At 43.1% G+C, this 137,950-nt stretch overlaps 2 protein-coding genes and 1 pseudogene across 2 annotated transcripts; 1 reads left to right on the top strand and 2 right to left on the bottom strand.

Annotated features, from left to right (window-relative positions):
- Positions 1-16,845: 16,845 nt before the first annotated feature.
- On the top strand, positions 16,846-41,606 carry LOC116685593 (uncharacterized). The gene is given in 5 exon segments (XM_032510586.1): positions 16,846-17,889; positions 18,466-19,108; positions 19,111-20,072; positions 21,365-21,555; positions 41,273-41,606. Coding segments are annotated over 5 exon segments (3,174 nt in total).
- Positions 41,607-53,438: 11,832 nt separating this feature from the next.
- On the bottom strand, positions 53,439-54,579 carry LOC116685592 (uncharacterized protein K02A2.6-like; annotated as a pseudogene).
- Positions 54,580-60,144: 5,565 nt separating this feature from the next.
- Positions 60,145-79,581, bottom strand: LOC116685594 (protein NYNRIN). Its single transcript, XM_032510587.1, has 3 exons — positions 79,274-79,581; positions 77,215-77,218; positions 60,145-63,298 (listed from the first exon to the last, which is right to left on the bottom strand). The coding sequence occupies exons 1-3, from the start codon at positions 79,274-79,276 to the stop codon at positions 61,689-61,691; spliced, it is 1,617 nt and encodes a 538-aa protein (XP_032366478.1). The 5' UTR covers positions 79,277-79,581; the 3' UTR covers positions 60,145-61,688.
- Between the last annotated feature and the right edge of the window lie 58,369 nt (positions 79,582-137,950).

Raw genomic sequence — 137,950 nt, 5'->3', positions numbered from 1 at the left:
TTTCCCGCAAATGAATTGCCTTTTGGAGGACTATCATATTCAAAAACTCACCAAATTTGGCGGTCGCATCAAGTCTGGTGAAAATTTACGTATTTTAATGGTTTCGGGATAGGCCCAAAAATGGCTCGCTAGCGCCACCTACAATATACGAAAATTCAGCCCCTGCACTACGTTTATCGTAGAGTCACGAAACTTGGTACACATAGTATCATGGCAGGGCGGACATAAAACTCCATGGTCGCCCCCCCTAAACCCAACAGGAAGTCCGCCATTTTGTTTTGAATGTGCGAAATTAGTGCGATTTTGCCCATTTCCACATGTCGTACTTTAACGAACTCCTCCTAGAGCTTTCGTCCGATCAGCTTCAAACTTGGTGTGTCATCTTAAATGTTAACGATGAAAAGTTATTAAAAGAAAAACTTTTCGTCATAGGGCGTGGCCGTGGCGGGGCGGCCATTTTGTGCGATTCGCCACCGAAACAGGAAGTGGGTGTAACTGAGCGTACGTTGTCCGATTAGCTCGAAACTTTCCACGATCATCAGAGTCCGCCCTGACGACATCTACACGCCGCTATTGGCTCAAAGTCATAGCGCCCCCTAGTGGCAACAGGAAGTAGGCCTAAAAGACAAGGTGCTATACTTTAACGAACTCCTCCTAGAGATTTCATCCGATCAACTTCAACTTGGTGTGTATCATCCAAGATATATGACGATGAAAAGTTATTAAAAGAAAACTTTTCGTCATACGGTGTGGGCGTGGCATGGCGGCCATTTTGGGTGTTTAGCGATGAAGATGAAATGGCTGTAACTACAGTGTACGTTGTCGTATCTGCTTGAAATTTCCCACAAACACCAAGAGTCCAGGCCTGAGGACACCTACAGGCCAAATGGAGTTTTGGAGATAGCGCCACCATCTGGCAACAGGAAATATGCCGTCTGACAGGAAGTGAGTGTAACTTGAGTGTACATTGTCCAATGGCTTGAAACTTTTCAGGATTCATCAGAGTCCGCCCCTGACGACATCTACACGCCAAATTCGCTCAAAGTCATAGCGCCCCTAGTGGCAACAGGAAGTAGTTCTAAAAGACAAGGTGCTATACTTTAACGAACTCCTCCTAGAGATTTCATCAGATCGACTTCAAATTCAGTCTGAGTCATCTTAAGATGTTGAAGATGAAAGTTATTAAAAGAAAAACTTTTCGTAAACGGTGTGGGCGTGGCATGGCGGCCATTTTGAGTGTTTAGCGATCACTGTTAAAATGGCTGTAACTACAGTGTACTTTGTCAAATCTGGTTGAAACTTTTCAGGATTCATCAGGGTCCGCCCCTGACGACATCTACACGCCGAAATTCGCTCAAAGTCATAGCGCCCCTAGTGGCAACAGGAAGTAGGCCTAAAAGACAAGGTGCTATACTTTAACGAACTCCTCCTAGAGATTTTATCCGATCAACTTCAAACTTGGTCTGTGTCATCTTAAGATGTTGAAGATGAAAAGTTATTAAAAGAAAAACGTTCGTCATACGGTGTGGGCGTGGCATGGCGGCCATCTTGAGTGTTTAGCAATGAAGAATTAAGTGGTGTAACTACAGTGTACGTTGTCGTATCTGCTTGAAATTTCCCACAAACACCAAGAGTCCAGGCCTGAAGACCTACAGGCCAATATGGACTTTTGGAGATAGCGCCACCACCTGGCAACAGGAATAAGCCTTATATGACAAACATCATCCGATTTACATGAAACTTAGAACGTGTGGTCTACATGTGATACTGAGGCGGCCCTATATTATGACCACGCCCAGTCACTCAGGCCACGCCCCCTTTCATAACATTTGAACCGTTAACATAGATACTTATGTGAGGTGTCATTGAACTCGCAGAGACTTTCTTTTTATTGGTGATGTTTGACCCGCCCCCCTATGATGCGGCCACGCCCCTTTCCCAGAAGGAGCTGTATGACGTATAGGCTTGTGTGAGGTATCAATGAACTCAGCAGAGACTTCCTTTTTATGGGTGATGTTTGACCCGCCCCTATATGATGCGGCCACGCCCCTTTCACAGATAATGACTGTATGACGTATAGGCTTGTGTGAGGTATCAATGAACTCAGCAGAGACTTCCTTTTTCATTGGTGATGTTTGACCCGCCCCTTATGATGCGGCCACGCCCCCTTTACAGATATGACCTGTATGACGTGTAGGCTTTTGTGGTATCAATGAACTCAGCAGAGGTTCCTTTTTCATTGGTGATGTTTGACACGCCCTCTTATGATGCGGCCACGCCCCCTTTCACGGATAAGACGTGTATGACGTATAGGCTTGTGTGAGGTATCAATGAACTCAGCAGGGAGTTCACTTTCATTGGCGACGATTTTCAGGGGTGACGATGACGCGCAAATGCGCGGTCGCAAGGAGAGGCGTCCGCCAGTAACCCCACTGGCGCGGGTTAGCGAGGCCCTCCATCGCTGCTTGCAGCTTTAATTATTCTTTCTTTCTTCTTTTTCCGTCAAATGAATTGCCTTTTTGGAGGACTTATCATATTCAAAAACTCACCAATTTGGCGGTCGCATCAAGTCTGGTGAAAATTTACGTATTTTAATGGTTTCGGGAATAGGCGCACAAAAATGGCTCGCTAGCGCCACCTACAATATTACGAAAATTCAGCCCTGCACTACGTTTATCGTAGACTCACGAAACTTGGTACACATATGTATCATGGCAGGGCGGACATAAAACTCCATGGTAGCCCCCCCTAAACCAACAGGAAGTCCGCCATTTTGTTTGAATGTGCGAAATTAGTGCGATTTTGCCCATTTCCACATGTCGTACTTTAACGAACTCCTCCTAGAGCTTTCGTCCGATCAGCTTCAAACTTGGTGTGTGTCATCTTAACATGTTAACGATGAAAAGTTATTAAAAGAAAAACTTTTCGTCATAGGGCGTGGCCGTGGCGGGGCGGCCATTTTGTGCGATTCGCCACCGAAACAGGAAGTGGGTGTAACTCGAGCGTACGTTGTCCGATTACTCGAAACTTTCCAGGACTCATCAGAGTCCGCCCCTGACACATCTACACCCCGCTATTGGCTCAAAGTCATAGCGCCCCCTAGTGGCAACAGGAAGTAGGCCTAAAAGACAAGGTGCTATACTTTAACGAACTCCTCTAGAGATTTCATCCGATCAACTTCAAACTTGGTGTGTATCATCCTAAGATGTTGACGATGAAAAGTTATTAAAAGAAAAACTTTTCGTCATACGGTGTGGGCGTGGCATGGCGGCCATTTTGGGTGTTTAGCGATGAAGATGAAATTGGCTGTAACTACAGTGTACGTTGTCGTATCTGCTTGAAATTTCCCACAAACACCAAGAGTCCAGGCCTGAGGACACCCACAGGCCAAAATGGAGTTTGGAGATAGCGCCACCATCTGGCAACAGGAAATATGCCTTATAACAGGAAGTGAGTGTAACTTGAGTGGACATTGTCCGATTGCCTCAAAACTTTTCAGGTTTCATCAGAGTCCGGCCCTGACGACATCTACATGCCGAACTTCGCTCAAGTCATAGCGCCCCTAGTGGCAACAGGAAGTAGTTCTAAAGGACAAGGTGCTATACTTTAACGAACTCCTCCTAGAGATTTCATCAGATCGACTTCAAATCAGTCTGAGTCATCTTAAGATGTTGAAGATGAAAAGTTATTAAAAGAAAAACTTTTCGTCAAACGGTGTGGGCGTGGCATGGCGGCCATTTGAGTGTTTAGCGATCACTGTTAAAATGGCTGTAACTACAGTGTACTTTGTCAAATCTGCTTGAAACTTTTCAGGATTCATCAGAGTCCGCCCCTGACGACATCTACACGCCGAAATTCGCTCAAAGTCATAGCGCCCCTAGTGGCAACAGGAAGTAGGCCTAAAAGACAAGGTGCTATACTTTAACGAACTCCTCCTAGAGATTTTATCCGATCAACTTCAAACTTGGTCTGTGTCATCATAAGATGTTAAAGATGAAAAGTTATTAAAAGAAAAACGTTTCGTCATACGGTGTGGGCGTGGCATGGCGGCCATCTTGAGTTTTTAGCAATGAAGAATTAAGTGGCTGTAACTACAGTGTACGTTGTCGTATCTGCTTGAAATTTCCAACAAACACCAAGAGTCCAGGCCTGAAGACACCTACAGGCCAATATGGAGTTTTGGAGATAGCGCCACCACCTGGCAACAGGAAATAAGCCTTATATGAAAAACATCATCCGATTTACATGAAACTTAGAACGTGTGGCCTACATGTGATAGTGAGGCGGCCCCTATGTTATGACCACGCCCAGTCACTCCGGCCACGCCCCCTTTCATAACATTTGAACCGTTTAACGTAGATACTTATGTGAGGTGTCATTGAACTCAGCAGTGACTTCCCTTTTTATTGGTGATGTTTGACCCGCCCCCATATGATGCGGCCACGCCCCCTTTCCCAGATAATGACTTGTATGACGTATAGGCTTGTGTGAGGTATCAATGAACTCAGCAGAGACTTCCTTTTTTATTGGTGATGTTGACCCGCCCCCTATGATGCGGCCACGCCCCCTTTCACAGATAATGACCTGTATGACGTATAGGCTTGTGTGAGGTATCAATGAACTCAGAAGAAAGTTCCTTTTTTATGGGTGATGTTTGACCCGCCCCCTTATGATGCGGCCACGCCCCCTTTCACAGATAATGACCTGTATGACGTATAGGCTTGTATGAGGTGTCAATGAACTCAGCAGAAAGTTCCTTTTTTATGGGTGATGTTTGACCCGCCCCACTATGATGCGGCCACGCCCCCTTTCACGGATAATGACCTCTGTGACGTATAGGCTTGTGTGAGGTATCAATGAACTCAGCAGGGAGTTCACTTTTCATTGGCGACGATATCCAGGGTACGAGTGACGCGCAAATGCGCGGTCGCAAGGAGAGGCGTCCGCCAGTAACCCCGACTCGCGCAGGTTAGCGAGGGCCCTCCATCGCTGCTTGCAGCTTTAATTATTCTTTATTTTCCGTCAAATGAATTGCCTTTTTGGAGGACTTATCATATTCAAAAACTCACCAAATTTGGCGGTCGCATCAAGTCTGGTGAAAATTTACGTATTTTAATGGTTTCGGGAATGGGTGCACAAAAATGGCTCGCTAGCGCCACCTACAATATTACGAAAATTCAGCCCCTGCACTACGTTTAACGTAGAGTTACGAAACTTGGTACACATATGTAGCATGGCAGGGCGGACATAAAACTCCATGGTCGCCCCCCCCTAAACCCAACAGGAAGTTCGACATTTTGTTTTGAATGTGCGAAATTAGTGCGATTTTGGCCGTTTCCACATGTCGTACTTTGACGAACTCCTCCTAGAGCTTTCGTCCGATCATCTTCAAACTTGGTGTGTGTCATCTTAACATGTTAACGATGAAAAGTTATTAAAAGAAAAACTTTTCGTCATAGGGCGTGGCCGTGGCGGGGCGGCCATTTTGTGCGATTCGCCACCGAAACAGGAAGTGGGTGTAACTCGAGCGTACGTTGTCCGATTAGCTCGAAACTTTCCACGATTCATCAGAGTCCGCCCCTGACGACATCTACACGCCGCCATTGGCTCAAAGTCATAGCGCCCCCTAGTGGCAACAGGAAGTAGGCCTAAAAGACAAGGTGCTATACTTTAACGAACTCCTCCTAGAGATTTCATCCGATCATCTTCAAACTTGGTGTGTATCATCCTAAGATGTTACCGATGAAAAGTTATTAAAAGAAAAACTTTTCGTCATACGGTGTGGGCGTGGCATGGCGGCCATTTTGGATGTTTAGCGATGAAGATGAAATTGGCTGTAACTACAGTGTACGTTGTCGTATCTGCTTGAAATTTCCCACAAACACCAAGAGTCCAGGCCTGAGGACACCTACAGGCCAAAATGGAGTTTTGGAGATAGCGCCACCATCTGGCAACAGGAAATATGCCTTATAACAGGAAGTGAGTGTAACTTGAGTGGACATTGTCCGATTGCCTCAAAACTTTCCAGGTTTCATCAGAGTCCGGCCCTGACGACATCTACATGCCGAACTTCGCTCAAAGTCATAGCGCCCCCTAGTGGCAACAGGAAGTAGTTCTTAAAGACAAGTTGCTATACTTTAACGAACTCCTCCTAGAGATTTCATCAGATCGACTTTAAATTCAGTCTGAGTCATCTTAAGATGTTGAAGATGAAAAGTTATTAAAAGAAAAACTTTTCGTTAAACGGTGTGGGCGTGGCATGGCGGCCATTTTGAGTGTTTAGCGATCACTGTTAAAATGGCTGTAACTACAGTGTACTTTGTCAAATCTGCTTGAAACTTTTCAGGATTCATCAGAGTCCGCCCCTGACGACATCTACACGCCGAAATTCGCTCAAAGTCATAGCGCCCCCTATTGGCAACAGGAAGTAGGCCTAAAAGACAAGGTGCTATACTTTAACGAACTCCTCCTAGAGATTTTATCCGATCAACTTCAAACTTGGTGTGTGACATCTTAAGATGTTGAAGATGAAAAGTTATTAAAAGAAAAACGTTTCGTCATAGGGTGTGGGCGTGGCATGGCGGCCATTTTGAGTGATTAGCAATGAAGAATTAAGTGGCTGTAACTACAGTGTACGTTGTCGTATCTGCTTGAAATTTCCCACAAACACCAAGAGTCCAGGCCTGAGGACACCTACAGGCCAATATGGACTTTTGGAGATAGCGCCACCACCTGGCAACAGGAAATAAGCCTTATATGACAAACATCATCCGATTTACATGAAACTTAAAATGTGGTGTCTACATGTGATAGTGAGGAGGCCCCTATATTATGACCACGCCCAGTCACTCCGGCCACGCCCCCTTTCATAACATTTGAACCGTTTAACGTAGATACTTATGTGAGGTGTCAATGAACTCAGCAGAGACTTTCCTTTTTATTGGTGATGTTTGACCCGCCCCCCTATGATGCGGCCACGCCCCCTTTCCCAGATAAGGAGCTGTATGACGTATAGGCTTGTGTGAGGTATCAATGAACTCAGCAGAGACTTCCTTTTTTATTGGTGATGTTTGACACGCCCCCTTATGATGCGGCCACGCCCCCTTCCACAGATAGTGACCTGTATGACGTATAGGCTTGTGTGAGGTATCAATGAACTGAGCAGGGACTTCCTTTTTTATTGGTGACGTTTGACCCGCCCCCTTATGATGCGGCCACGCCCCCTTTCACGGATAATGACCTGTATGACGTATAGTCTTGTTTGAGGTATCAGTGAACTCAGCAGGGAGTTCACTTTTCATTGGCGACGATTTTCAGGGTACGAGTGACGCGCAAATGCGCGGTCGCAAGGAGAGGCGTCCGCCAGTAACCCCGACTGGCGCGGGTTAGCGAGGGCCCTCCATCGCTGCTTGCAGCTTTAATTTCTAAACAAAGCCATACTGAGAAATACAGAGAGAGTTGTTTGGAGCTGATAATCCTGTTAAGCCTTGTATTAACTCATTTGGCAACGGCTTGAGTGTAACGGTGTTGTGGTTGGGGTCCGGCTGGCCGTGAGTATTTGTTTTGTTTTTAACTTTTTTTGTTTCCTGGCAATTTGCCTTGTTTTGTCCCTGCTGTTTCTTTTCCTTCTCCCTCCTGCTGAAGCCAAGTGACTACGCACACCTGAACCACATCCTCAATCACCTGCTCCCGGCGCTTACACCTGCCTGCCATCCACAATCAACCACAGTAAGGCTGAATCCCATTCCTTCCCCTTACCCCTACCCCTTACCCCTTCCCCTAGCTTTTGCGCATTCACGCGGGACCTAGTGCTGTCCCAATACCTATTAGGACCGAGGGGTAGGGGATAGACCAAGGGCTGTATAGCCCTTGAAACCTAGTGTGGATCACTTGAAAACACACAGGCATCAATGGCTGCCCGTATCACACAGGAGGACACAGGAGGACACAGCAGCTGATCCAGTTTGGGGCTGAAAACGCAGACGTTTCCTAAATCCTGTTTTCATGTTGTACCCATTCATTATTGCATTGGTACTGTATTATTGTAATCATTTGTAATTAATTGCTGTTCATTGTTCATGCACTTGTATATTGTTGGCTTTGATATGGGACACTGATGATATGTGAGGGGGGGGGGGGGGGGGGGGTTACTGGCCAACAGGCATCAGACTGGTCTGGAATATCAGAACAGCTGTAGTTAATTTGTTTGTTTGTGGTCTTGTTTGTACTTTTTAGTTTTACACATTTGAAGCCTTTTATGTGTGCGACATGTTAGTTATGGTTCTAATAGTTGACAATGGTTCTGTAACATCATTTTATGTAACGTTTTTGCCGGTTATGTTCAATTTATCACCAATAAAGGCAGATTTTTGTCAACAAAATGTTTTTGTGAACATCAATGACATTCAAAACGGTGATAACTGAAACAGATATACACACCATGTATATGTCAAAGGTAGATTACACTGTGATATGTTGCATGGGCTTGCTGTGATTTTGGTTTGGGTTTATTGCATGTGTTTGCTGTGTTTTCTGTTTGGGTTTATTGTGGCATGTCTTGAGTTTGTTGTATTGCATGTTTGGTTTTTTGGTGGCTTTATTTCCTTGTTTTAGGTGGGTTTTCTTTATGGAGACTGGAGACCCTCCCCCACTGTTTGTTGTTGTCGCTCGGACTTAACAAGCTCAGAATTACACAAGTGGACACACCTGGGCTTGATGAGGGCAGGTGTGTGAGAACAAGGCGGTGAAAAGGAGAGAAGCGACAGAGAAGGCACGGAGAAGCCACAGAGAGAAGGACGGGGGAAGCAACGGGCCAGGGCAAGAGGAATTGGTGGAAGAGGAGGAGAGCAGAGCAGAATCGAAGCAAGAGAAGTGAAGCCAAAGAGACACGGAGGATAGCGGTAGCGGAGACGAGTGGACGGATGGGAGAAGCGTCTACGATAGACACTCCGAGAAGGACTGAAATGCGAGAAAGCAGATAAGTAAAGGAACGTCTGCCGGCTATCCTCGGAGAGTGTGTGGCGTGAAGTATTGCTTGTGATCTTTGTTCTGAGAGCTCTCTCTCTCTCTGTTCCCTCCCAGTGCCAGCTACGGAGCAACGAAGACGCTACGCCGACCAGACGAAGAAGGACCCCGGCTTCCGGGAGTGAAACGTGGCTACCGTTTGCATCATTGCTGCCTTGGACTGAAACGAACATTGAACCATAAACGATAAGGACATGACTCTTAGTATAGTATATGAATTTTAACCCTTCCTTGCTGTTTCTTTTGTATTTGTTGTTTGTTAGTCTTAACCTTGTTTTAGTCTAGAATAAAGAATTACATTTAGACCAAGCTGTGTTGTGTGTCCTATTTTGTCAGTGGGAAGATTTTAACTGCTGGTAGACCGCCTATTAGTTTAAAAAAAAGAAAGAACGCTCCCCTCCTCGCGGCGGGTTTGTGACATTGGCAGGATTACCAGCTCCACTGACAAATATGGACCAGACACCAGGTGGTAGTAGTGACAATCCACCAGCAGGGGGTAGCAAGAGTCCAGCCGTTATGGCTCAGTTTGTTATGCCGTGGTTTATGGGGGCTGCGTGGATACCAAAATTCACTGGAGATAGAAATAAATTTGGGGACTGGAGGGTTCAGGTGGAGGCCATGCTGAGGGCTCAAGGACTCACTGAACAGCAGCAGGCAGACTTCTTGCTGGGGGCTTTAGAAGAGGATGCTAAACGAGAATTGTTTCTTGTACAACCCACACAAAAGGATACCGGAGCTTAAGTATTACAACAGTTGCAAACCCTGTACGCTAAACCAGCCACTAAAGCGCAGTTGAGAGCAGCTTTTTTTAACTGTAGACAGCGAGCAGAAGAATCAGTGAGTGCTTATATATTAAGACTAAGAGAATTTCTTTCCAGATGGCAGGCACAAGATACAGGTGTAAGAGAGGACGGAGCGGATTTGTTGTTGGACCAGCTGATGGTGGGGTTACGGGCCGGATCCATTAAACAGGAGTTGAGCCGTCAGCTCCGGCGGGATGAGCATCTGACCTTCAGTGCAGTCTGTAACGAGGCACGGGCCCTGGAACGGGAACTACAAGAGGGAGAGGAGATCACTATGTCTCAGAGAATTGTAGCTCCACAAACACAAGAAGAAAGGCCCAACTTGGAACAACTGAAAAGCCAGTTGCGACATGAACTGCAGCAGGACCTGATGGGCGAGGTGCGGGAACAGATGAAGACCCTCTCAGCCAACCTAATGGAAGAGGTCAGGACCCAATTAATGAGGGAACCGTCGTCAGCCCTGAGCGACCGACCAACGACGGGTCCAACGTATACGTCGCGACAAGGGTCTAGGTCGGCTTACCAGTGGGATACAGAGGGTCGGCCCATCTGTCTGTGCTGTGGCGAAGCTGGACATATGCAACGCTGGTGCCCACGTAGACCATCCAAGCGACGGGATTTTTTATTCCCCCTACCACTGAGGGCCAAGTAGTGGGGGCTGTTGAATAAGAGGAAGGGTCTGCGTTACAAGAGAGGTCTGCATTGATCGGTGAGTGCCCTAGCGTTGTTATAAAGATGAATGAAAAGGCAGTGCCATTTGTATTAGATACAGGGTCACAGGTCACCCTTCTGAGTGAGACTTTGTTTAACAAGTATCTGACAGGTACTTGCTCTACCAATACTACTGAAGCCCCTTGGTTGACTCTACGGGCAGCAAATGGCCTGAAGATTCCCTACATTGGTTATGCTTTAGTTGATTGTCGAATAGGAAGCATCTGTGTACCGGCAAAGGGTGTAATAATAGTGAACGATGAGTGTTTGGGACCCACCAAGGGTATACTGGGCATGAATATTATTAATCCTGTGTGGTCTGCTCTTACTCAAGGGAACCATCCAGGGTTGGCCGCTTTTAAGACCACCATGCCACTTGTTCAGAGCCAGGCTTGGGTCAGAGCCTTTGCAGAGTGTCGTCGGATTGCTGGAGGGGAGTCCCTTCCCCCCTACCAAGGCCAAGTCAAGTTACCACGCCAACAACCAGTGATCATCCCACCACAGACAGAAATGCTGGTATGGACACAGGTATCCGAAGGGGCCCCAAAACAGAATTGTAACGTGGTGATTGAATCTCTTCCAGACAGTGGTGCGGAGTGGTGCGTGGGCCGTACGTTGGCAGCGATATGTGATGGAAGGGTCCCTGTACGGCTGTGCAACCCTAATCCATATCCGGTAGAGATTCCCCAGCGACAGCCGCTGGCCCAAGTGACAGAAGTGGCTACAACTGACATTCAAGGAGAACGGGAGCTGGTTTTTAACAACGTAACAGCGGATGTGGTAGAGGTTGAGGTGAGGCACATTGGAGTGGAAGACACAACCGGACCACACCCAGCAGTGACTCTGCAGGGAGATGGACTAACCCCGGACCAACAGGGTGAGTTGACAAAATTGTTACACAAGTGGTCAAAAACTTTTGCTTGTCACGATGAAGATTTCGGCTGTACCAGCGTGGTGAAACATCAAATCCCCACGGGTTCAGCTCCCCCCAGTCGTGAGCGGTACCGGACTGTTCCCCCTAGTCTCTACACAGAATTGAGGACTTTGCTGCAGAATATGCTGACGGGTGGAGTGGTAAGAGAGAGTGCAAGTCCTTGGGCAGCTCCAATCGTGCTGGTGAAGAAAAAGGATGGGAGTTGGCGGTTCTGTGTGGATTACAGGAGGCTGAACGCGTGTACCCACAAAGACGCCTACCCTCTGCCCCGGATCGAGGAGGCGTTGACTGGACTAAAGGCTGCCCGATGGTATTCTACCTTGGATCTAGCAAGCGGGTATTGGCAGGTCGAAATGCATCCAATGGACAGAGAAAAAAACGCCTTTACCACGCCGTTCGGGTTGTATGAGTTCAACCGGATGCCCTTTGGATTGTGTAATGCCCCTGCAACCTTCCAACGATTGATGCAACGTTGTTTAGGTAACTTGGTAAATGACTTTCTGCTGATTTACTTGGATGATGTGGTTGTGTTCTCTCCCGATTTCAGGAGTCACCTGCGTCACCTGGAGGAGGTGTTTCGGTGTCTCCATGAACATGGGTTGAAGCTTCAACCCACAAAGTGCCGTTTGTTCCAGCGAGAGGTGACGTACTTGGGGCACGTCATCAGTGAACAAGGAGTGTCCACTGATCCAGAAAAGACTATTGCAGTAAGGGACTGGCCAATTCCTCAGATTGTGAAACAGGTAAAATCCTTCCTGGGTTTTGCAGGTTATTACCGGCGGTTCATACCCTCATTTTCTAAAATAGCCCTCCCCTTAAATGCTCTAACTCACAGAACGACTACACAGAGTAAGAACGCCCCAATCAAGTGGACGCCGGAATGCCAACGGGCCTTTGATCAGCTCAGAGAGGCGTTGCTTACCACCCCTGTGTTAGCCTACGCAGACTTTTCCCAACCATTTAGGCTATACACGGATGCCAGCCTAGATGGGTTGGGGGCGGTATTGGCCCAAGTACAAAAGGGGAGGGAGAGGGTTATTGCCTATGCTAGCCGTAACGGAACGACCAGAACTATAGCTCTTTTAAGTTAGAACTGTTAGCTTTGAAATGGGCCGTGACGGAGAAATTCAAAGAATATCTGTATGGGGCTGAATTCACTGTGTTCACAGACAACAACCCACTGGTTCACCTGGAGACTGCTCGTCTGGGCGCAGTGGAGCAGCGATGGGCAGCCCAACTAGCAAACTTTAGGTATGTCTTAACCCTTGTGTTGTCTTCCAGCCAATCATGAAAAAAACCCATTTTGGTTCCTTTTTTTTCGACATTATTATCGCTTTTTCCAACATTTTTGTCACCTTTTCAATGTCGGTGCTTTTCTTGATTTTTTTTTCAACTGTTTTTTTTGATATTTTTAATGTTGACATTTTCAGTGGACCGTTTTTTGGGACAAAATTTGTTTTGTTTTTTTACTGAAAACGGGTCAAGTTGACCCAAGGACAACATGAGGGTTAAAGTATAGACCGGGTGCCCAAAATAAAAATGCAGATGCTCTCTCCAGGTTGCCAGAAGTACAGGACCAAACACCCTTCCTCGCTGGCGGAGCAGTGGTGGAGGAGCCGCCCGGGGCAGAACGACAGGACTCAATGCCGCCCCTCACCAGCGTAGCAGTGGTGGAGGAGCAGTCCTGGGCAGACCGACAGGCTGGGGACCCGGAACTGAGGCTGATACGACAGCGGAAAGAGCAGGGGCTGCCACCTTTAGAGACCAACCGCCGGGACTGTCCATACTTACACCAACTACAGAGAGAATGGGATAACCTGGTGCTGCGAGATGACATTCTGGGGCGACTACATCAGGAGACGGGGACCGGAGGAGAGGTTTTTCAAGTGGTGGTCCCAAACGAGAAACTAAAGAGGTGTGGGGATGTACCATGACAAGATGGGACACCCGAGTGGAGAAAGGACCCTCACCACCCTGCAACGGCGTTGCTATTGGCCGAGGATGAACGAGGACGTAAGAGAGTGGACAGCAGCCTGCCCCCAATGCGTCTGTGCGAAGGCTGGGGCCGAGGTAAAAGTTCCCCTTTTACCCATTTTGACTAGTTACCCATTTGAAGTAGTGGGGGTAGACTACCTGTCTTTGGGGCGGCCGGAGGATAGGCACCCCTACATATTAGTTATAACAGATCTGTTTTCTAAGTATACCCTTGCAGTACCGACCCGAGACCAGTCAGCGAATACCACAGCACAGGCCCTGTACAACCACTTGATCCAGATCTTCGGCTGCCCCGAGCGTATCCTGACTGATCGAGGAGCAACATTTGAATCATCAGTAATGAAAGAACTGTGCCAGCTTTATGGCTGCCTAAAGAGCCGCACTACCGCCTACCACCCGCAGGGGAATGGGGCATGTGAGAGGTTCAACCAGACTTTGTTGGGGCTGTTGAATTCCTTGGAAGAAGTAAGTCAAGCCCAGTGGCCAAGTCGACTGCCCGCTCTTGTACAGGCATATAATAACACCATGCACAGTACCACCGGGATGACACCACATTTTGTGGTGTTTGGAAGACATGCCAGGCTGCCCGTGGACTGGGTAGCCGGGTTGAAGCCTACGATGGAGCCCCATACCCTGTCGGGTTGGGTGAAGGAACACCAAAGAGCCTTAAAACAGGCTTATCAGACAGTAACCCAGCAAACGCGACAACAGCAGGACCGGGATCGGACCAGATATAACAAAAGGACTCAGCTGGCGCCACTGCTTCCCGGAGAACGAGTGCTGGTCAGAAATTTCCGCAGGAGGGCTAAAGGGAAGTTGAATTGGCGGTGGGTCCCAGAACCATATGTGGTGGTGAAACAGCTGAGAGAAGGTCATCCGGTCTACCTACTTCAGCCAGAAGGTAAAGAGGCACCCACTCGTACAGTACATAGAAATAACCTCCAAACATGCCCGTTGGACCTGTTACCATCTAGACAGGAACCAGAGGAACCGCAGCCTGCTGTGTCCCCACAAATGGAACCCATGCCCCCTCCAACGTGTTGGCTGCCCAGATGGGTGGCAGCTGGTCCTAGCCGGCCACCAGCGGCGCAAGACCCGGTATTGGACCAACCACCTGGCCCTCCAGTAGAACTGGCAGCCCAACAAGAGAGAGTAAACCCTTTGACGATACGCCGCTCTACACGGCCGAATTTGGGTCTGCCCCCAGCTCGGTATAATAGTGAGTAGATGGTCGGGACGACCACCAATAAAGAGGGGGGGAAATGTCAAAGGTAGATTACACTGTGATATGTTGCATGGGCTTGCTGTGATTTTGGTTTGGGTTTATTGCATGTGTTTTCTGTTTGGGTTTATTGTGGCATGTCTTGAGTTTGTTGTATTACATGTTTGGTTTTTTGGTGGCTTTATTTCCTTGTTTTAGGTGGGTTTTCTTTATGGAGACTGGAGACCCTCCCCCCCTGTTTGTTGTTGTCGCTCGGACTTAACAAGCTCAGAATTACACAAGTGGACACACCTGGGCTTGATGAGGGCAGGTGTGTGAGAACAAGGCGGTGAAAAGGAGAGAAGCGACAGAGAAGGCACGGAGAAGCCACAGAGAGAAGGACGGGGGAAGCAACGGGCCAGGGCAAGAGGAATTGGTGGAAGAGGAGGAGAGCAGCGCAGAATCGAAGCAAGAGAAGTGAAGCCAAAGAGACACGGAGGGTAGCGGAGACGAGTGGACGGATGGGAGAAGCGTCTACGATAGACACTCCGAGAAGGACTGAAATGCGAGAAAGCAGATAAGTAAAGGAACGTCTGCCGGCTATCCTCGGAGAGTGTGTGGCGTGAAGTATTGCTTGTGATCTTTGTTCTGAGAGCTCTCTCTCTGTTCCCTTCCAGTGCCAGCTACGGAGCAACAAAGACGCTACGCCGACCAGACGAAGAAGGACCCCGGCTTCCGGGAGTGAAACGTGGCTGCCGTTTGCATCATTGCTGCCTTGGACTGAAACGAACATTGAACCATAAACGATAAGGACATGACTCTTAGTATAGTATATGAATTTTAACCCTTCCTTGCTGTCTCTTTTATATTTGTTGTTTGTTAGTCTTAACCTTGTTTTAGTCTAGAATAAAGAATTACATTTAGACCAAGCTGTGTTGTGTGTCCTATTTTGTCAGTGGGAAGATTTTAACTGCTGGTAGACCGCCTATTAGTTTTAAAAAAAGAAAGAACACTCCCCTCCTCGCGGCGGGTTTGTGACATATACATGGTGTATATGTATGTATACACCCTGTATACAGGGTGTATATGTATGTATACATGATAGATGTGTATACACATATGTATTGCAAACAGACCTAAGTACAACACAGATAAGAACATCTGCCTCTGCACTACCAAAGTGAACCTAAAATATATAAATATTTAAATCCATATGACACTGTTGTCCAAACCCACACAATCAACAGACAGAGACAGCATCTTGGAGGTTTGTGATCAATACTGCATGGTGATGTCACCAGTGACGTGCAGTCAGGGTAGGCAGTGCCTACCTTGCCAAAATTCAAGCATAAAAATGTTTATTAAATAAATGTATTATAAACTTGTATTTGTATTTTTACTGTTTATTCTTGTGATTTATATGTGTGTTGTTCCAATTATTTAGACGGTACGATGACAAATGTAGCAGTTACGCATAATCAAATAGAAAAAAAGGCAGAATAAGCTGATGATGCCTTTACTGCCCATTCAAGCGATTAGCCAATGTCAAAAGGCACAACTCTGCCGTGCCTTTGTACGTAAATGTGTTATGCCAGTAATCGTCTCCGTTAGATATCAAACATGAACCAATTAGAATCCAGATATTACTGTCCCTTTGCGTAGCTGACGTCATTACACCAGCTACGTTGTAAGCGCAATCCCCGCAAAATTCAAAGTCAAAATGACAGCAGCGGAGTCCGCCGATATCACAGCGGTGAGGAATTTCTCTAAACGCGATTTTAATTCAAAAAAGAACTAATAGCAAGATGGAGGTCTACGCCAGCCTTAAATGGACTACTGCAGCAAAAGGGACAAAAACCCGTCGGATCGTTTCAAACTGACTGGTTTGGAAGAAAAGATGTGGCTATGTGGCTGTGCTAACAGTGAGCGGCGGGACCTCTACGGGGTCCTGGATCTGAACAACCTGCCCGCAGCTTTAACCAAGCAGGAAAAACCGTCAGCTCATATAATACTAGCAACTACAGCTTCGCACATTTTCCACCCTGAAACGTCCAGTCGGAACCGGACCGGGCCAGCACGTCTTTCAGCCCTTGCCGAGTCAGAGACTATGCAAACTAAAGCGCCGTAAAGACGAGTTTTACAACGCTGTGATCGACGTCTTCACGAGAAAGCGTCGGATGGATTTTATGTACAAATCTACACCTGATCGGAAGTGGACGCTGGCGCGTTTTGCAGCCGCTGCTCTCCGCTCCCCGCTGCCGTTCATTATGTGGGCTTCCAAGTGTTACCCTTGGTTTATCCTTCTCTGGACTGTCCTTTCAATTCTACATCAACCAGGGGCAGGCCTGACCCAGTATTCAGCGGCTGATCTCGTCCTGCTCTGCGGGCTTCTGTCTGTGCCTCCCCCGCTAGATCTTCAGCTACACCCTGAGATCGCGCTCCTTCCCCGCCGGAGATACATCCACCGCGGATCTCGCCGGAATTTCCACCTTGACGACTCCAATCCAATAACATCATTCTGGTCCACTTCTCGCCGTTCCCGCCGATGCTCTTCCCGGGCCGCTGACCGCGGTTCGCTTGCTAACCTGGCTAGGGTAGCAAGCCCCGCCCCCGGTTTCAACACCTCTGCTGTCAACTTTGGTCTCCTGAATGTCCGCTCTCTCACAAACAAGGGTCAGCTCATCCAGGATCTTCTCACTGACCGTAAGCTGGACTTCCTCTGTCTCACGGAGACCTGGCAACAACCCAGCGACTTCTCTCAGCTCAACGCCTCCACTCCACCTGGGTTTGTTTATCATTCTCATCCTCGTGGCTCTGGCCGCGGGGGAGGTCTCGCGCTGCTCTATCGCGAGAAGTGGAAGATGTTGCCAGTTTCCACTCCAGTTTTCCGCTCTATGGAATGCTTTGTTTTTAAATTGCCTGGTCCTACTCCCACAGTTATTGCCACAGTCTACCGCCCCCCCAAACCACACAGCAACTTTTTAAACGAATTCTCCATACTACTTACCCACCTCTCTACTCTCTCTCCTAATGTCATTCTCCTTGGTGATTTTAATATTCACATTGACAATATAAATCTCCCACTCACCAAAGACTTTACCTCCTGTCTTGACAGTTCTGGATTCCATCAGTATGTTGACTTCCCCACACACATAAAAGGACATTCACTGGATTTAATCTGCTGCTCTGGCTTAATCCCCTCCAGCTGTTCTGCTGATGATGTTCACATTTCGGATCATTTTCTTTTGTCCTTCAATATCTCTTTGTCTCTCTCTGTAATCAAGCCAGTCCGCCAGATCTCTTTTCGTAATATCAAAAACATAAATACAGACATCCTATCCTCCCACATTGACAATTTGCCTATTCCTGATTTTTCCTCTCCAGACCACCTTGTCACCCATTATAATTCTGGACTTTGCAATATTCTCAACTTCCTTGCCCCTCTCAAAACCCGATTTGTGTCCTTTTCCCGCTCTGCCCCTTGGTTTTCACCTGAGCTCCGCCTCATGAAAGCCAAGGGTCGCCAACTTGAACGCCTCTATAAAAAAACTGGTCTCTCCATTCACAAAGAAATGTTTAAATCTCATCTTCTTCATTACTCAAACTCAATAGCCGTAACTAAATCAATCTTCTATTCTGACCTCATCTGCTCCAACGAAGGAAACTCCAGGTCTCTCTTTTCAATAATCCATAAGACCTTTAATCCTCCTGATTCCCTGCCTTCTCACATGTACTCAGTTGAAACTTGTAATTCACTGGTTGTCTTTTTTAATGAAAAAATCAACTCCATTCACCAGCAATTACATTTGACCCCCTTGCCTTCCCCTCCACCTTTGCTCCTCCCCAATAGCCAGTCATTTTGTTGCTTTCTACTGCCCACCCCCTCCGAAATTTCTGATCTCATTCGTAAATCCAAGTCCTCAACCTGTTCTCTTGACCCCCTCCCCACAGCTCTGATCAAAACCTGTCTCACTTCCCTCATCTCCTTCATAACTACCATTATTCATTCTTCTCTCTCCTCTGGTATTGTCCCCTCACTTTTCAAAACAGCATCCGTCTCACCGATTCTGAAAAAACCTGGCTCAGACCCAACCAACTATAATAATCTTCGTCCTATCTCAAATCTTCCCTTTATTTCTAAAATTCTTGAAAAAATAGTGTCTGTTCAACTCCATGCTTTTCTTACCCTTAACTGTCTTTATGAACCTTTCCAGTCTGGTTTTCGCCCCTCCCATAGTACTGAAACTGCCCTTATAAAAATCACCAATGATCTCCTCACAGCTGCTGATTCCGGACTCATCTCCATCCTCATCCTCCTCGATCTCAGTGCGGCCTTTGATACCATTTCTCACTCCATTCTCCTCAATAGACTTTCTTCCCTCGGCATCTCTCACACCCCTCTTGACTGGTTCCGCTCATATCTCTCCGACCGCACTCAGTTATTCAACTCAAATCTTTCACATCCCACCCTTCCCCTGTTACTACTGGCGTCCCTCAAGGTTCAGTTCTTGGCCCCCTCCTTTTCATCACCTACCTACTTCCCCTTGGCAATATCTTCCGCAAATTCAACATTCATTTTCATTGTTACGCAGATGACACCCAGCTCTACTTATCCAGCAAACCCACCTCCTCGCTCCCCCCCTTGTCCCTTACTAACTGCTTACTTGAAATAAAAGACTGGTTCACCTCAAACTTCCTTAAACTAAACAGTGATAAAACCGAACTCCTCGTAGCCACCAAGTCCACCCTATCCAAAATCAATAGTTTCTCTCTACCAATCGACAACTCCTTGGTCTCCCCTTCCCCTCAGGTCAAGAGTCTGGGCGTCATCCTCGATTCCTCCCTCTCCTTTCAGTCACACATAAATAATATCTGCCGGTCTGCATACTTCCACCTACGCAACATAAACCGCCTCCGACCGTCCCTTACCCCTCACACTGCCTCCATCCTTATCCACAGCCTCGTCACCTCCCGCCTTGACTACTGTAACTCTCTCCTTTTTGGCCTTCCTCAAAAATCCCTCCATAAACTTCAACTTCTTCAGAACTCAGCAGCTCGTGTCATCACCAGAACCCCCTCATTTCATCATATAACCCCGGTTCTTCAGCAGCTCCATTGGCTCCCGGTTCAATTCAGAATACAATTTAAAATCCTTCTCCATACTTTCAAAGCCATCCATAACCTTGCCCCTCCATATCTATCAGAACTCCTACACATCGCCGTCCCCTCCCGCTCCCTCAGATCTTCCTCCTCTATCCACCTCACTGTCCCCCATGCTCGACTCATCACCGTGGGGAGCAGAGCCTTCAGCCGCTCTGCTCCCCAGCTCTGGAACTCACTCCCACCCGACCTCCGCAACATCAACTCTCTCCCTCTGTTCAAAACTAGACTAAAAACCCATCTGTTCCAGCTCGCTTATCTGTAAATACACTGTTCCTGTTTTGTTCTGTTTTTGTTTGTTTGTTTTGTTTGTTTTGTTTTTTGTTTTATTTGTTTTGTTATTACTACTTACACTTTTATGTTCCCTGTATCTGTCTCTTATTCTCTGTAAAGCGTCCTTGAGTGCTAGAAAGGCGCTGTTAAATAAAATGTATTATTATTATTATTATTATTGGTGAGTCAGAAACTATTTTGGGTTTAGTGTGATTGAACTAATGCTGCTAGCCATCTGCCTTCATATTCAGTTGAGCAGTGTGTGTTTTCATTGTTGCTGACTGGGACTGACAAACATAACTGGCCGCTCTGCAATAATTAGAACAAAGATGGTTTCATAACTTGCATTCTGATGCTGGACATTAACGTGTGTGTGTGTGTGTGTGTGTGTGTGTGTATGTGTGTGTGTGAGTGAATGAGAGAGAGAGAGAGAAAATATGTCACCCAGAGTATTTGCCTGAAATCTTAACTTTGCGGGAACACACTGTCATTGCAGTCTTCAAATCAGCTGGTTTTAGAAGTCCTAAGGTCCAGGTATAAAAGGTGGGGGGGGGTCAGGCTTTTGCGGTTGCTCCCCCGAGACTCTGGAACAAGTTACCCCCCGATATTCGCACTGTTACAGATGTCGCTCTTTTTAGGTCCAAACTCAAAACATATCTGTTGAATCAGGCTTTTAATCCGTAGCTGTGGTGGGACAGTTTCATTCTTTTGTTTCTTTGAGACCTTTTCTGATTTTACTGTTCGCTATGTTCACTCTTTCTATTGGATGACGTCATTATACTCATTCTGTTAAGCACCGTAGCCTGCTGGTTGCTGTAAAGTGTTATATAATTACATTAGATTGATTTTGATTGATAGATTAATTGGAAATGTCTTGCTATCGACCGCGCGTGTGTGCCGCGCTTGTGCGCAACGTTTTGATTATTAGCCTAAACAATAAATTAGGTAATCTGGCTTTCATAACTCAGTGCCTACCCTCTTACTGACATCACCGCACATCACTGGATGTCACCAAGTGGTGTCCCATTTCATAGGGGTATGTTTTCACCCCTACCCCTTACCCCTTGGTTTCAAGGGCCAAGGGGTAGGGGTAAGATGGAGAAATGGGATTCAGCCTATATCTACCCCGGCTCTTCAACCCATCTTCGCTTGATCGTTGCTCCTGTCACCCTGGTGAAACTCTCACAGCTAACCTGATTCCTAGAGTGGTCCTTGCCTCTGAGTTTTATGTTTCACTTACCTTTTTTGTTTTTCCCTCTGCAGTCTTCGCCTCCACTCTGGTCAGCTGGCTTCTCCTCTCGGTCCCCCTCCCACGGACCTTGCATCAGCCTGTCTCAGTCTCCGCTGCTTGCTCCAGTGTCTACCCCTTGCTCTTGGTTTCCTGACGCTCTCCACGAGAACCTTCCCTCTCGAGCCTCCCCAAGCCTTCCTTTCTCTGCATCCCACTCCTTGGCGTCTGCTTACCCACTTCCCCTCTCCCTCCATTAATACATTTGTTTGCAAACTGAGTCTTGCATTTGAGTCCTCTTGTTCTAATCCTCACAAACGAATGTCTGTTAATATAAAAATGCTATGCACTGAAGCTTTAAATTAATAAAGTGCAGGATATATAGCAATCCTATTCTATTCAATTGGCAGCTAGTTGGCAGATCACACAAAATTTGTCAAGACCAATAACAACATTACAGGTACTTTTTAAAAACATTTTGGTGTAATTTGTTCTCATACTGTGGCCTCTCCTCTGCTTTGTATCATAGCTGAGTTGCTCGCATGCATGCATGCGCACACACACACACACCAGCGCACAACATTTTTCTTGTCCTCACCCTAAAAGGGTAAAGCTTGGTGAGAAAAGCTTTTCAGAGCATTTTAGGATCAAACTCTCTTGGGCACAGTTGGAGACTGAGTGTTTTAGCATGACATGTTATGACTGTACACACACACACAGACACACACACAAAAAGATGCACTCTAAAACCAACAAGACATTTAAACACATGCATAGTTGAATGGTACATGTACTATCATGTAATGCACAGTTTGCATTTAAAGAGATCCAATCCCTGATCTCTGGCTAACTTCTGTTCCACGAAATTCCTAAACTCATGCGTCTCTCGTTAAAATAACAAAGCATGTTCCTGGGTTTCTTATCCATATTCTTAAAGAAATTATAGTACTTATTAGGGATGAGCGAGTACAGCATTATCTGTATACCACATGAATTATCTGTATCTGTATCTGTACTCGGACTGGGCGGGGCCTAACCCGGAAGTGGTCAGATTTAACCCGGAAAAAAAATAATCACACTGATCATAAAAAAATGTTTACTTCATAATTGCAACTGCATGTGTTGTATTCATTGTTGCAAAACGTTCTGTATATAGTTTGTTTGTTACCATGACAACACCATTGAGCTGAAGCTCGATTCTGTAATGTAAATAGTTTTCAAATCAGCAATAAATATAACAATTTCTGATCAACTCATATCAATTGCATGCTTAAAATAACATACCGGTTAAAGCCCCGCACATTTCAAGACAAACCGACCAACTTCCGGGTTAAATCTGACCACTTCCGGGTTAGGCCCCGCCCAGTCCGAGTACGGATCCGGATACAGATAATTCATGTGGTAAACAGATAATGCTGTACTCCCTCATCCCTAATATCTATGTATTTATCTATAATCTACTGCTGAACAAATCGCAAATATCCTATTAAGTTGGCAGTATGAAATAGTGCCCAGAAGAGACATTCCAATATCTTTGGTAATTCCGATTTTTAATCTAATGCTACAGACACTCAGTTATCCAGTGAAATATCTCAGCATTTACTACATGGATTGTTGTTCTTTGAAAGGACTAGATGTTGCAATCCTTATTTTTTGCACCACTTCAAATTCCAGGGTTCTTGAAGGATGGCTGCTATAATGCTTAACCGGGGGGACACATCAACAGTTGTGTACCACTGCATCACAGGGTGCTTCAGCCAATTATCACAATACACCCTCTGCTGAGGCAGGCCCACTACAGACAGATCAAGCCTGGGTGTGTGTGTCCCGAGGTTAGCTGTTTGTCTTAGCAGCCCAGGTGGTACTGCTCCTCTACAGCCATAGCCAATGGCTCCTCCTCTCGACGGTGTTGGCCAGCTCTTTGATGGCTTGTCTCTAAAGCTGTCCCCTGATTCAGATTAACTCAGTTTTTGTAGAGACACTTATGATTAATCCAAGTAACGTCTGGCATCCCCTGACCTTTCCCCTTGCACCACCATGAAGTTGACATTAAAGGTTTTGAGACAAATGTCTCAACAGCAGATGGATTGCTGTAAGGTTTTATTCACACATTCATATTCCCCTCAGGAGGAATTTAATAACTTTGCAAACCCTTTAACATTTCTTCTAGAGCCTCATTCAAGTCAACATATTAGTTTGTCCAATACATTGGTTTATGACCACATGCCTTCAAAGCTAATTACATTCCCATCAGCCTCAACTTTACTTTGTGTTTAGTAGTCATGAGCAATGCTAACACACTCAAACAAAATGTTAACTACGGGTAACCTACTTTCTAAAAATTGGCATGTAATGTAGCTCAGCGTAAGTTCATTCAGTTGGACTACAATGCTTCACATTTCTCTAGGTGCATTTAAAACTGTTTACTGTCACGGAAATAGTGAACTATTTTGTAGTGGTGTTGGAATTCATTCACTACATAGTAAATACCCACAATGCACTGCTAATTTGAGTGTGTATACTCCCATATACTAGTCTAACACAGTCGTTTTTTTCCTGAAGGAGAGGAAGAAGCGGAATAAAAACGGGAAAAAAAACGCTGCCAACTTTTTGTCCCACTACAAAAGCGCCCTAGTCAACTCTTTCTTGTCAATAAAAGAGGGCAAGGGTGAACATAATTTAAGGGGTGTTTCTCCTGTTTGCCCCATTCTGCCAACATTTAATGACATTTTATGACAAAATATTATGCTCAAAGCTGTATCATGCACAGCCTCACAAAGCTAGCATAATTGTGTACTACTCTTAATTTTAGTTTCATGCTGTTTACAGATATTCAGAGAATTGTGCTACTGATTTGGCTTATCTGTTTGAAAAAATGAATATTCATTTCAAATTGTAATGTTCAAAGTGCATGGTCTAAATGTAACTAAAGGACACACGTTTAGAGTTGAAAAACTTTCAATCTGGGAAGGTTTAATTATCACATTATATAAATACTCCCGTTATTGATTGTATTAAGCAATTATATTGTTGCATGAGTATATGTAAATTGAGTTTCAACAAATGCAATTAAGTTATCTTTTCATTAGATTTAATACTGTTACAATATCAGATGATCCTGCCAACTAAGAAATCCGTATTAGCAGAGATACTATAAATACTGTTAAAATAACTGATTCTCTTTACCATGCCTTTCTTCACTTTCTTCAGTATGTGACAGTCACAGCATGCAGCTTTGTTTCTGCCAGCTTGCTGTGGCCATCTTTGTGTGTGTGTCTGACACCTCATGCATTTGGAAAAAGACTAAAAATAATAGCCTTGCATTTCACATGAGTTGCACTGAGTAAGCTTTTAGTGCATGTGTTAATGTGTGCCTGCATGTAATTTAGCAGTGTGAAGATGGATGTTAAAGGAAATGGTGTGTTTGTGTGTTCTCTCTGGTGATTTCCAACCAGGATGAGGCTGCAGTCTGCTCACCCTGAGGGCAGTGACCACCCTTGACAAAGATCCAACCAACACGATCGCTGGACAGGGGTCTGCATGTGTAGAATGTTAATGAATACAACTCGCAGATAGACCTTTTGACGCACGAAAGGAATACACTTTTGGTAGCCCCAGTGATGGTGAATGTGACTCCCAGGCTATGAACAACTGCACCGAAACATAAACATGACAATGCACAACCCCAATGCATAAAAAAATGAATACGGTAAATAATCAGAGCCAGCCACTCCATAGTGAGAACAAGGTTGATCTGATCTTCTAAAGTAGCCACGCTTACTGTACCTGTTGCTTAGAGCTGTGCAATATATCGATATTGTGATATGAGACTAGATGTCGTCTTCTATTTTGTATATCATAATATGGTACTATGGCATAAGTGTTGTCTTTTCTTGGTTTTAAAGGCTGCATTATAGTAAAGTGATGTCATTTTCTGAACTTACCAGACTGTTTTTGCCCATGTAGTCATTATCCACATTACTGATGATTATTTATCAAAAATCTCATTGTGTAAATAAATGTGAAAGCACAAATAGTCAACACTACAATACAGTTGAAGTACTATTATCAAGGTATTTGGTAAAAAATATTGTGATATTTGATTTTCTCCAGATTGCCCAGCCCAACTGTTGCTACACTCCCTCCTGCAGCATTGCCTCCATCTCTGTTGCTTCCACATTCAGGCCCTCATTAGGGTTGTTGTTCTGTGTTAGTGAAATAGATTTGTTATCCATGTTTATCTCTTCATCCTCCTCTTGTACGTTTTGTTCCCCGTTGGTACCCTGCAACTGCCTCCGGAGTCCTCCAAGACAACATATCCCGGAAAGACTCCTTCTTCAGTCTGACGGCTTCCCTGACCACCGGTGTCCACCAGGGTGTTTGTGGGTTACCGCCCCTTGAGGCACCTAAGACCCTAAGACCACAGCTTGCCGCCGCAGCTTTAGCAATGGAAACTTTGAACATTGTCCACTCAGGTTCAATGCCCCCAGCCTCCACAGTGATGCCCGAAAAGCTCCGCCGGAGGTGTGAGTTGAAAGTCCGTCGGACAGGTTCCTCCTCCAGACGTTCCCAATTTACCCGCACTACCCGTTTGGGCTTACCAGGTCTGTCCAGAGTCTTCCCCCACCCCCTGACCCAACTCACCACCAGATGGTGATCAGTTGACAGCTCTGCCCCTCTCTTCACCCGAGCGTCCAAAACATACGGCCTCAGATCAGATGAAACGATTATAAAATCGATCATTGACCTTTGGCCTAGGGTGCTCTGGTACCATGTACACTTATGAGCATCCCTATGTTCGAACATGGTGTTTGTGATGGACAATCCATGACTAGCACAGAAGTCCAACAACAGACAACCACTCTGGTTTAGATCAGGGAGGCCGTTCCTCCCAATCACGCCTCTCCAAGTACCTCCATCATTGCCCACGTGTGGATTGAAGTCCCCCAGCAGAACTATGGAGTCCCCTACTGGAGCCCCTTACAGGACTCCATTCAGGGTCTCCAAGAAGGCTGAATACTCCAAACTCTCGTTTGGTGCATATGCACAAACAACAGTCAGTTGTTTGTGCAAAACAATGCAGACTGATGACTGAAAAGTGTGTGACTGTAGACTTTAGAAGGTAACCACAACTGTGATATTAAGAGACTCATATGTGGTATGAATACTAGGGATGAGCGAGTACAGCATTATTTGTATCTGTATATGTATCTGTTTACCACATGAATTACAGTGCCTTGCGAAAGTATTCGGGCTCCTTGAACTTATCAACCTTTTGACAGTTTTCAGGCTTCAGACATAAAGATATAAAATTTATATTTTTTGTGAAGAATAACCAACAAGTGGGACACAATTGTGAAGTGGAACGAAATCTATTGGATATTTTAAACTTTTTTATCAAATAAAAAACTGAAAAGTGGTGCGTGCAAAATTATTCGGCCCCTTTACTTTCAGTGCAGCAAATTCACTCCAGAAGTTCAGCGAGGATCTCTGAATGATCCAATGTTGTCCTAAATGACTGATGGTGATAAATAGAATCCACCTGTGTGTGATCAAGTCTCTGTAGAAATGCACCTGCTCTGTGATAGTCTCAGGGTTCTGTTGAAAGCGCAGAGAGCATCATGAAGACCAAGGAACACACAAGGCAGGTCCGTAATACTGTTGTGGAGAAGTTTAAAGCCGGATTTGGATACAAAAAGATTTCCCAAGCTTTAAACATCCCAAGGAGCACTGTGCAAGCGATCATTTTGAAATGGAAGAAGTATCAGACCACTGAAAATCTACCAGGACCTGGCCATCCCTGTAAACTTTCAGCTCAGACAAGGAGAAGACTGATCAGAGATGCAGCCAAGAGGCCCATGATCACTCTGGATGGACTGCAGAGAACTACAGCTGAGGTGGGAGAGTCTGTCCATAGGACAACAATCAGTCGTACACTGCACAAATCTGGCCTTCATGGAAGAGTGGCAAGAAGAAAGCCATTTCTCAAAGATATCCATAAAAAGTCGCGTCTAAAGTTTGCCACAAGCCACCTGGGAGACAGACCAAACATGTGGAAGAAGGTGCTCTGGTCAGATGAAACCAAAATCGAACTTTTTGGCCACAATGCAAAACGATATGTTTGGCGTAAAAGCAACACAGCTTATCACCCTCAACACACCATCCCCACTGTCAAACATGGTGGTGGCAGCATCATGGTTTGGGCCTGCTTTTCTTCAGCAGGGACAGGGAAGATGGTTAAAATTGAGGGGAAGATGGATGTAGCCTAATACAGGACCATTCTGGATGAAAACCTGTTGGAGTCAGCAAAAGACCTGAAATTGGGACGGAGATTTATCTTCCAACAAGACAATGATCCCAAACATACAGCAAAATCTACAAAGGAATGGTTCACAAATAAACGTATCCAGGTGTTAGAATGGCCAAGTCAAAGTCCAGACCTGAATCCAACCGAGAATCTGTGGAAAGAACTGAAAACTGCTGTTCACAAACGCTGTCCATCCAACCTCACTGAGCTCCAGCTGTTTTGCAAGGAAGAATGGGCAAGAATTTCAGTCTCTCAATGTGCAAAACTGATAGAGACATACCCCAAGCGACTTGCAGCTGTAATCGCAGCAAAAGGTGGCTCTACAAAGTATTAACGCAAGGGGGCTGTGGGAAAATAATACAATGACTGAGGTGGTGATGAACAGGGCACTCAGGAACGGCCACGTAAAAGCTGGCTTAAAGTATATGCTGAATTAACCAAAGACTAAATAAGAGTGTGTGTATGTGTGACATATTATACATTATGCTTTGCAGCTGGGGTACAGCTAGGAGGGAGAGAACAGGAGGGCTATCTTAGTCAGATAAGCTACAGTGAGCACAGAAGAGGAGATGGTGAGGCCAAGGACACTGAAGTTCGAGGACGGTCTGATAACTCAGAGAACAGGACGTACAAACTTAGAAGGGAGTGAACATAGCTGTCTTGTGAAGTAAATGATAACTGAAAATAATAGACAGGCAAGAAGGAAGAGGCAGAGCAGGGATTGTACCCCAGCAATAGTATAGCTGACCAATCAGGCCCACAAGGGGAACCAATATAACCCTGAGCACACTATTGTTTAAGTGCCTTTTTGGGAACCTCTGTACTAGACAAGTTTCCATCTGGTCCGTGCACGTAGAACTGCCCGGAAACGCATTTCATCTGTTGACCACAAGAATAAACGCTGTGTTAATTCATCATGGAGTCAGTTGTCAGTTTATAGAAGGATTTCTCCAACAAATTTGGTGACCCCGGACGTGACAACGTAATTGGACAGGAGAATCCAACTGGACCTTGGCATTGTGTCCACGGTCCGGTTCAGCTCAGCCACCGGACTGACATCCCGCAGCCCGTGAAGGGGACTGAGCGGCGATACTGCGATTCGTTGGTGTGATCACTGAGAGCTCTCACAAAAAAGGTAAGCAGAAGCCTGTTTAAAATCAAAATTCTGTTATTGGCTGAAAACTAAATTGATGTGATCACATTTCAACTGTCGTAAGTGTTGTTTTAAGCGAAAAGTATTGATTGAATGTGCTGTAATTAAAGGGATATAAACAGATGAAATGTTGGGGCATGTGATGTGATTAAACAGAGAAAAACAACTAGAGAGTTGTGAGAGAATTGTTGAATAATACGGGTGGCGGTAGGAGAGGAAAAGGGACAAATAGTCAGAGGAAAATACGTCCAGATGGTTGACGAGGTAGGAGACTGCTAAGGACAGATAGTTCAGATGAGTGATTGTGAATTGCCACCCTTGGTTCTGTGCGAACATCCTGAAAAAGAATTGCAGTTAACAGATTGTCATTGTAATATTACGAGTCCACCGCGAGTGTATTTGTGCAAAGGAGTGAGAGGTCACTTTTTAAGTTGTAAAGATTATAGAGATGTACATAAAAAGGCTCTAGATGGAGTCTTAATGAAAAAGTTGTTTGTTGTTGCATGTGTGATTTTTGTTGTGGTTTGGCTTGTTGGATTTTTTCTCACTGCTTATTTGTTGTAAAATGACGACCCCTTATGGTAAAGTGTTAGTAGGGGCAGTGAAAAAGTATGGCATAAAGGAGAGGAGAAAGTAGCAAAAGAGATTGTGAAAGAATGGGAGAGAGGAGGATGGATTGAGGGAGAAGGGGCGCCGTCCCCGGAGAAAGTGAATGAAATAGTGAAGTATGAAAAAAGTAAGTTGGAGTATGCGGAAAGGCAGGCAGAGGAGGAAAAGAAAGAAAATGGTTTAAATTGACTAAACCAAAGCAGAAGGAGTATGAAGCGCAGAAAGAGAAATATGGGGTGGGGTTGAAAATGACAAATGCAATACAGAAACAATTGGGATTGACAAAACAAGATGACAAAAGTTCACCAAAAACTGAGACAGAAGCTGAACAGAATAAAACCGCTAGCGCAGAGAAAACCCCGCTGCCCGCTGAGGCGCCCCCGCCAACAAACCCTTTTTATCCAGATATAAGAAACCTAAGAATTTCCGCTCCACCGCTGCCGTATACAGGTCCAACGGCATCAAAACCCACAGTCCAAGCCCCAGTGGTAACTGCCCATTTACAGCCAAATGCATTACAAATAGACGTACCACAGGACCCATTGATACCGGCATTAGAGGGCCGCGTACAGGATTTAGAATGTTATCTAAATTTAATGGTACAGTCAGCGCCAGGGGGAGCAGCAGCGGCTCCACCACAACCAGCGGCTACAGTCCCAGCTGGCCCAAGCAAAGCTAGTACCCCATATTCAGCGTCTTTTTGCCAACAAAATCCAGAGCATTTTCACATGTCAGTAAAAGGACCCAGTCCACCTCACCATAGTACCCCACAAGACTCAGGAAGTAAGGAAGATAGCGAACAGTCAGACAGCAGCAGGGAAAGTGAGCAAACAGACAGAAGCTCTAGCTCTAGGGAAAGGACTAAAAAACGACATAAACGCAGGCCCAGATCTAGATCACAAAGTCCTCAAGACGTTTTTGTAGCAGGCACATTTAAAGGTAAATTTACCAACGAGGACCCTGACGAAGTTATGCTGCGAAGATCAACTAGAATAAGGGAAAGACTTAACAAAGAGTTCAGAGAGATAAAAGAGCAGCAAGAGCAGCTGCGTCGAACAGTGAATGAGCTCAGTGAGGAAGAGCAGACGCGCCACACACCAGAGGCGGGGCTACAATGCCCACTCCGCCCAGTAGGAGGAGGAGGAGGACTGTTGATGTACACCCCTTACAGTTTTGGTGACTTAGATGCTCTGTGTGCAAAACTCCCCTCCCTGACAGGAGGGGCTGAGCATTTCCTCACAGCTTTCAATAGTCTTACAGCAGGAGTGCAGCTGTGTTTGGGAGATCTCAGAGCAGTATTGGGTAGAGTAATGGGAGCAGATGAAGCTAGTGCTGCCCTCACCAGAGGGGGAGCTGGACCCACTGTTCCCGCATCAGTGCCTGCATCAGCAGTAACCCCTGGCATTTGGGCTGAGCTGCACCGCATGTATCCCACAGTTGGGGATCATGCAGCATGGCATGATTTAAAAAGACTAAGTGATGAAAATTTTGATGCCTATGCAGATAGAGCAAAAAAGATTTGGCAGCGTGCTATGAGGGAACCGTGGGACCAGTCCGCCGCCACAGTGGCGCTGTTCCGCCATGGGGTACTAGGGGGATTACCCACAGCAGTTCAGACACAGTTAGGAGGAGTAGTAGGCCTGCAAACAATGACCGATGCAACATGGGGCGAGAATGTGCGTCATTTCCTGTCAAAACACCAAAAAGGAGCAGAGCAACAAGAAGATGAATTAAAAAGACTACAAACTCAATGTTAAAGAAACAACTGGAAGAATAAACAAGCCCAAGCCCAGCAAAGCTAAACAAATGACAGTCTCACAGAACCCCAACAGTCAGAAGCCCCAGTGTTGGAAGCAGTCACTCAACTCTTACAGAGAGCACAAGCTTCCTGGCCACCACCCCCACAACCACCATGGCCAGCGAACACGAGCCAGCAAAATTGGCCCACAAGAGGAAGAGGGCGAGGTTTTCAGAGAGGAGGAGGAATGACTAGGTCCAGGCCTGGAGGATGGCGCATGGTGCAGGACTTCAGACCCATTAATGACATTACTGTCCCAGCTGTGCATCCTGTCCAGACCCACATGTCTCTTTGACATCACTTAACCCTCCTTCACCCACTTCACAGTGGTTGACCTGGCCAATGCTTTCTTCTCTGTGCCCCTACACCAAGACTCACAGGAGTACTTTGCATTCACTTTCAATGGTCAACAATACACGTATTCCAGGTTGCCACAGGGATATAGAGACTCACCTGGACTGTTCAACAGGATCCTCAAATCTCATCTTCTGCAGCTGCAACTCCCCACAACTGTGGTCCTCATACAGTATGTGGACGACCTTCTGCTGGCTGCTACAGATCCCCTCACCTGTGTGGAACAGACAATAGCACTGCTGACATTCCTAGCCTCAAAAGGCTACAAGGTCAAAAGGGACAAAGTACAAGTTGCTAGGAGACAATTCCTCTTTCTGGGCAGACAAAATTCATCAGCAGGCCTTGGGGTGTCTCCCAGCCATAGACAGGCTATTCTGCATCACCCGCTCCCCTCACAGTTGCAGACATGCTGTCTTTTCTGGGCCTCACAGGATACAGACGCTCACATATCCCTGACTATACCAACAGAACTACATCGCTCAGGGAACTGGTGGCTGCTGCTGGTCATCGCTGTCTCACCGCCCCCCTCCTATGGACAACAGAGGCCGAGGCCGCCTTCTCTGACCTCAAAAGTGCCCTAGCAAGGGCAGAGACACTCACCTCCCCAGACTACTCACTCCCATTTCATATGGATGTTTCTGAAAACAATGGCTTTCTCAATGCCATTTATTTCAGAAAAAAGGGGGAGACAGACATGTACTGATGTACCACTCATCAAGGCTGGATACAGTGGAAAAAGGACAGACAACCTGTGCCCGCTATGTAGCGGCGCTGGCAAAATCCATTGACAAAACAGCACATATTGTAATGTGCCATCCAATAACAATCCACACCACACATGGTGTCACAGCTTTTTTGGCCAGCAAGGAATTTGCATACAGTGCCACAAGGAGAACAAAACTGCAGACTGCCTGTACCCAACCGCACATCACCTACTCATCAGAAGGAATAAACATGGCCAACAGTATGAGTAGACAGGGAGTGCCACATGTTTGCGAGGAAGAAGCAGCCCAAGAAAGCAGAATAAGGTCAGATCTGGAAAACGTACAGACATGTCGGCTGACATGTGGCTCTACACAGACGGATGTTGCTACAAAACAAAGGATGGGACTAACAAAGCATCATATGCAGTAGTCCAACAACACCCAGATGGAACACATCAGACATGGAAGCAGGAATAATAAACCAACCAGCGTCAGCACAGAAAGCAGAAATAAAAGCTCTGATCGCAGCCCTTCTGCTAGCCAAAGAAGAACAGTGAACATTTTTACAGACTCTGCTTATGCTCATGGAACAGCACACTTGGACGCGATCATGTGGAAAAGGCGAGGATACGTCACCTCTGCAGGAATGCCCATAAAACATCAGAAGGAGATAATGGAGCTAGTGGAGGCTATTGCCGCTCCACTAAAGGTGTCCATAATGAAATGCAAAGGACATGACGCAGGGCAAGGAAGAGTAAGTGCAGGAAACGAGGCAGCAGATTCTGCAGCCAAAAGAGTGGGGAGGATACTCCCCAAAACAGATGGTACTATCGAAAGAGATAGAATCACAACCAATGGCACTGGAGCCTAAAGATATTCTAGAAATGCAGAAAAAGGCAGGAGCCTATGAATGGAATCAGTGGCAGCGGAGCGGCGCCACAAAAGACAAAGATGGGATATGGAGGTCTCATCAAGGAAAGATAGCAGCATCAGCCGAGATGTGCAGAATGTTGCTACCTGAGGCACACAGACCAACACATGAAGGAAGAAAACAGACTCTCCTGAATCTGTCTGAGCTGTGGTGGCACCCCAAATTGAGGGACATGGTGACACATTTTTGTCAGGAATGCAGGGTGTGTGGAGAGCATAATGTTCAGAAACCATACACCACACTAAAAGGAGCGTACCCAGTCCCCACAGCTTGTTTTCAAGATATCAGTATAGATCATACTGATATGGGCGCCAGAAAATGTGGTAGGGGGAAAAAGGTATCTTCTGGTGATGGTAGACAGGTTCTCTAGGTGGGTAGAAGCCATTCCCACCAGAAAAGAGGACGCAAAAACAGTGGTGAAATGGCTCAAAACTGAACTCATCCCGAGGTATGGGGTCCCCAGGCAAATAAGGTCAGATAATGGCACACATTTTAACAACAAACTACTAAGAGAAGTAGAACAGGCCCTGGGAATCACTCATGCCTTCGGATCAGTTTATCATCCACAGTCACAGGAATGGTGGAAAGAGCAAACCAGACATTGAAGGCTAAGATAGCCAAGGCATGTGCAGGAAGCAAGTTAACATGGGTAGAAGCGCTCCCATTGGCCCTCATGGCTATGAGGTCCTCAGAAGGACGAGAAACACATTTGACCCCACATGAAATAATGACAGGGAGAAAAATGCCAGGACCTCCACTAGATGGAGGCACATGCCAATGTTAGATGTTCAGCAAATAGAAATGACAGACTATATGAAAAAGCTAACATCTCTGGTTTCAGCCCTTTCTACGCAGGTCCAGTTGGCGAACAGGAAACCGCAGGAGGAAGCAAACACTACCTGTCAAGGTAGGCGACTGGGTCAGGGTCAAAGTTCACAAGAGGAAGTGGACTGACCCCAGGTGGTCCGGGCCTTACGAAGTAAGGGAGGTTACTTCACACTCGGTCCAGGTTAAAGGTAAAAAAGGAGCACCTTGGCACCACCTGACACATTGTGCCCCAGTCGCACCTCCTAGCCGCCCATTGGCAGAAATTAGAAAAGCAATCCAAAATGTATAGATGGAAGAGATGTTTTGGCGGGGAACAGCCCCCACATAGTACATCCATAACTTGGAAGGCAATGGGGTTTGGGAAAAAGACAACAGTTGTCCTAGCAGTAGTAGTAGTAGTGGGAGTTGCAGCATTAATTCTGGGGTTGGAACATGCGTATGGGGACCGAGACCACAAAGAACAATCACCCGGTAGTGTCCAACCACCTCTCAGTAACAAAGGAAATGAAACTAGACGAGAGAAAAGAAGAGCAGTTTGGGCAGTAGTGAAGCACACACTAAGGGCCCATCCCCAAGGTGCGGTGCCAGATTGACTCTCCCCTATGTGAGAGACTCAACCACGTCATTTACCTTTGATTTGTGTCAGGCTATAGACTGCGGGGGGTATAATAGTTTCTACAAAAACACAGATGTGTACATCTGTGACGACTATCAAAAGGTAGAGGACTGTGAAAGGAGCGCTTCCGGACAGGTGAAAGGTAGTCTCTGTAACAGCTGGTATGACGCGGTTGGACAACAGGAGGGTGGAAACCATGGGCGAGGTTGACAGACAAAAGAGATTGGTGGGTACAACAAGATGAATGGGAGATATTATCTATACAGCGGGACTATAGTTCAGACCCCACGAAAAATCCCATAACCCTGTCAGTAAATAGAGCAATTGGGAGCAGGAACGGTCAGGATGTGTGGATGTTAGCCATAGGTGTATGGATAGCAGGAAGTGACCAGAACCCCCCTGCAGATAAATATTTGGATCCCCTCACGCACACACAGAATGACACTGACATGGCAGAGACTACAGTAAAACCCCCCCTGAAGGAGGAAGACGTAATAGTGCAGGACTTCTCTAAAATGAGGGTGGAAGATGTGTTAGAGTTATCAGCAGGTGCAGGCCAGGACAATTTATGGATCAGGTGGCTAATACAGAATGCCAAAGAACAACACATGGAAGGGTGCGTGGCCTGTGCCACAGCTAGACCAGTCATGTTCACTAACCCGGCCCCGTTGTTTCCTAATGAGGACCCAGCAGGATATGCATGCATGTTGAACTTCACACACTCTAAGACAGCTTCCCGCAATTGTACTACCCTAGCATCCCTCTTTCCCCCAGGCTTTGAAAAACCAGGGTATTTTACCGCCATAAAGGGGGAGGGTGCAAGATATCACTGTTTCAATCTCACCGGATCAAGCAAGCCCACAATCAAACTAGGTGATATACCCCCAGACTGGTGTAATACAACTGTACAAAACAAAACAGCCCTAGGCCCAGTGGCTAGAATAGGACTATTCTACTATTGTGGTGGTCTTAGGTTGTACTCCCAGATAAAGTTCCCAAATCAAACGTCAGGAGTTTGTGCTATGGTTAGATTAGCTATGCCCATATCTTTGGTAGGGAGTAGAGTCCACTATACCCACCATAAGGCTGTGCAACTGACCGTAAAGAGAAGGCGCAGGGCCCGTAGTATGCAAGGCCCGGCTTTTGATCCATGGGCGGGAACCCCAACCTATATAGACAGCATAGGAGTTCCTAGGGGTGTCCCGAATGAATACAAATTGGCAGATCAAATAGCCGCAGGATTTGAGAATATACCACTGCTTTCAGCCATCTTCCCCGTCACTCCCAGCAAAAATGTAGATAGGATAAATTTTGTGCATTATAATGTTTTACGCTTGAGCAATGCAACTAGGGATGCCATCGAAGGCCTGGCCGAGCAGATGGCCCCAACGTCCCTCATGGCGCTCCAGAATAGGATGGCGCTGGACATGCTGTTGGCTGAAAAAGGAGGAGTCTGTTCCATGTTCGGAGAGATGTGCTGTACGGTCATCCCTAACAACACTGCCCCGGATGGGAAGGTCACCAGGGCTTTGAACCAACTTCGAGCCCTTTCCCAGGAGATGCATGACGCCTCAGGTGTATCAAATCCATTGGAGGGGTGGATGACAACCTTTTTTGGCAAATGGAAGAATCTTATCACTGCTTGTTTGACATCTATTGCTGTTTTCTCGCTATTCTAGTTACCTGTGGGTGTTGCTGTGTGCCCTGCCTGCGGACCATGATATCCCGGCTCATCACCACTGCCTTGTCCAAAGAAAAAGCACCGCCTCCCTATTCCGCTGGGATGCTGCCATTACTCACCATGCCTGAGGACGGGGAGGACATTGAGGCACTGCAGTTAGTGTAAAAAGTGTTCGCACCTAGTAGGTGCGAAAAGGGGGAATTTGTGGGAAAATAATACAATGACTGAGGTGGTGATGAACAGGGCACTCAGGAACGGCCACGTAAAAGCTGTCTTAAAGTATATGCTGAATTAACCAAAGACTAAATAGAGTGTGTGTATGTGTGACATATTATACATTATGCTTTGCAGCTGGGGTACAGCTAGGAGGGAGAGAACAGGAGGGCTATCTTAGTCAGATAAGCTACAGTGAGCACAGAAGAGGAGATGGTGAGGCCAAGGACACTGAAGTTCGAGGACGGTCTGATAACTCAGAGAACAGGACGTACAAACTTAGAAGGGAGTGAACATAGCTGTCTTGTGAAGTAAATGATAACTGAAAATAATAGACAGGCAAGAAGGAAGAGGCAGAGCAGGGATTGTACCCCAGCAATAGTATAGCTGACCAATCAGGCCCCACAAGGGGAACCAATATAACCCTGAGCACACTATTGTTTAAGTGCCTTTTTGGGAACCTCTGTACTAGACAAGTTTCCATCTGGTCCGTGCACGTAGAACTGCCCGGAAACGCATTTCATCTGTTGACCACAAGAATAAACGCTGTGTTAATTCATCATGGAGTCAGTTGTCAGTTTATAGAAGGATTTCTCCAACAGGGCCGAATAATTTTGCACGCACCACTTTTCAGTTTTTTATTTGCTAAAAAAGTTTAAAATATCCAATAGATTTCGTTCCACTTCACAATTGTGTCCCACTTGTTGGTGATTCTTCACAAAAGATTAAAATTGTATATCTTTATGTTTGAAGCCTGAAATGTGTCAAAAGGTTGAAAAGTTCAAGGGGGCCAAATACTTTCGCAAGGCACTGTATCTGTATCCGTATACGTACTAGGACTGGGCGGGGCCTAAACCGGAAGTGGTCAGATTTAACCAGGAAGTGGGTCGGGTTGTCTTGAAATGTGCGGGGCTTTAACCGGTATGTTATTTAAGCATGCAATTGATATGAGTTGATAAAAAATTGGTATATTTATTGCTGATTTGAAAACTATTTACATGACAGCATCAAGCTTCAGATTAATGGTGTTGTCATGGTAACAAACTATATACAGAACGTTTTGCAACAATGAATACAACACATGCGGTTGCAATTATGAAGTAAAATGTAATGAACAAGAGTTTTCATACTCAATATAACTTTCTTTTTTTAAACTTTTTATTTTTTTGTTTTTGGTTATTTATTTTTTTTAATTTATTTTATTTCCACACAAGATATATGTGTGAGAGTGTGTGTGTGTGTGTGTGTGTGTGTATGTGTGTGTGAGTGAGTGAGTGAGTAAGAGAGAGACACAGAGAGAGAGGGGGCGGGGCAGCTGACAGTAAAAAAAAAATCTCCGATGGCAGAGACGCAACGGGAGTTGCATTTAAACCAAGCAGCATGTCTGAAACCCACGTTCACCAGAAATCTACTGGTTACTATGTAAGGACTACAAACCCCACGTTCACCAGAAATCTACTGGTTACTATGTAAGGACTACAAACCCCACGTTCGCCAGAAATCTACTGGTTACTATGTAAGGACTACAAACTCCACATTCACCAGAAATCTACTGGTTACTATGTAAGGACTACAAACCCCACGTTCACCAGAAATCTACTGGTTACTATGTAAGGACTACAAACCGAAGTTAAAAACAAACCTGAAGCTGAAGAAACCCTAAACGTTAACGGAACAGATCCGCAGACCTGATTGACTGACGGAGCGGGAGCGAGCGAGCGAGAGAGAGAGAGAGAGCGCATTTCTCCATGTTCTGTGTGTGATTGATCCGAGCGTGTTTGTAGGCGGGCTGGGGGGGGGCGCTGTGATTATCACAGAACGCTGCGCGGCCAGTTGAGGAGTTGTATTCAATCCGAGTACGGATATTGACTCATATTACTCGTATAATACTTGTACTCGGCAAAAGTGCTTTATCCGTACCGGATACTCGTTTCAGCCGGATACTCAGATCACCCCTAATGAATACTGATCAGATTTCTATACTGATAGGTGTGAAGGATTTGAAGAAGTTTGGTTGTGGGACAAAATAAATTATTATTGATGCTTGAAAGGGTGCCGAGAAAAATGATATGGGCCTCCGTTTACAATTAAGAGGCCACATGGCTGGGACAATCATGCGGCTCTCTGATTGGCCGGCCACTACAAAATGAGCAATTTATATTTTTATTTGCATTCATGTTTCAAAACCAATGTTTGAAGTACAGTGTGAAAAACTATGTATTGTATATATTTGTTCAACAAAATGAGAAATCGCAGGAGAAGCACAACTAGGGGGGGTTTCTATATAGGTACTTTGTCTGGCAGCCAGTGAGGTGGAGAGAGGAAGTTCAGTTAGGGGTGCAGCAGGTGAATATGGCATCTGCAATGTCACCCTACAACAATTAGTTAGCAAAAAAAAAGGATGCAGGAGATGCATGGTGGCAACCCACCATTGCCACCCATGGGTTATTCGCCACAGGAAGGTTTTTTCAACCGAGGATGAGGAGAAGTTGAGACTACTTCATCAGGAATGTGCTACGGGCTGAGCCCAAGAGAGGCAGGCCTAATGCTCTGACCTTAAAGGTTCATATTATTTCCCAGTTATAAAAGGTTAGTTTGAATGATTTTAATAAATAGTGATATATGTACACTACCGTTAAAAAGTTTGGGGTCACCCAAACAATTTTGTGTTTTCCTGAAAAGTCAAACTTATTCACCACCACACGTTGTGAAATGAATAGAAAATAGAGTCAAGACATTGACAAGGTTAGAAATAATGATTTGTATTTGAAATAAGATTTTTTTTACATCAAACTTTGCTTTCGTCAAAGAATCCTCCATTTGCAGCAATTCCAGCATTGCAGACCTTTGGCATTCTAGCTGTTAATTTGTTGAGGTAATCTGGAGAAATGTCACCCCACGCTTCCAGAAGCAGCTCCCACAAGTTGGATTGGTTGGATGGGCACTTCTTGCGTACCATACGGTCAAGCTGCTCCCACAACAGCTCAATGGGGTTCAGATCTGGTGACTGCGCTGGCCACTCCATTACCGATAGAATACCAGCTGCCTGCTTCTGCTCTAAATAGTTCTTGCACAATTTGGAGGTGTGTTTAGGGTCATTGTCCTGTTGTAGGATGAAATTGGCTCTAATCAAGCGCTGTCCACTGGGTATGGCATGGCGTTGCAAAATGGAGTGATAGCCTTCCTTATTCAGAATCCCTTTTACCCTGTACAAATCTCCCACCTTACCAGCACCAAAGCAACCCCAGACCATCATATTACCTCCACCATGCTTAACAGATGGCGTCAGGCATTCTTCCAGCATCTTTTCATTTGTTCTGCGTCTCACAAACGTTCTTCTTTGTGATCCAAAAACCTCAAACTTGGATTCATCCGTCCACAACACTTTTGGCCAGTCTCAGATATGGCTTTTTCTTTGCCACTCTACCCTGAAGCCCAGAATCCCGCAGCCGCCTCTTCACTGTAGATGTTGACACTGGTGTTTTGCGAGTACTATTTAATGAAGATGCCAGTTGGGGACCTGTGAGGCGTCTGTTTCTCAAACTAGAGACTCTAATGTACTTATCTTCTTGCTCAGTTGTGCAACGCGGCCTCCCACTTCTTTTTCTACTCTGGTTAGAGCCTGTTTGTGCTGTCCTCTGAAGGGAGTAGTACACACCGTTGTAGGAAATCTTCAATTTCTTAGCAATGTCTCGCATGGAATAGCCTTAATTTCTAAGGACAAGAATAGACTGTCAAGTTTCAGATGAAAGTTCTCTTTTTCTGGCCATTTTGAGCGTTTAATTGACCCCACAAATGTGATGCTCCAGAAACTCAATCTGCTCAAAGGAAGGTCAGTTTTGTAGCTTCTGTAACAACCTAAACTGTTTTCAGATGTGTGAACATGATTGCACAAGGGTTTTCTAATCATCAATTAGTCTTCTGAGCCAATGAGCAAACAAATTGTACCATTAGAACACTGGAGTGATAGTTGCTGGAAATGGGCCTCTATACACCTATGTAGATATTGCACCAAAAACCAGACATTTGCAGCTAGAATAGTTATTTACCACATTAGCAATGGATAGAGTGTATTTCTTCAAAGTTAAGACTAGTTTAAAGTTATCTTCATTGAAAAATACAGTGCTTTTCCTTCAAAAATAAGGACATTTCAATGTGACCCCAAACTTTTGAACGGTAGTGTATATAATTAATAAATAGTCATATTCATGACTAATTTGTGTGAAACAAATGTAAAAGCAATTAATCTATTTACTGTTTCAAAATTTACAGACATGTATGAGTGCCATTCTTTCTCAGGAAGTGAGGTTTGGAATAAGGATGAAACAGGAATAACTACAATCCAAGCACCGGAGAGGATCATCAGCCAGAAAGGACAGCAGCAGATAGGGACACTGACATCAGGGTAGAGGGGTACACTGGTGACTGTTGCTGTAGCCATAAATGCCTTGGGAAATTCAATTCCACCCTTTTTTGTTTTTCCCCTTAAGAGGTTTCATGCACACTTCCTCAATGAGGGACCACCTGCTTCAGTTGGCGTGGCAAACGGCTTAAGGTGGATGCAGAAGGAGGAGTTTGTAGAGTACCTTCGTCACTTTGCGAACCATGCAAAACCATCCCTTGAGTCCAAAGTGCTACCACCTCGCAGTATTGCAAAGAACAGTGCATAGTCCTGCTCACATTTCCTCCACACTGCACCCACAAACTGTGTCCCCTTGATCACACTGTTTTTCGGTCTTTCAAATGTAGGGTCAACACCCACTTGGGTCGATGGATGAAGGCAAACCCTGGGAGAAATGCCAACATCTATGATCTCCCTGGCTTCATTGCCAAAGAGTTGCCGCAGGCAGTACCACCGGAGGACATCACATCAGGGTTCAGATGCACTTCAGATGTCCCTTCTCACGTCAGGCCTTTCCCAAAGGCTTGTCCGCGAAAGGCTGTGGCCAAGCCCAGAAAGCAGGCATTAAGTACCATCCTCACCGACTCGCCAAGGAAAGAGACTGTAGTGGAGGAGATAAAATCCCAAAACACAGCATCCAACAATACCAAAAGAAATTGCAGTGGGGGAAAAAACAGATGACCGCAAGTATCTCTCTCTTTAATGATGAGTGTGTTGTTTGTAGGGAACCTTTTGCTGCCTCTGCCCCAGGGGAGAAATGGGTGGTGGGAATGAGCACTTTGTGTGTCGCGTGTGATGAGGAATAATCACACACATGACTCAGAGTTCTTAAAATATTTTTTAGAAATTAGTAGCCTACACACAGTTTTTTTTATGGTAAAAGGTTTTAAAGAAATTAGCACACACTGGTCTAAATGAAACCTTTTAACCCTCTAAGACCGAGACACTCGCCCACGAGTAAAAAAGTACCTCTGATTCAAAGTTTAATACCTTTTGAACCCTACGAGCGATTTACTCACTTTCGGTTTCGTTTGAATCCTGACGTGTTCGGCTTTACGGCGGTCTTTTCCGGGTCTTTCTAGCCTCTACAGGGGGTTTTCTATCCAGCCTGGAACTTCAGCCTCTTTGGGCTTTAAATCCATACTGTTATATCCAAGATTGGTCCACTTTATATCCATAATTCATCGCGTTTTAGCTCATTTTTTGTCGTTGGCTCGCTCCTCCGCGTCTGCCCTGTCTCTCCCGTCTATTGTTTCAGGAAGTACATGCCCATATATGGGAGATAAGAGCACCCCTCTTGTATGGAAGGCCAGAGGGGACAAAAATGCCTATATACTCTATTGAAGGCAAAATGGTGCACTATTTAGACACATATTTGCTTGTATAACATTGCTGTGGGTGTAATATCAATAAATATGACATTATTATGTTATTATTGACATAAGTAAATGTCATGAGAGCAAAACGTCTTGACTTTTTTGGAAAAAATGCATGTATTTTGTCAACTGTATAAGTTATGATTATTTCTTCACAGTGTGACTCCCAAGACTTATGAGAAGTGTTTTAGAATGAAAAATGGCTTAGGTTTTACTTATATGTCTGTGATATCAATACATATCTGGAAGATTCATTTATTTATTTATTTATCTTTAAGGCCCTACAACCATTTTTAACATGCAAGTGACCTCACTGCAACCCAACTATTCCAATAACCCAGTTTGTCCTAAAAAAAAAATGATGTTCATATCTTGACTGTAGACAACAGGGTTGATGTTTTACAAGCTTTTTTATAAAATATATCCAGACGGAAATTAAACTGTAAAAATGGCCTCAGGGCCCAGAACGTTAAATGAAAGAATGAGTTTATGTAATAAAGAAATACCTTTAACTTTGTTGTATTCTGAATGTGACCAGTAATTATTTTATTTAAAAGTTTACACATAGGCTACACAACGGTTTAAATGTCTTGCTGAATTAAAAAATAAAGAAAAATATATTTACACATTTTAACATGTTTGTTAATTTTCTTTTACAAATCAGACTGCAAATTAACAAATATATTCACACACTAAGGGTAATGTGTTTCAATAGGCCAATAAATTAAACTACTGTATATTATGCAGTTTAGTAAGGAAGTATTTTATAGAGTTTTATTAGGTGTATAGCACCATGCTATTGAATTATTTATGTTAAATACAACTTTGTAACAAGTGCTTTGTTTTGTTTTTTTGTTTTTTTTTCGGTTTTGTTTTTTTAGCATACTATATTTACAAAGCTGCACATTTGTTTTGTTTTTTCCCATCTTGTATATACTTAAATATTAGTTCTTACATTCTTATATTTTATTCTTATATTTGTTATTATAATATTATTATTTCATGTATATTGTATGTATGTATATTTTGTGTGCTGCTGTAACACTGTAATTTCCCATTTTTTTGGGATCAATATCTATCTATCTATCTATCTATCTATCTAAGTGTTACAACTAACATGCCATCTGTTATGGGGTACGTTGTAACGTTTCACCTATCGCCACTCTTGGTGGAATTGTTCAACAATGGTAGGTCCTACAAACAAACTTCCAGTGAACATTTGTAGCAGAGATATGTATGTTGCTTGTATAAAAATATGACCAGTAAAACTTGAATGGCTTTAGAAATATTTAGCCAAAACCAGAAAGTGTTCCCCCACTAATTTGCTACGTGGTGCAAGCTACGTGGCAAAGCTAACTAGGTTAATGCTAGGATAATAATTAACAACTGCCAATGGTATTTCATTTTTTAAAACTGACTTGATGTTTGTTAGCGAAAACATAATGTAGAAAACAGTTAGGAATCTTGGATAATTTTAGACTGTATATGTTGAACTTAAACATCATGGGTTACTCTGGCTATATTGCTGAATTTATAATTCTCAATTTGTGTTTCAAACTTAAGGTGAAGCGGGGGGCGCTAGTGAGCAGGCAATGGAGTAGGTCGCAGGTTCAGAGGGCTCTGCACAAATTTATATTTTACCCTTTCTAAATGGTGCTTTAGTCGATTGTGTGATACCAAGGGACTACCCAAAACTGTTCTGCATCTTTGGGGACAATTTATTCCCTGACAAAGGTAAATGGCGAGCAACCTGCGCAAATACAAATACGTGAGCAAAGCCTCTGCTAGCAAGACGAGCGCTGACACTCCTACCGCTAGCAACGAAGCTAACACGACGCCTGAGATGGCCGAACGAGCTCAACAAACTGATATGATGACGGAGATGAAGAAAGAGTTGTTGTCCTCTATAAAAACGGATATAACCACGCTTTTCCAAACCGAGTTGAAGTCTATCATGGCTGAAGAGTTTGATGGAGTTAGGTCGGAGCTACAAGTGGTTAGGCAGGAGATAGCTAACAACACATCAGCTTTTCGGTCAGACCTGGACGTGATTGGAACAACGGTGTCGGATGTGGAAAAAGGACTATCAGGATGTTCGGATGATATCACGGAGCTACAAGGCACTGTGCGCAAACTGGAGGAAAGTGTCAAAAACCTACAAGAGAAATGTTAGGATATGGAAGGACGTATGCGGAGGTCAAATATTCGCATTGTGAATGTAGCTGAGGAAGATGGCTCCAGCACCCCTGCTTCGGTCTCAAAGCTGCTTAAAGAAGTCCTTAAAATGGATAAAGACGTCCTGATTGACAGATCTCACCGCAGTCTGCAGGGGAAGCGGGTGGGTGGAAAACAGAGCGATTATAGCAAAACTACAATACTATCAAGACTGTGTCGAAATCCTCCGCCTTAAACGAGAATCTGGCCCGCTACAATACAACGGCTCAACTATACTCATCTTTCCTGATTACCCACTGAGCGTGGCCCGCGCGAGGTCGGCGTCCAACGAGGTCCGTGGACTACTGCGGGGACGAGAGGGGGTCCGCTATGGGCTCCTGCACCCAGCCCGATTTCGGATCTCGTACAACGGGACGGATAAGCAGATTCAAGACGCGATGGAAGCCATGTTAATGCTATGGCGTATGTTAAGGGAAACATTCTGCGTGAGGTGGCTTAGATTCGCTTTTTCAATTTTCTCTCTCTACTGTAAGCAGACTATCTTTTGGTCTTGAGGATTGTTAGAAGATAAAAAGCACCACTTTTCCTTTATTTCCCTATCCGATTTGAAATATTGGGGTTATATTAAGTACTTTGTTAACATGCTGGTGCAGAGCAAACTGCAGAGCTAGAGTTCCTTAAAAGCACTTTAAGTGTGGATTTGCTGTTTGCGAGGGGATATTTTTTCACCATGTTCTAGTTGGTGACTGGGGAGGTTACTGTTGCACCAAACTGATTGCTCCTATTTTTTTTTTCTCTGTATGTTGCACAAGTATTACTTATTCTGGATCCACACTATCATTTATAAATACTTATACACACTAATATAAATGAGCGCTCGCACTGATGTATCACATACTTGCCAGATAAACTTTGTCAGCTGGAATGTTAAATCTCTAAATCACCCTGTGAAACGCCAAAAAGTACTTTCACACCTTAAGGAGTTGAATGCAGATATTACCTTTCTGCAAGAAACCGATTTGACCACATTTGATAATTTTAGACTGAGAGTAGGATGGGTGGGACAATTTTTTCATTCCTTTTTCCATTCTAAGTCTAGAGGGACGGCTATTTTGATCAAAAAATCCATCCCGTTCGTTGTGTCAAAAGTAGATGCTGATCCTGCTCGCCTTTATATAATATTAGTAGGTAGATTGAATGGTACCCCAGTAATTCTGGCGAATTTGTACGCACCTAACTGGGATGACAGTGCATTCTTTACTAGCTTCTTCTCTCAAATACCTGATATAGATTCACATCGTCTCATACTTGGAGGAGATATTAATTGTGTACTGTCGCCCTCATTGGATCGTAGTTCACCCAAGACCATGCAACAGACTCACTCAACAGTAGTGCTTAATCAGCTTCTAAAAACCTACGGAATGACTGATGTTTGGCGCTTTCAGAATCCTGGGCGTAGATGCTACTCCTTTTACTCACCAGTTCACAAACATATTCCCTTATCGATTATTTTTTCGTGGATAATAGTTTACTTTCATTAGTCAACAAATGTGAATACCAGGCAATAGTGATATCGGACCATGCACCACTGTCAATTACCTTAAACTTGCCTACTACAAGCAGTGGATATCGTCCGTGGCGCTTTAACACATTACACCTCTCAGATATTGAGTTTGTTAAATTTATCTCTAAGGAAATACATGAGTTTTTGGAGTGTAATTGGACCCCAGGGGTGTCCTACTGTCTAATTTGGGAAACGTTGAAAGCCTATCTCAGAGGCCAAATCATATCGTATAGTGCCTGTGTAAAGAAAAAACAACAGATCAGGCTTAAAAAGATAGAAAGCGATATCTTGCAAATTGATGGGGTTCTCTCACATTCGCCGTCAGCTGATTTATTTAAGGAAAGATTGGCTCTCCAGACGGAATTCAATCTGTTATCCACGAAACTCGTTGAGAACCTCTTGAATAAATCCAGACACAAGTCCTATGAACAGAGCGAAAAAATAGGAAAAATCCTAGCTCATCAACTACGGCAACAAAGTCTCGATCAGTCAATCCTTGAAATTATTGATGAACACAACAAAAAATTAACTGATCCGCTAGGGATTAACTACAGGTTTGCGGAATACTACTCGCAATTATACACATCTGAATCCAATAGAAACGAGGTGTTATTTGACTCATTTTTTTTAGCAAATTTACTCTGCCCACCATTGGTGAACAATTTGCCTCAGATTTGGAAAGACCATTTTCGAAGACCGAGGTATTAAAAGCAATTGCCACCATGCAAAGTGGGAAATCGCCGGGGCCTGATGGCTTTCCGAGCGAATTTTTCAAAAAATTCTCCTCAGAACTTTCCCCTATTTTACTCGCTGTTTATGAAGAGTCTTCCATCTCTGGGTTGTTACCAGAAACCATGAGACAAGCTGTTATTTCTTTAATTCATAAAAAGGGTAAGAGTAAGTTAGAGTGTAGCTTATATCGACCTATCTCATTATTAAACGTGGATAGTAAAATATTTGCCAAACTTTTAGCACGCCGAATGGAAATTGTTATACCTTCAATAGTGTCTGATGATCAGACTGGCTTTATCAAAAATTGCCATTCATTTTATAATATACGCAGACTTTTAAATATCCTCCACCATCCCACTCCATCCGATATACCTGAGGTGCTTTTGTCACTTGATGCTGAAAAGGCATTTGACCGGGTGGAGTGGGACTACCTCTTTTATACCTTGGAAAAATTTGCTTTTGCTGCAAAATTCATTTCATGGATTAATGTTTTATATTCTTCTCCTGTAGCAGCAATTTGGACAAACAATAACATATCTTTTTTTTTCCAATTGGGCCGTGGGACTAGACAAGGCTGCCCACTTTCCCCCTTATTGTTTGCGCTGATGATTGAACCCCTGGCAGTGGCAATACGGTCCGATAGTACTATCAAAGGCATACTGAGGGATGAATCCGAACACAAAGTGTCCCTTTATGCGGATGATACCCTCTTGCATGTGTCTGAACCACTTGAGACCCTTCCTCGATTGCTGTCATTACTTGGCAGTTTTGGAAGGATATATAAAATAAACATGCAAAAAAGTGAACTTATGCCGATTAACACTGCTGCCAGGCTTATCACATTAAACTCCTCGCCATTTAAATTGACTAAAGATAAATTTAAGTATTTAGGCATATGGGTCACTAGTAATTATAAAAACTTATATAAAACAAATTTTGTTCCATTGATAGACTATAAAACAGGATTTTGAACGCTGGGGTACACTACCGCTATCATTAGGAGATTGGATAAATACCGTCAAAATGAACGTCCTACGTAGATTTTTATATCTCTTCCAGTGTATTCCAATATTTTTAATTAAATCGTTTTTCCTTCTGACAGACAGGCTGATATCAGCTTTTATATGGAATGGGAAAAATGCACGCATCCGCAAAAGTATTCTATGGCGACACCGAGAACACGGAGGCCTATCATTACCCAATTTTCAGTACTACTATTGGGCAGCCAATGCTCGTTCTACAGTGGTGTGAAAAAGTGTTTGCCCCCTTCCTCATTTCCTGTTCCTTTGCATGTTTGTCACACTTAAGTGTTTTGGAACATCAAACCAATTTAAACAATAGTCAAGGACAACACAAGTAAACACAAAATGCAATTTGTAAATGAAGGTGTTTATTATTAAAGGTGAAAAAAAATCCAAACCATCAGGGCCCTGTGTGAAAAAGTGATTGCCCCCTAAACCTAATAACTGGTTGGGCCACCCTTAGCAGCAACAACTGCAACCAAGCGTTTGCGATAACGTGCAATGAGGCTTTTACAGCGTCCTGGAGGAATTTTGGCCCACTCATCTTTGCAGAATTGTCCTAATTCAGTTACATTAGAGGGTTTTCGAGCATGAATGGCCTTTTTAAGGTCATACCACAACATCTCAATAGGATTCAAGTCAGGACTTTGGCTAGGCAACTCCAAAGTCTTCATTTTGTTTTTCTTCAGCCATTCGGTGGTGGACTTGCTGGTGTGTTTAGGATCATTGTCCTGCTGCAGAACCCAAGTTCGTTTCAGCTTGAGTACACGAACAGATGGTTGGACATTCTCCTTCAGGATCTCTTGGTAGACAGCAGAATTCATAGTTCCTTTTATCACGGCAAGTCTTCAAGGTCCTGAAGTAGGAAAACAGCCCCAGACCATCACACTACCACCACCATATTTTACTGTTGGTATAATGTTCTTTTTATGAAATGCAGTGTTCCTTCTACGCCAGATATACTTGGACACACACCTTCCAAAGAGTTCCACTTTTGTCTCATCGGTCCACAGAATGTTGTCCCAAAAGTCTTGGGGATCATCAAGATGTGTTGTGGAGAAATTGAGACGAGCTTTGATGTTCTTTTTGCTCAGCAGTGGTTTTCTCCTTGGAACTCTGCCATGCAGGCCATTTTTGCCCAGTCTTTTCCTGATGGTGGAGGCATGAACGCTGACCTTAACTGAGGCAAGTGAGGCCTGCAGTTCTTTGGACGTTGTTGTGGGGTCTTTTGTGACCTCTTGGATGAGTCGTCGCTGCGCTCTTGGGGTAATTTTGGGCGGCCGGCCACTCCTGGGAAGGTTCACCACTGTTCCATGTCTTCGCCATTTTTGGATAATGGCTTTCACTGTGGTTCGTTGGATTCCCAAAGTTTTGGAAATGGCTTTATAACCCTTTCCAGACTGATAGATCTCAATTACTTTCTTTCTCAATTGTTCCTGAATTTCTTTGGGTCTCGGCATGATGTGTAGCTTTTAAGGATCTTCTGGTGGACCTTACTGTGTCAAGCAGCTCCTATTTAAGTGATGCCTTGATTGTGAACAGGTGTGGCAATAATCAGGCCTGGGTGTGGCTAGAGAAATTGAACTCAGGTGTGGACAACCACAGTTATAGTATGTTTTAACAAGGGGGGCAATCACTTTTTCACACAGGGCCATGATGGTTTGGATTTGTTTTCACCTTTTATAATAAACACCTTCATTTACAAATTGCATTTTGTGTTTACTTGTGTTGTCCTTGACTTTTTAAATTGGTTTGATGTTCCGAAACACTTAAGTGTGACAAACATGCAAAGGAACAGGAAATGAGGAAGGGGGCAAACACTTTTTCACACCACTGTATGTTGTATTGGCTTAATCCGCATGCTGACGGTCCTAAATGGTTGTCCCTTGAGAATCTGTCATGCCATCCTGCCCTGCCTCTTTGCATGCATTGTTTTGCTCAGCATTGCCATCACCTCATCCAATATATAAATATTCTCAGAATCCATTGGTTAAGCACTCCTTAAAAATATGGGGACAGTTTAGAAGACATTTTTCACTTAATGATATTTCAGTTTATATTCTCATAGTAAGGAATCACATGTTTACTCCTTCTATTATAGATGATTCTTTTGGTGCCTGGTTTGTAAAAGGCCTTAGGGTACTAAAGGATATATATATTGAAGGCACTTTTACAACTTTTCAACAAGTGAAAACCAAATTCCTAGTTCCCAACACTCATTTCTTCAAATATCTCCAACTTCGCAATTTTGTCGCATCATCTGTTAGTCACTTCCCCTCATTACCACCTGAGTCACTTCTTGAGACTGTCCTAAAAGTGAATCCATACTCCAAGGGGGCCATTGGTAAAATCTATGGTGCAATTAATACTCATAATATGGGACCTCTGGCTCATGTGAAAAGATTGTGGGAAGAGGAACTGACTACAGGAATCTCTGAGGATATATGGGAATCTATATTGAAAAATATTCACTCATCTTTAATATGTCAGACGCATCGAGTGATTCAATTTAGGTTGTTCATAGACTGCATTGGTCTAAAGTTAAGCTGGCAAAATTTAGATCAGACATAGACCCTCACTGTGATATATGTGAAGTTGAGCCAGGCACTCTGTCTCACATGTTTTGGCTTTGTCCAAAACTAAGATTTTTGGTATTCTATATTCAAATTTATCTCTGATACCTTGGGGACAATCATAGAGCCTGAGGCCACGATCTCTGTTTTTGGCATTGTGCCGCAGCATTTACACTTAAATCAAAACAACAAAAGCCTCATAGCATTCACTACTCTTTTGGCCCGGCGGCAGATACAGCTTAAATGGAAAGACAAATCCCCTCCAACTTTCAAAATTTGGCTCACTGATCTTCTATACAATCTGACCATGGAAAAAATAAGCTATGCTACAACAGGCTGTGCCTACAATTTTTTTGATATCTGGCAACCGGTTCTGGACCAAATTAGGAAGGTGGATCCATCTTTACTCTCGAACTCAGAGGAGTAATATACGGTATGTGCTACCCTTTCTAAAACATGTTAATGATTGCTTTTTGTTTTTCTCAAATTAATATTTGTATTGGTGCAACAGGTGCGGATTGTTCCTGGGTGGGTTGGTTAACATAAAAAGAAAATGTATTGTATTGTAAAATGTATCTTATATTTGACAAGATGTTCAATAAAAACACTTTAAACAACAACAACAAAAAAATTACGGTGAAGCATTCACAAAACCTGTCTGTGACCCCAACACATCCCTGTATCACAGTCCAGGATAAGACAGTACGTATGGCTCATTGCACCTGTAAGGCAGGCCTAGGAGACGTCTGCTCTCATGCAGCAGCTCTTCTGTACTCTGTGTTGGCTGCTGCTGATATTAAAAACAGGCAGGCTTGCACCGAGAAGCCCGGTGCTTGGGCTCAGACAAGTATGAACTCTGTCAGAGGGGTACCATATGAAGAGATCTGCAACATCACTTTCTCTCATAAGCCATGTTCAAGTCAACAAGATCAAGGTCCTGGTTTTCCTGATATCAGACCATCAGATAAAGACTGCCAGGCATTATTTGAGGCGCTTCATAATATTGAACTACAGGAGTCCAAACATAGAAGAGTGCCATGCTCTCTGTCCTTGAGGGCCGGCCCACAGGTAAGTTGCTCTGCTCCACAGAGAGACTGAATCTCTTTTGCGGCTTGCAAATAAAACTTGAACACTATAATACAGTAATACAACTCATCTTAGTTATGGTAGGGGGGAAACAAACACATGGGCTAATTATAATGAGTAATTACCACAGGACTACAATATTTAACTTTATTTTTTTCTTTGGTCACTTAAAATAGTCTGGATTCTTTATATAGTCACTTAAAATGAATTGTTTCTGTTTCTCGCTCTCACACACAGGTACATCCCAATGGTGACACACCTGAACTTGCCAACTTGCTTTTCCTTGCTGCTGGTTGAGAGTACCAAGGTCTTTGATGATCTACATCTAACAAAGTAACAATATCCTCGTGTAATATTGTTGAGTTTTAAAAAGTTAAAATGTCTGAAGGAACCAGGTTAGAAAATTATGCATACATCTGTCCCCATTTTCCCCCCACCTTCTGACTGTAAAGAGTTGATCAGGTCAAGTCTAGCATTTAACATATGGAAAGGGGCTTCCTGCTATGCAACAAAAGGTGGTCCCCTGTTTCCTGTCCCCTGGGGTTTTAGTCTAGGCTAAAACAATACAGTGTTGATTGGACTATGTTGATGTCAGAGTTTCACATTTACACGACAAAACCATTTGCTCCGCAACCAAAAGCGACCCCCAAAGGTGCAGAAGACAGGATCTCATTGGTCAGCAACGATGCACTCAACCTGCTGTCATGACAACAACGGACCAATGAGAAAGGATTTGAGTGCACCAGGGAAAAAGGAACAACTAGGGATGAGCGAGTACAGCATTATCTGTATCTGTATCTGTATCTGTTTACCACATGAATTATCTGTATCCGGATCTGTACTCGGACTGGGCGGGGCCTAAACCGGAAGTGGTCATATTTAACCCGGAAGTGGGTCGGGTTCTCTTGAAATGTGCGGGGCTTTAACCAGTATGATATTTTAAGCATGCAATTGATGAGTTGATCAAAAATTGTTATTGCTGATTTTAAAACTATTTACATGACAGCATCGAGCTTCAGATCAATGGTGTTGTCATGCTAACAAACAAACTACAGAACGTTTTGCAACAATGAATACAACACATGGGTCGCAATTATGAAGTAAAATGTAATGAACAAGAGTTTTCATACTCAATATAACTTTCTTTTTTTAACTTTTTATTTTTTTATGATCAGTGTGATTATTTTTTTTGGGGTTCTTTTTTATTATTTTTATTTCCACACCAGGTATGTGTGTGTGTGTTGTTGGGGCGGCATCCTGCCCTTCTAGATTCTTTCAGGAAGAAGGGTTCAAGTCCGTAGGTTGGATGAAAGAACGTTTAATACCATGGAATATTCCAGAGACAAGGTTAAAGAGAATTATGCATCCATAGCTCTCCCTAAGTTTGTCTTCCTCTTTTCCCTTTCTGCATGATCTTATGTGCACAGGGGCAGTTCATTTGCTACCACGTGACATGTTTGTGCGCTGTGTTTTGTCTTCAGAAGGTTAGTGCCAAGCAGAGCTTGGCCTGCAAAATAGATAACAGGTCTCAGACTTCTACTGGAGAGGACCTTCACCCAAACACAGGACGTGTCCCTAACCACCCTTGGCCCTGCTTTTCAGAATTAGACTCACTCGGCAGAGCTATGGTTGGACACATTGTACCATAACAACTTTCAAAAGGTCACAGTAAACTTTATGAACTATCACACTGAAACCTAGCAGACTATGTGTAATGCTTTTGCTCTTTAGCTCAAAATATAATGAATTTAACACACATGATTAATATAATGCACTACATGATTATAATGATGTTCATGCACACATGATATGAATATATTTAATCCCAACAATCCCCTTTTGGTCCCACCGGGACCACCTTCATTGGATACCTATTCAGTGATCAGAACAAAATGACAAGCGTCCCGGAATTCAATCATAGAGCATCCCAGGATACATTAAGAAGGTTTCCACTCCCCCTTTTGATCTTTTTAAAAGATCATCATTAACTAACCACCTACTGAACAGATCCCGGAAATTCTCTACACAAAATCAGAATCACAGTCACAATTACAACAGATATTACAAATAACAATGCAAAACGCTTCATTTGGGAATGGAATTTCATCTTGACTGTTGACTGGGATACCTTTATACCAGATTCAGAACCTCTAACCTGGGCGTTTTCAACCTTCACTCTTCGTCAACCTTGTGTCCACTTCTTTCTTCAACCAGGGATTGGACTAATCACCTGGAGTTGGAGCTTGGGAGGGGATTATTCTGCCCCTTTGCTGGTCCCTTTGCTCTTTTCCGCTCTTCTCTTCGTCCGAAGGGATGCGTGCGCCTCCTTCCAGTGCGGCTTGCACTTCCCTCAGTGTCCGTCCTGGCTCCTCCGCTGGCGTGCACTGACTCCAATGATACCACGTTTCCCCCTTTCTGCGTAGTTTCACTGCATGGCTGGTGCGTTCAGTCACCTCGAATGGACCGGTCCACCTGGGTTGGTTCCACTTCCTTTTTATCTCTCTGAGGCTGACCCAGGCAGCCTGGGGGACCGTGTGGGCTGTGGATCTCTCACCTTTCTGTTTGGAGAACCTGGACACAAATACTTTTAAATCATAAAAATAGGCTTTGGGCAATCTTTTTACTTTACTTTCTGCTGGCCCAGTAGCCGCCAGACTAGGAAATTTTCTGCCTTTTTCCAGCTCAAATGGGGTGAATCAAGTGGACCTGTTCACAGAGAAACAAATTGTCATTAGAGCAATAGGCAAAGCATCAACCCAATGCATCCCAGTCACACTGCAGATTTTGCTCAGTTTCTGCTTTATGTTTAGGTTCATTCTCTCCACTTTTCCCTGTGATTGTGGATGGTACACTGTACCAAACTTATGCTGGAGCCCCAGCATTTGTTCAACTGTTTGTAGGTCTGAATTCTTGAAGTGGGAGCCGTTGTCGGACCTTATCCTAGAGGGGAAACCATGAGTGGGGATGTAATGGTTGATTAGACATTTTTACCACTGTTTTGCTGTCTTCCCTTTTTGCTGGCCAGGCTTCAGGCCATCCTAAAAAAGAGTTTACTGCCACCAATAGGTATTGGCACCCTCTGCTGACTGTCCCCATGTCAGTAAAGTCAATGATTACCTCACCCATTGTTTCACATGTCAGTGGGAATGCTCCCATTTCTGGTTTCACTGTTGGTTTTGGGTTGTATTGCAAGCATGTCTGGCATTCTCTCACCCAGTTTTTGTCATGTCTTTCATGTGTGGATGCCATCAGTGACATAGCGCTCTGTCCAGCTGGTTTGATCCCACATGTCCTAATCTATATGTTTCAGTCAAAGTCTGTCTGGTAATGCTAAGAGGTAACAGTACTCTCCCGTCAGGTCCGCGCCAGATTCCGTCCACCTCTCTAGCTCCTCTGTTTTTACACTATGTTTTCTCTTCTGGGGTGGCTTTCAAATGTAATTCTTTTAGGGTGTGTGTTGTGTTTCATTCTCTGGTCTGCACACTAGTTGTCTGCATAAACGGTTATCATATCCTGCACTCCTTTTAGCTGCTTCATCTGCCATTCTATTTCCTTCTGCCTTTTCTGACTTCCCACTGTCATGCCCCCTACATTCAATCACTGCCACTCCTGCAGGTTCCTGTAAGCGATGCACTAACAGTTTAATTTCCTGTTCATGTCTAATTGGCTCTCCTGATGCAGTTACAAACCCTGTTCTTACCCATTGCTGGAGGTTTAAGTGACAAGCCCCTACCACATATGCTGAGTCAGTGCAGATGTTTACCGTTCGCGACGCTCTAGGTCTAACGGGAGACAGAAAAAGCATTAGCCAGATCAATGCATGTGAACCATTTTTGTGTAGGCAACAAATTTGTAAAGGCCACATAGGGATTTGGAACGGGGCACGTAGGTGTTCCCAGATTAGCATTTACTTTTCTCAAGTCGTGCACCATAGGCCTTGTATTGTGTGAGAAATACCTTCAATAGCCACTGGTTTAATGGGGTACTGAGGCTGTCTGATCGGTAGCAAAGTTTTCATTTCAAATGTGACAGGTTTACAATGCACCAACCCTACATCTGTGGAGCCAGTACTCCATGGATTCAGGAAGTGAGGTCACCGGGGCAGCCGCGTCAGGGTGATCAGTCATTTCTCTACCATGTGACCTGGAAATGAGACAGTTCTCCAAAAAAGCAGTATCATGCACATATGGCGGGAACATGTGGATGGAGTATGTGTCAGTGCTGGGTGAGTAGAAAACAACGTCAGTTTGAGTGCGTCTAAAATCTTTAGCAGCTACTGCAGATTTAACCATTGGGCCTAATTCCTTAGCTTGATGTTTGGGGTTTATTGCCTGAGTAATGGGGAACAGATTCACCTGACATTTTGTACCAGGACATTTTTTCAGGGGTGAGTTCTACCTCAGCAGCTACACCTTGGGGACCTGCATAGATGCTAGTGGATTTTAAATCCCACTGTTTACCAACTAGGTTATCGGAAAACTCATTATAATAGAGAAGGTCATTTTCTCTGTCATAATGGAGGGTGAGGTGTGGAGGGTCAGCAGGTGGTACATACGGACGGAGGCTGCAAATCCAGGGTTTCCATTGTAGGTAGGCAGACAGGATGCCAGTGTGAGTGGGTGTCTCAGTGAACAGAAGAGGAAGTAAAACAGGCAGCTTCTGTCTTTTCCCAGAGAAGCCTACAACAGTCACAAATCGTTCTGATAGAGGTGCATTATTTGTGTCATTCAAAGTGGAGTAGGAGCATCTGAATCCACTAAAAAATGGATAGTCTTTCCCACCTACTTCCACTGCAAGGAGAGGTTCTGCCAAAGCCCTCTCCGTAGCTTCCCCTGGGCCCCCTCATACCATCCTGGAGCCTGGTCACCTTCCTGTGTCAGGGGATACTGGCCTGGGTGTCCGTAGCTGGGAGCAATGGTGGGGTTTGGGCCTGGTGTCCCCCTTGTTGTCCTCTGCCTTGCCCTCTCTGCCTTGGTTGAGCATGTGGGCAGGCAACTTTCCAGTGGTCCATGGCACCGCACAAGAAGCATCCACTCTGTCGAAGTGGTTGGGGTCTGTTGAAACGAGTTGCAGCCCCCCCTGTATGTACCCCTGAACTGACCTCTGGATGGGAAAAATATCCCTGGGGAGATAGGAAAGCAGGAGGATAGGCTTGCTGAGGAGCAGGGAAGGGAGGAGGGATCTGGGGGATAGGATCACAAGGGAAAGGGGAGGGGTTGACTGGAGGGGGTGGAGGATATGGGTTAGAATCAGCAGGCATTGTTACAAACATTTGTTTCTGAGAATCCTTTTTATTAAGTTTAGCCTTTGCTTCTGCTAATTGTAGTTTCAAAATCTGTGTCTGCAGCTCTGTGGTTTCACTCCCCTTTTTGTCAGCCTTACGTTTAGCAATGTCTAAATGATGTCTAACATGTTTCCGCCACACCGCATCTTCACAATCATCATCTAAATCTGGATTTTCTTCCAATTTTACACACACCTCTGATGGCAGCCCTGCAAACACCGCCTTCCTGAACCACACAGATGTATTGCCCTTTTGCGCTGGATTTTTTTCCTGTCTGACGCAGCCATGTGTCATAACAATCAGCTAAATACTTCATAGGTTCAACTTTGGGGTCCCACGGGAAGCTAGGTATTCCTGCGGACTGGGGCAGAGGATAAATTCTCCTTATGACCTCTGCTATTCGATATAAATGGGGCATGAAAAGTGACTCATCGTCTTAAAGTTCGATTATAGCTTATTTTTCTATTGTGCAGACCTCATGTTGATAATGTTCAGAGTTTCAACGTATGTGTGAGCAGGTGTAGTAATGTGGTGTGTTTAAGCCAGCCTTAGTAGCTGCATCTACAGGGGCAGTACCTCTTTGTACTTGATATCATCTTCCTTGCCATCCAATTCTCCTCCTTTTTCTTTGTAATCTCCACATCCTGAGTCTCACACATCTCTACTTCCTTTTCTATTGCTATCAGTTTCTCCCTCTGATTCACAGCTATCTCTCCAATTTTCCTTAATCTCTGCAGCGACCCATACCTGTCTTACCTTTTGCTTCTCCTGTCTCTTTGATCTCTTTCCCTTTCTCTCCTTTTCCTGTCCCTTAATTCTTTCTCGTACCTTTCCTCCAGAGTGATCTGCTCTCTGCTTGTGGCCTGAACTACTCTGTTTCTTGTATTCCTCCAGCTGTTCAAGCCTCATTCTCTGACTGAATGGAGCATTCTCATAACTTTCCATTTGCTGCTCTGAGAGTGCGCGTTCCTGTTCTACAGAAGGAGAGGAGCAGAGAGGGGAGGGGCTCGGGGGCGCGCTTGGCTCTGTCTGTCTGGTCTGGTGTCCTGAGTCAAGGGAGAAAGTAACTGTGCCGCTTGTCACATCTATTATTGGCTATAGTCCGGGGGTCTGGGGGCCTTTAGTTCGTCAGTCTGAGTGTCGGATGTAGCAACATATGATTGTCATGTTTGGGTTCTGATTCTGTCTTGTTCTGAAACGTAGGATCTTTGGCTCCCTGGACTCCTTCGTTTTTTTTTTTTTTCAGTTTTATCTGGCATGAGATGACTCACGCTTTTCCCCATTAATGCTAATTCATGAATTTTCAGACCCTGGGCCTCTAATTCTTTTACCCTTTTCTTGAGTTTTGATCGCGGTATCAAAGCCTTTGAGTCAAATTGTTTCTTATACTCTTCTAACTCCTGTCTATATCTATTTCTGACTTTCCACAAATGTGCCAATAATGTAGTTGTGGTGTCCTCTGCGTTATCCTGAACGAGAGGCCACAACACTGTCTTTGTTTCTTTTTTAACCTTTTCCTGGTCTTTTTTCAGCTGTCTTTTCTACCATTCCGCGCATTATCAATTCCATTTGTTTTTTCCACGGTTTATAGGGCCCGCAGCCTACGCCGGTAATTATATGATCTCTTTGGGCCTCCATTACTCCAAATTTATGATTATTCTTATTATTTCTTATTATTATTTTATTTATTTTTTACAGAGAATTACTTTAAACTTGAGACTACCTTTCACACTAAATAGTCAATGTTAGTGCTATCCTTCATGACCACCTCAGTGTCACTACCTTTCACGACTCTATTTTTAGAGATGTTACTTTTCGCCTCTGACTCTTCTTCACACTGATTTAGCCAATATAGTGCTGCCATTCATGTTTACTTCGACACTACCCCTTCACACTTTTTCTTTAAAGTGCTACCCCTTGAGTCTGACTTTCCTTAATTTATTTTTAAACTTGAGACTACCTTTCACACTAAATAGTCAATGTTAGTGCTACCCTTCATGATCACCTCAGTGTCACTACCTTTCACGACTCTATTTTTAGAGACGCTACCTTTCGTCTCTGACTCTTCTTCACACTAATTAAGCCAATATAGTGCTGCTTTTCATGTCTACTTCAACATTACACATTCACACTTTTTCTTTAAAGTGCTACCCCTTGAGTCTGACTTTCTTTATATTATCACAACAAAATTAGTCACAATATGGTACGTTCCTAGAATCCAACCTCTATGTCTTGATGTCAAGATTAATCAAAATACCTTTCTAAATTGTCAACCAGAACCAAGGACCTCACACATTCAATTTAGTTTTCTCCAATATAGCAGATTTGAAATAAACAGGTTCTGCTTACCTTTTAGGTGGGCGCCCTTGGTGAATGATCAGAGTGTCCGGTTCTGGTTGTTTTGTCCAATGGAACCTCTTCCTCCTGGCTAGCTCGCCAAAATGTTGGGGCGGCATCCTGCCCTTCTAGATTCTTTCAGGAAGAAGGGTTCAAGTCCGTAGGTTGGATGAAAGAACGTTTAATACCATGGAATATTCCAGAGACAAGGTTAAAGAGAATTATGCATCCATAGCTCTCCCTAAGTTTGTCTTCCTCTTTTCCCTTTCTGCATGATCTTATGTGCACAGGGGCAGTTCATTTGCTACCACGTGACATGTTTGTGCGCTGTGTTTTGTCTTCAGAAGGTTAGTGCCAAGCAGAGCTTGGCCTGCAAAATAGATAACAGGTCTCAGACTTCTACTGGAGAGGACCTTCACCCAAACACAGGACGTGTCCCTAACCACCCTTGGCCCTGCTTTTCAGAATTAGACTCACTCGGCAGAGCTATGGTTGGACACATTGTACCATAACAACTTTTCAAAAGGTCACAGTAAACTTTATGAACTATCACACTGAAACCTAGCAGACTATGTGTAATGCTTTTGCTCTTTAGCTCAAAATATAATGAATTTAACACACATGATTAATATAATGCACTACATGATTATAATGATGTTCATGCACACATGATATGAATATATTTAATCCCAACAGTGTGTGTGTGTGTGTGTGTGTGTGTGTGTGTGTGTGTGTGTAAGAGAGAGACACAGAGAGAGAGGGGGCGGGGGGCAGCTGACAGTAAAAAAAAAAAATGTCCGATGGCAGAGACGCAACGGGAGTTGCATTTAAACCGAGCAACACGTCTGAAACCCACGTTCACCAGAAATCTACTGGTTACTATGTAAGGACTACAAACCCCACGTTCACCAGAAATCTACTGGTTACTATGTAAGTACTATAAACTGTTAAAAATAATTAACTTCGTGTTCGTTAAATCTCTGAAGAAGGAAGGCTTGGGTCCAATGAAAGGTTAACACAATGATTTATTAAATAAAAATGTTAAGTCAAAGGACACAGAATTACGCTGCAGCGGACTAGAAAAAGTTGTTTACACCCGAGAGTTACACATCTTTTTCTGCCCCGAAATCTCGTCTCCCCCCTCCTATATTCCTTCTACTCCAGGGGCGGTTCTCTTCCCCCTTGTGAGTAAAGTCTCTTCTTATTGGCTCTTTGTTGCCATGGTCACAGGTAGGTCGTGTTTTGTTGGTTTCTTCGCTGTCCAATTGGGAAGGACATGCTCTAACCCCCTCCTTTGGGGTAGTTTTCACACACATAGATCAAACGTGAATTATCATGTTAGTGAGAAAGTCTAACATAATACAGTGAATCAGCACTCCAGTGTCTTATCTCAGTCTAGGACACCAGGTGGTGGAAGACAGGAGGTCTCTTCCTTCCTGTGGAAGAAACGGTGTCCTTCTTAATGTTAATTGTCTTTTGTTCTAAGCCATATGGCAGAGACCGTGGGAGAGAGGGGGGTAGGTGAGTGAACAGAAAGGCTTGTTTGATCTACCTTTCTTGAGACAGGCAATGGTAATTACACAGCATGATATGGACCCCACACCACTGATTAAAATCATCTTTTCAAACCCTACTGCAGCATACATCTTAAAACATAAAACATGTATAATTACATGGTAATGAAACATTTAAACTTTATTTTATTCAACAGTCCCTCCTTTTTCACACCTTACTTGGTGTGAAACCTACTATAGACAAAATAAAGTTTGTACATAACAAAAATTATAATTAGAAAAATGTAAACATTAATGACGAATGTAGAGAATACTTCATGGTAGATGGCTAACTCAGGATGTAAATAATTACACAAAAGATTCATCTTCTTCCTCGACCTCATTATCTGACTCCTCAACTTCTATCCAAGGTGCTACAGGTGCTTTTCTTAGCAGAAACTGTCCCTCCTTTTCCTTAGTTAAAGCTGTGGTTATAAGCCGATTTGCTAAAGTTCTAATGCAGGGAATGCAACAACATCCACATAGCACAAGTAATGCACACATTATTGCTATCGACATGATGATGCTGTGGAAGAAAGCTTTGTACTGCCCAAACATTGAGTTGAAGATTTCAAATGGTGTCTCTACACCACTGTTTTCAGCAAACTCTTCACTTAAGGTGGTAAGTCCTTGTAATGCCCGTGTGACTGAGCCATCTGGTGCTGTGTTCAGTAAAATGCAGCGTCAATATGGGTTGGGCAATCCTGTAGGATCTTCTAATTCTCTTGTGACCTTTTATTTTCAGCGGGGAAACTTAGGACAAATGTGACAACTAAGGAAATGGTTATGACTATTGTTGCTACTGTTTCTCTTATTCCACATGCCTCTAGGAGCCTTAATTTGTTCCCCCTTTTGTCCTCCATTTTATTCTAATGCTGAAACTTAAATACAAAAATTGAATATTTTGTAACTTTGAGGGAAAAAATTCAAAAAGGTTCCTAGAAGTTTTTTTTTTTTTTTTTTTTTTTTCTTTTTCTTTTTTACTATCAGAAAGGGATTTTCTGATTTTGCTGTTTCTATTCCAAAATCACCATTATTCCAATTAAAAATCTACTTTTTATTCACAGCGTGGCCAAATCAGTTCTAACCTCCTCTAGTGGTCGGGAGGGGGCCTGAGCGGGTGTACAGTGTGTAAGGTGGTGCCAATTAGCTCCTGTTTTACCTCTAACTTTCAGGGCGTGGGTTGAGCGTTCAATCACTTCCCACGGACCTGTCCACCTTGGTTCGGCCCACTTTCTCTTGTGAACTCGCAACCTCACCCAGTCTCCAGGCCCTACAGGAGGCTCTGTTCCGCTCTGCGGTGCTTCGGTGGCTGCTTGGACCTGTGAAGACAAGACTCGAGTGAGATTAGTGAGCGCCCTCATGTAATCGTCTGCCTCTATCTGCCACAAATCTAAAACTGGGCCTATACCGCCATCTCTGGGTGGCCCTGGCATAGGCCTGCCTGTCAACAACTCATGAGGAGACAGATGAGTTGTATTGCTCTGTGAAGACCTCATAGACATTAGTGCTAGGGGCAGTGCATCTACCCAGTTCATTTTGGTGTTATGACAAGCCTTAGCAATTTTTCTCTTTAAAGTTTGGTTAGCGCGCTCCACCAACCCTTGTGAAGAGGGGTGATACACTGAGCCAAACTTGTGTGCAATGCCAAAATATTTTTCTACTTCACTCAACTTCTGGCTGGTGAAGTGCGTTCCATTATCTGATCTAATGCATCTGGGGACCCCATATCTTGGTATAAGTTCATTTTTTAGCCATTTTACCACTGAGTTTGCATCCTCTTTCTTACATGGTATGGCTTCAATCCATTTGGTATAACGGTCTACCATAACCAAAATGAATCTGTGTCCCCTCACTACATTATCTGCTCCCATGTCTGTGTAGTCTATCCAAATTTCTTTGAATGGAGCATCTGGAACTGGAAAACGTCCCATTGGGCATTTGTAGGGTCTTTTATCATTGTGAGCATTGCAATTTTCGCAGTCGTTTATTGCGTTTTCCACCATTTCTTTCATGTATGGATGCCACCAGTGAGTTTCCACTTCTTTGGTGGTTCTTGCTCTGCCAACATGGGTAGGTCCATGGGCTTCTTTAATTAACAAATGACAGAGTTTTGCGGGTGCCACCAAGCGACCATCATGTGATCTCCAAAGACCTTTGTCAGACTTCTTTGCACCTTTTATGAGCCACTGGTTTTGTTCATAGACACCTGCATGTTCCTGCATTTTCTCTATGTATTCTTCAGTTAGTTCAGGGGTGTTTTCTGCCTGCAGACATACCAATTGTCTGTTGTAACCTCCTGCCTTTTTAGCTGCTTTGTCTGCAGCATCATTACCTTTAGCTACAGCTGAGGTTGAATTTTGGTGTCCTTTACACTTCATTACTGCTATCTGTGAAGGGAGCAGGATGGCTCTGAGAAGGTTTTGGAGTGCACTGGCATGTTTAACTGGTGTTTTTGAACTAGTCAGGAATCCCCTTCTTAACCATTGTGGGTCATCTAGGTGTACTGCGCCATGCGCATATGCTGAGTCAGTGTAAATGTTTACTCTTCTGTCTTTCCCTATTTCTAGAGCTTTGGTTAATGCTATTAATTCAGCTAATTGGGCAGAAGCTGGTTGGGGGATGATGGCAGAGTCTAGAGTTTCAATTTGCTGTCCCTGTTGTTGTACTACTGCATATGAGGCTACATTTCCCTGATCTCCTCTATAACAGCAGCCATCACAGTACAATGTCATTTCTGGATTTTCTAGCGGATCTGCTTGTAGATTTTCTCTGAGCTTCAAGTCTTTTTGTGCCACAAATTCACAGTCATGTGGTTCATGTTCTTCTGAATTTAGCCCAATGGCCATGTTTGTTCTTTCAGTTTCATAACTGATGTGTGGTTGCTTCAGGATGTCAGAAATCTTGATTTTTCTTGTTTGGGAGAAGGTGAATGCATTTGAGCTGAGGAATGCAATTACTCCATGTGAAGTGTTGATTTTTAGGGGGGGGCACATGACCACATGTGATGTTTTGTCTATAGCCCTGGTTAAGGCTGCTAGATGTCTGGCACATCCTGTTTGTCCTTGTTCAATGTTGTCCAATTTGGAACTGTGATACATCAGTACTCTCCTTTCTCCCTCCTTTTTCTGAAACAGGACAGCATTCACAATGCTTCCTATTTCTGAAACATCAAGATGGAACGGCTGGGTGTAGTCTGGGGAGCAAAGATGTGCTGCTTGTCCTAGTGCTTGTTTAGTGTGGGTGAAAGCTTCTTCTCCTTCTGGTGTCCAAATGAGGGTAGCAGTGAGATTTCTGTTCCCAGCCACTGATAGCATTTCTCTAAGTGGTTGTGTGAGGGATACATAATCTGGCACATGGCTTCTGGAGTATCCTGTGAGTCCAAGAAAAGCAAGCATCTGTTGGACAGTCTTTGGTTTTCCATGTGAGAGTATGGATGTTCTTTGTGATGATGTCAGAGTGAGGCTGTTTGCAGAAATTAGTCTTCCAAGGAATGTAACTGTGCGTCTGCATATCTGTGTTTTTTCTTTTTTGACTTTGTAGCCTGCGTTGGCCAGGAGTGTCAGTAAATCTGTTGTACTTTTCAGACATGCTTGTGGTGTTGGGCTTGCCAACAATAAATCATCAACATATTGAATCAGAACAGTTCCTGCTGGCAGTTGGAGATGTTTCAAATCTTCTCTCAATGCTTGGTTGAAAAGACCTGGGCTGTCTTTGTAACCTTGCGGCATGCGGTTGTAGGTAAACTGTTGTCCTTTGTAGGTGAAAGCAAATATGTCTTGCACATCTGGGGCGAGAGGCAGGCAGAAGAATGCATTTGCCAGATCAATGACACTGAAATGGGTGTGGGTGGGATTCAGATTCTGTAAAGCAACATAGGGATCTGGGACGGGAATGTTTTCAGTAGTGGTGGCTAGATTAATTTGTCGCAGATCATGTACCATCCTCCATCCTTTATTTTCTGCTTTTGGGACTGGCAGGATGGGTGTGTTCCATGGAGATTTGGTTGGTCTTAGTACCCCTGCTGTGAGTAGTCCTTGTATGGTGTCATCAATCCCTTCAACCTGTTCTTGTTTGAGTCTGTATTGGGGTCGCCAGCATGGTATTTGGTGTGTTTTCAGTCGGACAGTGACCTGGTGGGCGGGGACACACCCTACATCATAGGGGTCTGTGGTCCACAATTTTTCTGGGACTAGTGAGAGACATTTGTCAGTGTCTTGGTGGTTTGTATGTTCCCTTCCATGGTCTCTGTCCAATTCCTGTCTTTCCAGTATTCCTGTATTCATTCCAGTATGCTTGATTTTCCACATGGTCCCATCTGATGAGCGGAATACTTTTGGGACAGAGGTTTGCTGCCAGTCTTTAGTTAATGCTGTCTTCATCATGGCTCCCAGTGATCTTGCTTCCCAGCCGACGCCTACAGCCAGGGTTACATGTGGTGCAAAGTTAAAAACAAACCTGAAGCTGAAGAAACCCTAAACGTTAACGGAACAGATCCGCAGACCGAATTGACTGCCTGCCTGACGGAGCAGGAGCGCGCGCGAGAGAGAGAGCGAGAGACAGAGAGAGAGCAAGAGAGAGAGAGGGAGACAGAGAGAGAGAGAGAGAGAGCGGCCGAGGGAGCGCATTTCTCCATGTTCTGTGTGTGTGTGATTGATCGAGCGGGTTTGTAGGCGGGGGGGCGCTGTGATTATCACAGAACGCTGCACGGCCAGTTGAGGAGTTTTATTCAATCCGAGCACGGATATTGACTCATATTACTCGTATAATACTTGTACTCGGCAAAAGTGCTCTATCCGTACCGGATACTCGTTTCAGCCGGATACTCGGATCACCCCTAGGAACAACCCCCCCGGTGCAGCGCATAAATGAATGTGATCTAAGAAGTTTCAGGACTGCTTTTCACGTGACTCCATGAGGGGAAGCGTGGATCAGTCCGCTGTCAGCTGCAGTGTTATGTGTTTGTTTTGTCTGATTGTCTTTGTCTTATCATCTTCATCACTGCTGTTGCATTAAACCTTTTCTCAATTCTCAATTCGACCCTCAGCCTCCTTTTCCTCAGAGATCCAACGAACGCGACGTTAGTTATGAATTTCTAACAATATCCATATCCTTATCAGGCTGTGTTTTGGTACAACTCTTAATATTTCCATCAGTTCAGGTGAAATAAATAAATAAAACCTTTCCATTTTGAAAGTGCTCTTATGGAGAATTTTCTTAAATTAAATTAATCAGTTTTAGCCAATCTATGCACTTCAGTGGTAGGTTAATCTCTAAATAGTCATGTGTCACTAACTTTTCCCCCAGTGTGATAATCAAGGAGGAGACCAGGGAGCAAAGTAAATCTAGAGTTTTGTTTGATCAGAGGGCAGGAGGAGTCACAGCGTCAGTTTTCAGCGAGGCAGCCAGAGCAGCCACACCAGCCCCTTGGTCAACAGAATTTGCTATCCTAGTGCTTCGTGGTTCTCCACTGAGGTAAGAAGGTACATCAATAATAGAACCGTTTTGTAGAAGAGCTATGTATAGGCCTACTGTGCAAGACAACCAAGCATAAAGCAAGATTAATTGGTCTAGTTTGTTCTAAGGCTCACAGCGTGTATTCAATAGTGCTTGCAAGTTTGTGAAGCCTCTGTTTATAAGCCAATAAATCAAAAGTTTTTTTTTAAATTGTCAGAATGCTACACCTGGTAAATCATAGACATGTTCACATTTTAATAAGAGAGCTTGTAGAATATGATGTAAATGGACTGTGCTTTTCTAGACTTAACGACTAATTAAAGCGTGTTTACATAGCACAGGAACCATTCACCATTCACACACTGTGGGCGAGGCTGCCGTACAAGGTGCCACGCATCAGATAACACACCCATTTACACTCCGATGGCGCAGCATCGGGGGAAACTCGAGGTTCAGTGTCTTGCCCAAGGAAACTTGGGACTGCGGGCCAGGCAACAAACCACCAACCTTCCGATTGGCCGCCTGCAGGTCAGAGAATAGCGCGGACACGCGCCTCACAACGCAAGTGGGCACACACGCCACAAGGAGAAAAAAGTGAGAAAAATATAAAAAATATTAGCTATCTGGAGGATAATTAGTTGAGATTGTGTGTGTGCGTCCTTGAGAACTGTAAGTCATATAACTTATGTTGTCAGTTTTTTTTTTTCCAAATATGTTTATTGAACTTTTTTGCATGTTAATATCGACACAGCAATGTGGGAACAACAACGCTCAGTACAACATTGGTCCCCACACACACCTTTCCATTTCACATGCACCCAATCAGTACAATGAATAGGAAATAAATAAAAGAAATGAATTAAAATATATATATACTGTACATACACATATATATACACATACACCAGTTCTCAGTTCTATAAGCTCAAAATGACCAGGTTACAAGTACAGTGTTATAAGTAGGACAAAGGGAAAAAGGCAGAGGCTAGCCAAGGACAACACTCAAAAGCACTGAAGCCACTGTGGTGTTGGAGAAGTGAAGATATGAAGCCCAAATGTTCATAAACTGTCCCTCTGAAGATTGAAGCAGACAAGTCAGGTACTCAAGAGGAAAGCATTCCATAATTACCTTATGCCAGTTTGATTTAATAGGGGGTTTGTCACTTATCCAAGACAGAAAGATGTTCTTCCTTGCAGCATATGTGAGGATATTGTAGAGTCAGCATCCACGATAGTATCTTGACTGGGGTAACCCAGGATTAAAGAAAGAGGGTCCATGTGTAACATAACACAAAAAATATTTTCCAGATCTTGCAAAACACCCAGCCAGTATGTTTGAATTTTAGGACAAGACCAGATACAATGAGTATAGGTGCCCACTGAGATTTTACATTTTAAGCATGCAGGTGACAGTTGGGAATTCATTTTATGTCTTTTGTTAGGAGAGATTTGTAAACGGTGTACAATCTTAAATTGGAGTAATCTGGCACGGTTACACACAGATATTTTCTTTGTTTGAGTCTATATCTTAGTCCATTTATCCCCATCAATATCTATACCAAGCTCATCTTGCCATTTTTGCATAACATCCAGTACAGTTATCACATGAGTCTGGCTTAGTACATTGTAAAAGTGAGTAATGGATTTCTTAATTGGGCCAAGGAGGAGCAACTGTTCAACTGCAGATGTAGTGGCATCAATATTGAGTGTAGTCCCCTTGTTTATGAAGTCCCGAATCTGCAGGTATTTAAAAAAGTCATGCCTGGGGACATCATACTTTTCTCGAAGTTGTGCAAATGATAGCATGGATGCACCCTGAAACAGATCACGCATCGTCTTTATCCCACGAGACGTCCAATTACCCACCATCAATCATGCCTGGTAAGAAGTTAGGATTTCCCTGAATTGGGGTCAATGGGGATGTTAGTCCAGACCTCCCTTCAAGCTCTTGTGTAATAAACCATGCTTTCAATGTATTAGAGATTATAGGGTTGTTTTTACAATGGCACCTGGCTGACTTTAAGTCCTTAAAAGCCAAAAGGCCTGACAGGGAGCATGAGGTCTGTGATCTCTCTAAACTCAGCAAAGCAGAAGTGGAATCCTCCTTGACCCAATTTACTATGAATCTTAAATGGGATGCTAGCTGATACCATCTAATGTTGGGAAGATCTAGACCTCCCTTCGAACTAGGGAGTTGCAGTTTAGCTACTTTTGGCCTGGGCTTTCTCTTATTCCAAATGAAGTCACTCAGCCAGCCATTAAGCAGCTTCAGAACCTTGCCTAACAAGAGTAGAGGGATCATCTGTAAGGGGTATGATAATCTTGGCAAAATATTCATTTTAATAATAGCAACTCTACCTAGCAGTGACAAAGGGGGTGAGGTCCATCTGCAGTTGCGTTTTCCCTCTAGTGAAGGCAGAAGAGCACTTTACAATCCCACAGCATCTCCTACTGTGAACCCTCAATCTGCTAGGACCATATCACCAGGTAAGAGATTTTCCAGGTAGCCACAGTTTTCTGTAATGTCCCGGTCACTAGCTCGCCCTCACCAGCCACGAGACACAAACAAAATTACTCCTTGTGGAGTCATTGATATCAAGTACTTGACAGTATTGTGATGCTCATATTGTGAGTGTGTTTTTGATTGGGCTCTTAAGTGTTTAGGTCTCGCAATGATAATTTCAGAGCAGTCTATTATGGATGTAGAATTTTTGAAGTACAAACACTTTGTTAATCTACTCAAGTAGATTACCATTCAAGTAGATATACAAATATCGGTACTTTCTACTTTAGTAATGTACAAAATTTGTATCTGATCATATGTATATTCTGGCTCAAAAATATATTTTCTAGGTCTTGGTTTGATACCAAGTAAAAATCCTCTGACAATTCCTCAATGTTAGCCATGATCACCAGTGTTATTTGCTACTAGCTAGCTATTCACATTGGTTTTGTTGACGGAAGTAACTGTTGCGTTAATCACTCCTTCTTTAACTATCTATTAGGGGTGATCCGAGTATCCGGCTGAAACGAGTATCCGGTACGGATAAAGCACTTTTGCCGAGTACAAGTATTATACGAGCAATATGAGTCAATATCCGTGCTCGGATTGAATACAACTCCTCAACTGGCCGCGCAGCGTTCTGTGATAATCACAGCGCCCTATAGCGTCCTATATGCATTGTGTATGGTAGCCTTTACAATGTTATTTATTTCGTTGCAGAACTACCCATGCCCATGTTTGTAATGTTGCTTGATTGTAATGAAGCATCTAAAGAGAAGTTGTCTCCGTCCGAGTTCTAACAGACACACTTGGGGACAAGTTGGAAACCAAAATCACCTTTAAATACAATCCTAATCTAATCCTCATAACAAGTTTCAAATAATTTCACTGGAGTTAACTTTATTATTGTTCAAGTCCTCAATACCAAAGTCCATCTAATTGGATGGGAATATACAGTACTGTACGTTGCACTTGACGCAGCACTACAAGACGGCGCCATTCATTCGCAGCAAATCATTGTGGCTTGATGGAGCTAACATTAGCACATAGTAGCATTGATGGTGACATGATTGAAATGAAGAAAATACAAAGATTCAGCATACAAGCAACAAGACATTCCCATCATCCTCGGCCTTACCTGAGAGAGATGTTTGAGATAGTAGGCATCAAGAAGGAATCCTGGCCAATGTGCTTGGGAAGTCTAAATGTATGGGGAACTTCTTAATTAATGTCTGTTTGCTAATTCATATTTTATTCTTTATTTTCGTTCAAGAAGCCATATTTGAGTATACTCAAATACCAAACCAACATTTAAAGATTCCTTTAAATGTTAAGAGGAAGATTGAAAAATAAAAACTGGATCTGGGAATTCTCACAGAATCACAACTGAATTCATATCTTGCTGCTCAGTCAGAATCTGGTTAACCTGCAGTCTCTGTCACACTAATCATTTATGTGATGTTCTAGAACTATTGGCAGACATCCATTTAAAATGTAGCCAACGGCATTTAAAGAGCCTGTTTTCCATGTCCACTGAAGTTTCTCAGCATGCACTCTAGCAACGTGTGATCCAGGTAGCTTTGCATAAAAAATAGTTGTCATTCAAAAGGCTACTTTTACTTTTATACTTTAAGAACATTTCCAAGCCTGTAATTTGCTACTTTTACTTGAGTAAAGATGTTAAATCAGTACTTCTATTTTTACTAGAGTATTTTTTAACACACGTATCTGTACTTTGACTTGAGTACAGTGAGTACTTTTGCCACCTCTGAATTTCTGTAACTTCTATTTTTGAAACACATGGGTAAACTAATTTGATACTGTTACTTACTGGGCCACAGAATGAATCTAGACAACCTATCATGGAAGACATTTAATGTACTGTTAAAAATGTGGCTCGCAGCAGGCTTTGAAACATTAAATATATATAAAAAGAAGTGCAGTGGTAAATGCAGTCTCATTCTCAGAGTCATTACAAAGCTTTGAAAGGGATTTAATCCAGGTCCCACCTTGAGGAACTGTGACACAAAAGTGAAGACAACCATCATCTTGGAAATGGATGGAAGGCCATTTAAGACCTGCACAACATCATCCTTGTCCTTGAAGGTTTCCTGGCTGGTGGATAACTTGCTAACCTTTTCCCTGAGCTGATAAACTTCTGAACTCAGTGCAGTACACACTTCTGTCAGTGTCCTCACATTTTCTTGGCAGGCTTCATTAGAGCATGGTCCACTGCTCTCAGCATAGACTGTGGAGTTACAGTAGCTGTGATCAGCAGTCTGACCTCTACCCTCCTGAGCTGAGTCTGTGTCTACTGTGACATCAATCTGCATATGGCTGCTGTTATCACAGGGTGCTAATTAGGGATGATCCGAGTACCCGGCTGAAACGAATATCCCTACAAAGACGCTCGGCTCTATCACACACACACAGAACAAGGAGAAATGCGCTCCCTTGGCCTCTCTCTCCCTCTCTTTCTCTCTCTCTCTCCCGCTCCGTCAGTAAATCAGGTCTGCGGATCTGTTCCGTTAACGTTTAGGGTTTCTTCAGCTTCAGGTTTTTTTTTAACTTCGGTTTGTAGTCCTAACATAGTAACCAGTAGATTTCTGGTGAACGTGGGGTTTGTAGTCCTTACATAGTAACCAGTAGATTTCTGGTGAACGTGGGGTTTGTAGTCCTTACATAGTAACCAGTAGATTTCTGGTGAACGTGGGGTTTGTAGTCCTTACATAGTAACCAGTAGATTTCTGGGGAACGTGGGGTTTGTAGTCCTTACATAGTAACCAGTAGATTTCTGGTATACGTGGGTTTCAGACATGCTGCTTGGTTAAGATGCAACTCCCGTTGCGTCTCTGCCATCGGAGATTTTTTTTTTTTTTTAACTGTCAGCTGCCCCCCCGCCCCCTCTCTCTCTCTTTCTCTCTTTCTCTCTGTGTCTCTCTCTTACACACACACACACACACACATACCTGGTGTGGAAATAAAAAAAATAAAAAAGAACCAAAAACAAAAAAATTAAAAGTTAAAAAAAGAAAGTTATACTGAGTATGAAAACTCTTGTTCATTACATTTTACTTCATAATTGCAACCGCATATGTTGTATTCATTGTTGCAAAACGTTCTGTATATAGTTTGGTTGTTACCATGACAACACCATTGATCTGAAGCTCGATGCTGTCATGTAAATAGTTTTCTAATCAGCAATAAATATAACAATTTCTGATCAACCCATATCAATTACATGCTTAAAATAAAATGCCGGTTAAAGCCATTTCAAGATCTGACCACTTCCGGTTTAGGCCCCGCCCAGTCCGAGTACGGATACGGATACAGATAATTCATGTGGTAAACAGATACAGATACAGATAATGCTGTACTTGCTCATCCCTAGTGCCAATGGTCCAACATCATGAGTCCTTCTCTTGCTTTTTACAATTGCATTTGCTCAAACTTGCTGTAGCTATTTATTTTTCTTTTGAGTTTCTAAGGTGTGACATGAGCAATAGGGGTGATCCGAGTATCCGGCTGAAACGAGTATCCGGTACGGATAAAGCACTTTTGCCGAGTACAAGTATTATACGAGTAATATGAGTCAATATCTGTGCTCGGATTGAATAAAACTCCTCAACTGGCCGCGCAGCGCTCTGTGATAATCACAGCGCCCCCCCCCCCCCGCCTACAAACACGCTTGGCTCACACACACACACAGAACAAGGAGAAATGCGCTCCCTCGGCCTCTCTCTCTCTCTCTCTCTCTCTCTCTTGCGCTCTCTCTCTCTCTCTCTCGCTCCCGCTCCGTCAGTCAATTAGGTCTGTGGATCTGTTCCGTTAACGTTTAGGGTTTCTTCAGCTTCAGGTTTGTTTATAACTTCGGTTTGTAGTCCTTACATAGTAACCAGTAGATTTCTGGTGAACGTGGGGTTTGTAGTCCTTACATAGTAACCAGTAGGTTTCTGGTGAACGTGGGGTTTGTAGTCCTTACATAGTAACCAGTAGATTTCTGGTGAACGTGGGGTTTGTAGTCCTTACATAGTAACCAGTAGATTTCTGGTGAACGTGGGGTTTGTAGTCCTTACATAGTAACCAGTAGATTTCGGCTGAACGTGGGGTTTGTAGTCCTTACATAGTGACCAGTAGATTTCTGGTGAGCGTGGGTTTCAGACGTGCTGCTTGGTTTAAATGCAACTCCCGTTACGTCTTTGCCATCGGAGATTTTTTTCTTTTTTTACTGTCATCTGCCCCCCGCCCCCTCTCTCTCTGTCTCTCTCTTACTCACACACACACACACACACCTTGTGTGGAAATAAAAGAAATAATAAAAATAAAAAAGAACCAAAAACAAAAAAAATCACACTGATCATACAAAAATAAAAAGTTAAAAAAAGAAAGTTATATTGAGTATGAAAACTCTTGTTCATTACATTTTACTTCATAATTGCAACTGCATGTGTTGTATTCATTGTTGCAAAACGTTCTGTATATAGTTTGTTTGTTACCACGACAACACCATTGACCTGAAGCTTGATGCTGTCATGTAAATAGTTTTCAAATCAGCAATGAATATAACCATTTTTGATCAACTCATATCAATTGCATGCTTAAATAACATACCGGTTAAAGGCCCGCACATTTCAAGAGAACCTGACCCACTTCCTGGTTAAATCTGACCTGTCTGAGAAATCTGATCACCTTATTGTAGGGTTGCCAACATAGCTACCTAATGTATGTTAAGAAGTTAATTTACCTAAAATAAAGTATTCATTTCGCAGTCTGGGGTGTTCTGTGGGAGTCCAGTGATCCCTTTTAATGGCAGCTAAACACTTATGTCTCCTTTCAGTGTTTTTAGGAACATTATAAAACGTGTGTCCCTTTATTGTTTTTGTTACTTGCTGGCTTTAATGTGTGATGTCATAGGATATCCATGTTTTGTCAAACATGTATAGTCAAACACAACTAGCTGAGAATGAAATGGCCATGATCCTGTCAACAGTCATGCAGTGATGTTCTAATAAAGGAAGAAAAGAGGGGGGAAAAGGATAGCCATATAGCATTGACATGAATAGTAATATAGGAATCACACCATTTGTCAAATTCTTTTTCACCAAGAGTGAATGTAAATAAATGTCAAAGAGATGTTAGATGTCAAAGAACAGACGTTCTAAGGCACCATAATGAGCTGGATGACTGCTGACTCATACAGGCAAAGACATAAATACTTAATAATTCCCCTGCGGTTCTGAGGGTGTTTTCAGAAACAAAGATGATCAATTTGGCCTGTTTCTGATACTGTTGTCAATTAAAATTAAGCACTATTTTAAAGTATCAAAGTACCACACCTTTTTTCTATTCAACGCTCAGTGCCCATGGGCTGGACATTTCCCCAAGCTAGTGTCAGTAAAATAAACCATATCATTCCTGACATCAAAATACTTTTTTTTTCACTTTTTTGTTCTGTTTCCTGGTTTATGATTTGGTCCGTGTTTCCTCCCTTGTCTTGTCTAGTTTTACTTCCTGTCTTGTGTTTTCCCGCCTCTGTGATTGTCTGCCGCACCCTGATGTGTTTCACCAGTTCCTAAACCTAGTGTTACCTGTCTCTCTTTACCTCGGTACCCTATGTACTGTATTTAGTCTTTGTGCTCATTGTTGTAGTATTCCCCTGTGTAAGCGTGCTGCGGATTTGGCTGCCTGTTTTCTGTTTAGTTTTTGTTTTGTTTTCTGTTTTTTTTAGGATAACCTTTCCTGCTATTGTTCAGCTAGATGTATTTGCGTGAATATTATGTGTGTCTATTTAATTTTGCCATGTTTTTATTAAGTTAACTGTCCGTTTATGTGTTTTATAGCCAGTTGAAAATCTCTCCAGTCCTAGCTAGCTAACTTTAACACAATGCCGTCTTTCCAAACAGAGCATGCGCTGTTTGTCCACATGAGGTGACATTCTACACCATTGTCCTTTGTCATGAATGCAGGTATGTAACTGTATGTTGTTGTAATATTTAATTTAAGGTTGAGGTATTTTCTACTGTTTTTTTGCCTCCTGTGTTGAAATGTAATGACGTTACATAGTTGACATAAATTGGAAAAATATAAAGGTAACAGTAGGGAGTTTTGTGTAATTACATTGTTACATGTTTTGTTTTACTTGAATGTTTTGTCTTACTTGCAAAAGTAAGAGGGACAATTTGTTGTTTCATTTATTTAGTTTAGTTTAAATCCACTATACGATCACTGGGAGTTACACGAGTAGTAGTGTATGGTAATCCTAAAAGCTACAGAGGATTTGCCCGTAGAGCATGCGCTGTTTGCCCACATGAGGTGACATTCTACACTATTGTCCTTTGTCATGAATGCAGATAAGGAATAAACCTGCTGTTACCACAAACCTGACGGGCTCCAAGAGATTCAGTTTGGGATAGGAGACATCACAGAGGTTACATTGGTGCCGTGACTCGTCCATTAATACGCCGGACCGGGCTGGTGTCTTCTAACCACTGCATCGTTCTGGAGCTGCACTTCTTTCATCAGTGTATTTGACTGTCGGGTTTATTTGGTTATTGACAGCCATATTTACTTCAGACTGCCATTTCATCTAAGTAGGGGTTCCAATATGAGTATCAACAAATTTAATACCTCTGAAATGACTCCCCTAGGTGTTGGTAGAGGTAGAGGGTTACATAGCACGCCTGTTCCGTCCTCACTGGGTGACACTTGAGGGGGGGATAGAACATCTTTTGGTGAGGATTCTGTTCACAGTCCTTTCAGACTTAGGGATGTAGTGGTACCCCACAGTCACCCTACGATTGAGTTACACCCACCACAGTGCACTAGCACATCAGTTCCTGACCCTCCCCCTCATGATGTGAGACTAGTTGACCAAATGAGCACCATTGTGCAGCAGATAGGGAAGCAGCTAGCTTATAGCTTTATTTCACACCTCAGCACATCTAGCCCTTCTGCTACTGTACATGCAAACCAAGAAGGTGCATGCAATACTAAAGCCTCATTACCCATTGACACGCTAGATCTTTCCCAAGTCCAGCTGGTCACTCAGAGTAGAGTGAAAGATCCACCCGTTTTCTGAGGGGAGAGTTCAGATGCACTGGCTGTCGGTGAATGGGAGGACTCAATGAAGAATTATGTAAGAAAGAGCGGTGTTCAGCTGAAAAAATCAAGCTGAGGAAATTCTGATCCACCTGAGAGGTAGAGCGAAGGATGTTGTGAGATTTGGGATTAGAAATGGTAAAATTGATGTCCAGCATAACCCAGAGGCCATCTACGGGCTCCTGCGCAAACATTTTGGCTCAAGCCATTGCTCCTCAGTACCCCTAGCTAACTTTTATTCTACCTTGCGAAGCGACCAAGAGGACCCCTATGAGTATTGGCTTAGACTGAACAGAGCTTCTGATGATGCTGCAAGCTGCCTTAGAGAGCAGGGTAAAAGGTTTGACAACCCGAGTGTTGAAATCACACGTATGTTCATCAGACACTGCCCTAGTAGAGATTTAGCTCTTACCTTCAGGTCCAAGACAGTTGATAAGTGGTCAGCTCGTGAGGTTCAGGAAGTGCTGGATGAATACCACCTAGAGAAGGGACTCAGGTCTTCTACTGAGAGGAGTAGACAAATCAGCATGAATAAAGTTAAGGTTAGCCCTAACACTCCTTTAGTTTCAGACATCCCGGAACAGAAAACAGCTGTAAGTCATGACACCTCCACCCTAGAGAGGTTGATTGGAATGCTGGAAAAGGTGTTGCTTCAGGGCCCGGGTTATGCTCAAGCTAATAAGAGGCCAAATACCAACAGCAGACTTCCACAGATTGAGGGCTTGAGAGACATGCCATGTTCCATATGTAATGACAGCTCCCACTCTGCCCTCACACACTGTCGGGAGAACAGACTGTGTTTCCTGTGTCACTTACCTGGCCATTCAAGACGCAACTGCCCAAAGGGGAGACGCCCCACTCCACATTTGCAGCAGGGAAACTGATGGATCTGCGCCCAGGGGAGGACAGCGCAGATCGAGTGAGGAAGCCTCCCACCTTGGATTTGACAGACATTAATGATTATGAAACGTTGTGTCATGCCTACAGCAGTGTAGTGCCATCCTAAAAGACACTGATTGTGCAAGGCTTGCAAAGACTTTCATATACTGACAGCCTGTTCTACACAGATGTATCTACTGATTGTGGTCATGTTCTTAGAGCACTAGTGGACAGTGGATCTATGGCATGCACTATAAGTGAAACAACCGAGACAAAACTTTTACAGTCTATCCCTGACATTGAAAAGAAAACTGCTGAGGACTTTGTTATTGTCGGTTGTGGGGGTCATCTGGTCACACCTTCTGCCATGTATGACCTCACTGCATCAGTTTATGGCTATAAGGTGATAAATCCTGTTCTAGTGGTGCCAGGCCAAAACGATGACATGATCCTTGGTAGTAATGCCATCAAGTGGCTCATTTCACAGCTGAGAGACACTATTAGGAGCCAAAATATCACATCCACAGTGAGTTGTGCCCAGGCTGATAACTTGCCACATTTCTTATCTTTGTTGTCCTGCTCCGACGGATGTGGAGCAACACTGCTTAAAATTGGCACGGCAAAGCTTAAGACATGCGTCACTCTACAACCAATGTCTTAACATTTGGTGTGGGCTAAACTCTATGCATCTGACGTTTCTGCAGTGGGAAGTACAGTTGTCATTGAACCCACTCAGTCCAAAGCCAGACCTGCACAAATTCTGGTGGGGAGAGTTGTCACTTCGTTGTGGGGAGATGGATGGGTTCCAGTCAAAATAGTAAATCCCACTGAAAAGCCACTCACCCTCAAAAGGAATGCAAAAGTTGCTGATGTGTCACCCTGTCTTTCTGTGCTGGACTTAACTGAGCCAGAACGCATCCAGTCTAATACGCAGTACACACAGAGCTCATCACCTGCACCTAGGTCAGAGGGTGAAATATCGCAAATTTTGACGGGCATGGGCTTGCAGGATTTGGACCTGTCTTCTTGTGAAGTCTCTCCTGAGTGGAAAGATAAGCTGCTGCAGCTCATTGAGCAGTATGAGTCCATCTTTTCGAGGCACAAAATGGACTGTGGCGAGGCAACAATTTTTGTACACAGAATCCGCCTAATGGATGATAAGCCCTTCAGACTTCTGTACAGGCGGGTCCCACCATGCCATTATGACAAGCTTCGAACAGCGCTAAATGAAATGGAGGAGTTGGGAATAATTCGTAAGTCTCAGAGCGAGTATTCATCTCCCCTCATCCTGGTTGTCAAGCAAAGTGGTGATCTTTGCATCTGTAATGACTTCAGGTGGTTGAATGCAAGAACAGTGAAAGATGCACATCCGCTGCCCCATCAGACAGACGCCCTTGCTGCTCTTGGTGGCAATGTGTTCTTCTCAACAATGGACCTCACGTCAGGGTTCTACAATGTCAGACTGCACGAGGACGACAAGAAGTACACTGCGTTCTTCTCCCCATTCGGCCTCCATGAATATAACAGGATGCCTCAGGGCCTGACAAACAGTCTTGCAACCTTTATGCGCATGATGATGTCCATCATCTGTCCATGACATAACAGAGGTTACACATGCAGCCAGAGAAGATAGAAATATGGTTATTACCCTGCCGGAAGCCAAGATCTCAACTTCTTCTCATATGCTATTATGTCCGCTTTTCAACCACTTAACTAACAAACTCACATAATCTCTGCGCCAAAAAGTAAACATTTAGTGCCTACTCTGTAACATATGCTAAAACTCCAAAGAGCCGCCATTCTCATGGATTCCCCCGCCATCTTGGCACCACAGGTAGACATTATGTGCCTTTGAGCTAAAACTCCAAAGAGCCTCAACTAAAGTGGGCTAGCTACCCATGTGGTCTCATCGTCACGTGTGTTTGTTTTTTAGGATCGTCATTAGCTCCTGCGCGTTCAGGAACCTGTGGTGATTTTAATTTTTCTGACAACTAGATGGCGCTCTGGGATTAAAATAAAGGGCTCAAGGAAATACATCATGGTAATAATACTTACCCTGTATACCCTGTGTAGGAAGAACACTTCCCTAACACAAATAAACAGCTGCTTTCAAGCGCAGTAAACTTCTTACATCATCACAGCTCATCCTAGTAGATAGATAAACCATTGCAACTGGTTGGGATCTTTATTCAGCCAAAGACCCAAGGTCTCAGTGGGGTTCCTTCCCAGATCTGCAAGGGAAACTGCATGACACCAGTATCATGATCCAAACTGTGGAACTTCTGTTCCACTGCATTGCTCACATATCACGGAGAAATATGACAAAGGACTGTTCTCTTTCAGTTTTAATAAAAATGTCAAAATGTTTGGTCACACTGGGTTGCTTTTTAAGAGAAGACAAAGAACCACTGGTAAAACAGTGCAAACAGAAAACTCAAAATAAAAAAGCAAATTTAAAATGAAAGGAGACCTGGTACATCCGTCCTGGTTGTCACCTCCTGGCGGCCCTGCGAGCTTGCTATGCTTTGCGCACACACTCCCTGTTGTTTGTTAATGAGTGGCTTACACATCAATTATAAAACAATGCATACTGAGTTTGGCTACAGCTCCTACTTAAAGCCACTGAGAATTCAGCGCCACTACAAAGAAAATGGAGGAAAAACGCAGAGAGAAGCACTGACATGTAATGAAAATAATATGAGGTAAGTCCATAGAAATGAAATGGATAGAAAGGCCATTTCCATTCAAATCAACGTAGCATAATGGTCACAGATGCAGCCATTTTTACGTGTACCATTGCCATGGTATTGTAAAAACTTTCAATTATAAACCAACTTCCAGCAAGTCGCGTATCTGAGGTTTGGCAATAACGGACAAACGAGCAGTAGTGTAGTAATGTTACAAGGCAGAGAGGCAGCTGCTAAATGATTGAAATTAACTTAATGCTTCATCCACACAAAGCATGTTGCTATCGCCATGAGTAGCAGCTTTATTCAGCTCGTTTCCTGTGAATGATGTGGCTAGGGAGTTAAGGCTGAGTTAGCATGCTAACATTAGCCAACTAACTGGGTGGCTTGCTGGTTCCACCATGCTTTTATGCTACATCGGTTACAGAGCCGAACAGAGGGCTGGGTCTAATGTTAGCGGTCCGCTGAACTACTGCCGCCGGGTCTCACTTAAGTGGTCCGCTGACCCTCCTCACACTCTGCAACTCTGGATAACAAGCTGAGACACACAGTGTATAACCATGATACCAATGCACAGTATTGTACCGTTTCTGGTTGGACAAACAAACGCTTCCACAACTTATACGGTCGGTCAGTTTAATGTATGGGATGTTTCAATGACACAATATGGAGTTAACAATTCTGTCATGTAAATTATAACATAAGTGTGCGTGTGGCGGCGCTTTCACTAGCTGCGGCCCGGAGGCTCTCTAAACCCTCTAAACTGTATTTAGTTGCATTGTACCTGTACATGTGTAATGACAACAAAGTTGAATCTAATCTAATCTAATGTAGTTCAACCTGAAATTTGAACTTTATTTTTTTATCCATCTATCCTCTATAAGACTTGTCACAGTTGGGAATCAAACCGATAGAGACAGGCATTTCTGAAGAAGAAAGGTATATCCTAAATGGGTCTTCAATCTATCACAGTGCTAACATTTATAGAAAGTAAAATACATTTAAACCACCTAATACATAATACCCAACTTACATGACTTTGGACCGCGGGGAACACCAGAGCACCCAGACAAAACCCACACTATAATAATAATTAGCTGATTTGAACGTTACAGTTGCAACTAAATAAATCATAATACAAGACAAACATTCTATTGCTATGCTAGCAGCAGTGACGTGCCTACGTCAGGGTAGGCAAGCTAGGCACTACCTACCCTGCCAAAATTCAAGAATAAAAATGTTTATTAAATGAATGTTTTTAATAAGCTTGTATTTGTATTTTGTACTGTTTATTCTTGTGATTTATATGTGTGTTATTCCAATTATTTAGACGGTACAATAACAAATGTAGCAGTTACGCATAATCAAATAGAAAAAATGGTAGAATAAGCAGTGCCTTTACTATCCATTCAAGCGATTAGCCAATGTTGCGCATGCGCACTTCGATCCTGTATTCTTTAACATGTACGGCAAAAGGCACAACTCTGCCGTGCCTTTGTACGTAAATGTGTGATTCCAGTAATCATCTCCGTTACATATCAAAGATGGACCAATTAAAATTGAGATTTTACTGGCCCTTTGCGTAGCTGACGTCATTAGGCCTTCACCAGCTACGTTGGAAATTCAAAGTCAAAATGACAGCAGCGGTGTCCGCCGACATCACAGCGGTGAGGGATTTCTCTAAACTCGATTTTAATTAAAAACAAAACACTAATAGCAAGAGGGAGGTCTACGCCAGCCTTAGATGGACTACTGCAGCAAAAGGGACAAAAACCCGTCGGATTGTTTCAAACTGACTGGTTTGGAAGAAGAGATGTGGCTATGTCGGGCGTCAGCGGCTGGACCTTTACGGGGTCCTGGGATCTGAACAACCCGCCCGCAGCTTTAACCAAGGAGGAAAAACCGTCAGCTCATATAATACCGGAAACTACAGCTTTGCACATTTTCCACCCTGAAACGGATTAAAACATCCAGTCGGAACCGGACCGGGCCAGCACGTCTTTCAGCCCTCGCCCGTCTGTCTATTGAGAGTCAGACACTATGCAAACTGAAGGCCTGGAAAGATGTGTTTTACAACGCTGTGATCGACGTCTTCACGAGGAAAGAGCGTCGGATGGATTTTATGTACAAATAATTTACCGATTCGTGAGTCAGAAACTATTTTGGGTTTAGTGTGATTGAACAAATGCTGCTAGCCATTTGCCTTCATAGTTGAGCAGTGTGTGTTTTCATTGTTGCTGACTGGGACTGACAAAAATAATTGGCCGCTGTGCAATAATTAGAACTAAGATGGTTTCATAACTTGAACTCTGATGCTGGACATTAATGTGTGTGTGTGAGAGAGAGAGAGAGAGAGAGAGAGAGAGAGAGAGAGAGAGAGAGAGAGAGAGAGAGAGAGAGAATATGTCACCCAAAGTATTTGTCTGAAATCTTAACTTTGCGGGAGCACAACTGTCATTGCGGTCTTCAAATCAGCTGGTTTTAGAAGTCCTAAGGTCCAGGTATAAACGGTGTGGGGGGGGGGGTCATGCTTTTGCGGTTGCTGCCCCGAGACTAGGAACAAGTTACCCCCCCCGATATTCGTACTGTTACAGATGTCGCTCTTTTTAGGTCCAAACTCAAAACATATCTGTTGAGTCTGTCTTTTAATACAGAGCAGTGGTGGGACAGTTTCATTCTTTTGTTTCTTTGAGACCTTTTCGGATTTTACTGTTTGGTATGTTCTCTCTTTCTATTGGATGTGATTTTACTCATTCTGTTAAGCACTTTGTAGCCTGATGGTTTCTGTAAAGTGTTATATAAATACATTAGATTGATTTTAATTGATAGATTGATTGGAAATGTCTTGCTATTGACCGTGCGTGTGTGCCGCGCTTGTGCGCAACGTTTAACCTACTGTTTTGATTATTAGCCTAAACAATAAATTAGGTAATCTGGCTTTCATAACTCAGTGCCTAGCCTCTTACTGACATCACCGCACGTCACTGGCTAGCAGAAGCCTGAGGCTGTAATGCTCTGCTGTACTGCTCTTCCTAGTTTAATTTTCAATTTTTTAATACATACTTTGTATACATTATTTATTCTTACATTGTTTATATTCTAATACTTGTATATACACTCACCTATATGATTATTAGGAACACCATACTAATACTGTGTTTGACCCCCTTTCGAATTCAGAACTGCCTTAATTCCACGTGGCATTGATTCAACAAGGTGCTGAAAGCATTCTTTAGAAATGTTGGCCCATATTGATAGGATAGCATCTTGCAGTTGATGGAGATTTGTGGGATGCACATCTAGGGCACGAAGCTCCCGTTCCACGACATCCCAAAAATGCTCTATTGTCATGTTCAAGAAACCAATTTGAAATGATTCAAGCTTTGTGACATGGTGCATTATCCTGCTGGAAGTAGCCATAAGAGGATGGGTACATGCAGGGCCGGCCTGTGGCTTAGGCAGTATAGGCAAATGCTAAGGGCGCAAACCATCAGGGGGCGCCCGGCCTGTGCTGTACCTGTAACGTAGGGTGACCAGACGTCCCCGGTTTCCGGGGACAGTCCCTTATTTTGGCTACCTGTCCCCGGCTGGATCTGTCCCCGGAAATGTCCCCGGTTTTCACTGTGACTGAAAGACCCGAAATTGGAATGAAAGAAAAAACGTTGCCGATAATCGCACACCCAACACAGGCTCCAGACCGCCAGAGCCAGCGGTGCTCAGAGATGTTTTAGAAAGCCGTATTTTACGATGTTAAAAATCGCTGAATATTTACATGGAGTCTGGTGCGTTTAGCGAACGCAATTTCGCGGACTTTTATGTTTTAAAAAGGATCTTAATCTTTAACAGAAAGGTCGACCTCCTTAGAAATCCTTTCCATAATGTTGTCAGACACTTAGAATATTAATCTGAGTCTGTTAACAGCTAAACGAGCACTTTTATGAACGTAAATACAAGCTGGACAATTATCCTATTAACTTACATTGCAGCGATCTCGTTTAATACTGCATCACTGTCAAAGGAAAATATGTCCTCAGTAGTTTTTGTTGTATCTGATTCTCAAGGAGCTGTTGCCGAAACAAGCCTTGATCAGTAAAGCAAAAGCTGTCAGTAGTTCAGTAAACATTACAACATTATGAAATATTGAGACTTTCTATCTTGAAATATTAAGACTTTCTATCTTGAAATATTAGGACTATAAGGACTTTCTATCTTGAAATATTAGGACTTTCTATCTTGAGGTGTAGTGGAGTGGAGTAGGAACTAGCAGCAGGGGTGGGTCTAGGATGATACCTGGGGGGCTCAGCCCCTAATGAGAACAGCTCTAGGTCTAGTGTCCCCGTTTTTAAGTTTTACAAAAATAAAAACATTACTTGTTTTGGAGGTAAATACGCTTCTGAGCTGAAAATGTCCCTGGATTTTGTCTGAGAAATCTGGTCAACTTACTATAACGTCACCTTAATTAAAAAAACAAGCCCGACTTCTTTTACCTGCACCTAAATCTCATAATGTCAAAGCGTCCTAAACTGTCTGGTGCCCAGGGGAGGAAAAAAAGAAAAGTAGAGGAGGAAAAACGTGACAAAGACAGAGGTAATGTTACAGTAAAGTTGATGATGATAATGATAATATTTTTTTGTTCAGAACAATGATCCATAATAGCATCAGCCGTTAGCATGACATAGTTGGCTAATCAATAAATAGCGAGCGCTATCTGTTAGTTTTAACATCAGTTAACTGTACAGTGATGCAAGGGGGCGCCACCTAAAATCTTGCCTAGGGCACCAAATTGTTTAGGGCCGGGCCTGGGTACATGGTGGCCATAAAGGGATGGACACGGTCAGAAAAAATGCTCAGGTAGGCCGTGGCATTAAAACAATGCCCAATTGGCACTAAGGGGGCCTAAAGTGTGCCAAGAAAACATCCCCCACACCATTACACCATCACCAGCAGCCTGCACAGTGGTAACAAGGTATGATGGATTCATGTTCTCATTCTGTTTACGCCAAATTCTGAATGTCTCAACAGAAATCGAGACTCATCAGACCAGGCAACATTTTTTCAGTTTTCAACTGTCCAATTTTGGTAAGCCCTGGCAAATTGTAGCCTCTTTTTCCTATTTGTAGTGGAGATGAGTGGTACCCAGTGGGGTCTTCTGCTGTTGTAGCCCATCCACCTCAAGGTTGTGTGTGTTGTGGCTTCACAAATGCTTTGCTGCATACCTCGGTTGTAACGAGTGGTTATTTCAGTCAAAGTTGTTCTTCTATCAGCTTGAATCAGTTGGCCCATTCTCCTCTGACCTCTAGCATCAACAAGGCATTTTTGCCCACAGGACCGCCGCATACTGGATGTTTTTCCCATTTCACACCATTCTTTGTAAACCCTAGACATGGTTGTGTGTAAAAATCCCAGTAACTGAGCAGAATGTGAAATACTCAGACTGGCCCGTCTGGCACCAACATCCATGCCACGCTCAAAATTGCTTAAATCACCTTTCTTTCCCATTCTGACATTCAGTTTGGAGTTCAGGAGATTGTCTTGACCAGGACCACACCCCTAAATGCATTGAAGCAACTGCCATGTGATTGGTTGATTAGATAATTGCATTAATGAGAAATTGAACAGGTGTTCCTAATAATCCTTTAAGGGGGGATAGAATGCAAAACCGATTTTACCCTGTCATATGTGAATAACGACAGTTCGGTGGGTAAATAGGACATACATAGAAGCTTTAAATCCCATTGACATGCCTTTCCTCTGAGAATCTCAAATTTCTAAACTGCCGCTGAAAACGGGCGAATCCCAACAAAGCCAAAAGATGACGTCAGGATCTCAGAACCTGTAGCTTTGTTACGCCCATGGACGTATAAGGAGAACGGTCCAGCCCCAACAACAAGATACAGGCCACTGACCTGAGACCAGTTCCTAATGTTGCTGGCGTTAGGTCAATTATGGCGGTTTTCCACTGCGTGGTATCTACTCGACTCGACTCGGCTCTACACGCCTTTTTTGGTTTTCCATTACGAAAAAAAGTCCCTGGGACCTGCTACCAGGTACTTTTTTTAGTACTACCTCAGTCGAGGTTCTAAGCGAGCCGAGGCGATACCAAAAGGTGACGTGGTTACCTGCAGACTGCTGGTTGGTCGGAGAGAATCGTCCCTCATGACTGCGTTTATAGCAAACAAGAGTGCGGAGTGTGTGTCCAGAACAAACGGGACATTTACAACAAATCTAGCCAAACACCGACAGATTATCCACTCTCTGCACTTTTCTCACTTTTCAACTGTTCGGGCTACTAGCGGCTTCATGCCGTTTCCAATATTGCACACTGTTACTTTAAAAAACAAGACAATATATATATATATATATATATATATATATATAACAAAAGTTTTTATTTAGCTTTTCAAGTAGCGCATCAAACCCTCCCAAACATCCCGGTCTTCTTCCTCTGCACCCCGTGACAGTGTCCCCGCCGGCTCTGCTGTCCCAGATGTATCCCAGTCGTTGTCATAAGCCTCTCCGTGACTCTCATACAGATTATACGAAGCACGGCAGGTCAGAACCAGAGGTCTCACCGGTCGGACATCGCCCACCAGACGGTCTGCGGCGTGAATGCTCTGAAACACAAACAGTCCACAGCAGACATGTTGGTGTGTAATCATGTTGCTAAAGTTCATGTACTTTATATAGCGTATAGTAAATACTGACTGCGACGCTGAACACATGCAGATGTTAGCTAACGTTACCAGGAAACTTAACTAACCCTTTTGTGTCGGCGAACAACCGTCATGTCGACGTCTGAACTCCGTCAGAATTCCCAAACTCCCGTTTTTTTAGCGGTGACTTTTGTTGCTTCCTTCAGTTTCTTTTGAAACAAAACATTTCTTCTGGCCGCGGCAGGTAGCCGACGTGCTGTTGTGAGTCGCGCTGAAAATGACGTCATCACGCGTTGCTATAGTGACCAGCCACGCTGAGGCTTTACGCAATCTGCAATGGAAAACGAACATAGAATGGGCCGAGGCGAGCCGAGCCGTGCCGAGCCAAGCCGAGGCGAGCCGTTACCAGCAGTGGAAAAACGCCATTAGATGTCCGACTGAGAACGCTGCTCCTGTACTTTGACGGGATTTACTAAGAAGAAAGTTTGGAATATTTTCCAGGATATTGACAATGAGCCAGGATCGTAAATGCAGAGTTCCAGGCTGTACAGGGAACGGAGACACACTCAGTCTTCCCAAGGAAGCAAACACTCGACGGGCAAGGCTGCAGTTTAAGGAGATCCCTGTGAACTTTTCCCCCAAAGACAGTTTTCAAAACTTTAGACAATTTAAAGCAGGATTTGCTAAGCTGCGGTTGCTGTTCCGACTGTATGGTCATCCCAACCACAAGCTGTAAGTATGATTTCGTCGCTAACAGTAACATTAGCAATGCTAACGTATCCTGTAGCTAGCATAGGCTGAATGTGTGTTGATCAACTGTAATGTCAAAGGGGCTAACGTTTAATTTTCCTAACTGTTCCCTTCGAATAAATACCCCGTGTTGTCATGTAGTTACATCTATAGTTCACGATGCATGTTTGTCCACTTTGGCAGGCTAATTTTTATTGTATTTCAGCAAGAAAGCTAACTGCAGCTGAGTAGAATCATGATAGTTTGGTTGCGAGCTAGCGTTAAGCTGTAACGTTACTCAGCTAGCTAGCTGAGTAACGTTACAGCTTACATCCCGTTTGCTTCGACGACAGAACTAGAAACGTTATCATTCCATATGATATCTAGTCAATCTTGTGAAAACAGTGTGTACATAGACTGCAATGTATTGATTTGCATTTTTTTAATTTTATTTCAGAGTACATCATAAGAACGACAAGACACGAAAGATGCAGCTCGCCAAACAGATGCTCCGAGTGTGTCATCTCGGGGGACACAACTGTCTCATAAGACATCAAGACCTTACATACAAAGGTAACCTTTCTAATTATTCTGACAAACCAGACGTCTTATGGTGTTTGTGTAGCATTGTGACTGGGTAGCATTTAGCAAAACAGTGTTATCTAATGTTATCATGATGAGTGAGTGACTTTTATCAAATATGGGAGCAATTCACAACACATTAGTGAACTAATTATACTAGGAATAGAACTATTCATCTGGATTATCACTGATTGGTCTGATCTCAATCAATTGCATTTCCTTTTGTGGGGGAGGCTGGTGAAAATAATTTGGACAATAGGCAGGAATGTGTATGTATACAAAAGGTATGACTGAATGCTAGACTGTGTGTTGAAGATGCCTTTTGCAGGAATGTACACGCCCTATGAACTTTGTCATTCAACAAAACAAGTCTTTAGAAAAGGCAAATGTGAATGAGGGGACAAATTGTCTGCAGAAACTGGTTTTGTTCAGTGAAGGAGTGAGACACAAGCACTAGTCTAGAGACATCAAGCCTGATGGCCGGCCATATAAATGTAAATCATTTCAGTTTTAAGCTGGTCTAACTGTAAGGCACTTGTACCAACACTGGTAAGAGTACAGCTTTGGCACAGCTTAGAGGTTTAGCAACTGCTTTTGCTGTGAGTTAACTGGAGTGTTTTGCTTGTTGTGTGTAAAAGGTAATAAAGTTATGTTACAAAATTTATGTTTTTTGTTTTAGATTGTATCTTGCAGCCACAACGGAAGACAGCCAAGGGGAAACTAATGTCCAGACGTCTGTTCCCAAAGGCCAAAAGGGGAGGATACACCGTCAAAGAAGTGAAGACAGAGCCAAAAGTTTGTAAGTTTAAATTTTTTTTTTATTACAAACAAAAAATACAAAATTGCATCTTATAGGTACTAAAAATAACTTTTCACACACTGCAAACAACAAATCTGAATGTGCAATGGTATAGTTGCTAAAAATGACTTTTCACACACAACAGGCTAGTCTTAGACCGGATGAGACTGGTGTTCGAGGAGATCATCCATCCCCCTTCCTTATCTGGAAGCAGTCCGGCAGATTCCTGGGCCCCAGGACCTGTGTGCTCAGCTCGACAGGCACCCAACCCGACATACTGCCCTGAAGCCTCCAGAAACTCCCTCCGTATACGCAGCACGACACAAGAGGGGATCACGACACGGACACTTCTACTAAGAAAACCCCAGCACCAGCTCACCAAGTCCTATAGGCCCTGGGTCTGCATGGCCTGCCAAGAGAACAGGGTGTAGTGGACAATCACATTTTTTATCTGTTAGATTTCAGAGTAATTATGATTGTTTTGAAACTAAATAAAGTTTTTAATTTTGTTGTCTTGATAATACTGTGTTTTTGTAATAATGCTGAACCAATAATCAATGGGTATTGTTATAGAACTGGTAACAGTGGTATCACATTGGCCTCACCTTTCCATCCCTCTGATTCTCAACTGGCCATGGTCAACTCTGTAAATAGTCATTGCATTTTGCAAAGAATATATATTGAGGCACACCGGATGAAGGCCAGGATGGTGAGTCATACAGGTTATCTCCTCAGGAACCTGGGTCATTCTTTTCATGACCTGTAAAAACAAACCATGAGCTTGTTATTTCATAATGTTGAATGAGCAGAAAGCATAAAGTAACTTAATAATAATAATAATAAATTGAATTTGTATAGCGCTTTTCCCGAGCTCAAAGTCGCTTGACAGTGTTTAATAACAACAAAAAAAAACTAAGGATAGGCAGAACAGAAAAGATGGGTCTTCAGACGGGACTGAAAAATGGTGAGGGACTCAGAGATGCGGATCTCATGGGGGAGGGAGTTCCACAGCCTTGGAGCTGCCCTGGAAAAGGCTCGGTCCCCAAAACTGCGGAGCTTTGACTTGGGGACATAGAGGGACCGGCTGTGGTGGATCTGAGGGCCCGTGAAGGTTGGTAGGGGGAGAGGAGGACAGTGAGGTATGACGGGGCAAGGTGGTGGATGGCTTTATAGGTGAGGACCAGGATCTTGTATGTGATCCGGTGAGAGGTGGGAAGCCAGTGAAGCTGTTTTAGGACCGGAGTGATGTGGTGCCAGGATGTGGAGCGGGTGATGAGACGTGCAGCTGAGTTCTGAACCAGTTGGAGCCTTTTGATGGAGGTTGAGCTGATGCCGAGGAGTAGTGAGTTGCAATAGTCGAGTCGTGAGGAGATGAAGGCATGAATAAGTCTTTCGGCAGCAGAGGGAGTGAGTGAGGGTCTGAGTGAGTGAGGGTCTGACAGCCGCTGTTTTGAAAGCAGAGGCGACAGTTCCAAGGGAGAGAGAGGAGTTGAAGAGGTTAGTGAGGTAGGGGGAAAGGACGGGGAGGCATGACTTCAAGAGAGGAGTAGGTATGGAGTCCAGTGAGCAGGTAGTGGGTTTGGAAGAGCTAATGAGTTTAGAGATATCGGGGGTGGTGACCAGTTCAAACTGGGAGAGGAGGCAGTGTGGAGGAGGGGAAGGGAGGTCAGGCCGGATAGGGAGAAGAGGGTCCGTGGTAGGCGCTGGAGTAGATACTGGGGGGTCAGATGCAGGGGATAGAGACTGATAAATGGTGTTGATTTTTTCTGCAAAAAAGTGAAGGAATGAGTTGCAGAGATCAGGAGAAGCAGTAGGGTGGGTGTTGGTCCGAGGCTTGATGAGGTTATTCATTGTGGAGAAGAGGGTTCTGGAGTTATGGCAGGGGTTGGAGAAGATGGAGGAGAGGTAGGCAGATTTGGCAGAAATGAGAGCCTCTTTGTAGGCAGTGAGGTGGAGTTTATAGGCTTCATGGTGGACTGTGAGAGATGATTTTTTTGTCAGGCGTTCGAGTTGGCGGCCAATTTGTTTCATTTCCCGGAGTGCAGGTGTGTACCAGGGTGACGAGGTGTTAAAGGTGACGATTGTTGTTTTGAGGGGGGCCAGAGAGTTAAGGGAGGAAGACAAGACGGAATTGAGGTGGTTTGTGAGATCATCAGGAGAGGTGAGGGTTGAGTCCAGGTGGAGAGTGGAGGAGAGCAGGTCAGAGAGATGGAGGGAATCAATGGATTTTAGATTGCGGAAGGTGATTGCTCAAAAGATGCGTGGGCGTGCGGTTGGGGAGGGAATGATGAACCGTATCAGTTTGTGATCAGAGAGGGGAAAAAGGCATGGATGGAGGTCCAGCACAGGTAGGTTGATGGAGCAAACCAGGTCGAGGATGTGTCCTTTGTCATGGGTGGGGAATGTGACATGTTGGGTGAGAGTGAATATGTCCAGTAAAGTGGTGAATTCTGATGACAGCTTGCAGGTGGGGGAGTCGATATGGATGTTGAAGTCACCGAGTAGCAGCAGACGTGAGGAGAGAGATGAGGCTAGCGTTAGAAGTTCTGCGAAATCTGAGAGGAAGGAGGGATTGGGTTTAGGTGGCCGATAGATGAGGAGAACTGTCATGGAGGAAAGAGCTTTGAAGGCGAGATATTCAAATGAGGACACAGAGGGGAGGGTGAGTTCAGTGATCCGGAAGTTCTGACTGTAAATGACGGCAAGGCCGCCACCACGGCGGGAGGGGCGGGGTTTGCAAATGTAATTGTATCCAGTGGGGGATGCTTGATTGAGGAAAAAGAAGTCATTGGGTTGTTGCCAGGTTTCGGTGAGCAGAAGAAAGTCCAGCGAGTTGTCGAGGATTAGTTCATGGAGGACTGGGGCTTTATTGTTGATTGATCGGGTGTTGAGGAGGGCAAAGTTGGCATGATGAGAAGGTGGTGAGATGAGGGCAGGCTGGAAAGATCTGAGGTTGTCCCAGTTAACAGTGCGTGTGGGGGGGTAATGCAATTGAGGAAAGACAGCGAAGGAATTTGTAGATGATTGGAGAACAGGTATAGGTGAAGTGTGAATACCGCTGCAGTCCAGTCCGGGTTTTTTGTGCAGCCTGTCGGTGCGCTCAGCTGTATGTGATGCAGTCAGGGAAGCGTTCCGATGACGTGGAATAAGTGCGACAGAGCGGGCCGGGGACCAGATGGATGGAATGGATTGTCCGTGGTGAAGATAAACAAACTTGCGGCGACAGCTTCTGTGGATGTAGCGGGGTCGTCAAAGAAGTCCGAGCTGTTTGATGACTGGGATGCAGGATGGAATGGAGAAGTTGATTAATTCAGCCAGTTGCAGAGGTGAGTATTTGAACATGATGCCGAGCAGAGGGACTGAGAGCTGCGTGGCAGCAGTTAGCAGTGGACGAGGGACACAGAGATGGATGACTGATGGAAGTGCCAAGGTGATCCACAGCAAGCCAGAGGGAGATGATGGTCTGGGTCACGGCTGCTTCTGGTTGGAATTTTGCCTGAGAGACAGGCTAGGAAATCGGGTTAGCCACTGATGTAGCTAGAGTTAGCCACCACGCGTTGAATGAGCACGAGCAGCCAGCTAGCGGCAAACCAACGGGGCAGTAGTCCGGGCAAGATGCCGAACGGCTTCAGGAACCAGGTGAAAGGCTGTCCAGAGGTAGTGTGAAGACAGACACTGACACTAACAAAACAAAACAGGAGGAAGGAACGAGTAGCAAAGCAGACGGAAAAGCGGCGAATAAACAGCGCCAGCGTCCTCTCGCGTCACTGTCATCAACTTGAGTTAATGTATCTAGTTTTAGTTACCTGAGGTATTTATTGGCAACATATATTTTCTCTCTCCTGGGGCATTTGTGCACAGTTTCCACAAGAACACCTGCCAAGGTAAGATGGGTGCACCGTAGTTGTAATTTTACATATTACTACATGTTAAGAAGGTAATAATCTCAAAGTCAGATGATCTAATCAGCAGGATAATACTTCTAAGATAACATTTGACCTACTGACACAGGCGAGAGTAGTAGTAATACTTTAGACGTAGCATACAAACAGCAGCTCTATGAACTAGCCAGTAACTTTCCAGCCAACTGGACACCTTGACTGAAACTGCGAGGGTACAAGTTGTAAAATATTTGTCCGTGTGCACATTAACTTATGTTGCTTACAATACTAAAAACAAGCCTAATACAAAGTTATTCTTAGGCTACAACACTGAAGTGTCAGTATTACATTAGTAGCTATAACAACGGACGGTTAATGTTGGGCTATGTGTTGAAAATGCAAATAACTGCTAAATGACCAAACTTACCAGTCTGAAGAGTCATTTCCAATCTCCTGGCGGGTTGCTCCTCTACATCAGATCCTTCCTCTGATTCAGGCTCAAACAGATACCGTTCAACAGCTCAAGTCTCCATGCTATCGCCACCTTGGATGTTTTAGTGAGTGTTGTTGGTCCTGTTGCACACCAACCAATCAGCGCGCAGCTTATTTAAATATTCATGAGCAGACCATATAAGGCAGAACACCTCTCGTTTCAAGCCAGGTCAATTTAGCAGGGTGGTGTGAGGGCCAAAAGAACAGCAAAAGCAACATTTTCAGCCCAACAAATGTTACATACCCTATCAGGAGACCTCAAGGAACAGCGTGATATACTCTATACAACCATTCTATCACCCCTTTTAGGTGAGTGTAAATTAGAGAATGTATGACATGAACCTACAAGAAAGACAGAAGATGGCATACAGCCAAAACTTGAAAAGTACCTCTACGCACAGAATTATTCACATGTATAAAACCGGGCGAATGCCAGGTCCTGCGCACCTTTCCTTTATACAACACTATCCAATGTCCAATCACCACGGGTTATCCCGCTGCAGACAAAAAAAAACAACTTCTTGTGACGTTGGAGGTGCTGATCGTGGAGGTGGAGGTGAGAAACATTTTTTTTTGTTTGGAGGTTTGTCATTTTGGATAAGCATCAAAAAAAGAAAGTTATTTTGATTATGGATGTGGTACTTGTTGTTGCAAATCTTGTTCTGTATATAGCTTGTTTGTTACCATGATCAAAACTATGATCTGAAGCTCAATGCTGATGGTGTCATGGAAATAGTTTTCTAATCAGCAATAAATATAACAATTTATGATCAACCCATATCAATTGCATGCTTAAAATGGCATAAAGGTTAAAGCCCCGCCCATTTCAAGACAACACGACCCACTTCCAGGTTAAATCCTGTCAACTTCTGGGTTACATCCTGCTCATTTCCGGGTTAGGCCCCGCCTAGTCCGAGTACAGATACAGATATAGATAATTCTTGTGGTTAACAGATACAGATAATGCTGTACTTGCTCATCCCTACTATTCAACATTTCATTATTTCATCCATGCGTGGCGCGGTGAATCCGTGCGTACTGTCACCTGCCGTGGAGACCCTGAGTTGGGTCTCCCTCGCGCTGGACTCAGTTTCACTGAGCCTACTAATTTATGAAAATAAATGGCACTACATCAGTAAATTCAAACTGCTTATTGTGCATAATTTGGACTGACATTGACATGCATGTTGTTCTGTATCTGTTGTGACACTGCCACTATGGGCTTGATTTCAACTTTGACATTAGACTTTTATTTCTGCCATGGATTGGTGCATTCACTTCCCGGTCAACATTTGCCACTCTGGGCATTTTCATTTATTGCTTATCCAAAATGACAAACCTCCAAACAAAAAAACATTTTTCTCACCTCCACCTCCCCGATCAGCACCTCCGACGTCACAAGAAGTTTGTTTTTTCGTCTGCAGCGGGATAACCTGTTGTGATTGGACAAAGAATGACGCCGTGGGCGCATTTATAGTAATTTCCATATTAATTTATCGGAGGAGGCAAGGCGGGGTCGGTTGCTTGTTCATGTGCGTTTTATACATGTGAATATTTCGGTGCGTAGAGGTACTTGGCTGTATGCCATCTTCTGGTGTGAAAGCTGCACATTCTTTTATAAGTGAGGCCCCAGGTGTATTGTGAAGGACAGGTTGGGGAAGGGGTGCTGTGTTTTGGAGGAGGGGGGCTGTTTGTTGGTTTATAATTTTGCCCCTGGCCCTGATTACATTAGCAGGAATTTCAGAGAGTTGTTCCTACAAGTCTTTCTTCATGCCTGTTAGCAAAATGCACAGTTCATTTATAGTTTGATGACAAATGAAAGTGAGGATTGAACTGAGAGTGAAATACTGTCCCTTTGTAGGTTTAATTGAAATTAAATTGCTTGCAAATGTAATGAATAATATTAGAATATATAGAGAGATGGCTCAATGTGGTCCCACAGTTCTACTGGTGTGATACTGGATTAATGTTTGAACTTTAAGAAACATGTAAACAAAAGGAATAAAAAAAAAAGGATTAAAACCGGTACAATTTAGACATAAGAAACTGTCTCTCACTTTCCCACATGTCTTATAGCATTACATGCTGGGGGCAGGCTGGTGAAACAGCCATAAGACATTAGCTATGTTTCTGCCCACACATTTTGATCCGAATTAAGTGATATCGAATTATACAAACAATAAATGTTATTTGGGCATTCATCTCTTTCTGTAAAAACACCGAATCAGTGGAACAACCTGGTTAACCATGTGAAGAGCTGAAAGAAAAGCAAACAATAATGCAGCATTTCCATTGTGCTGCTGTATGTCTCAATTATGACATTTGCACTTTGCACATTTAAAATATGTCTTGCCATACAAAGCAGCTCGGTTGAGTTCATTAGTCTTAATAGCTACAAAGAAATGGGTCTCTTTGATATTGCAGTTTGTGATTATGCTATATGTAAGTGTGTGTGTGTGTGCGTGTGTAAGTATATTTGTCATTATTGCCCTTTCTGCATGGTACGCAGCTTTCTTATATTTCTCCCTCTCTAGTGGTTTTGGAAGAACTCCAGCCAGTTGGTTTCATCTATCCACATTTGAGTCTGTCTGTGTGTGTGTGTGTGTGTGTGTGTGTGTGTGTGTGTGTGTGTGTAAGAGAGGTGAGCGAGAGAGGGAGGGAAAAGAGAATGTGTGTTTGTAACCCATCTATTCCCCCTACAATGTGATTAATGGTAAGTGATGCCAAAGGCATTATCCTGATCATGACAGAGCAACACGACACCTCCATCCTCCAAATGAGCTCTCCAACTTCTGTGTGTGTGAGTGTGTGTGTGTGTGTGTGTGTGTGTGTTTGTGCGCAGTGCTGCAACAAGAAAGAAAAACAAGAGGAACAAATGATGGAAATAAATGGCAAAAGAGAGACAGAGAGCTGGGTAGACAAAGAATGAGAGATGGGATGATGCAGAGAAAAGGAAAATGGTTTGTTGTTATAAGGGAAAGAAACAGAATAGCAAGAGCCATGTCAAGAAGTTTTCACAACTTCCACATTGTGGCAAACTGCACTTTTACAAATATGCTGAAGCAATTACAATTTGCAATGTACCTATGGATGTTCAGACAACTATCAAGAGATTACTCTGATACTGAAGTTAACTTCATAAAGTTTAACAAATTTAAAAAATAAAAGATATCTCCAGAATAAGTAAGTCACGCTGAATCTTGAAATATGTGTTCAGATTTTACTGAGTTATGACTTTTAGGAGTGACATTTTTTATGCAAATAGTCCTGTCCTTTTCACCTCATGAAAAGAAGAAAAACAATCATAATAACTGAGTGAGAGATCAAAAGTTTCTCCTGAAAAATAAAATACATTAGTATTGAGTAACTTCATGATAAAAAAAATAAATAAATAGTACACGAAGAATTGGTACACTGCTGTGGGGATATCACTTCTTCACAGACAGAGAAGTTAACATCCACCTGTATTTTTACACTATAGCCACTTTGGGATTTATCTAAACCAGTTTAACATTTGTCTCAGATTACACATTAATATTAATTGTTACAGTTTTATTATTAAGGGATATTGTATATATATATTTCTGAAATAGTCATTAGATAGTTGCATGCATGTTCTCACTTCTGAATGTTTGAATTATAGATGCCACTGTGAAGCTACTCAAGATGGGCTTCTCTCATGGTCAATCCGTGGTTGATCACATGATGAACAAGTGTGGACCTGATCTCATCAGAGATGGCTCTCCTTTCTTTTCTTCCCTCTTCCTCCTCTTAGTTTTTGTCCCCTGTCTCTCCCTCCTCCCCCCTTGCTCTCTGTTTATTTTTGGCATCCATTGTTCAAAACAGGTAATCTGACCTTTGACCTATGTATAGGCCTATAATAAAGCAGTGATTAGTTAATGTTCAATTAAGCATAATGTGTGTGTTGTGACAACTTGAAATCACCAGTTGCATCAGCTGTTCGCTCGTGAAGCGGAACCGCCTCTTAAACACTAATTGTTTGATTATTTTCCGGTGCGCGATAGCAAGGAGAGAGAGTACTTCTGGGGAATTGAGGAGTGTGAGGAGTGTGTGTGTGCCCTGGTAAATAAGTATAGTATTTTGATTGGTTGTGTTTGGTAAAGGAGAGCAAATCAGTTCTTGTTCGATTTGTGTCTTATTAGAGAATTGTGCTTAGTGTTTTAAAAAAGGTGTTTCATGCAGTTGAAAACTGAGTGAAACGCTGAGAAATAGCTTATGGTTTTGGAGATTTGGTGTGTGGGTTTGCACTTTGAGTGAGAGGTTTCATAAATTGTGTGACATGAAAAGATTTTGTACGTAATCAGTTGGAAAAACTGTAATGTATAAGTATATATGGTTGATATTTGGTACAAATCTTAACATAATATATCGTGAAAACAACTACACTATAGAGTATGTGAAGCATCATTTAACCAAAAGTCAAAGATCTCTGTGTGCCAGGTATGTACCAGTCTCTATAGAAACAAGCAGGAAAGACTTTGTTATACCCCTCATTTCTTTGAGTTTTTTTTTTTTGGTTTGATGAATATAAAAACTTTGAGCTGTGTTTGAGGAACCTGTGGCAGACTGTTTTTGTAGAGCCTAGGACAGAAGACAAAGTTATGTTTCCAATGTAATGTAAAACTTTCTACTCTTTCTGAAAAAAAAACATAAGTGTGTGTGTGTGTGTGTGTGTGTGTGTGTGGTGGGGGGCTTGGGGGAGGTGGTCTTATGGATCCCGCCTTCTGTCCGGTTCTGGCCACAACACCTCGTCAACATCACATCCTTGCGGCATTGGGGAAAATATTGTTTTGTTTCTCTCAAATGGCACCCTGTAAAGCTGCTTCATTCTGAAGTTATGTTTCTGTAGGATTTGACTTAATGTAGAAATGCTGACCATGTTGAATGCATTCCTATTTGCAATTATGCGTTGTTGCAACTCACAAAGTCAGATTGCATTATTTTCAGATTGCATTATAAGAGGATGTCCAACGATTTTGTAGAAAATGCCACCACAAGATGTCATTGGTATAGTTCTTTTTCACACTGTACACAGTACTGTAACATCCCAATGGTATTCCTTTACATATACTTCACAGCACTACCCATTTTAAAATAGTACAGTTATTACAGTAATATGATACAGAATCATGTGACACATACTGTAGGTACAGTTTAGTATAGAAACCTGAAGATATACCTGTTCTCCAGTCGGAATGTCCTTATTATTGATGCTGTTGTGTAGCAACTGAGGTTAGGGTGGACACTTTGCCCAGCTTCCCTCATAAAAAGGCCATAATTTACAGTTTTCCTCAATTGATTTGGTACATTTCTTCAAACTCGGGTAACTGCTCTCAAACATTTAACATAGTGATCTGTACACTTTGTAATTGTCCTAAACAGATAAGAAATTCTCCTTCATTTCATACAAATTACAAATCAAAAGCATATTTTTTTCAAAACCTTGCACAAATTGTTTCATTGGTCTTCAGAAAGATTACAAGCATTTTTGTACCATTTTCAAAAAACAACCAACAAAACTCTCTGAATTGTAAAATAGTCAGTTGCACACCTTATGTCCTCAATTAACCCCACATTGATATCTGATGAGTTAGTAATCCACTCAACACAGAAAAAGCCAAGTTCCTAATTGTTCACAGCTGTCTGACAACTACAAAAGGGGAAGAGAAAAACAACAAAGAAGACTAATGAGGAGAAAAGAAAATAGTTTTTCTCAATCGATTTGATACATTTCTCCAAACTCAGGTATCTGCTCTCAAAACAGTTAACACAGCAAACTAAACACACTCTTATGTTGGTGAAACATAGTGGAAGAGAGAGTAGAAATTATATGAAGAGATGGACTGAAAGGAAGAGAAGGACAAGGTGTAAGAGGAGGGAAGAGAGGTAGAAGGATATGAAATCAGAGCCACACTTATTGACCATGTCATAAATCACGGTCTTTCACTGAGAGAAGCTGGGCAGAGTTCAGCCCAATATAACAGATCCACAGTGGCTTCAATTATCCACACATTTCAAAGGGAAAACCGGTAAGGAACTATGTCATTCTACTTCTACAATGAGACTCCATTGTGAGACTTGTTTGACATAGGTCTAGATTTCTACAGTAAATGTTCCTGCTTGTCCAAACATTTTTCAGAATTTAAGAGAGACCATCCAGGTGGACAAACAAGATTATTTCAATTGAACAAGAGCATGCCATTGTTGACATGGTGGTCCAGAACACCTTCCACATCAAAGAAATTCAGCAAAGAATAACAGAAGACAATCAATTGTCCCACATATCCACCAATGCAGTCTCTCCACAATTGATCGTGTTCTAAGGAGAAATGCAATCCGAATGAAGCAAATATACAAAGTTCCCTTTGAGAGGAACTCCGATAGAGTGAAGGAGTTGCAATTCCAGTTTGTTCAAGTATGTGCAACCCAATTACTGCACTTTTACTGTGAACACAAAAATATAATCTTCCTGAAAATTACGTAGAAAGATTTAGGCATATTTTTAGTAATGTAAGCGATGGGCAAAAACTGTAATGTAATGTACACAGAACAGCTCACATTGTCCCTATTTGGTTCCTCTGAGTAAATGAGATAATTGATACATTTTTGTTACTGAACATTACTACACATACTTGGTTTGCAGATCCCCCCCCCCCCCGGACCCCCCACTACAGTAAAACTGCACATGTTAGAATGGCCTTTTATTGTGGCCAACCTAAGGCACACCTGTGCAATAATCATGCTGTCTAATCAGCATCTTAATTTGCCACACCTGTGAGGTGAATGGATTTTCTCGACAAAGGAGAAGTGCTCTCTAACACAGATTTACACAGATTTGTGAACAATATTTGAGAGAAATAGGCCTTTTGTGTACATTAAAAAGTCTTAGATCTTTGAGTTCAGCTCATGAAAAATGGAGGTAAAAACAAAAGTGGTTTCTAATTTGGATGCAGCTTGAGCGCCCTAAATCCTGTCCCATCTCTGTAAATTCACAAGAGGAATGAAAAGAAAATGAATAAATTTGGAGGCAGAGCAGGAGGGATGGCGCCGTAGCGCCCTCTATAGGCCGGCTGCCACTGGAGAGAAGTGAGGAAAAGATGCTGGATGTGGTTTCTCCATTTTTAACACTGGAAGTGAAAGCAGCTTGGATAATATTAATGATGTTTGACGGTCAAACATCTTTGAGCAACATGGAACAAGCCACAGATCAACAGAAAGAGAAAAGCAAAGATTTGTACTGTAATAAATGAGGTGAGTAGAGGGGAAGACATGAAGAGACTGCATGTCTTGCTGTGAGGAGAAGCTATTTTTTTCCGGTATCAGAGACAGTAATTAGGGAGCAGCATCAGGTAATTAGGAAGTCCTCCGGCTGATGAATGATACACTGCTGTCACCCGGATAGGATTTATATTGACAACCAGGAGCTGTGTGTGTGTGTGTGTGTGTGTGTGTGTGTGTGTGTGTGTGTTGTGTGTGTGTGTGTGTGTGTGAGAGGCTGCACTTAAGCCTTCTGTGTGAGGATTTCTGTGAAATGAATGCATTCTTATCAGGACTTTTGGCATTTTTCACAAAATGAAGAAGAGAGGATATTTCATAATATGTGTGGCCATTTTTTGAAAAGGGAAGATAATTCAGTGTTTTAAGAAACTGGGCATTGCAAAATGCAGTTGACATCCAACACAATAAAATGACATTCTACACGGCTAAAATTATATTATAGGTTACAGCCACTTCCTCCAATCTAATATATATCATATCGCTCACAACCCTTTTAAATGAACAAAATTTGGCATTATAGTTTTAAAGTTTATGAATTTCTCCCTGCCCAACAGTTCCCCAAGTTAAACAGTAAGATTAGGTTACATTGTTAGAGAGATTATCACCAAAAGATGACAAAGAATCACTGGAATCATTTTAACAAAGTTTACTTGCTCAATCTCTGCAATGAGTACAGAGATTGACTGAGGAGCAAACTCCGCAGCCCCCATTTTATACATGGAAACACCCCTCCCTCTCCATGGTGACCATGCCCTAAACAAGAAAGCAATGGTTCTTGCACGAAAAGAGACAGCCAGGTTGCTTCTTTGATGAAACTGTAGCAGTGCGGGAGAAACTGAAACTAAAGTATCAGTCACATTACACTAGAATTGATCAATATCAATACCAACGATGGTAACGACATTATCGATATTTGGATCAGTCCGCCCACTGTGGAGGTAAAACCCTGTGTTAGGGAGGACTGGCCATTCAGACATGGTTATTGATTGATGTGTTACAAGATCAATCCAACATGATAATTGTTTCCAACAATGTCTGCAGTACAAAGATGAAGGAGACAGTGCCTCAAGTAGAAAGTGAATAGATACCCATTACAAACACAATCCATAAACGGTGCTGCAATATGCAGCATGCAGCATAATTTTTAATTTAAAAAAATAAATAAAATCTTTAATACATTTTCTGAAATAAACATAGAAAAGAAGTACAAAACAACATGGCCACAAAAAGAACAAATCTCCAACAACCTGTTATGTTGCACAACACGCTCAGAGAAAATCCTCTCCCTACCTTAAACTATGAGAGTATAACTGGGGAGACAAGGGATCTAAATATACTGTATGTACATATACCCACATACACATTAACACACTTACATAAAGAAATGCTCAGACCCGTTCCAACTGACAGTGATGTAGCAAATGCATTTCTGAAAAGAAAGAAGAGTAATAAATAAAATAATTTCAACCTAACAACCCAAAAACATCAGTATCTATCATCCCTTTTAATACAATAGCTGTAAGAGCTTTTACCAGCATATTTAAAGAAAGGGGTCCAGATGCTAAATAAATCATCCATCCTACATTTGAATCTGTATGTTTAATAGTAAGTTAAATATCAGAAAATGTGAGAATACTGAGGAGCTATCTTTAAAGAGATCCTTTAATGTGAGGACTGGGCAAGCCAAGAAGCAGAACCTGACAATCAGAATTCAACTGGACATTAAAAATCTAATTCAGTTTACTGATAATTTTGTCCCAGTACTCCTCAACATGGATAAATGTCCACATACAATGCCTATAGCTTCCCACATCTACTTGACATTTGGAACACTTTTCAGACATACATGGGTTCATCTTATGTCTGAGCTATGGTGTGATCTGCAAGCAATGCAATATTCTAAACTGAGTCTCTTTGGTTCTGTTACATATGGAAATCTTTGGAAATGTTGATTCATCTATTGTGAGATTGAGATCAGCATTCCATTTGCAATGAAGATATTCTAAGTTCATATTGCTAGCAGAGTTTAGCTCAGCATACCCCCGACCGAGAAGTGCTTTCTGGCGTCTACCAAGAAGTAAACGTTCCATCTGTGAAGCCTGACAGTCAAAGTCATATCTGCTTTGGTTCTGAATGAAGCTCTGAATTTGCAGATACCTGAAGAAGTGGTTTCTCAGGAGGCTTATTTCTGTTGAATAGGATCAAATGTAAGCATCACTTCTTTATCAAATAAATGGCCCAGAGTTAAAATTTCCCTCTCCTTCCACATCATAAATCCCATATTTGTGTGGGCCGGGACAAAATCCATGTTACCATAAATATAGCTAGCAAGGACAATGTTTTAGAACGACCCTCTAACTTCCTTATTGCTTGCCAAGCTTGCAGACTTGCTGTAATTAAAATGTTACTGCCATCCACACTCTTGGTTTTCCTTGAGTCCAAGGCTAGTAAAATACTTGAGAGGTCATTACCTGCATTCACAGCTTCCAAATCTAGCCACACCAAATCTTAGTCACCCTTAATCCACTAAGCTATGTATCAAAGTTGCGCAGCCAGCTGATACATAGCCTATTATCTGTGACGGCTAAGACTTCCTGCTACAGAGACATATGCAACTTAGCCATTTTTACTCGTGGTTTCTTTCTGTTCTAAATAAATGAGCGAATCCACCCATATACCCTTCTATTTGTCTAATTATTTAGATTAGATTAGATTCAACTTTATTGTCATTACACATGTACAGGTACAAGGCAACAACATGCAGTTTGGGTCTAACCAAAAGTGCAATAGCAGTAAGTGCAGGATATACAATGGTTCCATAAGTGCATAAGTGAATAAATGTGGAAATGAATAATATTATAAACTGAATTTTACAGATGGGTTTTTCCTATGAATATAAAATATAGATAACAAGTATTGTGAGCAAGATTTACAGCTGGATATGTACTGAATATAATATACAGGTGGATATTACTATAAATAGAATTTTTTCAGATGTGTACAATTAACATAATATACTAATGGTTTACAGAGTTTACAGGTGAATATGTACTATGAATATATATACAGGCGGCTATTATTATAGACAGAATTTTTACAGATATAAGTTAGGCTAAAATGAGCTGTATAACAATGATTTAAGGTAGTACAAATAAAGTTTGGGCGGAAGCTATCCGAATTAAAGTGCAGTGGAAAGTAATTGCATATTACAGTTAAAATAAAATATTGCAAATGTATATGTAAACATTTGGTACTGTCAATAAACAGTCAGCAGTGCAAATTGAAATGTAACTAGTGCAAAAAGGTAAGTAGTGCAAAAAGATGCAGATATAAACAGTTATTACTATAGTAACAGTCAGCAGTGCAAGTGGACATTATAATATTATAATATTGCAGATAACAAGATGGAGGCAGGTGTGAGGAGGGAGAGGAGAGTCTATTAGTATATGAGGGGAGTGGGATCAGTGAGGATTAGAGTTCAATAAAGAGACAGCTCTGGGGAAAAAACTGTTCTTTAGTCTGCTGGTCCTGGTCTAGAGGCACCTGAACCGCCTGCCATAGGGCAGGAGAGAAAACAGTCTGTGGGCTGGGTGAGAGGAGTCCTTAAGGATGCTGCGAGCTCGATGCAGACAGCATTTCCTCTAGATGTGCTTGATGGCAGGTAGTGGAGTCCCGGTGATGCGCTGGGCGGTTTTCACCACCCGCTGCAGCCGTTCCATTGATATGGATGGTGTTGTGCGTGCCTCTTGACTCTTTTCTGAAGTCCACAATGAGCTCCTTTGTTTTGGTGGTGTTGAGGAGCTGGTTATTTTCAGTGCACCATGTGGCCAGGTCCTGAATCTCCTCCCTATAGGTAGTCTCATCGTTGTTGCTGATGAGACCAATCACCCTAGTGTCGTCTGCAAACTTGATGATGGAATTAGATTTATGCACAGGCTTGCAGTTGGAGGTGAAGAGGGAGTAGAGAAACGGGCTTAGCACACAGCCTTGTGGTACATCAGTGTTGAGTGTGATGGACGTGGAGCAGTTGGAGCCTGATCGAACATTCTAGGGTCTGTTGGTCAAAAAGTCCAAAATCCAGTTGCACGTGGAGATGTTGATGCCCAGGTCTCCAAGTTTGGCTATTAACTTAGCCGGGATGACGGTGTTAAATGCTGAGCTGAAGTCAACAAACAGCATTCGTGCTTAAGTGTTCTTATAGTCCAATAAGATATTAAGCATTTAGCAAGTTGGCCTTGTACATTGCCTCTAACGATGGGGTGAGGGAATTTCCAAGACAAGTAAAGCCTGTGGGTGACCATTTAAACAAACAAGAGATGGGCCAAAAAGAGCTATCTATGACTTTAAATTTATTTAATACCCTGAAATTTTACTAAATTGATTTGTTACTTCCAAAACAGCTGGTATTGATTGTGTTGGGTTAGTTGTAAAAAACAATATATCATCCGCATATAAACCCAGTGATTTCTGGGCTATTCCTTATAGCTTCTGCAAGAGGCTTGATCACTATAGCAAACAACAATGGGGATAAAGGGCACCCCTGCCTGGTTCCCCTGCTCAAAGGAAAGTAGGATGAAAGCTGGCCATCGATCCGGACAGCCGCCAGTGGTCTGTTATATAACAACCTAACCTAGTTGCTGAAAGCATCTCTAAATCCAAAGGTATTTAAGGCAAAAAAAAAGAAAGTGACATTCAATTCTGTCAAAGGCTTTTTCAGCATTGAGTTATCCCCACACTGGGCAACTTCTGCTGCTGTGGCAACTGAATTACATTTAATAGCCTTCTCATATTGTTACAGGAGTTCCTCCCAACAATGAACAGTGTTAATAATGGAGGGAAAAACCGCCTCAAGGCGCCTAGCTAGCATTTTAGATAATATTTTAAAATCAACAAGACTAATATTGGCCTCTGTAAGTGAGCTAGGTAAAGAACCTTCACTACTATATTACTGGATATAAAATCCCCTAAAAAACATTTCAAATATTAACTGCATCAGATATACTAGGCTCCATTTATGTCTTTAAGGGATTAAACTGTCTTTGAGTCAGTCCTCTTGTTGACTAGTCTTGCAAGATACTTATTTGGTTAGTTACCATACTCATATAGTCTTTGTTTAGCAAATTGATTACTCTGCTCAGCTCTATGAGTAAGAAGAGAATTTAGAGATGCTCCTATTTTACAGATGTTTTCTCCAAATCAGCAAGTTTATCTTCTAATTTACTTTGGTCCTTTTAAAGATTTACGTTGCTTACTTCTAACATAGGAGATAATAAGGCCTCTGGCATAAACCTCACAGGTTTTCCATAATATTGATGAGGTTATATCTGGGGTTTTATTTATTGTGTAAAATATGTTAAATTCTGATTTAAAGTTGGAAATAAATGTGGGATCACTAAGTACATTCACTGTAATCCTGAGGGAAGTGGGGCAGATCATGGCAAAACGAGCACCGTCAATGTTCTGGAGCCTGTTCTGTACTTGGTTGTATTGGCGCCGTCTTTTCTGAGTAGCAACAGCAAAGTCCGGGAAGAAGTGAATCTTTGTTCCATCCTGACGGATATCTTTGAGTTGTCTAGCCACATTTATCACCCTTTGACGGTCACTGAAGTTATGAAAACTCACTGTCAATGCACGTGGGAACCTTGAAGTCTGGGGACCCGGGAGCCTGTGCGCCCACCAGTTTGACACGGCCCACTATGGTGTCAAGTTCTAGGAGCTGGGGAATCCCGAAGCACATGAACTTCGTTGGGTTTGTCCCTTCCAGCTTTTTTTACATGCCAATAATCCTCAGGTTTTTTGCGTTGACCTCGATTCTCACAATCCTGAAGCCGTTCTGTCAGCTCCTTCGCTGCTGACTAGCAAGCGCTGCTCGGCATCAGTAGATGCATTTACCACCACTAAAATTCTCTGTTCCGCTTCACTGACACGGGCTGTGACTTCTTTCAGACGGAGAAATATTTGTGGTGATATCATGCAGAATCTTTTCAAATTTTTTATCCATCATATTAGCCGTCATCATTTCAAGAGCTTTGGTCAGACCTAGCTAGTGTTAGCGTTAGCTTCTAGCGTAGCATCATCATCTTGGGAGGAGGGCACAGGTATATCTTTCTTCGTGAAAGATGTGTTGTTTAGGAGACATTTTACCCGGAGGTTTGCTCAATTATTGGTCCAAGAACATCAACAGGATCAGCCACTCCGCTTTCTTGTGAGATAGGGCGCCACCAGGAATAAAAAATGCCAATATTGCAGGATAAGTGTGCCAGAGCTCTGCCAAAACGTGGCTACCCAGGTGCTTGGATCACCGGAAGTTATCAAGTGGTGTTTTGTTATCTTTTCTGAAGTCTCTCCACCAAGTCTACTGAATTGCATTTTGCAAAATATCTTTAAAAGAAGACTTTATTCCTGGTGACTTTTGAGAAGATTAGATTTCTGCAAAAGTTTTAGAATAGGCTAACGTGTCAGGTTACCTTACGTCCTAGGTCTTGGTTCAAGAATGGTCTGTTGCATCAGATGTTAATGGTGTCTCGTCTCTGACTGTTCAACTACAAAGACATGCTGAGAGCCTAAAAAAAGCTAGGAAGAGGACCTTTGAGTGAGCATATTTTGTCAAATAAACAAGGTCAAGAGGTCAGAGTTTTTTTGTTATTTTAATTATATCAATCTTCCTCCAGTGCTATAAGGTCTAATTCAGTTTGTACTGATTTACAAAAATGATGCAGTACTGTATTTAATAAGCCAAAAGTGTTGCATAATGTATTTGGTAGTAAAAAAATCTATTAAGTTACGCACACACTAGAGCTATTAGCCTCTATCTTCAGTAGAATTCCTATAATCCCTGTAGGTCCTTATGAACTGGAGCAACATTAAATATGCAGAATTCCCAGTGATGTGAATTCCCACTGGCACCAGGGACTAAGGATCTCCTTCCAGCAGTGGCCTTACTTGCGACAGCCAAAATGCTCGAGCATAATGCAAGCCAGTAAGGGTCGCCCACACCAACATGACACAACTGCCTTTGACTGTCACACAACCCAATTAGTGTAACGGAATGGAATTGTCCCCTATTATGGTATGCCATTGGGTTAAATGCCAAAATTTCTGTGATGGGCCCATGGAAGAATTCTGTGAAATGAACACGTCCCTTTAAGTTAAGGAAAAGGTTGTGGGTAGGTTTACGTTTCCGTGACACCCAGGACAACCATGGGACGGTTGGGTTTAGGAAAAGAAGAATGGCACACTAGTATAGTAAATATAGTATACATATAGTAGTGCCGTACTAAGGCACTTAGTATGACACGGTAAAGTTGAAATGTAAGCAGTCATTAAGGCCCAATAGGCGGTGAAACAGAGGCAGCATGTCAAGTCCCGGAATGTCAAGAGTCGCATCCAGGTCATGAGCAGACTTTGACATTTGAGCAGAAAAAAAAAAAAAAAGTAAAATACTCATTGTAGCAGCTGAGACCTGGCCTACCAGCACGAGCACATATAGACAAAACAGCATATGAACAAAACAAAATAAACATATACTAATATGTTTTTTTTAAAACAGATTTTAAATTACATTGTAAAAATTTAACAATTCACCCTTATGAAATTAATTTGCAGCACAGCTGTCTTGGAGTGCAATAGACGTTGGCGGGCTGCCACGACACTTAAATTCAACTAATGGCGTTTTCCACTGCTGGTAACAGCTCGACTCACCTTGACTCGCCTCGACTCATTTTGCGTCCGTTTTCCATTGCAAAATGAGTAACGCCTCAGAGTGGCTGGTCACCATAGCTACGCGTGATGATGTAATTTTCAACGCGACTCACAACAGCACGTCGGCTACTCACCACAGCCAGAAGAAATGTTTTGTTTCAAAAGAAACTGAAGGAAGCGACAAAAATCACCGCTAAAATACAGGAGTTTGGGAATTCCTACGGAGTTCAGACGTCAACATGACGGTTGTTCGCCGACACAAAAGGGTAAGTTAAGTTTCCTGGTAACGTTAGCTAACATTTGCATGTGTTAGGGGCCCCGGTCAGTATTTACTATACACTATATAACGTACATGAACTTTAGCAACCACGATTACACACCAACATGTGTGCTGTGTACTGTTTGTGTTTCAGAGCATTCACGCTTTGCAAAATTGCCACCGCAGACCGTCTGGTGGGCGATGTCCGACCGGTGAAATCTCTGGTTCTGACCTGCTGGGCTTCGTATAATCTATATGAGAGTCACGGAGAGGCTTATGACAACAACTGGGATGCATCTGGGACAGCAGAGCCGGGGGGGACACTGTCACAGGGTGCAGAGGAAGAAGACCGGGATGTGCTGGTGGGTTTGATGCACTACTTGAAAAGCTAAATAATAGGGGTGATCCGAGTATCCGGCTGAAATGAGTATCCGGTACGGATGAAGCACTTTTGCCGAGTATAAGTATTATACGAGTAATATGAGTCAATATGCGTGCTCGGATTGAATACAACTCCTCAACTGGCCGCGCAGCGTTTTGGGATAATCACAGCGCCCCCCCCCCCCCCCCGCCTACCAGTGACGTGCAGTCAGGGTAGGCAGGGTAGGCAGTGTCTACCTTGCCAAAATTCAAGCATAAAAATGTCTATTAAATAAATGTATTATAAACTTGTATTTGTATTTTTACTGTTTATTCTTGTGATTTATATGTGTGTTGTTCCAATTATTTAGACGGTACGATGACAAATGTAGCAGTTACGCATAATCAAATAGAAAAAACGGCAGAATAAGCAGTGCCTTTACTGCCCATTCAAGCGATTAGCCAATGTTGCGCATGCGCACTTCGATCCTGTATTCTTTTACATGTACGTCAAAAGGCACAACGCTGCCGTGCCTTTGTACGTAAATGTGTTATGCCAGTAATCATCTCCGTTAGATATCAAACATGAACCAATTAAAATCGAGATATTACTGTCCCTTTGCGTAGCTGACATCATTACACCAGCTACGTTGTAAGCGCAATCCCCGCGAAATTCAAAGTCAAAATGACAGCAGCGAAGTCCGCCGATATCACAGCGGTGAGGAATTTCTCTAAACCCGATTTTAATTCAAAAAAAGAACTAATAGCAAGATGGAGGTCTACGCCAGCCTTAGATGGACTACTGCAGCAAAAGGGACAAATACTCGTCGCATCGTTTCAAACTGACTGGTTTGGAAGAAAAGATGTGGCTATGTGGCCGTGCTAACAGTGAGCGGCGGGACCTCTACGGGGTCCTGGATCTGAACAACCTGCCCGCAACTTTAACCAAGCAGGAAAAACCGTCAGCTCATATAATACCGGCAACTACAGCTTCGCATGTTGTCCACCCTGAAACGGATCAAAACATCCAGTTGGAACCGGACCGGGCCAGCACGTCTTTCAGCCCTCGCCGAGTCAGAGACGATGCAAACTAAAGCGCCGTAAAGACGAGTTTTACAACGCTGTCGACGCCTTCACGAGAACGCGTCGGATGGATTTTATGTACAAATAATCTACCGATTGGTGAGTCAGAAACTATTTTGGGTTTAGTGTGATTGAACTAATGCTGCTAGCCATTTGCCTTCATATTCAGTTGAGTAGTGTGTGTTTTCATTGTTGCTGACTGGGACTGACAAACATAATTGGCCGCTGTGCAATAATTAGAACAAAGATGGGTTTCATAACTTGCATTCTGATGCTGGACATTAACGTGTGTGTGTGTGTGTGAGTGTGTGTGTGTGTGTGTGAGAGAGAGAGAGAGAGAGAGAGAGAAAGAGAGAGGGAAAATATGTCACCCAGAGTATTTGTCTGAAATCTTAACTTTACGGGTGTAACACCAAATTCTGTGACCACCGTATCTTGTGACTGTAGGGGGCGCTGTTGCCACTGTGCAGGTTGATCTTACTCAAACAGACGACTTCGTCACGGCTCTGTTACGCTATCAGCGTAAACTGCAGGCTGTTTATAATGAAGGTTCAGCGCCGAGAGTTTAGAAATGTTGTTGTATATACATACTTGAGATATAGGCTGTATTTGAGTGACTAGTGTCTAATTGTAAATCTAAATAAAGAAACTAAGATATATGTTTCTGTGTGTGTGCGTGTTTATTCTGTTGGCCCCAAATAAACACCACAGAGCAGACTTAATCATGAGGATGCGGGTCGTATAAATAATAAAACTACGTCGGCAGCATGAGGCTGTTAACTAATCTACAAGAGCTGTGGGAGAAAATTATCAATAACCAAGTAATAATTTGATTGTGAACTCATTGTGAATTTTCCCCATACATAAACTCATATATATTTGAACATTTCAAAATTAGCCTGTCACAACAACCAAACCATTTCAGGTGGCTTGTCTTATCTTCATATGTATAGACAGGAAACAATAATCACTCTGGTCAGCATCTGGTTTTGGGCCCAAGGGGTCACATATTTTGACAGCTGTTATCAGAATATGTGACCCTACTGTAACCTGTCAGAAATCACCTGTAACTACAGCCAAACCATTTCAGGTGACTTGTCTTATCTTCATATGTATAGACAAGAAACAATAATCACTCTGGTCAGCATCTGGTTTTGGGCCCAAGGGGTCACATATTTTGACAGCTGTTATCAGAAAATCACACTGATCATAAAAAAATAAAAAGTTAAAAAAAAGAAAGTTGTATTGAGTATGAAAACTCTTGTTCATCATGTTGGAGAAATCCTTCTATAAACTGACAACTGACTCCATGATGAATTAACACAGCGTTTATTCTTGTGGTCAACAGATGAAATGCGTTTCCGGGCAGTTCTACGTGCACGGACCAGATGGAAACTTGTCTAGTACAGAGGTTCCCAAAAAGGCACTTAAACAATAGTGTGCTCAGGGTTATATTGGTTCCCCTTGTGGGGCCTGATTGGTCAGCTATACTGTTGCTGGGGTACAATCCCTGCTCTGCCTCTTCCTTCTTGCCTGTCTATTATTTTCAGTTATCATTTACTTCACAAGACAGCTATGTTCACTCCCTTCTAAGTTTGTACGTCCTGTTCTCTGAGTTATCAGACCGTCCTCGAACTTCAGTGTCCTTGGCCTCACCATCTCCTCTTCTGTGCTCACTGTAGCTTATCTGACTAAGATAGCCCTCCTGTTCTCTCCCTCCTAGCTGTACCCCAGCTGCAAAGCATAATGTATAATATGTCACACATACACACACTCTTATTTAGTCTTTGGTTAATTCAGCATATACTTTAAGCCAGCTTTTACGTGGCCGTTCCTGAGTGCCCTGTTCATCACCACCTCAGTCATTGTATTATTTTCCCACAAATTCCCCTTTTCGCACCTACTAGGTGCGAACACTTTTTACACTAACTGCAGTGCCTCAATGTCCTCCCCGTCCTCAGGCATGGTGAGTAATGGCAGCATCCCAGCGGAATAGGGAGGCGGTGCTTTTTCTTTGGACAAGGCAGTGGTGATGAGCCGGGATATCATGGTCCGCAGGCAGGGCACACAGCAACACCCACAGGTAACTAGAATAGCGAGAAAAACAGCAATAGATGTCAAACAAGCAGTGATAAGATTCTTCCATTTGCCAAAAAAGGTTGTCATCCACCCCTCCAATGGATTTGATACACCTGAGGCGTCATGCATCTCCTGGGAAAGGGCTCGAAGTTGGTTCAAAGCCCTGGTGACCTTCCCATCCGGGGCAGTGTTGTTAGGGATGACCGTACAGCACATCTCTCCGAACATGGAACAGACTCCTCCTTTTTCAGCCAACAGCATGTCCAGCGCCATCCTATTCTGGAGCGCCATGAGGGACGTTGGGGCCATCTGCTCGGCCAGGCCTTCGATGGCATCCCTAGTTGCATTGCTCAAGCGTAAAACATTATAATGCACAAAATTTATCCTATCTACATTTTTGCTGGGAGTGACGGGGAAGATGGCTGAAAGCAGTGGTATATTCTCAAATCCTGCGGCTATTTGATCTGCCAATTTGTATTCATTCGGGACACCCCTAGGAACTCCTATGCTGTCTATATAGGTTGGGGTTCCCGCCCATGGATCAAAAGCCGGGCCTTGCATACTACGGGCCCTGCGCCTTCTCTTTACTGTCAGTTGCACAGCCTTATGGTGGGTATAGTGGACTCTACTCCCCACCAAAGATATGGGCATAGCTAATCTAACCATAGCACAAACTCCTGACGTTTGATTTGGGAACTTTATCTGGGAGTACAACCTAAGACCACCACAATAGTAGAATAGTCCTATTCTAGCCACTGGGCTAGGGCTGTTTTGTTTTGTACAGTTGTATTACACCAGTCTGGGGGTATATCACCTAGTTTGATTGTGGGCTTGCTTGATCCGGTGAGATTGAAACAGTGATATCTTGCACCCTCCCCCTTTATGGCGGTAAAATACCCTGGTTTTTCAAAGCCTGGGGGAAAGAGGGATGCTAGGGTAGTACAATTGCGGGAAGCTGTCTTAGAGTGTGTGAAGTTCAACATGCATGCATATCCTGCTGGGTCCTCATTAGGAAACAACGGGGCCGGGTTAGTGAACATGACTGGTCTAGCTGTGGCACAGGCCACGCACCCTTCCATGTGTTGTTCTTTGGCATTCTGTATTAGCCACCTGATCCATAAATTGTCCTGGCCTGCACCTGCTGATAACTCTAACACATCTTCCACCCTCATTTTAGAGAAGTCCTGCACTATTACGTCTTCCTCCTTCAGAGGGGGTTTTACTGTAGTCTCTGCCATGTCAGTGTCATTCTGTGTGTGCGTGAGGGGATCCAAAATATTTATCTGCAGGGGGGTTATCTGGTCACTTCCTGCTATCCATACACCTATGGCTAACATCCACACATCCTGACCGTTCCTGCTCCCAATTGCTCTATTTACTGACAGGGTTATGGGATTTTTCGTGGGGTCTGAACTATAGTCCCGCTGTATAGATAATATCTCCCATTCATCTTGTTGTACCCACCAATCTCTTTTGTCTGTCAACCTCGCCCATGGTTTCCACCCTCCTGTTGTCCAACCCGCGTCATACCAGCTGTTACAGAGACTACCTTTCACCTGTCCGGAAGCGCTCCTTTCACAGTCCTCTACCTTTTGATAGTCGTCACAGATGTACACATCTGTGTTTTTGTAGAAACTATTATACCCCCCGCAGTCTATAGCCTGACACAAATCAAAGGTAAATGACGTGGTTGAGTCTCTCACATAGGGGAGAGTCAATCTGGCACCGCACCTTGGGGATGGGCCCTTAGTGTGTTGCTTCACTACTGCCCAAACTGCTCTTCTTTTCTCTCGTCTAGTTTCATTTCCTTTGTTACTGAGAGGTGGTTGGACACTACCGGGTGATTGTTCTTTGTGGTCTCGGTCCCCATACGCATGTTCCAACCCCAGAATTAATGCTGCAACTCCCACTACTACTACTACTGCTAGGACAACTGTTGTCTTTTTCCCAAACCCCATTGCCTTCCAAGTTATGGATGTACTATGTGGGGGCTGTTCCCCGCCAAAACATCTCTTCCATCTATACATTTTGGATTGCTTTTCTAATTTCTGCCAATGGGCGGCTAGGAGGTGCGGCTGGGGCACAATGTGTCAGGTGGTGCCAAGGTGCTCCTTTTTTACCTTTAACCTGGACCGAGTGTGAAGTAACCTCCCTCACTACGGCCCGGACCACCTGGGGTCAGTCCACTTCCTCTTGTGAACTTTGACCCTGACCCAGTCGCCTACCTTGACAGGTAGTGTTGCTTCCTCCTGCGGTTTCCTGTTCGCCAACTGGACCTGCGTAGAAAGGGCTTAAACCAGAGATGTTAGCTTTTTCATATAGTCTGTCATTTCTATTTGCTGAACATCTAACATTGGCATGTGGCCTCCATCTAGTGGAGGTCCTGGCATTTTTCTCCCTGTCATTATTTCATGTGGGGTCAAATGTGTTTCTCGTCCTTCTGAGGACCTCATAGCCATGAGGGCCAATGGGAGCGCTTCTACCCATGTTAACTTGCTTCCTGCACATGCCTTGGCTATCTTAGCCTTCAATGTCTGGTTTGCTCTTTCCACCATTCCCTGTGACTGTGGATGATAAACTGATCCGAAGGCATGAGTGATTCCCAGGGCCTGTTCTACTTCTCTTAGTAGTTTGTTGTTAAAATGTGTGCCATTATCTGACCTTATTTGCCTGGGGACCCCATACCTCGGGATGAGTTCAGTTTTGAGCCATTTCACCACTGTTTTTGCGTCCTCTTTTCTGGTGGGAATGGCTTCTACCCACCTAGAGAACCTGTCTACCATCACCAGAAGATACCTTTTTCCCCTACCACATTTTCTGCGCCCATATCAGTATAATCTATACTGATATCTTGAAAACAAGCTGTGGGGACTGGGTACGCTCCTTTTAGTGTGGTGTATGGTTTCTGAACATTATGCTCTCCACACACCCTGCATTCCTGACAAAAATGTGTCACCATGTCCCTCAAATTGGGGTGCCACCACAGCTCAGACAGATTCAGGAGAGTCTGTTTTCTTCCTTCATGTGTTGGTCTGTGTGCCTCAGGTAGCAACATTCTGCACATCTCGGCTGATGCTGCTATCTTTCCTTGATGAGACCTCCATATCCCATCTTTGTCTTTTGTGGCGCCGCTCCGCTGCCACTGATTCCATTCATAGGCTCCTGACTGTATCCAGCCTTGATGAGTGGTACATCAGTACATGTCTGTCTCCCCCTTTTTTCTGAAATAAAATGGCATTGAGAAAGCCATTGTTTTCAGAAACATCCATATGAAATGGGAGTGAGTAGTCTGGGGAGGTGAGTGTCTCTGCCCTTGCTAGGGCACTTTTGAGGTCAGAGAAGGCGGCCTCGGCCTCTGTTGTCCATAGGAGGGGGGCGGTGAGACAGCGATGAGTTCTGTTGGTATAGTCAGGGATATGTGAGCGGCTGTATCCTGTGAGGCCCAGAAAAGACAGCATGTCTGCAACTGTGAGGGGCTTCTGATTGTTGGGGGTTCTGTGAGACTGTCATTTGTTTAGCTTTGCTGGGCTTGGGCTTGTTTAATTCTTCCAGTTGTTTCTTTAACAATTGAGTTTGTAGTCTTTTTAATTCATCTTCTTGTTGCTCTGCTCCTTTTTGGTGTTTTGACAGGAAATGACGCACATTCTCGCCCCATGTTGCATCGGTCATTGTTTGCAGGCCTACTACTCCTCCTAACTGTGTCTGAACTGCTGTGGGTAATCCCCCTAGTACCCCATGGCGGAACAGCGCCACTGTGGCGGCGGACTGGTCCCACGGTTCCCTCATAGCACGCTGCCAAATCTTTTTTGCTCTATCTGCATAGGCATCAAAATTTTCATCACTTAGTCTTTTTAAATCATGCCATGCTGCATGATCCCCAACTGTGGGATACATGCGGTGCAGCTCAGCCCAAATGCCAGGGGTTACTGCTGATGCAGGCACTGATGCGGGAACAGTGGGTCCAGCTCCCCCTCTGGTCAGGGCAGCACTAGCTTCATCTGCTCCCATTACTCTACCCAATACTGCTCTGAGATCTCCCAAACACAGCTGCACTCCTGCTGTAAGACTATTGAAAGCTGTGAGGAAATGCTCAGCCCCTCCTGTCAGGGAGGGGAGTTTTGCACACAGAGCATCTAAGTCACCAAAACTGTAAGGGGTGTACATCAACAGTCCTCCTCCTCCTCCTACTGGGCGGAGTGGGCATTGTAGCCCCGCCTCTGGTGTGTGGCGCGTCTGCTCTTCCTCACTGAGCTCATTCACTGTTCGACGCAGCTGCTCTTGCTGCTCTTTTATCTCTCTGAACTCTTTGTTAAGTCTTTCCCTTATTCTAGTTGATCTTCGCAGCATAACTTCGTCAGGGTCCTCGTTGGTAAATTTACCTTTAAATGTGCCTGCTACAAAAACGTCTTGAGGACTTTGTGATCTAGATCTGGGCCTGCGTTTATGTCGTTTTTTAGTCCTTTCCCTAGAGCTAGAGCTTCTGTCTGTTTGCTCACTTTCCCTGCTGCTGTCTGACTGTTCGCTATCTTCCTTACTTCCTGAGTCTTGTGGGGTACTATGGTGAGGTGGACTGGGTCCTTTTACTGACATGTGAAAATGCTCTGGATTTTGTTGGCAAAAAGACGCTGAATATGGGGTACTAGCTTTGCTTGGGCCGGCTGGGACTGTAGCCGCTGGTTGTGGTGGAGCCGCTGCTGCTCCCCCTGGCGCTGACTGTACCATTAAATTTAGATAACATTCTAAATCCTGTACGCGGCCCTCTAATGCCGGTATCAATGGGTCCTGTGGTACGTCTATTTGTAATGCATTTGGCTGTAAATGGGCAGTTACCACTGGGGCTTGGACTGTGGGTTTTGATGCCGTTGGACCTGTATACGGCGGCGGTGGAGCGGAAATTCTTAGGTTTCTTATATCTGGATAAAAAGGGTTTGTTGGCGGGGGCGCCTCAGCGGGCAGCGGGGTTTTCTCTGCGCTAGCGGTTTTATTCTGTTCAGCTTCTGTCTCAGTTTTTGGTGAACTTTTGTCATCTTGTTTTGTCAATCCCAATTGTTTCTGTATTGCATTTGTCATTTTCAACCCACCCCATATTTCTCTTTCTGCGCTTCATACTCCTTCTGCTTTGGTTTAGTCAATTTAAACCATTTTCTTTTCTTTTCCTCCTCTGCCTGCCTTTCCGCATACTCCAACTTACTTTTTTCATACTTCACTATTTCATTCACTTTCTCCGGGGACGGCGCCCCTTCTCCCTCAATCCATCCTCCTCTCTCCCATTCTTTCACAATCTCTTTTGCTACTTTCTCCTCTCCTTTATTGCCATACTTTTTCACTGCCCCTACTAACACTTTACCATAAGGGGTCGTCATTTTACAACAAATAAGCAGTGAGAAAAAATCCAACAAGCCAAACCACAACAAAAATCACACATGCAACAACAAACAACTTTTTCATTAAGACTCCATCTAGAGCCTTTTTATGTACATCTCTATAATCTTTACAACTTAAAAAGTGACCTCTCACTCCTTTGCACAAATACACTCGCGGTGGACTCGTAATATTACAATGACAATCTGTTAACTGCAATTCTTTTTCAGGTTGTTCACACAGAACCAAGGGTGGCAATTCACAATCACTCATCTGAACTATCTGTCCTTAGCAGTCTCCTACCTCGTCAACCATCTGGACGTATTTTCCTCTGACTATTTGTCCCTTTTCCTCTCCTACCGCCACCCGTATTATTCAACAATTCTCTCACAACTCTCTAGTTGTTTTTCTCTGTTTAATCACATCACATGCCCCAACATTTCATCTGTTTATATCCCTTTAATTACAGCACATTCAATCAATACTTTTCGCTTAAAACAACACTTACGACAGTTGAAATGTGATCACATCAATTTAGTTTTCAGCCAATAACAGAATTTTGATTTTAAACAGGCTTCTGCTTACCTTTTTTGTTGAGAGCTCTCAGTGATCACACCAACGAATCGCAGTATCGCCGCTCAGTCCCCTTCACGGGCTGCGGGATGTCAGTCCGGTGGCTGAGCTGAACCGGACCGTGGACACAATGCCAAGGTCCAGTTGGATTCTCCTGTCCAATTACGTTATCACGTACGGGGTCACCAAATTTGTTGGAGAAATCCTTCTATAAACTGACAACTGACTCCATGATGAATTAACACAGCGTTTATTCTTGTGGTCAACAGATGAAATGCGTTTCCGGGCAGTTCTACGTGCACGGACCAGATGGAAACTTGTCTAGTACAGAGGTTCCCAAAAAGGCACTTAAACAATAGTGTGCTCAGGGTTATATTGGTTCCCCTTGTGGGGCCTGATTGGTCAGCTATACTGTTGCTGGGGTACAATCCCTGCTCTGCCTCTTCCTTCTTGCCTGTCTATTATTTTCAGTTATCATTTACTTCACAAGACAGCTATGTTCACTCCCTTCTAAGTTTGTACGTCCTGTTCTCTGAGTTATCAGACCGTCCTCGAACTTCAGTGTCCTTGGCCTCACCATCTCCTCTTCTGTGCTCACTGTAGCTTATCTGACTAAGATAGCCCTCCTGTTCTCTCCCTCCTAGCTGTACCCCAGCTGCAAAGCATAATGTATAATATGTCACACATACACACACTCTTATTTAGTCTTTGGTTAATTCAGCATATACTTTAAGCCAGCTTTTACGTGGCCGTTCCTGAGTGCCCTGTTCATCACCACCTCAGTCATTGTATTATTTTCCCACAATCACATTTTACTTCATAATTGCAACCGCATGTGTTGTATTCATTGTTGCAAAACGTTCTGTATATAGTTTGTTTGTTACCATGACAACACCATTGATCTGAAGCTCGATGCTGTCATGGAAATAGTTTTCTAATCAGCAATAAATATAACAATTTTTGATCAACTCATAAATCTGACCACTTCCGGTTTAGGCCCCGCCCAGTCCGAGTACGGATCCGGATACAGATAATTCATGTGGTAAACAGATACAGATACAGATAATGCTGTACTCGCTCATCCCTACTTAAAACACTTTAGCAATTCTACTTTTAGGGATTAGAGTACTGGAAATTAAGTACACAGAGAAAGTGCAAATATACAATAAGTTCACCAAACACTACACAAGACTAACGCTGCAGACTGAGGAAAATATAATTTATTTCTCTCCATATATCCAATCAGTTAACATATCAACAAGGAGAATCACAACAAACACGTCCCAGTTTTCATGTTACCACAGTAGTGTGCATACCACTGTTAGTTCAGCAAACAACAGACAAACATCAAATAGTGCATCTCTTGGCTGCTTTTTCTAACCAAAATGCTGCCAGCGTTTTTTCTAGTACAAAAGTGCACCATTCAACTTTTCCCGCACTATCTGCCGTGTGCTGAATTGCTGCGGAGCTCTCCGGCGTCCAGCAAAAATAGAAGCTCTATCTAGTCTATCTAGTCCGAAGGGCTTCGGATCGCCAGACAGCAGTCAGTGGAAGTACACACGTTGATTTTAATGGAAAACAAATTACTACAACGTTTCGGAGCAGATCCGCAGCCGTTAAGCATCCTGTGGAATTTGGGGGTAAGGGCTATGCTATTGAGTTAGTGCAAAGCTAATGTAGTATATGATAAGTGGAAAACAATGCATTATTGACACTTTGTACGCCTGGTTTTCAAGTAAAAGGTTACAATTACAGTAAAAAATAAACAACAAACAAAAAATCGGAACATTTAACAACATCTGAAGAAAACCTGAAAATACAGTTTAGAAAACACTAGACGTACCTGCTGCATTTTTATAGCGCTTAAACCTGATTGGTGTGTTTGCAATTCAGCAATCATGTGTTTTTGCCCCCGATGGCTTTCTCACAGATCGGCTCATAGGTGTGGACATTTGACAGTCAGTGCTTTGGAATTGCAAGAAAGCAACATCATGATATATTTCTATGTCTAATGTATACAAGTGTGTGTATTGTTTTGAAAAGGTGTGAGGCTGACCTTGTGCTTATATCGGTGCACATCTGGGCCAATGTGTGCAAGGTTTTGTTAATTGTGTAAAACGTTTGATTTCAGTGTGTAAGCAATTGACAAAAACTGTAAGTCCAATATTTATTCTAGCTCTGTTTTTGATCTCCACCAACTCCTGAGAGAAACATCGGTCTCTTTAGCTGCTAAATGTATCAGTATGTTTACTACTTGGTTTCTAACTGTGTCTCTCTGCTCTTTTTTGTTTTGTTTTTGCAGAAGACAGCTCTTTTAAGTTTGGTTAAATTTTAAATGGATATTGGTTCACTTGTTTCATAAAACCATTTATGTTGTACTACAAATCCTTCTTTAATCCTCTTCCAGACTCGTAAGCAGTTAAATGAAAGGAAGTTGAACAATGTGCTTTTAGTGATGTTACGATACATGGGATGTCTTTGTTTGAGCTGTGCTGAATGCAGTTTTCCAATGGAAATACTCCTTTTTCTACTGAACTTATTTTCTCCAAGACTCTTATTTAGAACACATCTTTGAAAATATGCTGACCTGACATGATGTGTGAAGCTTTAATATGCTGTAGAATATTGTGTGTATGTGTGTACGAAGTAGGAGAGGTGGGTATACAAAGTGCTTTTCCATCTTTTGGGTGTCAATGAGGCCGAACTAGAGGCTGATTGATAGATCAATAACAGGAGACTTTGGAAGAGGAGCGGAGGTGTTGGGTAGGGGTGAGGGGCTGGGGTTTGAGTGATTGATAATACATAAGACAAAGTGAAAAGGAGAGAGTGAGGAAGATTGAAAAAGGCAAATAGTGAGAAAGAGAATGTGAGCTGACGATTAATTGACATTTGGTAAGAGGCAAGCTAAAAGCCAGGAGATGCATGACAAAAACTGATTGAAAAGAGACAGAGGGCAGTGATTGATATTGAAAGGATGAGAGACCGTAAAATTGGGTATTGGAGAGAAGAAGAGGGGAGAGAAAGAGAGGTGGATGTATATCTAAGGACAGTGTGGATAGGCATGATTTTATTCACTTATGATTTATTATGCTGTGGTTAAACAGTCAGCTGAGTTTAAAGCAGGCATTTCTACATACCTTCAATATATAATCAAAACAGCTGCACTTATGTTGTGTGTGTCTCAGTGTGCCACTCCTCAGGAGTGTGTGTGAGAGAGGACACTGGCGCTTGTTGTTCACCGCTTCTCCGTTGCTGCTTTCTTGCTTTTTGCTTTTTTTCCGCCTCCTTCTGTCTGTGGAGAACACCCGGATTTCTCCGTCGTTCCAGCGCTGCTACTACGAGGTTTAGGTTTTCTCCCGGGCAGCCGTCTAGCTGTCCCGGTTTCAGATTGGCCTCGAGTTGTTACCTCTGCAGTTGGTAGCTAGCTGTCAGCTGCCTACAGCCTGTCCTCCATGCCTCGTGCACCCTGCTGCCATGATATTGACCATCCTGTCCCTGTGCCTGACAGTCTTCCATCTCTGTTTTGGGCTAACGGCTAGCTCCAGGCTAGCATTTTCGGCGACTGTCATGATGCTTTTGCCGAGTACAAGTATCATACGAGTATTATGAGTCAATATCCGTGCTCGGATTGAATAAAACTCCTCAACTGGCCGCGCAGCGTTCTGTGATAATCACAGCGCCCCCCCCCCCCCCGCCTACAAACCCGCTCGGATCAATCACACACACACACAGAACATGGAGAAATGCGCTCTCTCTCGCTCGCTCGCTCGCTCGCTCGCTCCCGCTCCTTCAGTCAATTCGGTCCGTGGATCTGTTCCGTTAACGTTTAGGGTTTCTTCAGGTTTGTTTTTAACTTCAGTTTATAGTACTTACAGACATAGTAGCCAGTAGATTTCTGGTGAACGTCGGGTTTGTAGTCCTTACATAGTAATCAGTAGATTTCCGGTGAACGTGGGGTTTGTAGTCCTTACATAGTAACCAGTAGGTTTCTGGTGAACGTGGGGTTTGTAGTCCTTACATAGTAACCAGTAGACTTCTGGTGAACGTGGGGTTTGTAGTCCTTACATAGTAACCAGTAGATTTCTGGTGAACGTGGGTTTCAGACATGCTGCCCGGTTTAAATGCAACTCCCGTTGCGTCTCTGCCATCAGAGATTTTTTTTTTTTTACTGTCAGCTGCCCCCCCGCCCCCTGCCCCCTCTCTCTCTGTCTCTCTCTTACTCACACACACACACACACACACACACACACACACATATACCTGGTGTGGAAATAAAAGAAATAAAAAAGAACCAAAAACAAAAAAAATCACACTGATCATAAAAAAATAAAAAGTTAAAAAAGAAAGTTATATTGAGTATGAAAACTCTTGTTCATTACATTTTACTTTATAATTGCAACCGCATGTGTTGTATTTATTGTTGCAAAACGTTCTGTATATAGTTTGTTTGTTACCATGACAACACCATTGATCTGAATTTCGATGCTGTCATGTAAATAGTTTTCAAATCAGCAATAAATATAACAATTTTTGATCAACTCATATCAATTGCATGCTTAAAGATGAACTGAACTGGAATTTTAATAATGGTGATATAATAGATGTATTTTATTTCTTCTCACTGGTACAATTATTAGAATGGATAAATTTGTTAAAAGGGATAAAATGGCAAGTTGAAAGTGATGTTTTTGTTACACGGGCGCCGCCATGTTGGAATTCCACAATCTACTACGTCACTGGCATGGTAAGCTACTCCGCGGCTAACTAGCACTAGCAGCGCAGCCATAGGAACACCATACAAAGAGTCGGAGGCTAGCGGACATATGGCTTGGGAAACGGAAAGAAAGACGTCTAGGGGGGGGTCATAATGTATTGCCCCTGGCTGCAGTATGGACCCGTATAGGGCTAAGGCAGCAAGGGGTTACGACACATTTCCACAGGCTACCTTTGACAAGGAAAAAACAGTCCTCAACTCATGGCTAGCATCTAGCTGCCTTAAAACGGGCTAGCCCTCCGACAGCCCCTGGATTTAGAGTCTGGAGCATTTTTTTAGCGACAGACTATATGGGAAGCTGTGCTTCTGATACAGCAGCGTCACTTGTGAGGTTAAGTCCAACAGACTGAAACCTTAGGCCTGCAGTCTCCAGTGCAGGGCAGACCGATAACCCACCGGCTTGTAACAACCCGATGCTACCTGCCGCAGACAGGGCGCTGAAACGCTCCCGGCAGGCAGAGGACAGAGAGGTAGTTAGCGGTATGTTTACCGGTTGTCAGCTTACTCTCAAGTCTACTAGGCAAAGGGCTGGGTGTAACGTTGTTGTCACATACAGAAAACACGAACATATTCACTTACAAAAATAAAGCCCAACGTGTCGGCTTTATAGCGTTCAACAAAACAGACGGACACACTGGCATTACTGAGCCACAACACCAAGCTAGATACCAGCGATCCGACCGAGGGAAAGGGCTAGCAGCTAAATACGATGGCAGCACTCTTATGACAAACTCCACAAGCTAGCACTACGACCATAGACTGTAGAAATAAACCCGGACTCCGACGATATCACAGATCGATAATAATGTGTTTACTAGCCGCTAGCGAAAAGTGAAGCTAGCTCATGTTCGCCGTCTCAGCTAAACCACAGAAATCAACGTCCCCCTGAAGCTAGCGGATGTTAGCCGCTAACTAAACCACAGAATCCAACGCCCCCCCCCCCCCCCCCCCCCCCCCATGAAGCTAACGGATGTTCGCCGACTCAGGGCACATTGTTGATGCAGAAACAGCTGCTAGTTCCATAGTAAAAATCTGCCAACTCCGCAAAACTCGTGAATCCTCCGCGCATCTATGGTCAAACTGGGGTAATTCTCCTACGTGCAGCTAATAAGCGATCCCATAGATTAATGCGTCCAATTACAATTTCCATATATCTGCCTCTATTTTCGTAAACGAACAGGACTTTAACCATGTTTTTCTATTTTCTCTAAATGGACACGGTGTATTAGCAGTCTATTTCCTAAAATGCATAATATGCTTGGATACAATAAAGGAGGGTGCATGACAGTAAGCTGCGCCCACACACAAACACACACCGGTCACTGTCACTGGAGGCTGTCACCAAGCGATCTTGTACTTCAGTGGAGCCTGAAACTGATCGTCCCCCATGTGGTGGTAGTCAGACACTACAAGCCTGTCCCTCACAGGATCAAATGCGTAATCCGTGCCATTAAAATGACTTTTTTTCGTGTGTATATTATGTGCTGCAGCCGATGCCTATATACCTTCACGGGTCCTACCATGCCAGTGACGTCATCGATATTATCAGCGTTCTAATACTAACAAACGCAATTTTTGTGTTGCTTAAAAAAAAGCTGTATTGATTTTTTAAATAATTTTTTTTAGTGTAATTCATTTGTAATTATCATAACCAACAAGTTATCAAAAGTTAGTTTTTCAGTTCAGTTCCTCTTTAAATATCATACCGGTTAAAGCCCTGCACATTTCAAGAGAACCCGACCCACTTCCGGTTTAGGCCCGGCCCAGTCCGAGTACGGATACGGATACAGATAATTCATGTAGTAAACAGATACAGATACAGATAATGCTGTACTCGCTCATCCCTACTGTCTATGATGCTTCAAAAAAACGGGCATTGTCGGTGTTATGATATTAGTGTGTCCCACAACTCAGAGATACAACACAGTAGTCAGATAGAAGTTCAGGTTGTTTTAATATTCGTTGAAGTGTATCCAGCAAGGGCGAAAAATTAAGCAACAGTCAATTCACTGTGAAATCCGGGCGATACCGGAAGTAACGGTTCTGGTGACCTCCCTAATGTACATACATTTGGGTACATGCCAATAATGAGTACCGATACGATTACTTAATAATACCATAATACTTCTAACAATGACTTTGAAAACATGTTAATTAATTATTAACATTAATTTTCATCACGTATGTTTTTTTTTTTTTAAACAAACTGATGGCAGAAAGAATGTCTCAAAGGTTTACAAGGTGCACCTGAATCCACCATGAGTTACGAGGAGCACCTAAATGCATCATGAAGTCCTGGGGTGCCCACATGCTTACTGCTTGTTGTTTATGCTACGCTGTGCTACAGACTGTTGCACCCTTTTGATTGAAATACAGCCATACTGTAGACCGCTTTAGGCTTTTTAACCTTGCTTAAGGCAAGACACTACAGGTGAATAGGACAACATTTTTAACTTACATATATTGCCAAGAAAGAGTTCATTGTGTTCATTCACATGAAATGTATTCCAAGTTTTCTGTAATTTTATGAGGCTATGTCTAATTAAATTTGTGCTAATTTGCAGATATTTTGAAGCAAAGAATCTGAACATTAAAAAAACAAGGTTAAAAATTATTTTTTTCATTTTGTTAATATGTTAAATTAAAAGACATTTACAAAGGAGATTATGAATATATCCTTTTGTTACCCAGTAAATCAGAAAATAGTGCCAATAGCCTTAAAATCTTTTTTCTTTTTTTTTGTAAATGAGGAATTTAAAAAAAATGGCCTTTAAAGATTGCTTTGGCAAAATTCCACTACTCTCTATTGAAAGCCATAAATTACTGACAAAATATGCCATAAGATCCATGTATCACACTGTTGAACATCCAAAACTGATTATTGCTTCATCCATAACATCCAAAACAACACATCGACATCAGCATGCCAAAGTCACCCTTTTTAAATGTAGAAATAGCCATATTGGCTGCAGCCTCAACCCTGCTGTCCACACAAAGACCCTCTACATGAGTCTAATTGTAAGTCATAAAGACACATTCCATATCAAAACACTTACAACCCAAGAGCCAAATCCTGAAAACAGTCCCCTAAGTCAGTTGATGGTAAAGCCAGAGGCCTGTACTACGGAATCCAGATCAACATGCCCTGGATGTATTTCAGTTACCAGGCTTCACTAACCCCAACAACTGCAGTTGTGTCACAACGGCAGTTATCAACTAATTCTACCAACCCAGGGTTTTCCAATCCAGCGACGCACACGTTCACATAGAAGAGGCGGTGTTTACTCAACACAACCAATCTCAAACATCCACCAGAGCCACATATTTTAAATAAGTAACAAGGTATCCACCATTGTGATACAGAAAATCCTGGGTCTCTCATTAAATACTTGCTTTGTATTACAGGCATCCGGCTCCCATCAGTTATGGCTCATAACAACACAACAAAACAAACACAACAAAACAAAACAAATGATGAATCATTCAAAAGACTAATATTCAGAACATTAGAGAAAGCAAACAAATTAGACTAAATTGTTATTTGACAGAGTATCTGCACACTGTCAGAGATACGACTAAATACAGGCTCAGTGACAACCAAGCGGGTTACACAGAAATGCACTTCCCCCTCCACTGTGAAAAAGTATCTTCACAAAGAGATTTACACCTTGGAAAAATAGCAAAAAAAATAAAACTTCCCAAAGTTAATACCAGAAAGAAGCTGGAAGTTCTCCTGTCCTAGAGGGGACAGCAGCTCCACTGACTAAATGGGGATCTGCCTGCCACAGCCTGAGGGTCCCACAACCACTTTAGAATCCCAAAATGATAGTAAACAATAATAGTAATAGTAATAATTATATAATACAAAAACTGTAACTGTTGTGTGATGTAATTGTTTTGTAATATAGTGTGTTGTAAGATAGTATATACAGTCCCTGACAAAAGTCTTGTCGCTTCTCTATTTTGTAGAAACACCTGCTATTAACCTGACTTTTAATTAATCAATTGGTGTAAGAAATAGCTCATATGAAAAGCTAAAACCTTCCAAACGATGTTCAATGCACTGAAATAAATTAGTTTGACTAAACAAAGATTTATTATTTAAACAAGACAGAAAGGTCAAATTTTGGCAAGACAAAAGTTTTGTCGCCTATGCATAACTTGAACAAATTTACTGCAAATACTAAAATATGTCAGCAAATTAAATAGCGGTGCTGTGAGATCCAAATTTAATATCTTGTATGACTTCCATGAGCTTGAAGGACTGCATCCATGCGGTTTGGCAAGGATTCATACAATGTATTGATGAAGTCATCAGGAATAGCTAGGAAAGCAGTCTTTCATGCCTCCCAGAGTTCATCAATATTCTTTGGTTTGGTGGCTTCCATGCTTCCTCTTTCATCCTACCCCACACATGCTCAATGATGTTCATGTCTGGTGACTGGGCCGGCCAATCCTGGAGCGTCTTCGCCTTGAGGAACTTTGAAGTGGAGATGGAAGTATGCGATGGAGCACCATCCTGCTGCAGAATTTGGCCTCTTTTATGGTTGGGAATATAAGAGGTAGCTAAGATTTCTTGGTATTTGAGACTATTGATGTTGCCTTCCACCCTGCAGATCTCTCGCACACCCCCATACTGGATGTAACCCCAGACCATGAATCTTGGATCCATGCGGGCTCCAGTAGGTCTCCTGCATTATTTGCGGCAACTGTGGTGTAATTCAACAGAAGATTCATCTGAAAAATCCACTTTCTTCCACTTCTCCAGCATTGATCCTTTTAGCAGGCTGTGGGCCTTGGCACATGCCACACGGTTTTTCGATTGTCTTTTGTTTAGTGCTGGCTTCTGGGCACTGATTCGACCATGGAGGCCATTTCGAGACAGAATCCGACAAACCGTTCTGGTTGACACAGGGACTTCAGGGAACCAGGTCTCATGGAGCTCTGCTGCAGTGGAAAATGGGCTGACCTTGGATTTTGGAGCCAACAAACGGTCCTCTCGAGCAGTTGTCTTGCGGGGTCTGCCTGACCTGGGCTTGTCAAAAACATCTCCAGTGTCTTCAAATGTTTTTTTAATCCTCTGTACTTGACGCTGAGACACATTGAAGGTGTCTGCCACATCAGCAGTGGATCTGGTCTTCAGCCTCTTGATAATCCAAACTTTAGTCTCAGGGTGAATCTTAGACATGTTTGCAGATGTCTAGTTGCAGTTGATGTGAAGGTCTAGTGTACTGGGGTGGATTTTATACACACCTGAGACCTCATTGATCCATTATTAGTCCCAGGTGAAGCTCATATGACAAGGCAACAACACTTATGTCTTTGCAAAAATTGACTCAATGGGCTTTACCAAGCTGTGAATATTAGAATACTTTTTGACAGTTTCTTTTTGCACTGAAACATTATTACAAAAGCTGTTGGGATTAAAAATAGCCATTTCTTGTAAGTAAATCTTGATTAGAAATATATTTCAGCGGCACTTCAGGTCAATTTGTACACAAGCGACAAGACTTTTGTCAGGGTCTGTATGTGACAACTATATATTTAATATATGACATGTAGGCTATGCATTTCTGTAAACTGCTGAGAGAGAGAGACAGAGAGAAAGAGAGAGAGAGTTTCCATAATTGTTACTCTCCTCTGGTGTCTCTGATACATCCCCAACTCTTTGTTGATTTGTTTGAGAGCTACTATCCCCACGCTTAACTCGTGCGCTAACAGCACCGTTTGCACATTCAAATCAACATCGCTACATTGTTCCTCAATACTAGGGCTGCAGCCATCCATTCTTTTAGTAATCGAGTATTGGGTTAAGAAATACTTAGTAAGAAAATAACTAGTAAACGGCAATAGTAAATATGTTTATTACTGCTGTTTACGAAAAGGAAAACTGTAATTTCTATATAATAGACATATTTCCTTTAGAGAAAAAAAACATTTTTTTAGCCAAATTCCAAGATCCTTAAAAAAAAATTTAGTGGCCCAAAGGTTAATCTTTTTCACCCCCCTCCCCTTCTTGCCTTTGGCTCTTTGCACCAAATATGCAAAAGAGCTGTTCACTAACCCGAGGGTAACCCCCAATTTCCACAGGATGTGTTACGGCTGCTGATCCATTCCGGAACGGCGTCAGAGTCGTTAAAGTCAATGTGTGTATTTCCACTGACTGCTGAACGGCTGCGTTCCGACTTTGTACCAGCTCCACGATCCGCAGCCCTCTGGAGCAGAGCTTCTGTTTTGCCAGACACCGGAGAGCTCCGCAGCAATTCAACACACGGCAAATAGTGTGGGACAGGAAGTTGAGCACAGGAACAAAATAAAATAGCGGCGGATCATATTTCCCTGCACTACACCTTGAAAACACAGCACAGAGTTGTTTTTGTGGTTCATTTCTACATGAATTTGCGAGATCTTGTGGGTCCTCGAGACTTCAGCTGTCAGTCCTGGCCGCAGGCGTTCCGCAACAAATCCAGACCTGGTGGGTGTCGATGGATGGCAGAGCACGGAGCCGAAACAAAGCAAAGCTGATCCGCAGCCGTTACGCATCCTGTGGAAATTGAGGGGTAATGGGACAGTTCAAAGCTTCCAGCATGTCCATTCAACTACACTGTTGAGGGGGACACATTTTCAGAATCCTAACTTTAAGCCCTGTCCTGTGGTTTAGGTTGCCTGATGGAATCCACACAATTCAGTTTTCTCTTGGTACAAGCTTTGTGTCACATCCACTCAACACTGTTCTCTAATTCCACCCAGGGGTCAGAGCTCAGTAGCATAGAGCACACTGCTAAAAGGGGAACCATGTGTCATTACTAAAGGCCTACTCCACCTACTGATGACAGATTCCTCCTGACCCTCTCTACGTGCTCTGCAGGTACACACTTGTGGCCATAAGCTTACCACAGGTCAGCTGCCATGCTGTCTGTGCTCACACCGTGCACCATAGCCTCATTAAACCTACAGCCACAGAATTCTTAAACGAACAGGTGGGGTATTAAAAGGGTACAATTTGTGCTCCTTTGTTGCGTAAAAGAACATGTTTTTTTTTATTCCCTATGAAATTTATACAAAAGTTGTTTTGCAGTTGTTGCAAAAATATGCCACTGAACAGAGCTCTGCACAGCAAACAGCACCTTCATCATGCAGTGTGCCAAGCACAAATTGCTTCAGCTTTAAGACTAATCAACCACGGCTGGCACAGATAAACCCCTTTATAATTGCAGCATTCACTGATCTAATCAGACTTGCTGGCCTGAATGGCCACACTCACCCTGCGTTTACTGGAGTTGGTGTGGCCAAGTGTCAGTAAAGTGGCTGTGATCTTCTTTTGTATGGTTCAGGCTACAAATTCATATTTTATACGTCAAATAATAAAATTTAGAATAGAATTTATAATTTCTAGGCCATAACAGGTGCAAATTAGCTTTATTTATTGCCCAGTGCTGTTAGGCAGTTTTCCTCGTAGCGTGCCAAGTTTCTGATTTGATTGTGTTGGTGATGCAGCATGCTTGCTGGGTAATTGTGACCTAAGTGAGCTAGCATGAGTAGGTATAAAAAATGCACACATGGGTTTTCTAGCTTTGAGGCCAAAAATAAATTTTAAATCAACTGATCTCATTTAAAGTATATACACAATGTGCATTCAATTACACTTTAGTACAGCATAGTGCATGTCAATGTTGTTGCAAAGGCAATAATTGACAAAAATTGAATTTCTGCCCCATATCACAGATTTCTATATGAGAATGTTGGACCATCTGTCTGTGAGCTGAAGCTGAAGCTCTTTTGGGTCTCAAAGAAAGATAATGATCGAAAACACACAAGCAGTTATACACCAGAGTGACTGGAAAGAAGCACATTTGAAGTTTTGGACTGACCTGGCCCAGACCCAAAGTCTAGACTGAAGCCCTACTGTGAGGCTCAGGCAGAAACTGAGGTGAGCAAGGAATGCTAAAAACTGAATTCAAGGACTTCAGCGTGTAGGATATGGATGTATTTAGTATCTATATTCTTATCACTTGTTGGAGAAGTTAAACAACAGGATGATTCTCCAAAACCCCAATGTAGTTTCACGTGTTCCACCCTCTTTTCCTTACTTTCTTTATTCTGTACTCTTTTGGAACTTTACTCCTTTACACTTCTCTTGTCTCCTGTCCAAATCTTTGTAATCTGCTGTGACATTTTATTGCACAACAAAATAGTTTAACCTCACACACAGGGGGAGACAGGGGGGAGAGTGAGAGATTTTGATATTAACACACACCATGGGGCTGCTAACATGAAGAGTGTGAGGTGATGTGACCAAATTTGAAGCCTCCAGTTGTAAATCACACCTCCAACCCCTGCTACTGTTTAGTTTGACCTATCAGTGTGTGTATGTGTGTGCGTGTCTGTGTTTGTGTGTCTGTGTGCGTATGTGTGTGTGTGTGTCTGTTTATGTGTGTGTGTGTGTAATAGTTTAGCTTGAATGTCAAGGAAGGTGGTAGGCAGGCAGACTCAGCAGACATCTTGAGTTCCCTGAGGTGAATATTTATTAACAGTGCCCTCAATTGCACATGTAATTTAATTTTAATACTAAAACAAAATACTCATGGAAAATTAAACAAACAGCATGTGTTACTGGCTGCACGGCCTGCCCTCAATCCCCTCTTCATGAGCAAAAGTCCAACTACTACTACTACTACTACTAAAGTTGATATTTGCGGCGCATTAGTTCCGATCGTCCTAGTTCAACAAAAGTGAATACTAGTTTTCATGTAGTAGGTTGTAGAATGGAGAAGAATTGAACGTGAACACATGTTGCATTAATGTTACGGTATATTTCAAATACAAAATTACATTAAAGGTGCAATATGTAATACAGACAGCCAGTGTTTAAAATAGTTACTGCAGTACAAATTGAAAATACTGGAGAGAGTCATCTCCCCCGCGCCCTCCTCCTCAGACTTGAAGTTCACTGGGGTTGCCAGGATGAGACCGCGGCATCCACAACGATGATGCTAGACGCTTGTCTTTTTTCATCTTCGTAACATTGCCAAAATTAGGAACATCCTGTCTCAAAACGATGGTAAAAAACTAGTCCATGCATTTGTTACTTCCAGGCTGGACTATGGTAATTCCGTTCCGTTTGTGTGCATCCATGTCCCAGAAATGCTTGTTACTAACCTAGCTCTGGGGAGTCATTTCCTGGAGTCCTTATGTTCTTTTTCACCCAGCATGTTTTCTTGGATTAGGGAGTCTCCAAAATCATGGTTGCAGCTGTTGCCGTGGTCCCGCTACACGTCTTGCAAGGCCTTGTTACATCTTGCTACGTTCTGCGGTGCCCTGCTACATCCTGCTGTGTCTTGTAATGCTGTGCAGTGCCCTGTTATGCCATGAACTACTACAAACTACTATTTCTAGTCACTGTTCCATTAATGTTATTGCCACTATTCATCACACCCCAAACCGGCCCCATTTTTCCTCGCCACTGTTGCACTAAATGCTTGCTCTTGGGGGAATTACTAGAATTGTTGGGTCCTGGTAAATTATAGAGTGTGGTCTAGACCTACTCTAATATGTAAAGTGTCTTGAGATAATTATTGTAATGAACTGATACTATAAATAAAATGTAATTGAATTGAGCATTGCCAGACATTACTTCACAACCAAGTGGAGTAGCTATCGTTAGATGCTGGCTATATTGACAGACATAAAAAGCCTGTGCTCAAGCGGAGCTCTGGACCCAACTACCAGACACAGTTTTTTTGGCTTGGAAGTAAGGTAGGAACCGCTAAAAAGACAACGACCTCGCCGTCCTCTCAATCCAACGGACAGGCAGATTTCCTCAGCTTAGAATTAGCTAAAGTAGAAACTACTATCACTACTATTTACTATTTCTAGGATGACAAATAAAGTCAGTGAAGGTATTAATAAGTGCTTGACGGTCAGAGAGAGAAAGAGAGAAGGTGAGGTCAGAAAGGATTGAAGCTGTGTATGAGCATGAGTGCAGCAATCAATGAAAGCACTGAGCTCTCAAGGTAATTATTCCCACTGTAAGTAATTAAGTAAAAATAAGGACTAATGGCCTGTCAAATCTGACTCCAATTTATTAATACTCGCATCTTCTTTTATCGGACTTAAGTTTGCCAGAACAAGGATTAATCTGAGTTCAGTTAAGCAAGTTTACTGAAAGTTCAGCATTTAAGTTTACAAAACACAATTGTAGGATCACAAAGTTTCAAAGTCTCTTGTCAAATTATGAACACCATCAAGCCCCAATCCTCCTCTCTTATCCTCTTAGCTTAAAGGCATTCCTCTCTTCTCTCTGGACAGTTTTTTCTAGCTCTATCACACACAACGCATAGTTAAAAGCTCATACATGCTTAAAAGGAAGAAAACCCTGACATCTTTGGATACTTACATTTAAACAAAACTATATGGTGCATAGAGGCACACATACCAATAGTCACACACATACACATACAGTTCTGTTTTACTAACGGTGTGGCTAATGATCTAACCATTCCTTATAAGGCCTGTCTGGTGCCACATATTCTGAACTGTAGAATAAGAACACACACAACATAATAGGGAAGTGAAGCTTACTCGCTCACATTACTTTACTTAGTCAAAGTCTGAACTAACTAACTAAGTGTATACATTGACAGGGAGTAGGCTGAAATTGGTTACCACATTTCCTGACAACTTACAGTTTACAGCAATGGGCAAATATACAGTGCCTTGCGAAAGTATTCGGCCCCATTGAACTTTTCAACCTTTTGACACATTTCAGGCTTCAAACAAAGATATAAAATTTTTAGTTTTTGTGAAGAATCACCAACTAGTGGGACACAATTGTGAAGTGGAACGAAATCTATTGGATATTTTAAACTTTTTTAGTAAATAAAAAACTGAAAAGTGGTACGTGCAAAATTATTCGGCCCCCTTTCGTTAATACTTTGTAGAGCCAGCTTTTGCTGCGATTACAGCTGCAAGTCGCTTGGGGTATGTCTCTATCAGTTTTGCACATCGAGAGACTGAAATTCTAGCCCATTCTTCCTTGCAAAACAGCTGGAGCTCAGTGAGGTTGAATGGAGAGCGTTTGTGAACAGCAGTTTTCAGTTCTTTCCACAGATTCTCGATTGGATTCAGGTCTGGACTTTGACTTGGCCATTCTAACACCTGGATACGTTTATTTGTGAACCATTCCTTTGTAGATTTTGCTGTATGTTTGCGATCATTGTCTTGTTGGAAGATAAATCTCCGTCCCAGTTTCAGGTCTTTTGCTGACTCCAACAGGTTTTCATCCAGAATGGTCCTGTATTTGGCTGCATCCATCTTCCCCTCAATTTTAACCATCTTCCCTGTCCCTGCTGAAGAAAAGCAGGCCAAAACCATGATGCTGCCACCACCATGTTTGACAGTGGGGATGGTGTGTTGAGGATGATGAGCTGTGTTGCTTTTACGCCCAACAAATCGTTTTGCATTGTGGCCAAAAAGTTTGATTTTGGTTTCATCTGACCAGAGCACCTTCTTCCACATGTTTGGTGTGTCTCCCAGGTGGCTTGAGGCAAACTTTAGACGAGACTTTTTATGGATATCTTTGAGAAATGGCTTTCTTCTTGCCACTCTTCCATGAAGGCCAGATTTGTGCAGTGTACGACTGATTGTTGTCCTATGGACAGACTCTCCCACCTCAGCTGTAGTTCTCTGCAGTTCATCCAGAGTGATCATGGGCCTCTTGGCTGCATCTCTGATCAGTCTTCTCCTTGTCTGAGCTGAAAGTTTACAGGGACGGCCAGGTCTTGGTAGATTTGCAGTGGTCTGATACTTCTTCCATTTCAAAATGATCGCTTGCACAGTGCTCCTTGGGATGTTTAAAGCTTGGGAAATCTTTTTGTATCCAAATCCGGCTTTAAACTTCTCCACAACAGTATTACGGACCTGCCTGGTGTGTTCCTTGGTCTTCATGATGCTCTCTGCGCTTTCAACAGAACCCTGAGACTATCACAGAGCAGGTGCATTTCTACAGAGACTTGATCACACACAGGTGGATTCTATTTATCACCATCAGTCATTTAGGACAACATTGGATCATTCAGAGATCCTCGCTGAACTTCTGGAGTGAGTTTGCTGCACTGAAAGTAAAAGGGGCCGAATAATTTTGCACCTACCACTTTTCAGTTTTTTGTTTGCTAAAAAAGTTTAAAATATCCAATAGATTTCGTTCCACTTCACAATTGTGTCCCACTTGTTGGTGATTCTTCACAAAAACTAAAAATGTTATATCTTTATGTTTGAAGCCTGAAATGTGTCAAAAGGTTGAAAAGTTCAAGGGGGCCGAATACTTTCGCAAGGCACTGTATGTATGAACTTTAATACTAAGACACATCTAGGTGATAGAAATGTTCCTATACCACTCATAACTGAGAATTGAAAATCAATGTGCATGAGACTTTCTTCAATGGAAAAAGTAGCCTACTAGAGGGCACACATACACACACACACACACACACGCACACACACACACACAAACATACTCCAAATCAACGATTTGATTTGACTCTGAAAAGACACTTTAGACTGTCCAGGCTGGACTCCAAAGCTCCTGCAAGGCCTATGTTCAAACATAAACCATCTTTGGAAAGGCCTGTGTGTTAGCTTTAATGCTAAACAATTAGAACTATGCTAGCTTGAAGAGATATAGAACATGAAGTGACCTGATTCATAGATTCATAATTATGAATTAATTGTGCAAAGACTGTAGTTCCAGGCTGAATTACAAAGCTTTCGCAGGGCCTATCCGTTTGCATGACAGACCCTGCTAAAGCAGCACATCTCTCTGCTTCTAGAGAAAAGAAACTAAGTCTCAACACTGTATTGTTCTGGAGGTGTATATACATATATATATATATGTATATATATATATATATATATATATATATATATATATGTATATTCAAATAATGAGGTAGGCTAAACATCATCAACAAATCCCTGTGAGCCAAAACCTCAGATTTCCTACAGTTCTGAACAGTTTCTTATGGGGTCATCTGCTCCAGTCATTACATACACTGCTTTGTAAACTACATGCTAAGGGCCTGTCATCTTCTTTCAGATGTTGTTTATCTCTCCCCAATTTCGGATTATAATCCTGCTGGAACATGTACGATTGTATAGTTTTGGGTTAAGAAGGCTTCATATGTTTTGTGACGACAGAAAATGCTACTATACTCTAATGCAGTTAGTTACTAAATGACAAGAGCTAGGTGGAGCAGAGACCAGGAAACGCTGACCAATCAGAGCAGACTGGGCTTTTTCGGGAAAGAGACATGCGCTGCAACAAAGCATCTAAGATAGACGGATAATGTTTAAGTGTTTTTAAAAATTAAAACATGTAAACATGTTCTAGTAAAAGCCCAAGTTCATGGATGGATCTGAAAAAGACTATACTAGGTTTCCTTTAAGATAACTGGACCATTCTCCATTGATGACCGCACACAGAGATGTGATGTTGATCCAGCTGACCAATCAGGGCAACAGAATACAGTTCCGACACGCCACTGGACCCGCTCAACAAAGTTCTGTGGTAAAGACGGACCCTACGCACTGTTAAGTACATTCAAAGGGCATGCAAATTAGACGATGCATGCTTTTCTCTTGTCCCCCCTTTCTAACAAAATTGATTTCAATATCCTACAAGGGTCTACCTCAAGTTGAACAGCGGAGACTTTCCTGGTCATTTTGCATCAACACATACTTACTTGTAAACTGACTGCATTTCAGGTAAACAAACTTGCACAGAGGCTTGTGGAAGCTTATCATGCCATTCCCAATGAGTTTGCCCACAGACCCAGGACAATGGCACAGATTGATTGGTTGAAAGCAATCCATTTGTCAAGCACGTTGGAGAGCTTCAAGGTGCCAAGGCTGAATCTCATTTCTCTGTCTTACCCCTACCCCTTACCCCTTCCCCTCGTTTTTGCGCGTTCACGCGGGACCTAGTGTAGGGTGACCAGACGTCCCCGGTTTCCGGGGACAGTCCCCGATTTTGGCTACCTGTCCCCGGCTGGATCTGTCCCCGGCTGGATCTGTCCCCGGAAATGTCCCCGGTTTTCACTGTGACTGAAAGACCCGAAATTGGAATGAAAGAAAGAAAAAACTGACAAAACGTAGCCAATAATCGCACACCCAACACACGCAGGCTCCAGGCAGCCAGAGCCAGCGGTGCTCAGAGATGTTTTAGAAAGCCGTGTTTTACAATGCTAAAATCACTGATTATTTACATGGAGTCTGGTGCGTTTAGCGAACGCAATTGCGCAGACTTTTATGTTTTAAAAAGGATCTTAATCTTTAACAGAAAGGTCGACCTCCTTAGAAATCCTTTCCATAACGTTGTCAGACACTTAGAATATTAATCTGATTCTGTCAGCAACTAACCATGTCACTTTTATGAACGTAAATACAAGCTGGACAATTATCCTATTAACTTACATTGCAGCGATCTTGTTTAATACTGCATCACTGTCAAAGGAAAATATGTCCTCAGTAGTTTTTATTGTATCTGATTCTCAATGAGCTGTTGCAGAAACAAGCCTTGAGCTGTAAAGCAAAAGCTGTCAGTAGTTCAGTAAACATTACAACATTATGAAATATTGAGACTTTCTATCTTGAAATATTAAGACTTTCTATCTTGAAATATTAGGACTTTTTATCTTGAAATATTAGGACTTTTTATCTTGAAGTATAAGGATGGATTTTTTATCTTGAAATATTAGGACTTTCTATCTTGAGGTGTAGTGGAGTGGAGTGTGAAGTAGCAGCAGGGGTGGGTCTAGGATCATACCTGGCGGGGGGGGGGGGCTCAGCCCCTAATAAGAACAGCTCTAGGTCTAGTGTCCCCGTTTTAAGTTTTACAAAAATAAAAACATTACTTGTTTTGGAGGTAAATGCGCTTCTGAGCTGAAAATGTCCCCGGATTTTGTCTGAGAAATCTGGTCACCTTAACCTAGTGGTGTCCCAATTGTTAGGGGTAGGGGATAGACCGAGGGGTGTCTACCCCTAGAAACCGAGTGTGGACGCGACCTCACTTGTAAACACACAGGCAACAGTGGCTGCTGCATCGATCAGAGAGACACATAAATGTAAGTACTTTTGGCTTAAATAATTGATTTAAAAGTTACGACAGTCTTGTTTTGTGGTCAATGCAGTCCTAACTGAAACTTTTTTAAAATCGCTAGCTTGCAATGCTAACGCTAATCGCTAACGCTAATCGCTAACGTTGATTTGCACAACAGTCCCGGATTTCTCTGCCTTGAACGGACTGTATACATCACATAGATTATATATGTATATTAATATTAACGGTCTATGATACATCACCACATGCTTTACATATAGGGGAGAGCCGGGACAGTTGAAACACTTTTTAATTAAACGTAATTTACAAAGCGGTCGCATCACACTGAAAGCTGATATTTTGTCAGTAGCAACCTACACGTGTCATCTGTCAAATACAGTTGCATTTTCAGCTTTGAACAAAACCGTTGAGGAGTTATTACAGCAAGAGTGGGACGTGCGTAATGTTTCATCCGTCCCTCCTGGACGGGACAAATGAAACAGCATGCAGGGACGAATGAAACATAAGCCAAATAAACTTCCCACAACTTTAATATTTTACTGTATATCATGAATGGTACTTCCAAAAGCTGTTATTATAGATCGAATGTTGCAGGACTATGCGTCTTTGTGAATGTCTGTTGATAACTAATCGCCGTCATCCTGAAGCGCGTATGAAGCGGTTATTAAAATAGCATGCATTGTGGATGATTTTGACATTTTTATAGCTAGAATAGTAGGGTTTTTCATCTATAACATGTTTCAAATGTGAAAAATGTTGTTTCACAAGGTTATATCACTGGACATAAAAATAACGCGCTCCAGCCCGTCAGTCTCCATAGGATAACATGGGAAAACTAGACCCCCCCCTACCTGGAGGGCTGAAATATATTTTCATCTTTCTAAAACTGCTTTTCCATGTCTCACCTCCATAAATTATTGTATAAACACCGATATTTGTGCATTTACTTAAAATCCATG

Source organism: Etheostoma spectabile, unplaced genomic scaffold (assembly GCF_008692095.1).
Source record: "Etheostoma spectabile isolate EspeVRDwgs_2016 unplaced genomic scaffold, UIUC_Espe_1.0 scaffold00570065, whole genome shotgun sequence".
In the NCBI taxonomy this organism is placed as follows: Eukaryota; Metazoa; Chordata; class Actinopteri; order Perciformes; family Percidae; genus Etheostoma; species Etheostoma spectabile.
This window is presented reverse-complemented; position numbering and strand designations above follow the sequence as displayed.